The sequence below is a fragment of the Pleurodeles waltl genome, chromosome 1_2, assembly GCF_031143425.1.
Source record: "Pleurodeles waltl isolate 20211129_DDA chromosome 1_2, aPleWal1.hap1.20221129, whole genome shotgun sequence".
Lineage (NCBI taxonomy): Eukaryota > Metazoa > Chordata > Amphibia > Caudata > Salamandridae > Pleurodeles > Pleurodeles waltl.
In genome coordinates this window covers 420639563-420783741 of record NC_090437.1, presented here as the reverse complement: position 1 = coordinate 420783741, position 144179 = coordinate 420639563, and positions in this window count along the sequence as shown.

The window sequence follows — 144179 nt, the reverse complement described above, 5'->3', positions numbered from 1 at the left end:
ACGGAAGCCCCGGATCTCACATAATGCCACAAACACATATGAGCCACAGACGACACATGATATCAACTGCCATGCTACATGACATTCCTAGTGCAAGTAACAACAAAATACTTACTCCTATATTCTTTTTCAGATGATCAGGGTTATGGGATCCAGCCATGGATCAGGACCCTATTCCCCAACCCAAGCACAGCAGCAGAGCGTGCCTATAATGAGGCACGTCTGAGGGCAACCACCATTGTTGAACGAACCTTTGGCATCCTGAAGCCCAGATTCAGGTTCCTGGACATCACCGGAGGCAGCTTCCTATATTCCCCAGAAATGGTCTGCAAGATCATATTGACTTGTGCCATCCTGCACAACATTTGTGTTAGGAGGAACATTCCCCTATATGAACCCAAACAAGAACTGCCTGAGGAGGAGGAGGAGGAGGCGGATGGTGCCAGGGAAAATGAGGGGGAACATCCAAACACAGCTGCAGGAATGTGTCGCTGACAGCAGATAGTGCAAAACTTTTTCCAACTATAGTCACTACAAACACATTGTTACGATGTATAATTAAACACCTCACTTTATCACTCAATCCTGCTCTGGGTACTTATTTATGCATCACATGTTTTTTAGGAATGTGAGTATTACCTCAGGTAGCATATCACAAAGACAACTCTGACTACTTCTGATGCAACATCACATGTGATGCGTATGATTGTACAGCAAACATCACACACAGGGGCATATTTATACTCTGTTTGCGCTGAATTTGCGTTGTTTTTTTCGACGCAAATTCGACGCAAAACTAACTCCATATTTATACTTTGGCGTTAGACGCGTCTAACGTCAAAGTTCATGGAGTCAGCGTAATTTTTTGGCGTGAACCCCTTCCTTGCGTTAATGAGATGCAAGGTAGGCGTTCCCGTCTTAAAAAATGACTCCCAGGCATGTGCGTGGTATTTATACTCCCGGGCAAAAATGACGCCCGGGAGTGGGCGGGGCAAAAAACCCTGCATTTGCGCCTCTTTTTAACGCCTGGGTCAGGGCAGGCGTTAAGGGACCTGTGGGCTCAGAATGAGCCCAGAGGTGCCCTCCCCTGCCCCCAGGGACACCCCCTGCCACCCTTGCCCACCCCAGGAGGACACCCAAGGATGGAGGGACCCATCCCAGGGAAGAAAAGGTAAGTTGTGGTAAGTATTTTTAAAAAAAATGTTTGTGGCATAGGGGGGCCTGATTTGTGCCCCCCTACATGCCACTATGCCCAATGACCATGCCCAGGGGACATAAGTCACCTGGGCATGGCCATTGGGCAAGGGGGCATGACTCCTGTCTTTGCTAAGACAGGAGTCATGTTAATGGCGTCTGGGCGCCCAAAAAAAATGGCGCAAATCGGGTTAAGACGTTTTTTTTTGCCTCAGCCTGACTTGCCCCATTTTGGGACGCCCAAACGCCATTTTTCCCTACGCCGGCGCTGCCTGGTGTACGTCGTTTTTTTTCACGCACACCTGGCAGCGCCTGTCGGCTAACGCCGGCTAACGCCATTCAATAAATACGGCGCCCGCATGGCGCTTCAGAATGGCGTTAGCCGGCGCTAATTTTTTTGGCGCAAAACTGCGTTAGCGCAGTTTTGCGTCAAAAAGTATAAATATGGCCCACAGTTTTTAAATAACCATCTGTCCAATTTCAAATATGAAGGGCGAAATCATAGGACCACAGCATATGACAGACATAGACATTGCTAACATGGTCCACTGTAGCACATGACACACAACTATGACATCTTCAATCATATGGTAAATGAGAGCATCATACATGAGGCAGTGGATGTGAAATATCATTGTTAACAGCAGGAGTGTATGACCAGACCCCTGACATTGGTAAGTGTGATATTTGCTATCTCTGCAAGGAGCTTGTGTGACAAGAGGTGCATCAATCCTGAAAATGGTTAGCATGAGTGTCCCAGGTATGACAAGCAATGGTCACAAAACATGCCCTGCAGAGTCCCTTCCTGGTAATAATCCCTGCCACTGCCATGCATTAAGTATCTGCCCTCCCTTCTCTAGGGGTCACTGTAAATGGACTAACTGTACCCTGGGAATTATCATTGACACTCACCCAGACTCCCATTCTGACTCCTGTTGCTTCCTTTTCTATATGGCATGCTATAGAACCACTACATCAGCCTGCATTGACTTCAGGTCTCATAATGCACTGCCTGGTAGTCGGTAAGACTTGTAATCTTCTGTCCAGAGCTTCCTATGGGAAAATCCGGTTCTCCCCTCATACTGGATTCTCTCCTCCAAGACTTGTGAGAGACTGAAGCTGCAAACACCTGTGAGCTCTCTCGTGCAGCCCAGCCACATGACTCTGCCCTGGCCTTGCTGCTGCCTCGAACTACTTAGAAGCTGTCATTCCCTGAAGCTCCTCGTCGTGCATTGGAGTACAATTCATTTGTGTACCAGAACCCTTGTTTGATTGTGTTACAGTCCTGATTACACCTGAAACTGCTCTCTGTCTACACAGTGCTGTTCCTGCATGTTTCAGTCCGAATCTTTTCCCTGTTTTTCAGCCTTGTTAATGTTGGGTCCTGACAGAGTCTGCTTCCTGTCAGCCAGACCTATTCCAGTTTTTGCGTCAACCAGAGCCTGTTCCCTGTGCCTGCATCTGCCTCCTAGTTGGTTCACTTGCCCTCCGTTTGCTCTTGGGGTATTGTGTCTGGTAAGTGTACTATCAGTCCTCAACTGTATAGAATTGTTTAATTTTGTATTAAGTCTGGCACCTGGTTTCCAGGAGGCTAATCAATCCCCCATCCATTTTCCATTTTTGTATGTATTCATTAGTGCCTAACAGTGACAGTGTGCTTTGGCTGTATTCCTGGATTTGTTACTGTGGGGGTGATTACGACCCTGGCGGTAAAAACCGCCAGGGTCGGGGTCCGCGGGAGCACCGCCAACAGGCTGGCGGTGCTCCTTTGGGCATTCTGACCGCGGCGGTACAGCCGCGGCCAGAAACGGAAAGTCGCCGGTGTACCGCTGACTTTCCGCTGCCCATGGGAATCCTCCATGGCGGCGCAGCTTGCTGCGCCACCATGGGGATTCCGACCCCCATACCGCCATCCTGTTCCTGGCGGTTTCAGCCTCCAGGAACAGGATGGCGGTATGGGGTGTCGTGGGGCCCCTGGGGGCCCCTGCAGTGCCCATGCCAATGGCATGGGCACTGCAGGGGCCCCCGTAAGAGGTCCCCACTTTGAATTTCAGTGTCTGCTTAGCAGACACTGAAATTCGCGACGGGTGCTACTGCACCCGTCGCACCCCTTCCACTCCGCCGGCTCCATTCGGAGCCGGCTTCATCGTGGAAGGGTGTTTCCCACTGGGCTGGCGGGCGGCCTTTTGGCGGTCGCCCGCCAGGCCAGTGGGATACCCAGAATGACCGCCGCGGTCTTTTGACCGCGGTACGGTCTTCTGGCGGTTCCCGCTGGCGGGCGGCTCCCGCCGCCCACCAAGGCTGGAATGACCCCCTGTGTCTTCAGCACAAGAAACAAGGGCTAGTCTTGTGTATGTGAGGACAATCCATGTTTGTGCCCTAAGGGTCTAGACACAGATTCACTTCTGCTGGAACCTTTCGATGGGGCTTGCATGGTGACTAGCTGTGAGATTAATCTGCACAGAGGCACTGAAGTTCCCTGTTGCTGTGGGAAGTTCTGAGTCCTACCCTGTGTACAAACGTAGTGATGAGCCCTGCGTGTTTGTCCATTACTGACCCTTTACATATTTGTCCACACTGAGGTTGCTCTGTATCCACTCTTCTGTATTATCTGTTGAACCATAGCTACCCTATACCCTTGTATGCCTTTAGCTGATCTTCTGCTTTAGGACAAATCTGCCTTGCAAGATATTCTGTGAACTCAAGGGTTGCCCCAACAGACTCCTGACTAGACTTGCACAAAACCATAACACGATGGAGCCCAATACTGACACAGGGTACGCATGCCCACACACCTGAACTCGAAACTTTTTGCAATGCACCTCTGAAAATATGTGATCACATGCAGCCAGGGCTGCAGGTCCACCAGAGCCACAGGAGGAACATTGGTAATTTACCTTTGTCAAACTGAGGCACAGGGGTTGGGGGAGGACATGTATGTAGGTAGGTGTGAGGGTCACAGTGTACATGACAGACATCTAATTCAAGCATGCATGTGTCCCAATCAACACTGACCCCCTATGATTAGCAACTGCATACCATCCTGCAAATTACATATTCAAATCACAGGTCTTGTGTGCCCTGAAGTTGATCCAGATGATAGGGATTAGGCGGCCTGGCCCATGTTAAGTACTTGCTGCATTTGCATTGTGACACATTGCACTAGATAAGTGCACAGATCAATTTATTTGGTACACACCTTGTTATGCTTTTCTGTGCTGTTAAATACTTGATGGTTGGGCCGCGTTGCCATGTCATTCCTCAGGGATAATATATCATCTGTACTGAGATTTGGACTGATTGTGCAATTTGGGGGAGAGTATTAGATTATCATCTGTACATGCATCATACAATGATGACACTTGTGGTTGGCTGTCTCATTTTTACAGCTGCTATCATGAATGATGCAGAGATAAGGGAGTTCCAGAGGCGGCAGTGAGATACAGGCATCCCCTGGATGTCGAGTCTGGATCAGGATGATGGCAAGATGCCCTCGTCGGAAGAGAGCCTCAGGAGCATAGCGGGCTTTCAGCCAAGGGGGCCCGGCATTGGCCACAACAGGTGTCACCACCACCACGACTGCAGACAGTGGCACGGTGGCCACCAATATATCAGCCCCACCTGCTGCACCATCAACCTCTGGAGCTACAGACACAACACCTGCTGCACCTTCAGTTCCAGCACCCCCTACCACGGCACCTGCAGGAGCAACAATCTCAAGAACACAGACCACCATAGCAGCTTTGGACATGGGCGTAATCAGGCAGCTGCAGAGGGACATGCATAAGGTCGTGAGGAAGATGGATAGTCTCCTGCGGGACGTTGATCGGAATAGCCGGAGGCTTAAATCCATTAAGAACACTCTCAAGAGGGCAAACCTCTAACTCCTGCATTGCCTCAACCCTAATTCCGTCCCTCCCTCTTCTTTCCTTATCCTGTTTATTGGTGGGTTTACAGGGTTCAGTGATAGATTAGAGTAGGCTAGTAGTTTAGATAGGATAAGTAGGTTGGCGCTGGGGGGTTTATATTATTACATGTTAGTTTGTGGTTGGGTGGGTGGGGGTTGATGTTGGGCTTTTGTGTATTATATAAAAAAATATAAAATTTAAAAAAATACAAAAAAATGTATATTTGTTTAGTATTAGTTAGTATCTGTTTAGGTTAGTATATGTGGTCCTACACGTGTCCCATCATATAAGGGGGTGGGGAGCAAATGTTTAGAGTGTTTAGTTAAATGTGGTAAGTAAGTTTAGCATAGGGTAGTTAGGGCAGTTGTGGGTAATGTATAGTTAGGATAGGTTAGGCTAGGATAGGTGTGTGACATAGTTTTAAGTTCTCTTTTATACATATATATTAAAGTTTTAGGTACTCCTTTACGGCATGTGTCATATGCTTGGGGATCTGGGTCTTTGCATGAGTGTACGGTGCCAATTTTCTGTTGGCCAGTATATTCCGTCCCGCATCCACATCCCACTCTTGACTTGTTAATTCCCACTTCCAACTGAGCTGTCACATTGGCAGCTACAAAAAAACTCTAAATCTCTAAGCATCTGCCATCCATTGTACCCACCACTCAAGGTGAATGTGGTTCCCATGTATTGGACATGCAGTTGTGATTTTAAAGCTGTCATCATTTGGGTCCTGCGTTGGAATTTTCGGCACTGTGGGATGCCTGCCTGCAGCCTGATGTTCATGTGAACCCTGATAACCTGAGTGGTGTCAATTTCTGATGAGGTTAAGTATACAAAATTCACGCCTATGGGTTTTAATTGTACTCCCAGCTGATGTTATTGGCCAAACACTCTTACACAGCCATTCCTGCTGTATGTTGTTAGGTGTGGCATGTATGTTATGAGTCAAATGTCACATACAAAATGATTGTCTTGTAGGGGATGTGGCCAGCATTGAGTTTAATCATGTAGATACCTTGGGCCTGAAATATACTTGTTTTAAACAGGATTTCCCTCATTTCTAAACCCAACAGCAGTGCAAACTTTCAAATTACAATGATATTGTGTAAGTTTGTGCTGCTTTTGCTTCAGAAATGAGGCATAGACAGCACAACTAATTTAAAAAAGCCTGAAGCTTGTGCATAAATAACTGCGCCACATTATTTCTGCACTCTGGTGTTGACATTCTGTAACCATTGACATGTTGCATGCATCACAAAACTCCAGCAAAGTAGATGTGTCACATTACACTGAGACAAAGTGGTTGTGTAGGTGCTGTTTATTTTAAAGTGCAGTAGTGCAATATTTACATAGGCCAGGTTTGTGAGCCCATTAGTGTAAAGCATTCTATTGTGAGGCAACACAAGTGCAAGGTTGAGGGACATGTCATTTGACAAGCTGAGATGAAGTGTCATTCAGTGCAGAGGAACATGAATTTCCAATTCGGTAGTGAGAGAGAATTTCAGTGCATAGTGGTAAAGTTAGCAGTGTGTGGGTGAAGAGTGCATGTCACCAACTATAGCAGCACTGGCATGTTGTCAAACACAGGACAAAGGAAAAACAGTGCCCATGTGACATGGGCTGGTGCTACCGGCTACTCCTACTGGTGAAGATGATCTGTTCCACATCTTCATCCTCTGATGTGTGTGTCGTCTCCTCGGCCCTTGATGTTGGTGGTGGTGGGTTTGAGGGGGCAACACACACTTCAGTAGTTGGAAAAGTGAACTCCAAATTCCCGGCAGCTGCCATCTGTGTAACTAGATATGGCATAACTGCAGCATGGAGAAGCTGCTGATTATTGAGTATGGCAGCAACATCCCTGTGGTAGGCAGCCATGTCTGCCCTGAGGGAGTCCAGCTTGTTGTCATGAATGCAGCTGCAAGATTGTGAGGGCAGGTGTTGTTGCAACTCCCTCACATCAGTGGTGAGGTTCCTCACAGACTGTTGGACTCATTGCAGTTGTGATTGGGTGAGTTGTATGGCTGCTGACTGTTCTGTGGATGTCATCATGCACTTGTGCATCCCCTCAAGGCTGGCTGCTATTGTTTGCATCCCCACCAGCACGTCCTTGGCCGGCTCCCGCTGTACTCCCACAACTTTCCTCTCAAAGGTGGTCCCAGTGTCATCAGAGTCCACAGCTGTGTTTGAGCTGGCAGGTCGTACAATTGGGGTGGTGGGTGGGTGTCCCTGGGATGGCTGAGGAGACAACACACACATCAGAGGATGAAGATGTGGAACAAATCATCTTCAACCATAGGAGTACCTTGTAGCACCAGCCCATGCCACATCAGCAGTGATTTTCCTTTGTCCTGTGCTTGAAAACATGCCAGTGTTGCTACAGGTGATGACATGGACTCTTCATCGACACACTGTTAACCTTTCTACTATGGACTGCAATTGTCTCTCACTACTCCATTGGCAATTCGTGTTCCTCTGCACTGTACGACACTTCACCCCAGCATGTTCAATGACATGTCCCTCAACCCTTCACTTGTGTTGTGTCACAATAGAATGTTTTTCACAAATGGAGGCACAGACCTGAACAATATAAATATTGCACTAAAGCACTTTGAAATAAACAGCATCTACACAACCACTTTGTCTCTGTGTAATGTGACACATCTACTTTGCGTGTAACATATCTATAGTCACAGAGTGTGACCTAGATGATGAACGTCAATGCTGGCCACATCCCCTACAAGCAAGTCACTGTGTATGTGACATTTGTTTAACACATGTATGCCTCACCCACTGCATAAAGCAGGAATGGCTGTGTAAGAGTGCTTGGGCAATAATGTCAGCTGGCAGTACACATTGGTGTGAAATAGTTATACTTTACCTCATCTGAATTTGGCACTGCTCAGTTTAGCAGTGTTGACCTGAACTTCAGGCTGCAGGCAGACGTCCCACAGTGCCCAACATTCCGACACAGGACCCAAACAATGACAGCCTAAAAACCACACTTACCTGTCCAATACATGGGAACCATAGTCACCTTGAGTGGTGGGTACATTGGATGGCAGATGCATTGAGAAGTAGATTTGTTGTAGCTGCCATTGTGACAGCTCAGTTGGAAGTGGGAATGAACATGTCAAGAAAGGGATCTGGATGCAGGATGGAATTCCCAGGCCAACAGACAATTGGCACTGTACACTCATGCAAAGACCCTGAGCCCTAAGCATATGCCACATGCAGTAAGGGAGTACTCAAAGTTTTATTATATATGTAGAAAACTGAACTGAAAACTATGTTAAACACCTATCCTAACCTAATCTCTCCTATACATTACCCACAACTGGCCCTAACTACCCTATGCTAAGCTTACCTACCACATTTAACAACACACTCTAAACATTGCCCCCACCACCCCCTTTGTATCACGAGACTCATGCAGGACAACATATACTAACCTAAACATATACTATCTATTCCTAAACAAATATATAATTTTTTTATTTATATCATATTTTTAAAATTGTTTTTTTTTTAAAACACTTAAACACAAATGCCCCAACATTAACCTCCACCCACCCACCCACCCACAAACTAACATGTAATAATATCAAAACCCACCCCCCTAAACCTCCTATCTAAACAACTACCCTACTCTAACCTGTCCCTAACCCCCTTAAACTCACTATAAAACATGATACGGAATGAGGAGGGAGAGGACTGAACTAGGGGTGAAGGGAGGCATCAGTTCCGAGGTTGGACCTCTTGAGTGTCCTTTTGATGGCCTTCAGTCTCTTTGTATTGCGGTCCACCTCCCTCTTTAGTCTGTCCAGCTTCTTGAGGATCTGTTTCATATCCATCTGGAGCTCTTTTGTTGCTGACATATCCACTGCAGCAGGCATGGCGGGCTGTGGTGCCGATGTTGATGTTGCTACAGGTGGGGCAGATGTGACGGTGGTGTCTGTGGTCCCCTGTGTAGTTGTGATGCTTGGTCAACTCTTTGATGCCAATGTGGGTCCCCCTTGGCTGAATGCCATCCAGTCCCCAGTGCTCGCTCTTTTCGATAGCGTTGTGCCATTTTGCGGTACCCAGACTCCACATCCAATATGTGTCGATAACTCACTGCCCTCCTCTGGAATGCCCTGAGTTCCGCAACATCCATATTGGTAGCTGTAAAATTGAGACAGGCAACCATCAGTATCATCATTGTGTGATGTATGTACAGATGGTACTCTAACTCTCTGCCTCAATTTGCACATGCACTCTGAATCACAGTCCAGATAATACAATGCCCGTGATGAATATAATGGCAATGCAGCCTACCCATCATGTCATTGACACCAGAGCAAAGCACAACAAGAGTTGGAACCAAATAAACTAATTTGCACATTGATTTAGTGCAATGTGTCACAATGCAAAGGCAGCAACTACTTCACATGGGCCAGACCCACTAATCGTCATCATCTGAGTCAACTTTAAAGCACACAACACCAGTTACTAGTAGATGTAATTGGGAATATGGTATGCAGTTGCTAATCATAAGGAGTCAGTGTTGATTGGGACACATGCAAGCCTGAATGAGATGACTGTCATCTACACTGTGACCTATCCTACACATATGTTTTTCCCCTACCCCTGTGCCTCACGGGGGATGGGCATGCAATACATCATCACAACTGTTGAGGTCAACCACAGAGGCATGTCCACTTATACATGGATTTAGGGAGTGGAACGCATGTGAGGAGGGCTGCCTCCTAGGAATAAGGTATCCATAGGTCATTCACATCTACATTCATGTTTCCAGGTGTGGACATCCATCAACACCTGATCTGCCATCACAATTCCCGAAACACCCACATTGATGCCAGCACACGTCTGGCCTTGACCTGTATGAACGCCTATTACGTACCACATACGTGTCACGTAAATGGAGTACAAATTATGGGGCTACATGCTGGGGGACAGTTACCCACCCAGTCCCACATGTACATTAAAATACAGGGATGCACCAATTTGTGTGGAAAACTGGTGCATTACTGTGTTGTGAGAATGACGGTATGACCCAGTGCCAAAATACTGAGACTGGTGCACTTCCAAGTCACATGTGGGCCTACATGTGGCTACTAATCACCTTGTTCACACGCTGCTGCCTATAGCACAGCACAAGACTCCCAAGATATGACTCTCTGCTTGTGAATGGGTAATCCTTGCATGGGACACAATTTCACCATCCAGCCTACTTTGATATCTGATCATGTGCCAGCTCATAATATCTAGCATTGAGTGTCACACAAGAGTCACTCACACAACAGCCGCAATCACTACACAGGACAGACATTTTCACACTTACTGGATACATCTGGGTCCTGAAATCTAGCCACTTCTCCGATGGCGTAGGGGGCAGGTCCACCTGTAAGACATGGATGGAAATATATGCTCAATGTCATATCACTGCACATACGAGTGGACAACATATTACAGTGTGTAACATTTCAAATGAGTGAGCTAGTGATCCTGCATGAAGACAGTACTACAAGCATACCACTGCAAACTCACATTGACACTGACACTCCGGTGATTTAGAGCCACACATCTGCACACATGCACTGGGCCTAACATTCTTGTGGTGAAAAACCCTACAACAACCATATGTGGCTAATCCATTTAAGATGGTACTCCATGGCATGATTTTTATTTAGGTGAAAAATCCATTGCACTTCTCTGGTGACCTGCAATACAAGTAATTCAGGTACAGGTGGCTTGTGCATCAAGACACACTGAGTAACTGTATAATGAACATGGGGCTCAATTTTCAGTCTGCAATTATCATGCGTTCAGTGGTCCATGACTGATGTGGCACAGTTATATGTTGGGAACAAATGCCCCATTGCCAGTGTCCCCTAAGTAGGGTATGCCCCTTTGACAACATAATGGCAGGGATCATGTGTGTGTAGTGACGACAAAATAGCGCTAAATATGGATTGCCTGCTTTTCTGTCAGAATCCAATTAAATATGGTATGCTGCCGGTGTCTTATCTGATCATCATTGACAGAATGCTTGGGCACAGGTGTTGGCATGACACCTGAAATGTATGACTAAGTGCCACATGTACGAAGATCAGGTTTTGTGAGTTGCAAATTATGAGACTTAGCAACTTGCAATTTGCGAGTTGCAAAACCTGATGTACAACACTGTCAATGACACTGTTTGCAATTCGCAACGGGGTAGCAAATGACCTATATTCATGAGGTAGGTCTCCATTTGCAGACCCATTGGGAATGGCGGCACTCACAGGGATGGTGGCCTGCTGAGGTCAGCAGACCACCATGTCTGTGACTACTTTTAAATAAAGCAGTATTTTTTTTTTAAATGAAGCCTGCTTTCATTAATGGAAAAAGGAATGCATTTCAAAAACAAAAATTATGACTTTTCTTTTCATTTTTTCAGAGCAGGCAGTGGTCCGTGAGACCATTGCCTGCTCCAAACAAATGTTTTTGCATGCATTCACAAAGGGGAAGGGGCCCCATGGGACCCCTTCCCTTTTGCAAATAGGTTAACACCAGCTTGAAACTGGTGTTAACTGCAATTGTTTTGTGACGGCATTCACGGTCATAAAACAATCCTACATTGGACTGCGGCTCGCAATTAGGAAGGGAACTAATGTGATTACCGAATGGCAAAATTGGGTTTGTGCATTGGAAAACACTTTTTTCTCATCGCAAACGGCCCAATTCTGCAAATTGGGCCGTTTGCGATGGTAAAAAAGAGCTTCGTACATGTGGCCCTAAGTGATAGTTGTACATGACTCAACAAACCTCTGACCTGCATTGTTAACATGTATAGACATGTGGACTCCATCTCAGTACTGGGACACTAACGCTTTGTTCTGGTTGTATTCAACCTGGCCACAAACATTGCATGCAGCACACCAATACATCTGCTACTGTCACTCTGGAGCATTCTTCTGTACACATATGCCAGTGTGATACTCATCAACAGGGCCACCGATCACCACACCCAAGTGGTCCAGCAGATCCTGCTGTCTGGCAACCAGGTTTAGCTGGTGCTCATTCTGGCTGGTCTGGTACACCCTTTTCAGGTGGTGGAGCACCTTGCTCCACCGCAGCCGCCTCGCCTCTGTGTGATGCCCCTGTATCACCCTGCACCCATCTCGAGCATCATGGGTAGGAAGTGGCACCCCAGCCACACAAAGCCCCCACGCTCCTCCTCCCCTATTCATGTCAGCCTCACCCTTCCTGACATGTCCCTCAACCACAATTTCAAACAGTAAATAGTGAAGAAAAAATAAAAGGAAACTTACTGCCCAAACTTAAGAATCCCAACTAAACCAACTAATCTAACACCCAGACAGACACCCAACAGTACAAATACAATATGAAATACACTAAACTACACAAAATCACACACACTGGTACAAGTATCAAACAGATTTCACAACAGACACAACAAGAGAGACACCACAAGATACAATTTTCACATACAACACACCAGCAACACCGAGACACAGCCACACAGTCAACAAATGCACAGACTGTAAAGTGAAAGTGAAAGTACACCCACTGTACCATACCTGTAAACAGGATTTCCAATTACATCACTTCCTGTCCCCTTGCGACAAGTTTTACATCATGCGTGTATTTTTTTGATGCATAAGATGTTTGCATGACCATTTTTGACGCATTACTTACATGTGCGGCAATATATGACGCATTACCAGTAGACTTCTATTTCACTGGATATCTGCATGAGTGTGGTGCGCGGGTGGAATTCGTGCTAAAGGCCTATGTATCGTAGTTTGCATTTGCAGGTGTTTTACGCATTAGCATCAACATTTTTGACTCTATCTGTGATTGTGTGATGTTATTATATTTACCATGGTTGCACCCTGTATCAACATGAAAATAGGATGGTATGGGCTGCAGTGTGTAATATAGTGAATGGCCACATGTGGTGGAGCATGCAACTTTGTGAGTTGGGTGTGAATGGTCCGTAACAATGATGTGTGTGTTTCTGAAAGAATGGCAAGCAATACTTTGGACGTCGTACATATGTATGAATGTGTGCCAAATGTGTATCTACATTTGATGGCAGTCAGTGATCTACAACATTCATGGTATGTGTTTGTGAATGTGTTGACTTGTGATGTGTGCAGTCGTTTGACTTAGAGGACATTACATTTCAGATGACAAACACAATGCAGGCATCATTGAGGATGGTTAATCAGCGCTATGTAGGATATGTTATCCCTCATATGTCACTAATTGTTGGTTATGAGTTCTTGGTGACTTATGTGTGGACTACACAAATGCCTGACATGTGTACATGTTTGGTACATACTGTGTTTGAAACACTGTGCCTAAATTCCACCCATAAAATGTTTTGTACACATCATTTTGAGCCATTGCAATTAGCTATGTGACTAGTGTTGCTGTGGTTGACCTGCTGCCCTAGCTGCATGTGTTCACATATTTTTGGATGTGCATTCCACAGAAGTGTCCAGTTCAAGTGTGTGGGCATGTGTAACCTGTGTCAGGATTGTGCTCCATGGCAGTGGCAGGACTGATTTCCAGGGATGGACTGGCAGGGCAAGTGTTGTGAACATTACGTGTCATACCTGGGACAATCATGCTATCCATTGTCACAAATGATACCACCCTTGTCACACAAGCTTCTTGCAGACATTGCAAGTGTAACACTTAGTAATGTCAGGGGTCTGTTCATACATTCCTGTACTTCTGATATTTCACATCCACTGCCTCATGTATGCAGCCCTTATTTACCTTATGATTGGAGATGTCATAGTTGTGTGTCATGTGCTAAAGTGACCATGTTGGCAATGGGGATGTGACTCATATGTTGTGGTCCATTGATTGTGTCCTTCATTTGTGACATTCAAGAGATAAGTCTTTTTGTTATGTGTGTGATGGTTACTGTACAATCATACGCATCACATGTGATGTTGCATCAGAAGTAGTCAGATTTGTATTTGTAACATGCTGCCTGAGGTAAATCTCACATTCCTAAGGTACATGTAATAGAGAATGAAGACACCAGAGCAGGATTGTGTGATCGAGTTAGGTGTTTATTTACATATCTTAACAAGGTGCGTAGAGTGACTATAAAGTGAAAAGGTTGTATACAATTTGCTGTGTGCTGTGGATTTCCTGCAGCTGTGTTCTGCTGTTCCCCCTCATTTTCCCTGCCACCATCATCCTCATCCTCCTCCTTAGGCAGTTCTTGGTCCGGCTCATATAATTGGATGTTCATGCTCACACAAATGTTGTGCAGGATAGCACATGTCAGTATAATTTTACACACAATGTATGGGGCATGAAGGAGGCTGCCTCCTGTGATGTCCAGGCACCTGAATCTGGAATTCAGGATACCAAAAGTCCTTTTCACAATGGTGCGTGTCCTCCGATGCACCTCAATATGGGCACGCTCTGCTACTGTGCTTGGGTTGGGGAATGGGGTCATGACCCATGGCTGGATCCCATAACCCTGATCCACTGCAAAAGGTAATAGGATTGAATATTTTGTTAGTGCTTGCAACAGGAATGTCATGTAGCATGGCAGTTGATATCTTGTATTGTCTGTGACTCAAATGTGTTTGTGGTATGTTGTGATTTCAAGGTGCTTCTGTGAGGTTTTCTCAGCACTGGGTTGTTTGACATGACAACTTGTGTTTGGCTCATGGACCTAGGATCTATGATTTGGTTTCCTAACTGTTGGTCAGTATGTATGTACCATGTGTTGTGTAGTGTCCCATATGTATCAGTGTGCTTTCACTGGAGGGGGCATGATACATCCACACCCACAATGGGTTCAGATGTGGTGGTAACATGGTTGCACTACATGGCCTGGACATCTCATCCATTTAGACGTGTCATTGCGGATGAAATGCAACACTGAGGCCCTTTAAATTGGGTAGGTGACAATGCACAACACATCTCCATAAGTTGGCAGCACTGAGCTGTTCAGTATTGACAATGCACGATTGTCCCATGTGTGACTTGTTTCTAGGCAAGTCTTTGTTGTTCCCTCTGCCAGTAGCTCATCTGCAACCGTGCACCTACACCTCCGAACTTGCTCCAGGGAACCTGACTAAATGCCTTGTGGAGGTGGATGTATCTGTGCAGGAAGGGCCGTCTCCCTGTACATATGCTATTTTGGTGGACAATTGGCTCTTTCAGTGTGTGCAGGAGTGTGCAGTTTCCATTGGTGGCATATCAATATGTGTTCATAGCACAGTCCACTTCCTTATTGCAACCTGCAAACAGCAAACTAGGAGTGGTGTATGATGTTGGGACTGCCTCAGTATTTCTGTGTCACCTACATTTGATTCAGCATCATCATGCTATGTGTCTCATGGTGTTGGGCCTGCTGCAACACACATTGCACACCCCTTCCATGCTACATACTGATTGGGAGGGTGGCCTATTGACTATGTGGCCTAATGTAATTGTAAATAGTTCATCTTCCAAGCTGTACTTGTAGCAGCCCATGTCATTGTCACTGTAGGCTTTGACATTGGTACCTTGGTGCTCAAGAGTGGCAGCCGTCATTTGTCCATATGTGTGTATCCCATTGTGTCAGGGTGTCCAACATAACTATCAGTGTCACACCTCAGTGTCACCCTGCCCACATGTCAATGTAGTGGTGTATGTCTTGTGTGCCCTACAGGGTTGTTGTGCTGTGCATATATTGCTAGGTTTATTGACCTACCGACAAGAAAGTCATTGCCATATTGTACATCCTGAAAGTGCTGATTGATTCTGCTGTGCTGGAATATGAATGAGTCATGGACACTCCCAGGATACTTGGTCAAGATGTTTGTGAACAATCCCTGGTGGACAACTGTGGCCTGCACATTGATAGAATGCATGTGCTTTCTGTTCCTGAATAGGTGCTCTGTTGCTGCAGGTGGGAGGATCCGGACATGGGTGCAGTCAATTGCACCGAGCACATGCGGGAAGGCATGGATTTGATAAAACCTCTGTTTAATCTCCTGCTGCTTCTGCTGGGTGATGGAGAAGCTGATGTGGTGGGGTGTGGGGGTGATTATGGTCTCTAACACCTTGGGCAGGAAAGCCGAGAATGAGGGCTGTGATATCCCAGCGACCAGGGCACTTGTGGTCTGGAAAGAGCCACTTGCCAACATATTCAGGACAGCTAGCAGTTTGGTCCCAGGTAGTATGTTATGTGGTGTCTGCGGGCTAGCTGTTAGTTGTGGCTCAATATGGTGCAGCAGCTGCTGTGTAGCTTGCCAGTTCAGTCAATATCTTTGAATTATGTCCTGTTCCCGGAGGCCATGGAGGGTTGTCCTGTTTCTGAAAAGTCTCTCCTGCCTTCTGTGTTGCTTTGTGGGCCACATTGGGGTGGTGGTGGTGGCTGGCGCAGTGGTCCTGTGTTCGCTGTTGTCATGCAAGCTGCATCAGTAGCACCTCCATGTTGTCATGTTGGTCTGTAATGTTGCTTGTGTGTGTTTTCCTTAAGTAGTGGTTTGTTTGCCTCATTTTAATGCCTGCCCTGACCCAGGCATCAAAATTTGTTGCAAATCTGGGTTAGCATCATTTTTTGGGTCCGCCTCCCACCCGTGCATCATTTTTGCCCTGTTGGATAAATATGGCGCTAGGGTGTTTGAGTCATTTTTTGGACGGCAACGCCTACTTTGCATCTCATTGACGCAAGGTGGTTTCACGCATCCTTAAAATGACGTTAACTCCATATTTTTGATGCTAGACGTGTCTAGCATCAAACTATAGATATGGAGTTAAGTTTGTGCTGGGTTCACGTAAAAAAAACAAATGACGCAAATCTAGTGCAAACAGCGTATAAATATGGGCCTTAAGATCTAAATAAAGTGGGCAAAAGATGGATAAAAAGGGAAAGCATCAGCATGTCAGGGGTTCAATTAGGAGTCACCTGAAAGGGCTAGGGAGAACATTCTAAATCTTAGCAGGGCATCTCAAAAGAGCCAGGCAGAGAGGACTATACCTCTCCATTGGCTCAGCATACAGGAGTTCTTCATCAGCAAGCATTTAGGCCGAAAGGCATCTGCAGACCTGTCGGTATAAACTCTCTTCTGTGAGAGACAGACTCCCCTCTCTGATGTCTGCCATGATAATTCACTGTCAAAGTTCGAAAGAACACTATTATATCAAAGTTCCATCAAACGATTTGATTCCCAAGGTGAATCAGTCCATTTTAGGTTAAGTGGCATCATCCAATAATAACTGATCACACAATTCCAAACTGGGAACATCTTCTGTCCATATGACTCCATGCAGGTTTGAAACAATTGTATAAAATATCAGTCAATGTTCCACAATGTTCTGCTCTCAAGGATGATAAGATACACTCTCTCTACAATTAAACAATGAGGTCTATTACCAAAAGCTAGTCTTCTCATGGGAACAAAGTCTGAAAGAAGGCTTAGGGTATGACAAAAATAAATCAGCATTCCTGCACAGTCACAAGATACTACTTTCAGAACTCACTTGAGCTAACGCAAGGAAATGTCATCAATACATATAATTAATACAGTTTAATAAAACACATTCAATACATACACTCATAAATTTATCAATAATAATGCTTCAATAATAATATACATTTCACTTTCAAATCAAATGTGCATGAATTCTGTTAATACATTTCAATAGATATGACAGAATGCTACGTCTTCTATTTTTGCACACATATTTTATTCAATAATCATTAGAAATTCAATATTTTTTATTTATTTTTTTGTCCTCATTCAGCCCCACTTACTGAGATCCCTCTTCATTCTTGTAACCTTTTCGCCCTCTTGCCTAAGAAGAGAGAGTCAAGTCAGGGGGTGCACCTTTGTCTCTCCTGGTCCGCCTAGACAGACCTACCAAGGCTTCACACGGTGCTTAATCATTGGACTGAGGCAAAAGAAAAACTCAATTGTGCAATTTCCCATAGATACCCCTCAGTGAAGTTTAACAGGAAAACAAATTTAGACGGTTCTCTGCCGATTTTACTAATGGTGCCCACATTTCTACGCTTTTCTTTGGGCCCTGCACATTTAGATCCATATTTGCCACACGGAGAGCAGCGTTCAACCAGTCTGTATAGCTCGGCGGGTGCTCCTTCAGCCATTTTTTACAAATTTCATTCCGTCCCAACACAATTACATAGAACAAAAATGCACGATTAGTTTTATTCACTCTTTTCCATATCCCCTCATCCTGGAGCTGCCCAAAAATAATTAGTGGTAGTGATACATTGATTTTCCAGCCTAACATAGATGATAACGCCCTAAAAACCTCCTCCCAAAACAACCGAACAAAAGGGCAGTCCCAGAACAAATGTATATCTGTTGCTCCTAGCCCACCACATTTCGGGCACTTAATCTCCTCCCCCTTCTTAAATTTGGAAAGTTTTGCTGGAGATATGTATGCTCTATGTAGAGTATAAAGATGATTTTTTCTTAGTGGGGCCGGCTTCACTACTTCATACAGTGTCATGCACGACTTCCTCCACCATAACCCAATCTTGTCGCCTAACATCACCTTGCCCCATAACTTGCTTGGTAGGTCAAAGTTCTCATCCAGAATTTCTAATATTTCCCAATACCAAGCCGCCACCTTCTTTCCTGAAGCCAAAACTGCCAGGTCTAGAAAAGAGTCCTCAAAAACATTTACCACTCCTAATCCTTCCTTAGTTACTTTCTCCCACTGTCTTATCTGTAAATATTTTAACCTAGACAGAGAACCATCTGTTATTCTTACCAATTCATCCCAAGGAAGTAGAGTGCCTTCTCGCGCAATCTCCCCCCACCTTTCCACACCTGCCTTTTTAAGTGGTAATACGAGAATATCTTGGAAACATTCTGGGGTGCCCGGGGAGTCCCAGATAGGGGCCTGATAACTATAATAGTGTACACCCAACTGCCGCCTCAACTGATACCAGCTCCTTGCCGTTCCTTGCAGCACTTTTAGTTTAACTTTTTTGAAAAATTTAGGTTCACCAAATTTAAATAAAAATGACTGTAAGCCCCCTTTTTCAGACAACACCATAGCTTTATACATTCTGCCTACTGCTGAGTCGTCTGTGGATATAAACAGCATACTTGAGTTCTTAAACAAAAAAGCCCTCGCATAATATGTCAAATCAGGAAGAGCCAATCCTCCTTTTTCCCTCCTTCTACGTAGCTTTTTCCATGATATCCTCGGCCCCTTTGAGTTCCAAATGAAACTACTTATTGCTTGTTGCATTTTATCTAGATGCGCCTTGTGCATTGCCAAGGGTATAGCTGAAAACACAAAGTTCCATTTGGGCAGAATAAACATCTTAATTAGATTTGTCCTCCCCAGAATCGTCAAAGGGAGATATGCCCATTTTTGTAGCATAATTTTACATTCGGCTAATAACCTTTGAGCATTCCTCTCTGCTAAATCCTTCAAGTTTTGGGTCACTAGAATACCCAGGTACCGTATTTCCTGATTAATTGTTGTTGGCCCACCCTCCATATTCCACTGCATAATTTCTGTTTTCCCCGCATTAATCCGGTACCCTGATATCCTTCCGAATTGTTCAGCCAGATCTTTAACTGTATTAAAAGCAAGGGGCAGGTTATTAGTATATATTAATACATCGTCTGCATATAAAGAAATTTTCTTTTCCCAGCCATTGCAGCAGAAGGGTGGGATAAGAGGGTTTTGTCTGATTTTTCTGGCAAATGGCTCAATATATAGATTAAACAATACCGGGGACAAGGGGCAACCCTGCCTCGTACCTCTTGAGATAGTGATAGGACCCGTGAGTTTACCGTTCACCAAAATCTTAGCATAAGGGGAAGTATAAATCCGGTCGATTATACCACAAAACTTTGAGCCTAAATTGGCCCGCCTCAAAACTGATTTAAAAAAATTCCAATTAACTTGGTCAAAAGCCTTCATTGCATCTAACATCATAACTGCCAAAGGCGACCCAAACGTTGTGGCCATATCTATTGCCCCGATCAATTCGAAGGTTAATTCATGCAAATATCTACCTTTTGAAAACCCTTTTTGATCGGGGTGCACTAGAGTATTCACTGTCTTACTCAGCCTATCCGCAAGAAGCTTAGCCAACAGTTTATAATCGCTGTTCAACAATGATATAGGCCTGTATGAGGCACACTTCGCTGGGTTTTTACCCGGTTTCAAAATTAGGGAGATCACTGCTTCATTCCATGAAAGAGGAATATCATTACCAAACTCCAGGATCCCTCCAAACAATTCTGTCAGCACTGGGATAACTAAATCCTCTAGTGCCTTATAAACTTCCACTGGGATACCATCCGGGCCTGGCGCCTTACCCGATTTACTGCTAGTCAGGGTTCTCCTAATTTCCTCAGCCGTTATTGGGGCGTTCAATACTTCCTTCTCCTGCAGTGATAAACCTAAGAATCCATCAGCCCCTAACCAATCAGTCACCATACCTTCATCCACCTCCAACTTTTCCGAATACAAATTCGAAAAGAAGTTTTGAAAAGCCGATTCTATTGCCGCCCCATCTATTGTTTTTTCACCTGAATGCCCCACTTCAACTTCCTTAATGTAATTCCTAATTCGATCCGCTTTGCCTTTCCAAGCTAGCAACTTCCCCTCATTTTCCCCGTATTCAAAATGGGCCAATTTGCTTGCTTCCCATTTGCTTTGAATTCTTCCCTGTAGTATCTTTTCCAACTGACTTCTCAACCCCTCCCAGCTAGAACTCACAGTCTCCGTCTCTCCTGCTTCGATTATTTTCGCTTTACATTTTCGCATTTCCTGCTCCAATGCATAAATCTCTTCTTTCAACCGTTTATGTTTCTGGCTGGAACAACTCCTTAATTCCCCACGGATGACTGCTTTAAACGTGTCCCATACTACAAATAAGGGAGCGGAGCCCAAATTTACACTAAAAAAGAATTCAGCTTCGTTACGCAACTTTAGCAACACCTCTTGATCTAATAACAATGTTCGATCAATCGTCCACCGACCACTACAACTTGTCTGACAAAAGCACATGTTTAACACCACCGCAGAATGATCTGATAAATGCAAGGGCAGATACGCAATATTCTTCACCTCCTCTCTCAAACGCATGTCCAATAAAAAATAATCAATTTGCGACGCATGTCTGTACTTCTTATTGAAGAAAGAGAAGTCCTTACTGTTCCCCGCCCTTTGCCTCCAAATATCGCACAAACCAAATTCCTTCATCATCCTCCTTAAATACTGTTGTGACTTAGGTGTACCTCGTGATTTACAGTTATGTCAATCTAACTCATTGTCTAGTACTACATTGAAATCACCCATCAAAATAACCGGGTCCGAAAATTCCAGAAGCTGAGAGAAAAGCTGCTTTAAGGGTTCTATGTCGTCGTTGTTAGGCCCGTAGTATCCTGTTAATAGCAGATTCCGACCTCTAAATTGTGTTTTAACTATTACCCATCGCCCTGCTAAGTCTGATCTAGAGTCCAGGATTGCTACACCCCCCTGCTGTACATGTTTAACCAAAATTAACACACCTTTATTATGATAGCTGTGATCTGTGCATGCAAATGTTTGCACCCATCTTAATTTTTGTATTATATTAGTACACTCCACCTTTGTAAGATGTGTTTCCTGCAGAACTAAAATTTGTGCCATGGAATCCTTCAAATACTGTAATATTCGTTCCCTTCTTCCTCGCACCCTTAAGCCATTGACATTCCATGAAAGAATTTGTAGTGGCATATTCAGCACCCTCTGACCTCCCCCCCTACTAGCCATCTATCAATCTTAAATAACAAATAGTTGGGCTGAACGAGGCACTACTTTTTACTTACTTCCAATCTCCCCACCCCAACCCTACAACTCCCCCCCCTCCCTACCCCCTTCCCCCCCACCCCTACCCGTGGAGAACCCCCCCCAAATAAGGACCATACTGATCCAAATTTTAGAGCGCCCCCAGGGTCCTAGGAGAGTTTCGCCATTGCGCATTACACGCAGCCTTATTCAGTAGCCTGCTCATTTTTAACCACAGCCAATAATTCATCTGCTTCACTAATGTCTCTAATGTTGTACATTGTGTTGTTATACATAACTCTAAGGAAAGCTGGGAATTTCAGCTGAACCGAAACCCCCAAAGATCTGAAAATCTCCAAACGTTTCCCCAACTCCCACTGCCTATCCATAGTCGCCCTGGATAGGTCAGATCTAATCTCGAACACAATATCCTTCACTCTTAAAGACTTCAATTTCAATGCTCTAGATAAAATCTTTTGTTTCATCTGGTATGACAGGTTCCCTGGGGGCGTGTCAGGTTGCGGCAGCCGCGGCAGCCGAGCGGCGGAGCGAGTGGCGGTCGCAAAAGCACACGAATGTGCGCGCCGCAATTAACTACATCCGAGGAAATTTGGAGGACAGCGGGGGCTGTCTGGTGGTATCGGGCCGCGCTGGAGCTGCGCCGGACCCGTAAAAACGTAGCGCGAATTCCCCTTCGGGGGAATAGCGGTAGTTGTAACACCAGAGCGTCTGGAGCCGCATCTGAGAAGTGGCGGTGGGCTGAGCAGCCCAAGGAGATTCCGGAGAAAAACGCCAGGAAGAAGACGGTGAGGCAGAGTGGGGAGGGGGGCGTGTCTCCTGCTTCCCTGCTCCCCTTAACAAGAGTGGAGGGGACGGTTCAGCTGCCCCAGGATAATTTGGTTCCGATTACAAAGGAGAAGGGAGGATCGGTAAAAAAATTTTTTCGAGATTTAAATCTGGGGAAGGAGCCAGGAGTGTGGGGGGGAAAGCAGGAGAGAGTAAACTTAAAGGTAGAGATAAGCTGACGCCCTCTCTAAGGTCCTTCTTCAAAGTGAGACCGGAGGTAGTTACACTTATCCCCGGGCAGGTTAGAGTTGCAATGGAAGTTACCACTAGGCAGGTGGAAAACATTATGGGTGAGAGCAGGGAGGGGACGAGGTCCCCCCTGCCAGGGCTAGGAGAAGAACAGATGGCCCCAGTGTTAGTTCAGACTCCAAATGATAGCCTTGTAGGAGTTCAAGACTTCGCATCTAAGACGGTAGCGCCGGAGCCCTCTCAGGCTGCCTCGGGGACCCCCCTTTATTGAGTGCTTCGATGGAGGCTTTAATTTTGTCTATTTCTGAGGATGTTAAAAAGGGCTTTGCGAACTCGGAAGTAAATCAAGGGGAGATAAAAGAGGTGTGTGCTAATTTGGAGAAAAAAAATTGATGGCGTAATGGTAAGAACGCAGGCCCTGGAAGAAGCGATGGGGGGTATGAAGGAGGAGCTGGTACAGCATAAGGGCGAGATCGAGACTTTGAAGAGGAGCGAACTGGCTCTAAAAAACAGGGTGGAGCAGATGGAAAACTATTCTAGAAGGAATAATCTAAAACTGTTGAAAGTGCCGGAAGGCACGGAAGGGAGCGATCTTAAAGCTTTTGTAGTGTCATTAATCAAATCAGCGGTGGACCTAGAGGAAACCGAGGATGAAATTGGGAAGGATATTCAGAGAATCCACTGTGACCCCTTTAAGCTACGAACAAATAGCAGTAGACCTCGGAAAAATTTGATAAACTTTCTAGAAATTCAATAATGTTTCAATATATTCTATTAGTCTAGAGTCCAAATTACATTTTGATATCACCTCAGTCCTATTAACATTTTATTCAAATGCCATCTAAGTAGAACTCTGTAAAGAAAATCACATTCATAAACATGTCAATGCAATTTTCTCTGTTTTGAACTGTTGGTGCTCTGAACATCATAAGTGTGAGAGAACAGGGCTGATTGCAGAGACTCCCTAACTTTTTGCCCCCATTTTTCACCTTTTGATGGTGTTTTCCTGACTCTGATGGTGCCCTGGGTACTGCTAACCAGTCCCAGGGCCTGTGCTCTGTGGAAAATCAGTATGCAAATTAGGCTAATTATAATTGGCTAAGTCAATCTATCTATAAGTCCCTAAGATATGGTAGGGCATGTAGGTTTAGGGACCCCAGCATAGATAGTGCACCCATAGGGGCACTGCTGAGGTGCACAGTGTCATTTTAAAGGCAGGCCTGCCTTGCTGGCTGCTTTTAAATTAAAGTTGTATGCAAATTCGACTTTGGAATTAAAAGTAGTTCCAAAGTCTTAAACTACCTTATTTTTACATGTAAGTCACCCCTAAGGTGTGCTCTATGTGCCCCTAGGGCTGGGTGCCATGTAACTATAAGCAGGGACCTTATAAAAATAGTTTTATAAGCCCTGGTGAGGTAAAAACAGCCAAGTAATAGATACCAAGAGTTTGGTATCAAATTAATTATTATAATAAATCCCACAACTTCCAGTTGTTGGATTTAATATAACTTGTTCAGGTAAAGAGTTTTAAACGTTACCTGAAAAGTTGCCAACTTCAGCCCTGCAGTGTTTTTGCTGCTGTGCTCTGATTGGTCAGCCTCTGGCAGCGTGAGCCTTGATGAGGTGTGAAGTGGCCTGACTTCACACAAAGAGATGTGCATATGGGAGGAAATCTCCCCTCAGCAGATGGTGAGGCAGGAAAGGGAAGGCTGCCAAACTGGTCTTCAAAAGCAGAGAAGGACATTTGGAGCAACCCAGCAACACCCCCACATCCTGCAAACCCATACAATTAGATTAGATTAGGAGAGGGCAGGAGAGGGGTGTGTTTAGGGTTTTTAGCCACACCAGTGGTTATCACAGGGGGAAGGACCCTGCACCTGATTGGAGAACCAGGACCCCCCTGTTTTTCACCCAGGAACAAGGATAAAACTGGCAGACCTGCACCCACACTTCAGATCCCCATCAGATTCCAACAAGGAAGAACCACAGGAGAAGAAGGACTGCCCTGCTGGACCCCTGGCCTGCACCTGGACCCTGCACTCTGAAGGACTGCACCAGCTGCACACTTGTGCTTCACCACAAGAAGGACTTTGCCTGCCTTCACCCGGTTCAAGGAGGGACTCCCTGTTTGTTACAGGTGAAAAATTGCTAACCAGTGTCCCCTGCACCAACTCCTGAAGAAAACAACCAGCTGACCAAAGGAGTTTGCACCAGGTGCATTCTGGGTGTTGTAGTCCACGCCCCAAAGGATCATCTCAGAGCTTCTGGACCCTTTGGGTGGGCTGTGGACCCCAAAAGAACCTTAAAGGAACACCTGGAAGAAGATCCAGAAGCTTGGAGAACTTTAAAAAAAAGCTCCATAGAGGGAGTCCGACCTGCCGCGGCAACTCTAGCGGCTTGCCTCAACCGCGACCCGGCCTGACTTGCAGGTTCGTTCCGGTGAAGAAAATCTCCAAAAAAGATACAAATTCCTAACGTAGGAAGTTGACCGGGACCTCCCAGCCAGCGTATCCGAGGAGGGCTCTAAGGACCTCGGATCAAGATCCAGGTTTGCCCCGGTCAAAGGATTTTCACCTTGAAAAAACCACTAAGTCCGAAGGTGAAAATTTCCACCGAGGGCTTCCGCGACGCGTATCCGGAGAAGAGTTCCAGGAGGTCGAAATCTTCAGAAAAACGACTAAGTCCCAAGGTAAACTTTTTACCGAGGCCTCCCACGGGCTGTAGCTGAGCACGCTCTATCACGGTCTGTCTTAAACTTTTACTTTGCCCCACTCGAAGTGCGACCAGATGACCAGATTGGCGCTTTTTGTTTCTAGGCGCTAGAAAACAATAATTCTTTAAAAATTCATATCCCAGGTTCCCCTTATCTGATTTTATTCGTTTTTGTGCAATTTGAAAGATACAAATATAATCTATTTTTATGAATTGGTTTTGGATTTTTAAACTGTTTCCTGTGTTTTATTTAATTACTGTTTTGCGATATTTGAATGCTTTACACTCTGTCTCCTAAGTTAAGCCTTGTTGCTCGTTACCAAGCTACCAAGGGTTGAGCTGGGTTTAATTTACTGGGACCTAACTGGATCTAAGTGGAGGTTAGTGGCCTATTGCTAAGTGTAGGTACTTACCAATAACCCATTTTCCAACAATAAGGCATAATTTCACATTCTGATGACTTTTGTGACACGAGGGACATCGCTAAATTTTAGGCTTTATCACCAACAAGAACTCAAGTGTGATCAAGTTTTGGAAAGTCTGATGTCACCAGCCTTCCCTCTGGATCCTTGTCCTGGTGACTCCTCCTCGGTTTTTCAGATCCAGTTCTGAGACAGGCTGAGACAGGCTGAAACTTCCATAAATCGATGTAAATAAACAGCATTAGGTCACCATCTGGTGGTGCAGTGAAATGACTGCTTAAATAGCAAAATAATTGTTATTTCAAGGTACAGGGAGTGCTGAAGTTACCCACAACATAACTGATTGCGGATGGTGGTACGTCGGTTATTGTCTAAAATGTGAACTGATGCTTCCATTCACCTTTGCCCTCTTTTATATTAGTTCCAAATCTTGTCCTGTAGGAGGCTGGCCTGGCTTGTAGTGGGTACCAGAGGAACTTACACCTTGTGCCAGGTCCAGTTATCCCTTATTAGTGATTCTAGCAGCTTAGACTGATAGAAGGTAGCTATGGAAAAGCAGCTTAGGCTGAACTAGGAGACATGTAAAGCTCCTACTATACCACTTATATCATATGCACAATATCATAAGAATACACAGAGTTAATAAAAATATAGGTACTTTATTTTCATGACAATATGTCAAAAGTATCTCAGTGAGTACCCTCAGTAAGAATGGACCCCAGACCTATGTGAGCTTGTTGAGGGTCACTGGGACTGTAAGAAAACAGTGAGGGTTAGAAAAATACCCCACCCCAAGACCCTGAAAAGTAGGAGTAAAGTACACCTACTACCCCCAGAGAGCACAGAAGTCGTGATAGGGGGACTCTGCAGGAAGAACAAACACCAGCAGTGCACTGACAACAGATTTCTGGACCTGAGTACCTGCAAGACAAGGGGACCAAGTCCAATAGTCGCGACAGTGTCCAGGGGGGGCAGGAGCCCAGGAAACCCAACTGCAGAAGGTGCAAGGAAGCTGCCACCAGTTGGAAGAATCTTGGAGTTCTGCAAGAAAGAAGAGGACTAGGAACTTCTCCTTTGGAAGACGGATGTCCCACGTCGCGATGAAGCTTGCAGACGTGTTCCCACGCAGAAAGACAGCAAACGAGCCTTGCTAGCTGCAAGGGTTGCGGTAGAGGTTTTTGGGTGCTGCTGAGGACCAGGAGGGGCCAGGATGTCACCTTTTGGAGGAGGAGACAGAGGGGGCGCTCAGCAACTCAGAGAGCTCTCACAGAAGCAGGCAGCACCCACAGAAGTACCCCAACACGCACTTAGAAGAAGAGTGAACCGGAGCCAACGCGAAGTTACAAAAGGGAGTCCCACGACGTCGGAGGAAAACTCAGAAGGTTGTGCACTGCAGGACGGAGAGCTGGGGACTCAGGCTTGGCTGTGCATGAAGGAAATCCTGGAAGAGTGCACAGGAGCCGGAACAGCTGCAAATCATGCGGTACACAGCTTTGCAGTCTAGCGCGGGGAGGCAAGGACTTACCTCCACCAAACGTGGACTGAAGAGTCACTGGACTGTGAGAGTCACTTGGACAGAGTTGCTGTGTTCCAGGGACCATGCTCATAGGATGAGAGTGGACCCAGAGGACCAGTGTTGCAGTCTTTTGGTGCCTGCGTTAGCAGGGGGACGATTCTGTCGACCCACGGGAGATTTCTTCGGAGCTTCTGGTGCAGGGTGAAGGCAGCCTACCCCCAGAGCACCACCTGGAAACAGTCGAGAATGCCGGCAGGATTAGGCGCTACAATGTTGCTGGCAGTCGTATTGGTACTTTGTTGTGGTTTTGCAGGCGTCCTGGAGCAGTCAGCAGTCGATCCTTGGTAGAAGGTGAAGAGGGAGATGCAGAGGAACTCTGGTGAGCTCTTGCATTCGTTATCTGAAGAATTCCCCAAAGCAGAGACCCCAAATAGCCAGAAAAGGAGGTTTGGCTACCAGGTTAGGAGGATTGGCTACCAAGAGAGGTAAGAGCCTATCAGAAGGAGCCTCTGACGTCACCTGCTGGCACTGGCCACTCAGAGCAGTCCAGTGTGCCCCCAACACCTCTGTTTCCAAGATGGCAGAGGTCTGGGACACACTGGAGGAGCTCTGAGCACCTCCCCTGGGAGGTACTGGTCAGGGGAGTGGTGACTCCCCTTTCCTTTGTCCAGTTTTGAACCAGAGTAGGGCTGGGGGATCCCTGAACCAGTTTGGACTGGCTTATGCAGAGATGGGCACCATCTGTGCCCATCAAAGCATTTTCAGAGGCTGGAGGAGGCTACTCCTCCCTAGCCCTTCACACCTATTTTCAAAGGGAGAGGGTGTAACACCCTCTCTCAGAGGAAATCCTTTGTTCTGCCTTCCTGGGCCAGGGCTGCCTGGACCCCAGGAGGGCAGAAACCTGTCTGAGGGGTTGGCAGCAGCTGCAGTGGAGACCCCGGAAAGGCAGTTTGGCAATACCCTGGTTCTGTGCTAGAGACCCGGAGGATCATGGAATTGTCCCCCAATACCAGAATGGTATTGGGGTGACAATTCCATGATCTTAGACATGTTACATGGCCATGTTCGGAGTTACCATTGTGACACTATACAAAGGTAGTGACCCAGGTATAGTGCACACGTGTAATGGTATCCCCGCACTCACAAAGTCCGGAGAATTTGCCCTGAACAATGTGGGGGCACCTTGGCTAGTGCCAGGGTGCCCACACACTAAGTAACTTGGCACCTAAACTTCACCAGGTGAAGGTTAGACATATAGGTGACTTATAAGTTACTTATGTGCAGTGGTAAATGGCTGTGAAATAACGTGGACGTTATTTCACGCAGGCTGCAGTGGCAGGCCTGTGTAAGAATTGTCAGAGCTCCCTATGGGTGGCAAAAGAAATGCTGCTGCCCATAGGGATCTCCTGGAACCCCTATACCCTGGGTACCTCAGTACCATATACAAGGGAATTATATGGGTGTACCAGTATGCCAATGTGAATTGGTACATTTTGTCACTAGCCTGTTAGTGACAAGTTTGGAAAGCAGAGATAGCATAACCACTGAGGTTCTGGTTAGCAGAGCCTCAGTGAGCCAGTTAGGCATCACACAGGGAACACATACAGGGCACATACTTATGAGCACTGGGGCCCTGCCTGGCAGGGTCCCAGTGACACATAGACTAACACAACATATATACAGTGAAATATGGGGGTAACATGCCAGGCAAGATGGTACTTTCCTACATGTCCTGCATATCTTTTCTCAATTCACGAAAAGTAAAACAAGGTAGCAAACCTTGAAGAATTCAGTTTACATGATGGCACTAAAGATGCCAAAACACATTCAAAATTACATTAGATGAAGGTCCTTATTTAGGGCCTGATTTAGATTTTGATGGACAAGTAACTCTGTCACAACAGTGACGGATATTCCATCTGCCAAAAGATAAACCCCATTATTTCCTATGAGATTCATATTTCGGCAGACGGGATATCTTTCACTGTTGTGACGCAGCGACCCATCTGCTGAAATCTAAGTCAGGCCCTCAGAGTTTGGCGGAGGGGTTACTCGGTCACTATGGTGATGCATATTCCCTCTGCCGAAATCTAAGGGCCTTATTTGAAGTTTGGCAGAGGGGGTTACTCTGTCACAAACATGATGGATATCCCGTCCGCCGTATTACAATTTCATTATAGCCTATGGAACTTGTAATATGGCGAATGGGATATCTGTCCTGTTTGTGATGAAGCAACTCCAAAATGTATATCAGGTCCTAAATCCCACAGGATTTAACGAGATTTATATTTTGGTAGATGGGATATCCATTACCGTTGTAACCCTTCCACCAAACTCTATATCAGGCCCAAAGTCTACAAACTGAGGCCCATATTTATACTTTTTGACGCACAACTGCGCCAACGCAGTTGTGCGTAAATTTTTTTACCGCCGGCTAACGCCATTCCAAAGCGCCATGCGGGCGCCTTATTTATTGAATGACGTTAGCCGGCGCTGCGGACTGGTGTGCGTAAAAAAAAATGACTCACACCAGGCAGCGCCGGCGTAGGGGAAAATGAAGGTTGGGCGTCAAAAAATGGGGCAAGTCAGGTCTGAGGCAAAATTCAGCCCTCAACCCGATTTGCACCATTTTTTCTTAAGCCCAACCCCATTGAAATGACTCCTGTCTTAGCAAAGACAGGAGTCATGCCCCCTCGCCCAATGGCCATGCCCAGGGGACTTATGTCCCCTGGGCATGGTCATTGGGCATAGTGGCATGTAGGGGGGCCCAAATCAGGCCCCCCTATGCCACAAAAAAAATATGAAAAAAATACTTACCCCAACTTGCCTCAACTTCCCTGGGATGGGTCCCTGCATCCTTGGGTGTCCTCCTGGGGTGGGCAAGGGTGGCAGGGGGTGTCCCTGGAGGCATGGGAGGGCACCTCTGGGCTCCTTCTGAGCCCACAGGTCCCTTAACGCCTGCCCTGACCCAGGCGTTAAAAAACTGCGCCCATCAGGCTGAGCGCCGTTTTTTAAGGCCTGCCCCCTCCTGTGCGTCAAAATGACGTCACAGTATAAATATGGGGCACAGGCCTTAAAGTCATTTTTTGGAAGGGAACGCCTACCTTGCATATCATTAACGCAAGGCTGGTTCCCCCTTCCAAAAAATGACGCACATGGTGGAACTTTGACGCCCGCGGGGTCGGACGTCAAAGTATAAATATGGGGCAGGGTTTGCGCCGCATTCGGTGCAAACAGAGTATAAATATGCCCCTAACTTTGTGCATGCCTGTTTGGCTAACAATTGTACAATTACAGAGGTAGATTAACACAGCATTTAGGAAAAGAGGAAGATGGAAAAATGAATCTAGGTGGATGTATACATCTTGAAAATATATAGAAGACCATGTCAAACTGTACTTCCACATTATTAAATCCATTTGAAACCAATTGCCTTTTGATCTGATTTGTAGCAAAAATGTGCAAAAAAATCACCTTTTTTGCCATCACAGCTCATAAACTTTTGTTGGGAGAATGCAGTTCGCAGAGTCCATTTGGAGAGTCGTACTTGATAGGCACACTAAGAAAATATTATGATATTTCAGCCCATATTTAAGGAAAATGATGCACAACTGCGCTGCTAGCGTAGTTGTGTGTCCAAAATATTAACACGAGCTAACGCCATTCCTTAGCGCCATCTGTGCGCCATATTTAAAAAAAAGACGCTAAGGAATGGGTAGGGTCATGGAAAATGACGATAGCCGGTGCTGGAAGGCTTTAGGAAGAATAGCACTAGCGGGCCTAACTTGACGTTAGACTGATTAGCGGCATAATATCTGCTGTGAGTCAGCCTAGCGTAATTTTTGGTTGCACAAGCAGCCAAACAATGACGCCTGTCTATGTATGGACAGGATACATTACCCGAGCCGCAATGTACATCACAGGGGACTAGTGTCTCGAGGACAACCCCAGCAGAGCCAGTGCCAGCCAGGGGGCCCTTTGTAAGGGGCCCCCAGTGACACACAACAGTTAAGCACATCAACTTACCTGGGATGGGCTCCATCAACCTGTAGTTTCTCTGTGGTGTGGGTGTTGGTGATGGGGGGGTTGGGCTGGACATCTATGTGCCAACAACAGTGACACCATGGTGGACTCCATGGTGTTTCCATAAGAAAAAGTGCCTAACAGCACTTTAACGCCTGGACTGACCAGGTTTTAAATTTTGACTCTAATTGTCCTTAGCGTCATTCTTTCGGTCCGCCTCCTTGGTGCGCATCTTTTTAGCATCCGGAGGTAAATATGGTGCTGGGGAGCTAGTGACAGTTTTAGGAAGGGGACCCCTACCTTGCATATCATTGTTGCTATTCGAGAGAAGGTGGTTTGGGGCTTTGTAAAAATGACTCTAACTTATATATTTTGATGCTAGATGGGTCTAGTGCAAAATACAAATATGGAGTTAACTTAGCTCTGCTTTAGTGTAAAAAAAAATGACGCTAAGGCAGAGCTAACTTTTCATAAATATGGGCCTTCATGTCTGGCTTTTATGAAATGTACCGGCAACATGTTTTATTTTTTTACTTTTTAGAGCTAGGTTTTCTTCCTGACCCACTTGTCACCCACCCAAAACCCTGTCTACAAAGCCAGTTTCACTTGCTTCATTCACTCACACCTGTTATTCCCAACCACTTTCCAAATTCACTTGCAGTAGCTGTCTGACATTTTATCCTAACTTTCTAATTCCTTTGATTATCATGCTTTCCCTAATCTACTATTCACTTACCTGAAACCTTCATTCAAAACCCTCTTCCCCTACAACAGGTCTCTTCCCTCAGTGCCCAATTACTCTGTATGGTTTTCCTTTCCTCAGAATTGAAAAAATGGGGTTATGAATGAGGGTTTGTTACATCATGCTGTGCACACCAATTTCTGTGGTGTGAGCTCTGTTGTGGCAGCACTTATGTAATGTCTCCATTGTATCATCCAACCGTGGAAGGTTTCTATCACGGTTTTTCTTCCCAGTTTATTCCTTACGGGGGCAATCCAGTGAAGGGCGAAAACACATTTCTCCTGTAGCCTGTCTTGCAGAAGCGGCTCGAGGCATGTGGTGAGGGCAGCGCATGAGGGGGTGAAGAAAATTAGGGGGCATATTTTAACCTGTTTTGTGCCGAATTTGCGTCTTTTTTTTAACGCAAATTTGATGCAAAACTAAGTCCATATTTATACTTTGGCGCTAGACCCGTCAAGCACCAAAGTTATGGAGCTAAAGTCATTTTTTGGATGTGGAAACCCACCTTGCGTCAATGAGATGCAAGGTAGGCGTTCCCGTGCAAAAACTGACTCTATGGCCTTAGCGCCATATTTATCTCCCTGTGCGTGAGGGAGGGGGGGTCAAATAATGGTGCAAAGCTTGCTCTGCATCATTATTTAATGCCTGTATCAGGGCAGGCATTAGGGGACCTCTGGGCCTATTTCCATGGTGGGAAAGCATGGAATAAGCCCACAGGAGCCCTCCCCAGGCCCCAGGGACACCCCCACCCACACCAGAGGGACAGCAGCAGATGGGGGACTCCATTCCAGGTAAGTATAGGTAAGTACATGTAATTATTTGTTTTAAAGTGCCAACTGGGTGCAGTGGCCATGCCTAGGGGACCCTGGTCCCCTGTGCTGGCCATTAGGGTGGTGGGCATGACTTCTGTCTTTTCTAAGACAGGAGTCATGTGGTATGGATAGTTTTGCATCAGAAAATGACTCTAGGTGGGTTAGAGTGATTCTTTTTTTACCCTAACCTGCCTATCGTCATTTTTTAGTGCAAAACCTCCTACTCCCATAGCGCCACCCCACCCGGCTAATGTCATTTATTTTTTACGCCAGCCTACCCTTTGCGCCGGCTTGCACTATTCCATAAATATGGTGCCCGGCTAGTGCTCAAGAATGCTGCAAGCCGGTGCAAAACTTTTTGATGTAAAACTGTGTTAGTGCAGTTCTGCACCAAAAAGTATACATATGCCCCTAAAAAATAAAAAAAATAAACACGTACCTGAATGTCCCACCCCCACCACCAGCACCGCTCAGCTCCTCTTTCTTTTGCCGCAGGCACAGGCTCCCAGCCTGCTGTGCGGCCAGTCTGAACGCTGCTGCTGAGGTCGGAGCTCCCAGCCAGGGCGCTCGTACGCAGACTGGGAGAGTCTGCCTGCTCTCTCCAACCCGCCACTGTGTGGCCGGTTTGGACTGAGCTTAGTGTGCATGTATGTTTGGCCGGCCTGAGATGGCTGGCCAAACATACATGAGAACTGAGGGGTAGTGCTGAGCACTCCCCCTTTGTGCTCGTCATGGCCTATGTCCTTGCCCCTTCTACACTACAGTGATAATAAACATAGGGTGTGATTTATACTTTTTTAGTGCTGCATTGGTGTCATTTTTTAAGCAAAAGCCTCGCAAACTTACAAAATATAATTGTATTTTGTACATTTGCACCGCTTTTGTGGAAAAAAATTACGCAAATGCGGCGCTAAAAAAGTATAACTAAGGCCCATAGTGGCATATTTATACTCGCACAAATTTTGATGCAAATTTGGCACAAACCAAACACCATATCTATACTATGACCACCGACCCCGCGAATGTCGAAATTCCTCTGTGTGCGTAATTTTCTGGATGTGGGAAAACGCCTTGCGTTAATGACATGCAAGGTAGGCGTTCCCCTCCAAAAAATGACTTTAAGGCCTGTGCGCCCTATTTATACTACTGTGTCATTTTGACGCTCAGGCGGGGGCGGGCCTTAAAAAATGGCCCACAACCTGATGTGCGCTGTTTTTTAATGCCTGGGTGAGGGCAGGTGTTAAGGGGCCTGTGAGCTCACTTCCATGGTCTCTGACCATGGAAGCAGTCGAGAGGTGCCCTTCCCTGCCCCCAGGGACACCCCCTGGCATCCTTGCCCACCTCTAGAGGACACCCATGAATGGGGGACCCATCCCAGGTAAGTAGAGGTAAGTATAATTTTTTAATTTTTTTAAAGTGGTATAGGGGGGCCTAACTTGGGCCCCCCTACATGCCACTGTGCCCAATGGCCATGCCCAGGGGACAGAAGTCCTGTCTTTGCTAAGACAGGAGTCATTGCAATGGGGGTTGTGGGTCACAAAATGGCGCAAGTCCGGTTAGAGCTATGATTTATTACTCTAACCTGACTTGCACCATTTTTTGGCGCACAGCCCCTATTTTTCCATACGCCGGCGCTGACTTGTTAGAGTCATTTTTTTGACTCTGACCAGCCTGCATGCCCGGCTAACGTCAATCCATAAATAAGCGCCCACCTGGTGCATAGGAATGGCGTTAGTCGGGGGTATATTTTTTTACACAAACCAGGGCCAGCGCTGGTTTGTGTCAAAAAGTATAAATATGGGCCATAGTTTATTATCTTTGTAGTGTAAAAGTTTGGCAGCTGCTGCTGGGGGAGTGGGGGCGACGCTGCCCCTGCTTTCTTGCATTGTTAAAAAGTGTACTTGATAGTTTACTTGCTCGTGTGTTTTCGTAAGATTTCACATAATGGATTGATATTCCCAAATCTAATGTTGCATCACCATCTCTTGGAAGCGATGAATGCACGGAAACATCTAACAAGCGATCATTTTTGAAGGTTCCTTAGCCAAACAGTATGGACCAGAATGTAATCCTGTTACCATCGGTTATACTTTTAATGGTATGACATTAATGTAAATCTAGGCAAAATATGTTTTAGCCGAATGTAATCTCGACTTTATGCCATTGCGTTATGATACCTATACACGATTTCATTCAGTGAAAAGCTCATCGCAGTAACACGGGAACAATGCTAGAAAGGCTTTCCCAATCTGAGCAGTAGCTTTTATGAACCGTTGTTTGTCAGCAGGCATCATATTGAATTTATCTATAACATGTGGCTCAGATCTACAACGATTTTGTACTGGGTTTGTATTACTCTTTTGACGCAGACCCGGATAGCGGAGCAGGTCGGCCACGTGCGATGAAAGGTCCCCGTGCTTCACTGGTTAGTCTTCTGCCCTTTTATTTTCAAATGGACGTGGCTGTGATGGCGCACGCATAGCTTACAGCAAGGCCTGTGCGTGCTGCTAAAATGATACGCTGCACACCACTGTATGTTTGGGGTTGGACTGACCCAGACCACCAGTCGCCCCTTTTATTTTTCAGCCCTCTTGCCCCCTGGCCAAACAATGTGCATTTGCAGCATACGGTGTAGGTGGGGGGAACATCCTCATAATGAAAACTGAGGCCGTATTTATACTTTTTGACACAAAACTGAGCAATCGCAGTTTTGTGTCAAAAAAGTATAGCACTGGCTTGCGTCATTTCAGAGCACAAGTTTATCGAATGCCACAAGCCGGCACAAAGGGTGGGCTAGCGTAAAAAAAAGACGTTAGCTGGGTGGGGGTGGCGGTATGGGAGAAGGGGGTTTTGCGCCCAAAAATGACATTAGTCGTGTTAGATGCAAAAAAAATGCCTCCAACCAGCCTAGTGTCATTTTCTAACGCAAATCCATCCATACCACATGACTCCTGTCTTAGAAAAGATGGGAGTCATGCCCACCACCCCAATGGCCAGCACAGGTGACCAGTGTCCCCTGAGCATGGCCATTGCACCCTGTGCCATGCAGGGGGCCCCAAGTTGGGCCAGAAGGCATTTTAATTTAAAAATAAAAATGCTCACCTATACTTACCTATACTCACCTGGGATGGGGTGCCCCATCCTCTGGTGTCCCTCTGATGTGTGTGGGGGTGTTCCTGGGGCTTGGGGTGGGCACCTGTGGGTCCATTCCATGGTGTTTCACAATGGAAATGGGTCCACAGGTCTCCTAATGCCTTTGCACCATTATTTAGCCCCTCCTCTCACCGTGCGTCATTTTAGCACAGGGAGATAAATATGGGACTATGGGGTTTGCACCATTTTTTAGATGGGAACGCCTTCCTTGCATTTCATTGGCACAAAGGTAGGTTCATGCATCTAAAAAATGGTGCAAACTCCAATATTTTGATGATACATGTGTCTAACATCAAAAAGTAAATATGGAGTTAGTTTTGCGCCACCGAACAGAGTGCTCCTGGACAGCACTCAGGCAGGACACTACGGGCCATATTTAATGGAAAATGACGGTGCATGGCACTGCGCCAAATTTGGCTGCGTCGTGCACTGTTATTTTCACTACGCAAGGATGCGCCGTATTGAATTGAATAAGGCTCACCCCTGTGATTCCCTCTGTGCCAGCACTAAATTTGCTGCTGTGCGCCAACGCAGCCACCCCTTGCACCGTAATGTAAGGATGGCTCAGTTGAGGGGGAGATTTTTCCTGCACAAAAACAATCTTAAATGCTAACTTGCTCTTTCTATGTGTGCTGCAAAATGCAGCACACATAGAAAGAGCAAAAAACGACGAGAAATTAAAGCATTTCTCCTGGTTGTGCCACTATAATGCCACCCCTGGCATATGAAAACTGGTAACTCTGGGGGCAGCATCAAAATGCAATGGCTGTTGCTGTGGCAAGCCCACAGCAACACCCATTGCACACCCCTTCCATGCAAAGTGCTGCGTGTGAAGGGGCCGTATTTACAAGGTGGTGTTAAGCCACAAAAAGTGGTTTAACACCACCTTGTAAATACGGCACAGGGCGTAGCGCCACTGGAGCGTCACACTTTGGTGGCGCGAGGTGCTCTTAAATATGCCTCTACATTCTTCCTCAACTTGAAATTTTAAAAAATAAAATAAAATAAAAACTAATAAACAGCATAATAACATTATACACACCAGGGACACAAATCCCCAATGCCAAACCTGAAATACAAAATGGATCCTTGTGGCATCTGTACGATCACATAGCAGAAGGTTCCCACATGCAGGGAGTCTTAGGGACTTATTTACAAAATAATGACGCAGCCCTGCGCCGCAAGCCATCTTGCAGCGCCAAGCTGCAGCATTAGGAAAATGCAGGAATGAGCCATATACATAGAAATACAAGGCATCCCTGTACTTTCCTCAGCCCTGGCGCACAATTGGCAGCTTAGCGCCAAAACAGGCACTCTTGCACCATGGTGCTACAGTGCCTGCATTGCAGGGATGATTGCATATGTGCAGGAAAGGAAACCTACCTGCACATAAACAATCATTAATGGCGTTTTCCAACTTTTATGTGTGCTGTAAAATGCAACACATACAAAGAGGAAATAACCAGGAGCAATAATGATATTTCTCCTTGTTCAGCTACTTTTATGCCACCCCTGGGGTGACTTAGGTGTAGGAGGCTGGCCCTCTATGCAGTCGTGGATCGCTGCTCTCTGAAGGGGCAGGGCAGGTGTGGCGCTCGGGGTGGGAGACATTTTTTAGTAAAAAAAAAAGAAAAAAGAAAGAAAGAAAAACTTAGGCCCTGATTTCTACATTTTGACGCGAAACTGCAGGTTAGCGCTGACTAGCTCCATTTTTTAAAGCCACACAGGGCGTCAAATTTATACATTGACGCTGGGTGGCGCTAAAAATGTTTAGAGTCAATTTTTACCACGTTAACCATTGCGTCTTGTCGTAAGGCAAAATGACGTTAACGGAGGAAAAATTACTCTTATCCGGTTAACAACATTTAAATATGTTGCAAAACGGAAATGCACCATTTTTGCCCACAATAGCGTCAAAAACAGACGCTAACGGCACAAATAGTGCAAAGGAGCCCCAAAATGGATCCCAGAAGCTAGGAGAAACACCAGGGAGACCCCATTCAACCAGGAATCAGCCAAGAGGACACAGACAAGACCCAGAGGAGGGAGAAGAAAAAGAGGAAGTGTTGTTTCAGCACGGAGGAGCATGAAATACTAGTGAGACAGGTGACAGAGCAACAAAATCAACTCTTTGTCACCTCAAAATTGCCAATTGGAAGGTGAGAGGCAATCTGGGAGCAGATTGTGGAGAAGATCAACAGTATGGCAGAGGTCAGGAGACCTGTGACTGAGTGCAAGAAACACTTGCATGACTGCAAGAGAAGGATCAAGGAAAAAATGGCATGGAACAGGAAGGCAGCACTGCAAACAGGAGCTGGGAGTCCAGCCCTGCAAGAGGACTTGGATGAGATGGGGGAGATAGTTGCAGCGGTCACCCCGGAGAAAATCATCACAGGAATACAAGGATAGGACAGCGCAGAATACCAGGAAACACCACAAATGCAGGGTAAGTTGCATGGGGGAAATATATGCTTAAATGTCAAGTGCATGAAAGGGGGAGGCACAGAGGACTCACACAATGCATGTCAAAGGAGCGCAGATGGATACAATGCACATTAAGCAAGTTGCACCATACCAACGTAAGCTACACATGTACCTACTTCTGCTATGCACCATTGACACGTACACAACCTGGACATATTAAGAACACCAGGCCTAAATACCTACATGTATAAATGCAGCACATGGGGTGGATGGCATGTATAATCACTGTGCCACTGGTTTTGACATCACAATATCCCTTGCATGTAGTCACATCAACACTACTAACACGACCAAGACCTCAGAGACCAGGTAGTCAGTCAACACAATTCCTGGGGTTACTTCATAGAGGTGTCCCTTGCAGTAACACTTTGCAACTGCCTTGCCTCATTGCCCAAACGCATGTGTGCTGCATTTCACAGCACACAAGTCATTGCAACTGTCCCAACAGTACCCAGGCATGTGCCAGTAGCACCACCACACCACACTTAGACAACACATTCACATGAGGCAGCCATCCCTACATCATGCAGTCAGGGTGTACCCTGGGTGCATGGAGCTATTAACTCAACAGGTGCTGGGGGAATAGCAAGCTGGAATGGTATCAATGGTAACAAGCCACTACCCAGACCAACTAAACTGAAGTTGTGTTCAACCACACATATTGATGCTGAACTGAAATGTACCACTACAGAAAATATGTACCACCGATAGCAAACAGGTGGTCACAACAGTCACAGGCTGAGCCCACAACTATTTGGACACAACCATGTCAGACACATGATAATGGGGAAATAAACAGAGATACAACACATGGGGTATGGCTGTCACATAATGGTGGTTAATTCCACATCAACAGGTAGGAGATGGTCCATGGGCAAGCCCAGTGTTCGTAAGACTGCCAGTGCAGTGTACCCATTGCACTGGGCAGTATGAGTCAGACTTTGGGATGGCGGCTGGAAATATGTCTGTATATGGTAGCTCTGTGGGGCACTTAATAGACATTATTGATGGATCTAATAGAGTCAGTGCCAGTTGGGGCCTGCATTGGGTGTAATAGAACATGCTGCACTCAGCCCTGCAAATCAGGCAGTGGAAAGGGCAAAGGACCAGGGTATGGAACACCCTGCACTGCCCATGCCAAGTGAGGCACACCACACCACTTCACCAACAACTATTTCATGGGGGTTACACCACCATGCAAAGGGTGGAGGAAATGTGGAAACATACCTGGAGGGTAGTGTTGAACGTATCACTGGTCCAGTGTCATAGGACAGATGACTTAGCCAGTATGTAAGCTGCTCCTGCCATGTCCAGGCCATGGGGCATTACACATTGACAACAGTTGCCACTACCACCTGTGCTGTAGGGGGTGATCAATTACACTGTGGCAATCAGGTGCCCAGTGGACTGATGCACATGAAATATGATCTTGCTTCAGGCCCTGACCTAAGTACAAACCTACAGAGATAGGAGTTGAAACAGTACTCTGCTAGGTCCATGCATGCTATGCAAAGTAGCACACAAACACAAACGACAACATAAGGAGACATCAATGGCAACAAGAGCACAGTGTCTCGACAATGCCATCCCTAGGGTGGTGCAAGGTCTCAGCACAGCATGGGTGTGAGAGGAGGCTTCTTTTTGCATGCTTAGCCCCCACTTTTTGCCTGATGTTGATGTTTTGTAGAAGCTGGTAGTGCCCAGGGCCCCTGCTAACCAGGTTCCCTGGGCCTGGGTTCTTTCCCTAAATCTGTTGTGATGCTTGGCACAATTGGATAAACTCCTAAATACCCCTATAAGTCCCTAGTAAACGGCTACCCCGATACCCAGGGCAAGAGATATTAAGAGTAGACCCCTGGGGGCAGCAGCACTGATTATGCCACCCCCAACGGCCCTGCACCTACATACACCCAGCACTGCCATTGCAGACTGAGTATACTGGGGCAAACCTAAAAAGACAAACTTGACATGGCACACTCTCTGTGTGCCATGCCCACCCCACACTGCATATATTATGGGTAATTCACCCCTCCGGCAGGCCTTCTATCTCTAAGGCAGGGGACATCATATTATGTGTGACGGCATAGCTGCATGAGCAATATGCCCCCACTGTGTCCTTAACAAGCCAAAGACATAGGTGGTCATTACAACCCTGGCGGTCGGTGTTAAAGCGGCGGTAAGACCGCCAACAGGCCGGCGAAAAAAAAAATGGAATCACGACCGTGGCGGAAACCACCAACAAAGACAGCCACTTTAACACTCCGACTGCCAAGGCGGTACAAACAAACACCGCGGCGTTCACCGCCAACAGACAGGCGGAGGACAATGTACCGCCCACAGTATCACAACCTACCAATCCGCCACCTTTTCCAGGGCAGATTCACCGCGAACAAAAACACAGCGGAAACAGGACTTCGAAGGGAAAACGCTCAGCTCTTCACACCCCGCGAGGAACCAGGATGCCATGGAACCAGAGCTTCACATTTTTCCTGCCCTTATCTTCTTGCTCCTCTACCAGGAGCACGAACGCCGGCAGCGAAGACCACGGTGAGTACTGCACCTACGACACAGGGGAGGGGGGAGGGAAAAACCAGGGACACATGCAACACGCAACACCCCCACCCCCACCCTCACCCACGACAACACACACACTAATACAGCATGATACATTACAGTTACACCCCCCTCAACCACCCTGGAAGAATGCAAAGACAAAAAGAAATGAGTGTAACCATTGTAATCTATTAAAATCCAGCACGCAAAAATATATATAAACTATAAACAAATATATAAACCAAGAATAGTAGTCCAGGTATTACTCCATTGAAGTCCATGGAACACTGGGCCCACACTGCATGGGCGAGGCCCACACTCAATACCCGAACATGACGGAGAGAACACTGCAGGGGCATCAGATAGCAATAAAACAGGCACCTCAGGGGGAAGGGAAAGGGGGGCACCTCAGCCGGTTGAGTGCACGACGCCAAATCCACGAGGGGGCCCCATGCCCACTGTTCAATCCTGGGGAGTGCAAAGCCACAGTCTCTCAAGTCTCTACAGTGGGTGGGTTGCCCACCGTTCAATCCTGGGGAGTGCAAAGCCACAGTCTCTCAAGTCTCTACAGTGGGTGGGTTGACCACTGTTCAATCCTAGGGAGTGCAAAGCCACAGTCTCACAAGTCTCTACAGTGGGTGGATTGCCCACTGTTCAATCCTGGGGAGTGCAAAGCCACAGTCTCACAAGTGGATAACAGTCTCCACTGGTTCTGGAGGGGGCTTTGTGCCCAGAGTGTTTCATCCTGCCAAGGACTGAGGTAGTGGATATATCTCTCCACTGGTTCTGGAGGGGGCTTTGTGCACAGAGTGCTTCATCCTGCCAAGGACTATGTGAGTGGATGTACCTCTCCACTGGTTCTGGAGGGGGCTTTGTGCCCAGAGTGCTTAATCCTGCCAAGGACTGAGGTAGTGGATGTATCTCTCCACTGGTTCTGGAGGGGGCTTTGTGCTTAGAGTGCTTCATCCTGCCAAGGACTGTGTGAGTGGATGTATCTCTCCACTGGTTCTGGAGGGGGCTTTGTGCCCAGAGTACATCATCCTGCCAAGGACTGAGGTAGTGGATGTATCTCTCCACTGGTTCTGGAGGGGGCTATGTGCCCAGAGTGCTTCATCCTGCAAAGGACTGAGGTAGTGGATGTATCTCTCCACTGGTTCTGGAGGGGGCTTTGTGCCCAGAGTGCTTCATCCTGCCAAGGACTGAGGTAGTGGATGTATCTCTCCACTGGTTATGGAGGGGGCTTTGTGCCCAGAGTGCTTCATCCTGCCAAGGACTGTGTGAGTGGATGTATCTCTCCACTGGTTCTGGAGGGGGCTTTGTGCCCAGAGTGCTTCATCCTGCCAAGGACTGAGGTAGTGGATGTATCTCTCCACTGGTTCTGGAGAGGGCTTTGTGCCCAGAGTGCTTCATCCTGCTCGTGGCGGACTCAGTAGCATCAGAGCCCTTGGTGCTCATGGGCCAGCGGTGCTTGTGGCGGCGGTGTCCTGGTCAGCGGTGCTTGTGGTGGCGGTGTCCTGTTCAGTGGTGCTTGTGGCGGCGGTGTCCTGTTCAGCGGTGCTTGTGGCGGTGGGGTCCTGTTCAGCGGTGCTTGTTGCGGCAGGGTCCTTGGCAGAGACTCAGCTGCTGGCGGTCCTGTCTGGAGCAGCGGGGCTGGTGCTGGCGGTCCTGTCTGAGCCTGTGGGGCTGGTGCTGGCGGTCCTGTCTGGGCCAGCGGGGCTGGTGCTGGTGGTCCTGTCTGGGCCAGCGGGGCTGCTGCTGGTGGTCCTGTCTGGGCCTGCGGGGCTGGTGCTGGCGGTCCCTGTCTGGGCCAGCGGGGCTGGTGCTGTTGGTCCTGTCTGGGCCAGCGGGGCTGCTGCTGGTGGTGCTGTCTGGGCCAGCGGGGCTGGTGCTGGCGGTCCTGTCTGGGCCTGCGGGGCTGGTGCTGGGGTCTGGGCCAGCGGGGCTGGTGCTGGCGGTCCTGTCTGGGCCTGCGGGGCTGCTGCTGGCGGTCCTGTCTGGGCCAGCGGGGCTGATGGCGGTGGCCCCCTGGGCAGCAGGGCTGCTGCTGGCGGTCCTGTCTGGGGCGGTGGCCTCCTGGGCAGCGGGGCTGCTGCTGGCGGTCCTGTCTGGGCCAGCGGGGCTGATGGTGTTGGCCTCCTGGGCAGCGGGGCTGATGGCGGTGGCCTCCTGGGCAGCAGGGATGATGGCAGTGTCCTCCTGGGCAGCGGGGCTGATGGCGGTGACCTCCTGGGCAGCGGGGATGATGGCAGTGACCTCCTGGGCTGCAGGGATGATGGCGGTGGCCTCCTGGGCAGGCGGGGCTGATGGCGATCTTCTCCGCCGTTCTGCTCTTCCCAGACTTGCCGGGTTTCTTGTGCCCCTTCCCCACCTTGGAAGGTGTCACAGCTGACTCCACACTCCCACCTGTACCCCTGGGAGCAGCTTTGGTGGCTGGAGTATTCCCCCTCTCCCGCCGGGCACTGGCCAACTTTTGATGCTTGGTGGGAGCCTGTCCGGGCTGTGATTCTTTGCCACACTGGCTGCCCTGCTGCCTGGTACACTCCAGAATCCGGTGACTACTGGCACCACTGATCCCGCTGATGTTGTTGCTGAGGTGCTAGGTTGGGACCTGGAGAGTCGGGCCCTAAGAGACTGACGGGGTGGGGGAGGTGAGGGAAAGAGGTCAAGGGTGGACAGGAAAAGTTTCTTGGGAACACTGGGACGGGTAGCTGGAGTGGGTTTGGGAGTGGAGGACGAGGTTGTGGTTGTAGGAGGTGTACGTTTGGTGACTTTGGGTGAAGGTGCGTGCGCTGGAGGCTGTCGTGAGGTGGATGGCTGTTAGGTGGTTGTGTGCCTGCGTTTGTGTACCTTTGGAGGTGGCGTCACAGACTCACTGGGAGAGGACACAGGGAATGTGTGAATGGTAGTGGGGGTAGTGACTGCACTTGAGGGGGGTGTGGTGGTGTGTGCTGGTGATGGAAGTAGTGGCTGTGGATGTAGTGCATGCAGGTGTGAGTGGAGACGAGACTGGGAGGGAGGAGGGAGACGAGGAGGAGGGGGACACAGTGAAGGCAGTGGATGTTGGTGTGTCTGCATGTGTGTGATGCTTGCGTGAGTGCCTGTGGGATGTGTGGTGCTTATGTTTGCCTGAGCTTCCCTTGTGTGTTGAGGTGTGTGCATGCTGGTCTGATGGTGTGCTTGGGGTAGGCTGAGGTACAGGGGTGTGGGTCTGGGTGGAGGAGGTTGGAGGGGGAGGGCTGAGGCCAGAGTCTAAAAAGCTCGCTGAAGGGCTGCCTGACCAGAATGAGTGCCCTCCAGGAATGCATTGGTTTGTTGCAACTGACTCTCTACACCCTGGATGGCATTCAAAATGGTAGACTGCCCAACAGTGAGGGACCTGAGGAGGTCAATGGCCTCCTCACTGAGGGCAGCAGGGGTGACTGGTGCAGGGCCTGAGGTGCCTGGGGCGAAGGTGATGCCCACCTCCTGGGTGAGCGGGCACGGGGCAAAGGCTGAGGGGCTGCAGGGAGGGCGGTGCTGGTAGGGGGGTGGCGGCTGTACCTGTAGATGCGGGGGCACAGATGTGGTCACCACCACAATGGAGCTCCCATCAGAGGACGAGTCCGGTATCACTGGTGTCAGCTCCTGTCCCCGCTGTGGAGCTCCCCTCCGTCCCACTGGTGAATTCAGACTCCGTAGTGTCACCCTCCAGGGCCATGTGGGATGCAGCTCCCTCCTGCTCCGGTGCCACTGCTCCTCCGCCTGATGATGCTAATGCACACAAGAACAGGGAGACCACAAAAAGGGGGGGGACGCCAGAAGAAAGACCTGTTGATTGCATGCATTACCGCTACCGTTGGTGGACACAACAGATACAGAAGCCCCCTGCACTACGCTGCACACTTGGGGTCCACTCTTCAATCCCTGGGACATGGCCTACAAGGCTATGGCCGACATCTGCACACATGGATGTCACAGGAGCCTGACTAGGTGTAGTTGGCACTGTACACAGGTGGGGTGGGGTGCCACAGGGTCTGCCAGAAGAAGGGGACCTAACTAGCACACTTGCGCTGGCCTAGGGAAACCCACAGCCCACCTCCCCCACCCAGACACTACCACTGCGTGCTGAATCAGCTCAATGAGAGTGTACTCACCCCCTTGTGGCTGCTGTGATGCCCTCAAGCACCCATCCAACTCTGGGTACGCCACCGCCAGGATCCTGAACATCAGGGGGCCATGGTGCGACGGGCACCCCTCCCACGTTGGGAGGCCATCCCCAGCTGGGCCTCCGCCGTCTTCTTGCTCCAGCGGTGAATGTCCTCCCATCTCTTACGGCAGTGGGTGCTCTATCTGTGATAGACCCCCAGGGTCTGGACGTCCTTGGCGATGGCACACCAGAGGTCCTTCTTCCGGTGGGCGCTGACCTACATTAATTGTACAGGGGAAAAAGAAAAGTTAGTACCAACTGCACCATCACAGTCATTGGCCCCCATCCCTACCCTTGCCATGTGGCACATGCACTCACCGTCGTTTCATGCACGCCTCATTCTCCCCCCCCATCTTTCATCCACCCCACTCCACACAGGCATAGCCCATACAGCATGCTCCCAGTGTACTTACCTGTTTGTCTGGAGGACTGTAGAGTAGCATCTACTGGGGGAGGACCCCATCCACGAGTTTCTCCAACTCCTCCGTGCTGAAGGCAGGGGCCCTTTCCTCAGACTCACAAGCCATTGTCTCTTCAAGACTGAGGTCACAGCAGCACTTGCAGTGTAGGTACTCTCCTGTTGAAGATCAGGTATCGAGTGATTGAACAAATAGAAAATGGCGGTCACGTCCGCGGCGGTGCGTACCGTCACCGCCGGCGTACATCGTCATTGGCTCCTAGGACCCATAGGGTCCAATGTTAACCAATGCAGAATTGTGCTGCGGTCTTCGACCACCTACCGCAACGATGTACAACGCCAGCGCAGTTACCTCACATCCCATTGTCCCACTTTACAGTCAGGCAGCTGCCATTTCAGGGGCCCACATGGCTTAATTTTTAACTGCGTCCCACATGCCTAGGCCTTGCCTCAACACTCATACATGCAAATTTCGGATTATGAATCGTGTTCTGTGTAAGCTGTGTGTACGTACCTCTGAGTTGGTTGACTCTGTGCTCGCTGTTGTCCTTCATAGGCACCGTCCGCTGGGACATGTGATGAGATGGCGGCATCCTCCGGTGTACAGACTGCTGGTGGACCTGTCGACAATGGAGGAAAGACATGTAATCATCACCTACAGGCTTGATCGTGCCACAATCCTGGAACTGTGTGCCCAGTTGGAACCAGACCTGATGTCAGCTATCCGCCATCCCACAGGAATCCCCCCTCAAGTGCAGGTGCTGTCAGTACTCCATTTCCTTGCAAGGGGGTCATTTCAAACAACAGTGGCCATAGCATCAGGGATGTCCCAGCCTATGTTTTCAAACGTGTTGTCCAGAGTGTTGTCTGCCCTGCTGAAATACATGCGGAGCTACATCGTTTTCCCTCAGGTGGAGGATTTGCCTACAGTGAAAGGTGACCTCTATGCCCTGGGACATATCCCCAACATCATAGGAGCCATTGATGGGACACATGTGTCTTTGGTACCCCCCGCAGGAGTGAACAGGTGTACAGAAACCGGAAGAGTTATCATTCGATGAATGTGCAGATGGTGTGTTTGGCAGACCAGTACCCTCCCATGTGAATGCCAAATTCCCTGGCTCAATGTATGACGCTTACATCCTGCGGAATAGCAGCATCCCTTCTGTGATGGGTCAACTCCAGAGGCACCGTGTGTGGCTATTAGGTGAGCACCTGGAAGCAAGTCAGTGGGAATGGTTGTCTGGGTCTGGGGATATCCCCACAGGTTAGTGTGTGTCTAACAGTTGTCCCTCGCCATTTGCAGGTGACTCTGGTTACCCCAACCTGTCATGGCTACTGACCCCAGTGAGGAATCCCAGGACAAGGACAGAGGAACACTACAATAAGGCCCATGTGCGAACTAGGAGGATTATAGAGTGTACCTTCGGCCTCCTGAAGGCCAGGTTCAGGTGCCTCCATATAACAGGTGGTTCCCTATTCTACTCACCAAAGAAAGTGTGCCAGATCATCGTGGCCTGCTGTATGCTTCACAACTTAGCTTTGCGACAACCGCTTTTTCTGCAGGAGGATGAACCAGATGGAGGTGTTGTGGCAGCTGTGGAGCCTGTGGACAGTAAAGACGAGGAAGCAGAAGAAGAGGACATCGACAACAGGAACTTCGGTGATCCTGCAATACTTCCAGTGAGACACAGGTAAGAATACAAACCTGCCTACTACATGTACCTTAACACTACTACCTCTCTACTGTCTGTCGTTTTCACCCAGTGTATGGTCACTGAGTTGTCACTTTCCCTTACGATTTCACAGATGTGGGTCCCACTGTGTAACATCTGCTTTGTTTCCTCATGGACTAGAGCTGTGTGACATAGGTATGTTGACATTACAATTGAAAGAGCATTTTGTCACTGTAATTGCTAATACACTATTTCGAAATCACAGACAGACTCCAGATTGTTTTGTGCTTTAAGGGTGTTTATTTAAGTGCTCAATATTGGAGGGTGCTGTAAAATGGTGAGGGGTGATGATGGAGGAATGTCCATGGCAGAGTACAGTCTATTAGTCTCACAGATGCATTGCCCAAAGAGCATAGGAAGTGGAACTGGGGCAGTTTGAGGATGGACAGGGTGACAAGGAGGGACAAAAGGATGACATTCAGGGCGGTCTCATTTCTTGGTGGGGGTCTTGGCATCGTTCTCTGTCTTTGTCCTGGATCTCAGGGACCGTTTGCGGGGTGCTTCTCTAGCTGCAGGGGGTGGGGTGCTGGTGTTGTGGTCCTGTCCTGTTGTGGTGCCTCCTGTCCACTAGCGCCGGCGGAGGTGGTGGGCAGTTCAATGTCCAGCCCCTTTTTGTGCCACAGTGTCCCTCCTCATGTTGAGTACTTCCTTCAGCACCCCTACGATGGTGCCCAGGGTGGAATTGATGGTTCTGAGTTCCTCCCTGAAGCCCATATACTGTTCCTCCTGCAGGCGCTGGGTCTCCTGAAACTTGGCCAGTACTGTTGCCATCATCTCCTGGGAGTGGTGGTAGGCTCCCATGATGAAGGAGAGGGCCTTGTGGAGATTGGGTTCCCTGGGCCTGTCCACCCCCTGTCACACAGCTGCCCTCCCAGTTCCCCTGTGTTCCTGGGCCTCCGTCCCCTGGACCGTGTGCCCACTACCACTGCCCTCAGGTCCCTGTTGTTGTTGGCGTGGTGGGTTAGCCTGGGTTCCGTGTAGTGGTGGACACATTCTGCTTGACGTGTCCTGGAGACAGAGGTATGGGCCCACTGCGTGAGTGCTGTGCTGGTGTTTCTAGAGGGGGGAAGCTCTGTGGTGGCCTGTGCCAGTGTGAGGGGAACCGACTGTCCCGAGGTCCTAGATAGGCCAGGCTGGTCATCTAGATCCAGTCTGACAGAGCTGCTTTCATCACTGTGGGCCTCTTCTGTTGGTGGTGTGGACATGTGTGGACCCTCCTGTCCGGTGACGTTGGGTAGGGGTCCTGCTGGGGTATAAAAGGATGTTTATTGCATCTGTGTGTGCCATGGTGTGCAATGGGTGGGTGACTGTGTACCCCAGTGCTTGCATTCCTGTGTGGGACCTTGTGTGATGGTGGTTTAGGGGGGTGTATGGGTATCTGCAGTGGCCATGCTTTGGTAATGGGTGTCCTTGCTTTGTTGTTGCATGCAGGGCTTGGTGTTGGGATGTGTGGTTTGTGATATTGGGACATTTGTGAGGAGTTGGAGTGATGGGAGTGAGGGCGAGGGTGGGGGTATGTGATGGCATGCAGGTAGGGTGGGGGATATAGTAGTAAAGCATTGCCTTACCAGAGACCATTCCTCCATCTACTCCTGCGAGGCCTTCAGGATGCAGAATCGCCAAGACTTGCTCCTCCCATGTTGTTAGTTGTGGGGGAGGAGGCGGGGGTCCGCCGCCAGTCCGCTGAACCACATGGTGGTGTCTTGATACCACGGAACGTACCTTCCCCCGTAGGTCGTTCCACCTCTTCCTGATGTCATCCCTATTTCTTGGGTGCTGTCCCACTGCGTTGACCCTGTCCACGATTCTTCGCCATAGCTCCATCTTCCTAGCTATGGAGGTGTGCTGCACCTGTGATCCGAATAGCTGTGGCTCTACCCGGACAATTTTCTCCACCATGACCCTGAGCTCCTCCTCAGAGGACCTGGGGTGTCTTTGCCGTGCCATGGGGTGGTGTGGGTGATGTGTGGGGTGGTGTGTGTTGTGATGTGTGGGGTGAGATTTAGTGGTGTGTTGTGTGAGGTGCATGGAAGTTATGTGGATAATGGTATTGTGTGCCTGTGGATGCTTGGTTGTAGTTTGTAGTGTCTCTCTCTGGCCTTCTTTCGGTATTTTGGTCGTAGGGGTTTGTGGGTGATGTGGGTCTGTGTTTTATATTGTATTGGGCGTGTGGGAGTGGTGTGTATATGTGTATCAGGTGTGTGTATTTCAATTTGTCCAATGTGGATGTGTTTTGTAAGAGTGTGTGTATTTTGAGCGCGGAGTGTGTACCGCCAATGGAATACCACGGTTGAAAGACCTCCGCGTGGATTCATGGGTCGTGATAGTGTTGGCGTATATCTGTTGGTGTGATGGTGGAGGTTTTGTTTTCGCCAGTTTATCACTGTTAGAAATGGGGTTTCTGGTTGGCTAGGGTATGCACCTCAGCCAGGCAGAACCTACCCACTCTAGTCAGGGCTTGGGAGTTACACGTCCAAGATAACCCCTGCTCACCCCCTTGGTGGCTTGGCACGAGCAGTTAGGCTTAACCTGGAGGCAATGTGTAAAGCGTTTGCACAACACACAACACACGTGACGCAAAATATACACCACAAAGTAAACACAACACTGAGCTATGTAAAAATAATCTGTATTGCACAAAACATAATTAGACCAACATTACACGTAAGTAATACCCTGCTACAGTAGCAGTTGTCAGAATGTTACACAAGTTACTAATACTCTGCAGGAATATGCAGTTGTCACATTAGAACACGTAAGTACTCAGGATTCTGCAACATAAGCAGTAGTCAGGAATTATAGTACAAGGTATATGCACTTGTCATGAACAATTCCTAAATACCCATAAAAGGAACATTAGAGAATATACCACAAGTCATATACATACATATCAGCTAGATATGCCTAGAAAGGAACATAAGCACATATATGTAGGTACAGTCAACAGGTAGGAAATCTAAACAACCCAAAGTCTGTACTATGCTCCTAGAGCCTAGATTCCCTAGAAAGTACCTGTTTTCTGGCTGAAGAGGCACTTCCAGTGCCTAAAGGTGAGTGTGGGGGGCCCCCGGCGCGCCGGCTGCAAAACAGGGAGCCACACAACGTTTTTTTGGTGAAGAGGGGCGGTTGGCACCCTCTCCTCATGAACGGGCCCCTCTGGTGGCCTCCGTTCGGGGTGGGGGCCGGCCTCGGCCTTCGCACACCCTGTCCGTGGGGTGGGGGCCGGGCGCTGCCCACTAACCAATGTTGGGGCCAAAAACGGGGAAGGTCTCCCTCCTCAATTTCTGCTGCCACGAAGTGTCCCCGTAAAAGAAAAAGGAACGTCCTGCTCCTGGTGCAGAGACCGGGGAAGGGGCACTCCCTGCGCATTCCCCGAGTCCTGCCTCCGGTAAGGGATGACTCTCGGACCCCTCCGGGGGCCCGAGGGAACACTCGCCTGCACCCGATGTGGTGCGCGAGTGAGGGAAGCCTCTAGCGAGCCGCCGGGAGGCTTCCTCTAAAATGGAAGGTGGCTGGTGCCCCAGGGGCGCTCCCGGAAGTGGGAGGTGCCTCGTGGGCGCCGCAAGGAGCACGCTTGCTCCGATTCCTTTGTTGCTGTGCCCCGGGGGCACAGAGATGAGCGCGATCCCCGCGCTCCAAGATAACCAGTGAAACCGGCTGCGGCGGTGATCCGGGAGGCAAAATAAGCGCGTTTCTCACAGCGCTAGAGCCAGGCCTGCAGCCTGGGCGGCGGCAGTGATTTTCCTTTGTAAATAAAGAGAGCAACTTTGGAACCAAGCTGTGGGCAAAGTTGTAGAGAGGGTTTGCAGGGGTGAGGGGCCACAGCACCCTGTCCCTGGGAGCAAACCAAAACAAGAAGGTGCACAGGGCTGGTGGGCCCAGCTACAGGCCAGCACAAGGGGTGCAGATGGTGGCAGTTCCTCCTAGTGACCAGGCAGGTCACAGGTCAGCACAACAGCAGCAGTCCAAGGTGGTTTCCTGGTGAGTCCATTCATCAGCGTTCTGTGTGGTTTCAAGTTCAAAGAATGTTCCCATTGTGGGGAAAATTCCCCTGTACATATAGTCAGTTCTTACAGTGTTTTTAAATGGTAGGGAAAGGAGGTTCCAGCCAGTTACAACTGGTTCTGGGAGTGCCCCTTCTCTCCTTTCAGTACAGGCTCCAAACATCAGTGGGGGGTTAAACAACCCTATTGTGTGAGGCCAGGGCACAGTCTTTACAAATGCAGGTGTGCCCCGTCTCTCCCTTCTCTCAGCCCAGGAAGGCTTTACAATATGTAGATGCACCTCCGTGTCACCTCCACCCCCCCTGTGTTCAGGCTGTCTGAGAAGTATGCACAAAGCCCCAACTGTCAGTCTGCCCAGACGTTGATTGGAGACAAGCTGCAAAACACCAAAGTTATAAGCACAGATAAATGCGCACTTTCTAGAAGTGGCATTTCTGTGATAGTAATAAAAAATACACCTACACCAGTAAGCAGCATTTCTTACCTCTGTCACAACCATACCAAACATGGCTATGCTACCCCTCATAAATCAGACAATGGGGGTCATTACGACCCTGGCGGTAATGTGGCGTCCTTACCGCCAACAGGCTGGCGGTACGGAGACCCGTATTACGACCGCAGCGGTAGCGCCGCAGTCACACCCCCGGGGCCGGCGGTTTCCCGACGTTTTAGCCCCGCCGGTGATAATCCGCCAGGGCAGTGCTGCAGGCAGAGCTGCCCTGGGGATTATGACTCCCCTACGGCCGGCCTGTTTCTGGCGGTTTGCACCGCCAGGAAGAGGCTGGCGGTAAGGGGAGTCCTGAGGCCCCTGGGGGCCCCTGCACTGCCCATGCCACTGGCATGGGCAGTGCAGGGGCCCCCTAACAGGGCCCCATGCAGCTTTTTACAGTCTGCATAGCAGACAGTGAAAAGCGCGACGGGTGCTACTGCACCCGTCGCACGGCCGCAACACCGCCGGCTCCATTAGGAGCCGGCTCCTATGTTGCGGCCGCATCCCCGCTGGGCCGGCGGGCGTAAACTAGGTTTGCGCCCACCGGCCCAGCAGGGATGTTGTAATGGGGTCCGCGGGAGTGCGGCCGCATTGGCGGCCGCACGGCGGTTACCGCTTGGTGGGCGGCGGTAGCCGCCCGCCAAGCTTGTAATGACCCCCATTACCCCTTACACATAAGGCAGGGCATTTCCAATGCAATCGTATGAGAGGGCAGAACTCACAGCAGTGAGACACCAAGTTAGGCTGTTTGTCACTACCAGGACAGGCCACGCAACATGGCACATGTCCTGCCTTCTACATACATGGCACCCTGCCCAAAGGGCTAGCTAGGGCGTACCTTAGGGGTGACTTACATGTAGTAAAAGGGGAGTTCTGGGCCTGGCAAGTAAATTTAGATGCCAGGTCCCTGTAGCAGGAAACTGCGCACACAAGCTCTGCGCTAGCAGGCCTTAGATAGGTTTCACAGGCTACTTCAGTGGGTGGCGCAAGCAGCGCTGCAGGCCCACTAGTAGCATTTAATTTACAGGCCCTGGGTACAGGAATACCACTTTACAAGGGACTTATAAGTAATTTAAATATGCCCATCAGGTATAATCCAATCATACCAAATTTGTAAGAGAGAGCACATGCACTTTAGCACTGGTTAGCAGTGAAAAAGTGCTCAGAGTCAAAACGTCAGCCAACAAAGGTCAGAAAAATAAGGAGGCAAAAGCAAAAAGTCTGGGGAATGACCCTGTAAAAGGGCCAGGTCCAACAATCATTGACCTTTGGTGTGGCGGACTTGTGTTGGTGTCTCAATTTTGGCGGATTCCGAGCAGTGGGTCATAATGACCGTGCCGGAATTCCGCTGCTGCGGCGGTGTGTTGGCGGCCTTCTGCACAGCGGTAAGCAGCTTTTGCTGCCAATGTTGTAATGAGGGCCATAGTGAGTGAACAGAGTAGCCATTTTACATGCATGCACTGGACACTGGTCAAACACTAGTTTCCCAGCTACATGATGGATACTCTGCACCCTGGGATGTTTGGTATCAAGCAACTCAGAATAATAATTCCCAACTGGTAACAGTGTTAGATTTAACCCTAAATGTACCCGGGGGCCACCGTAGAGGTGCCCCATGCAAAAGCTAACCCTAACTGGCAGAGTTACTGACTGGTTCCATCCAGCTGCCACTCCAGACAGCCAAAATACAAACCTGGGGGAGAGCCATGGCTCTCTGGTTTGTAAGACAGTGCCCTTCGTGGGTGGAGGAGCTAACTCCCCCTCTCTCAGGAATGTGCAACACCCTGGCGGTGAGCTTCAAAGGGCTACAGACCCTGAAACTCAAGCCCCAGGCTTGCTGCGAGCAGCAGAAGCCCTCTTCCCTTGTGTACCCCCCCTCTAGGCAGGAGGGAAGGCGGGAACCAGACAAAGGGTAGGAGGAGTGGCCTCACTGAGCATGCCCCACCCCTAGGGGCTTCCATGTGAAGTGGACCTTCTATCTCATTTTTCTTGGAATGGAGGAAAACAGCCAATCAGGTTTAGGGAAATGACCCTTCCCACAGGAAGTGGTCACTGTAGTGGGTGTGGCCACCTAACGGTAAGTGTCCCTTGGGGCACTACCAGGTTCCCCCTAAAACGCCTGCTAAATTCAGTATTCACTGGGCTCCCCTAACCAAGAATTTAGATTGAACAGGAAAAAAGAAGACAGCACCAAAGAACCAGCCAGGACGAGAACCGACGACCTGCTGCACCAGGAGAGGCTCCAAGACCCCTGCTTGCTGCACCAGACTCCCTACAATCGCCACTGCGGAGGAGATGGCCACTGGACCAACCTCAAAAGCCCTAGAGGACCTCCAGGCTACGCAAATAGCCTAAATCCCCCTCCTGAGTGGAAAATCAAGAAACCTGCAAAGGACCAACAATCCAATGAGGGTCACTTCATTCATTCGCCGATATCTCCATTACCGAAAGTCACATCTGGACCCAATGACACACCAATGACTACCTAGATGTGACCCGCCTCTGTGCCAAGTTTGGTGCCACTGCACCCTCTAGTGGCCAAGGTACAGCAATACCCTGGGTACTAGTCAGTTGACAATGGACCAGCATAAAACCAGTTCCCTCAGAGCTGAAAAAAGATCAGGAGGAAGCCCCGTCAAGGGACTTCAGGAACACTCTGGACCCCTGACCAGAGTGCCCCCGTTTGTCCTGTAAAATGTCCTTAAAGAGACTCACCTCCAGCGGACTCCGTTGCACACAGCATCCAAGACCTCCAAAATGCCCTGAATCTGGCCTCCTTGGCCTTGCATCGTGGGATCTGCTGTGTGCCCTGGGTCCCCAACCTCTTGCAACCTCAACAACCCAAGGGGACCCCAAGGCACCATCTTTAAACCTGCAAACCAGTTCCTTTTCAAAGTGGCCCCTCCAGGTGGCCCTGTGCCAAGAACCTCTCCAATGCTGCTCTTGCCGGAACTGGGAGACGCCTGAGACTCTCCAGCTGGCACAGTGTGCCCACTGACCACTCCGGCCACCCTGTAAGAGAGGAGACTGGTAACTCAACTGTGTGATTTGTAATGCATTTTTAAAGGTGACTGTGCATTGATTCCAATGGTGAGTAATTACGCAGGGAAAGACTAACTTTGGTAAAACTTCTCAAAAAGTCATACATTGAAAAGTACTTAACGTATTCTGAAGATCTTGGTCTTAAAATGTATATGAAAGTCGGAAGTATTTTTATAAAATCTGGTCTTGAGTTATTCATTGAGTGTGAGTGGTGCATGATTGGATTTGTGAGTACAGCAAATACTTAGCACATCCTCTGGATTAGCCTAACTGCTCGACCAGCTCCTTAAAAATTGGAGCATTAAGTGGTCTAATTTTTACCTCTGGAAACGAACGTCTGGTTGCCTGAACCCTCTGCATAGGGTGGTGGTTTTGCACACTGCATAGAGGGCCAGCCTTCAACAATGGGTGTATGTGAAACATGTAAGACTCTGACGGGTGAAAATTGCCATGTGTGGTGCTGTGGCATGAGCACAGCAAAACACATTGCAAGGTCTCACCATGCAAATGGATGCAAAGGGAGGGTAGAACTAGGTAATAGGGTGTCAAGACACAATAAAGATAGACGACACACTTAGAAGATATGACACAGCCAATAGTAGCAATTGGGCTTCCATTCATGTGACATGCAGGTGGGGCATAGGGCTGTAGACTACAGCTGTGATGCATTGGAACACTCCTTTGGAACTAATGGGTGCATCATAGGCCCCTAGCGCCACAGTGGTGCTAAGCACATCGCTGTATTGACAAGGTAGCGTTAAGCCACTTTTTGTGGCATTATGGGGGTCATTACAACCCTGGCGGACAGTGTTAAAGCTGCGGAAATACCGCAAACAGGCCGGCGGACAAAAAAAGGGAATTACGACCCTGGCAGAAACCGCCAACAAAGACAGCCACTTTAACACATCGTCCGCCACGGTGGTACAGACAAACAGCGCGGCGGTTACTGCCAACAGACAGGCGGGAGACAATGTACCGCCCACAGTATCACAACAGGCCAATCCGCCACCTTTTCCGGGGCGGATTTACCGTAGATAAAAACACGGCGGAAACAGCTTTTGCTATGGGAAAACGCTCACCTTCTACACATCCCACGAGGAACGACGACTCCATGGATCCGGAACTCCAAATCCTACCTGCCTTTGTCTTTCTGCTCCTCTACGACCAACAGCGACGTAGGCACAGAAGATAACGGTGAGTACTGCATCTACGACACGGGGGAGGGGGCAGGCAAAAGTTAGGGGGACACCCACCAAACACCCCCACCCCCACCCTCGCATATCACAACATACACACCAATGCATTTACAAAAATCACATGAACAACCCACAATCCCCCGGAAGAATGCAAAGACAAGGCGAATTTCGGTCAAACATTGTAATGTGCCAATATACATGTCATACAAAAAAAAACTGATTTATATCTCGAAATCTGTCATAATTATATATACAATACAAGAAGTAGTGCATATATGTACACATCAATGTCCGTGCACCAACAGTCCAAAAATGCATGGGCGAGGCCCACAATAGATACCTGACCAAAATCGGAGAGAACACTGCCGGGGCATCAGATAGAAACACTACAGGCACCTCAGGGGGAAGTGAAGGGGGGGGCACCTCAGCCAGATGAATGCGAAGCCAGATCCACGACGGGGCTACATGCCCATTGATGTATCCTGGGGAGTGCAAAGCCACAGTCTCTCAAGTCTCTACAGTGGGTGGGTTGCCCACTGTTACATCCTGAGGAGTGCAAAGCCACAGTCTCACAAGTCTTTACAGTGGGTGGGTTGCCCACTGTTACATCCTGGGGAGTGCAAAGCCACAGTCTCACAAGTCTTTACAGTGGGTGGGTTGCCCACTAGACCATCCTGGGGAATGCAAAGCTACATTTTCGCAAGTATCTGCAGTTCTGTACTGGTACTGGGTGGGACTGGTGCCCAGACAGGATGAGTCTCCCTGTGAAAGTTCATGTCCTGTCACTGTACCAGCTGCACATGGGATAAGGATGCCTGATGTGGCGGCCTATTCATACCCACACGGTGTTTGCCTTGTTCAGCGGTCTTCACCATGGCAGTCTTTGACCTGTTCAGCGGTCTTCACCATGGCAGTCTTTGCCCTGTTCAGCGGTCTTCACCATGGCGGTCTTTGCCCTGTTCACCGGTGCTTAGCCATGGCGGTCTTTGCCCTGTTCAGCGGTCTTCACCATGGCGGTCTTTGCCCTGTTCACCGGTGCTTAGCCATGGCGGTCTTTGCCCTGTTCAGCGGTCTTCACCATGGCGGTCATTGGCCCTGTTCAGCGGTCTTCACCATGGCGGTCTTTGCCCTGTTCACCGGTGCTTAGCCATGGCGGTCTTTGCCCTGTTCAGCGGTCTTCACCATGGCGGTCTTTGCCCTGTTCAGCGGTCTTCACCATGGTAGTCTTTGCCTTGTTCAGCAGTCTTCACCATGGCAGTCTTCGCCCTGTTCAGCGGTCTTCACCATGGCGGTCTTTGCCCTGTTCACCGGTGCTTAGCCATGGCGGTCTTTGCCCTGTTCAGCGGTCTTCACAATGGCGGTCTTTGCCCTGTTCAGCGGTCTTCACCATGGCAGTCTTTGCCTTGTTCAGCGGTCTTCACCATGGCAGTCTTTGCCCTGTTCAGCGGTCTTCACAATGGCGGTCTTTGCCCTGTTCACCGGTGGTTAGCCATGGCGGTCTTTGCCCTGTTCAGCGGTCTTCACAATGGCAGTCTTTGCCTTGTTCAGCGGTCTTCACCATGGCAGTCTTTGCCCTGTTCAGCGGTCTTCACCATGGCGGTCTTTGCCCTGTTCACCGATGCTTAGCCATGGCGGTCTTTGCCTTGTTCAGCGGTCTTCACCATGGCAGTCTTTGCCTTGTTCAGCGGTCTTCACCATGGCAGTCTTTGCCCTGTTCAGCGGTCTTCACCATGGCGGTCTTTGCCCTGTTCACTGGTGCTTAGCCCTGGCCGTCTTTTCCCTGTTCAGCGGTCTTCACCATGGCGGTCTTTGCCCTGTTCAGCGGTCTTCACCATGGCGGTCTTTGCCCTGTTCAGCGGTCTTCACCATGGCGGTCTTTGCCCTGTTCACCGGTGCTTAGCCATGGCGGTCTTTGCCCTGTTCAGCGGTCTTCACCATGGCGGTCTTTGCCCTGTTCAGCGGTCTTCACCATGGCGGTCTTTACCCTCTTCAGCGGTGCTCTGACATGGCGGTTCGGATACTGACATTGGTGTGTGGCATGACGATCTCCACACTGGACATTGGTGTGTGGCATGACGATCTCCACACTGGACATTGGTGTGTGGCTTGACGTTCCATTGCCCAGCGGGGCTGTGGGATCCTGGTCCCTCCTGGGCTGTGACTCTGGCGGTGGTCTCCTGACCAGTAACGATACTTGGGCCCTCCTGGGCTGTGACTCTGGCGGTGGTCTCCTGACCAGTAACAATACTTGGGTCCTCCTGGGCTGTGACTCTGGCAGTGGTCTCCTGACCAGTAACACTACAGGCACCTCAGGGGGAAGGGAAGGGGGGGCACCTCAGCCAGATGAATGCGATGCCAGATCCACGACGGGGCTACATGCCCATTGATGTATCCTGGGGAGTGCACAGCCACAGTCTCTCAAGTCTCTACAGTGGGTGGGTTGCCCACTGTTACATCCTGGGGAGTGCAAAGCCACAGTCTCACAAGTCTTTACAGTGGGCGGGTTGCCCACTGTTACATCCTGGGGAGTGCAAAGCCACAGTCTCACAAGTCTTTACAATGGGTGGGTTGCCCACTAGACCATCCTGGGGAATGCAAAGCTACATTTTCGCAAGTATCTGCAGTTCTCTACTGGTACTGGGTGGGACTGGTGCCCAGACAGGATGAGTCTCCCTGTGAAAGTTCATGTCCTGTCACTGTACCAGTTGCACATGGGATAAGGATGCCTGATGTGGCGGGCTATTCATACCCACACGGTGTTTGCCTTGTTCAGCGGTCTTCACCATGGCAGTCTTTGACCTGTTCAGCGGTCTTCACCATGGCGGTCTTTGCCCTGTTCACTGGTGCTTAGCCATGGCGGTCTTTGCCCTGTTCAGCGGTCTTCACCATGGCGGTCTTTGCCCTGTTCAGCGGTCTTCACCATGGCGGTCTTTGCCCTGTTCACCAGTGCTTAGCCATGGCGGTCTTTGCCCTGTTCAGCGGTCTTCACCATGGCAGTCTTTGCCCTGTTCAGCGGTCTTCACCATGGCAGTCTTTGCCTTGTTCAGCAGTCTTCACCATGGCAGTCTTTGCCCTGTTCAGCAGTCTTCACCATGGCGGTCTTTGCCCTGTTCACCAGTGCTTAGCCATGGTGGTCTTTGCCATGTTCAGCGGTCTTCACCATGGCAGTCTTTGCCTTGTTCAGCGGTCTTCACCATGGCAGTCTTTGCCCTGTTCAGCGGTCTTAGCCCTGGCGGTCTTTTCCCTGTTCAGCGGTCTTCACCATGGCGGTCTTTGCCCTGTTCAGCAGCCTTCACCATGGCGGTCTTTGCCCTGTTCAGCGGTCTTCACCATGGAGGTCTTTGCTCTGTTCACCGGTGCTTAGCCATGGCGGTCTTTGCCCTGTTCAGCGGTCTTCACCATGGCGGTCTTTGCCCTGTTCAGCGGTCTTCACCATGGCGGTCTTTACCCTCTTCAGCGGTGCTCTGACATGGCGGTTCGGATACTGACACTGGTGTGTGGCATGACGATCTCCACACTGGACATTGGTGTGTGGCATGACGATCTCCACACTGGACATTGGTGTGTGGCTTGACGTTCCATCATTGCCCAGCGGGGCTGTGGGATCCTGGTCCCTCCTGGGCTGTGACTCTGGCAGTGGTCTCCTGACCAGTAACGATACTTGGGCCCCCCTGGGCTGTGACTCTGGCGGTGGTCTCCTGACCAGTAACGATACTTGGGCCCTCCTGGGCTGTGACTCTGGCGGTGGTCTCCTGACCAGTAACAATACTTGGGCCCTCCTGGGCTGTGACTCCGGCGGTGGTCTCCTGACCAGTAATGACGGTGCTGGCGGGTGTGTCTCGACCGCCGGAAATGATGGCGCACTTCTCCGCCGTGACACTCACAACAGGCTGGGCACCTTCTTTGGACCTTCCCCACCTTCTTTAGAGTTACAGCTGACTCACCAATCGCCTTCGATCCCATTTCAGTTGTTGTCCCACCAGGAGTCTTGACACGGTCCCGTCGTCCACTCTCCAATTTTAGAGCCTTTACAGGGGTGGGCTGCCAGTGCCTTGGCTCCGGGTCCTACTGCCTGCCCTGGTGGACGGTGCACTCCAAAAAGCTGGAACATGCACCACTGGCACTAGAGGCTTTTTGGCTGAGGCGCTACGACGGGACTGATGAACTGGAGTGGGGGGGTGGGGGCAAACAGGTCAATTTGACATAGGGACAGTTTCTGACGGACACTGGGATGGGTAGCTGGAGGGGGTCTGGGAGTGGAGGTAGAGGAGGTGGTTGTAGGAGGTGTCACTTTGGGTGTTTTGGGTGCAGGTGCAGGTACTGGAGGCTGTCGTGAGGTGGATGGATGTTGGGTGAGTGATTGCCAGCGTTTGGGTACTTTGGGAGGGGGCGTCACAGACACACTGGGAGAGGACACAGGGGATGTGTAAATGGCAGTGGAGGTGGTGAGTGCAGGTGAGCGGCTTGTGGTGCTGGGTGTCCTGGTGCGAATCCTAGTGCCTGTAGATGTACTGCATGCAGCTGTGTGTGTAGACGACACTGCGAGGGAGGAGGGAGAAGAGGAGGAGGGGGACACAGTGGAGACAGTGGATGTTGCTGTGTCTGTATGGGTGTGATGCTTGTGTGACTGCCTGTGGTGTGTGTGGTGCCTATGTTTGCTTGAGCTACTTTTGGGTGTTGACTTGTGTGCCTGCTGGTCTGTAGGTGTGCTTGGGATGGGTTGGGGTACAGGGGATTGGGTCTGGGTGGAGGAAGTTGGAGGGGGGAGGCTGGACACAGGGACAATGGCTGCCATCAGTGCTGAGGCTAGAGATTGCAGGGTTCGCTGAAGGACAGCCTGACCAGAATGAATGCCTTCCAGGAATGCATTACCGTGTTGCAACTCTCGTTCTACACCCTGGATGGCATTCACAACGGTAAACTGCTGCCCAACAGTGAGTGACCTGAGGAGGTCAATGGCCTCCTCACTGAGTGCAGCAGGGGTGACTGGGGCAGGGCCTGAGGTGCCTGGGGCGAAGGTGATGCCCACCCTCCTGGGTGAGCGGGCACGGGGTGAACGCTGAGGGGCTGCTGGGAGGGCGGAGCTGGTAGGGGAGGTGGCGGCTGTACCTGTAGAAGTGGGGCGCACAGATGGTGCCACCACCACAGGGGAGCTCACATCGGCGGATGAGTCCGTGTCGGTGGTTGGTGATCCTGTGGCCGACGTGAAGCTCCCCTCGCCCTCCGTCCCACTGGTGCATTCAGAGTCTGTGGTGTGGCCCTCCATGGCCATGTGGGATGCAGCTCCCTCGTGCTCCGGTGCCACTGTACCTCCGCCTGATGATGCTGATGTACAAAAGGACAGGGAGAGCAGGAAAAGTGGGGGAGACAGAAGAAAGAGAGTTTTAGTGCATGGCATACCGCTACCGTTGGCGGACAAGAAAGACGCAGCAGCCCCATGCATTACGCCGTGCTCCTGCCCTCTGCACATGCAATTTCTGGGATATGGCCTACATGGCAATGGTAGAAATCTGCATACATGGATGGCAAAGGGGCAACTATACATCAACTTGCCTCTGTTCTGAGCTGGGGTAGAGTCCCACATGGCCTACATTACGGAGGGGCCTTGCCTACCTAACTCGCCCTGGCCTAGGGACACCCACAGCCCACCTCCCCCGCCCAGACACCTCCACTGCGCACAAAGTCCACAGAATGAGGTTGTACTCACCCCCTTGTGTCTGCTGTGATGTCCTTAAGCGCCCATCCAACTCCGGGTAGGCCACTGCCAGGATCAGGAACATCAGGGGGGTCATGGTGCGATGGGCACCCCTCCCACGTTGGGAGGCCATCCCCAGCTGAGCCTCCGCCGTCTTCTTGCTGCAGCGGCAAAAGTCCTCCCATCTCTTCCGGCAGTGGGTGCCCCGTCTCTGGTGGGCCCCCAGGGTCCGGACTTCCTTGGCGATGGCACGCCAAATGTCCCTCTTCTGGTGGGCGCTGACCTACATGACATGCACAAGGAAAGAGGAACATTCATTACCTACTGCACCGTCAATGTGAGTGGCCCCCTCCCAACTCTGTCCATGTGGCCCATTCATCCCCATGCATTTCTCTTGTAAGAACTCTGCCCCCTTCCCTCTCCCACCCAGTCCTGTCCACCCAGGCCTAGCCCATTCAAGGTGCTCCCTGTGTACTAACCTGTTGGTCTGGAGGACCGTAGAGTAGCATGTACTGGGGGAGGACCCCATCCACAAGTTTCTCCAACTCCTGTGCAGTGAAGGCAGGGGCCCTTTCACCCAGACGCAGCAGCCATTGTCGCTTCCAGACCAAGGTCACAGTAGCACTAGCAGTGTAGGTCCTCTCCTGTCGAAGGTCAGGTATCTAGTGATTGAAGAGATAGAAAATGGTGGTGACGTCCGCGGCGGTGACGTCTGCGGCGGGGCGCATCATCACCGCCAGCGCACATGTTCATTGGCTCCTGGGACCCCTAGGGTCCAATGTTAACCAATGCAGCATTGTGCCGCGCTCTACGACCGCCTACCGCGATGGTGTCCAACGCCAGCGCAGTTACCCCACAATTCCATTGTCCCAGTTTAGAGGTCAGGTAGCCGCCATTTCAGGGGCCCACATGGCTTCATTTACTACTGCGTCACACATACCGAGGCCTACACTCAAAACATTTCCCGGATGGGTTAATTGTTGTAGTCTTGTGTGTGACTGTGGGTACATACCTGGAGGAATGGTGACAGTTTCTTCGCTGTTGTCCTTCTTAGGCACCGTCAGTTGGGACATATTGGAAGATGGCGGAATCCGCCGGTGTACTGACCACTGGTGGACCTGTTGACAATGGAAGAGAGACATTTGATTGTGACCTACTGGTTCTACCGTGCCACAATCCAGGAACTATGTACCCAGTTGGAGCCAGACCTGATGTCAGCTATCCGCCATCCCACAGAAATCCCCCCTGACGTGCAGGTGCTGTCAGTGCTCCATTTCCTTGCAAGTGGGTCATTTCAGACTACTGTGGCCATGGCATCAGGGATGTCCCAGCCTATGTTTTCCAACGTGTTGTCCAGAGTGTTGTATGCCCTGCTGAAACACATAAGGAGATACATCATTTTCCCTGAGGTGGAGGAATTGCCTACAGTGAAAGGTGACTTCTATGCCCTTGGACATATCCCGAACGTCATAGGTGCCGTTGATGGGACCCATGTAGCTCTGGTCCCCCCCGCAGGAGTGAACAGGTGTACAGGAACAGGAAGAGTTATCATTCCATGAATGTCCAGATGGTCTGTTTGGCAGACCAGTACATCTCGCAGGTAAATGCTATATTCCCTGGCTCAGTGCATGACGCCTACATCCTGCGGAATAGCAGCATCCCTGATATGATGGGTCAACTCCAGAGGCACCATGTATGGCTATTGGGGGACTCTGGTTACCCCAACCTGTCCTGGCTATTGACCCCAGTGAGGAATCCCAGGACCAGGGCAGAGGAACGGTACAATGAGGCCCATGGGTGGACTAGGAGGGTGATCAAATGCACCTTCGGCCTCCTGAAGGCCAGGTTCAGGTGCCTCCATATGACAGGTGGGTCCCTATTCTACTCACCGAAGAAGGTGTGCGACATCATCATCGCCTGCTCCATGCTCCATAATTTGGCATTGCGACGCCAGGTGCCTTTTCTGCAGGAGGATGATCCAGATGACGGTGTTGTAGCAGCGGTGGAGCCTGTGGAGCCTGTGGACAGTGATGAGGATGAAGCTGAGGAAGAAGAAAACGACAACAGGGAGTCAGTCATACAGCAATATTTCCAGTGAGACACAGGTGAGTACATTTTCAGGTTTAACATAACATTAACTTTCACACGTCTACCTCTATCCTGTACCTACATTTCACTCACTATTTGTTAACTGAGTTGTCCCCTTCCATTTCAGTTTCACAAATGTTGTAACCTACGTGTCAACAGCTTGCACCCTTGAAAGGCTTGTGATGTGTGACATTGGTATGTTGGACTTCCAATGGGTAACCATTTTTGACACTGTAATTGACTATAAAAAGTTCAAAATCATTGACTGACTCCAGTTTTATTAGTGTTTCAAGGGTGTTTATTTAAGTGCATAACAATGAAGGGGGGTTGTGAAATGGGGATGGGTTATGGTGGAAGAATGTCCATGGCAGAGTCCAGTCCATTAGTCTCCCAGGTACATTGCACATCTGGCCATTGGAAGTGGAGCTGGGGCAGTTCCGATTTGGACAGGGTAACAAAGTGGTACAGTGGGGGGACAATCAGGGTGGTCTTATTTCCTGGCGGGGGTCTTGCCATCTTGCTCTGTCCTGTTCCTGGATCTCTGGGACCGCTTTCGTGGTGGTTGTCCGTCTGCAGGGGGTGGGGTGCTGGTGTGGTGGTCCTGTGGCGGGCCGTCCTGTCCACTAGCGCCGGTGGAGGTGGTGGGCATTTCATCGTCCTGGCTAGTGTCAGGGGCCCCTTGGAGTGCCACGGTGTCCCTCAAGGTCTTTTGAATGTCCGTCAACACCCCTATAATGGTGCCCAGGGCGGAGCCGATGGTCCTGAGCTCCTTCCTGAACCCCAAATACTGCTCCTCCTGCAACTTGTCAAGGACCGTTGCCATCGTCTCCTGGGAGTGGTGGTATGCTCCCATGATGGAGGAGAGGGCCTTGTTGAGAGTAGGTTCCCTTGGCCTGTCCTCCCTTTGTTGCACAGCAGCCCTCCTGAACCTCCCAGTTCCCCGGTGTTCCTGTGCCTCCGTCCCCTGGACCGTGTGCCCACTACCACTGCCCCCAGGTCCCTGTTGTTGTTGGGGTGGTGGGTTAGCCTGGGTGCCCTGTAGTGGTGGACACACCGCTGATTGACCTGTCCTGGGTAGGGAGGTATGGGCCCGCTGGGTGGGTGCTGTGCTGGTGTTACCAGAGGGTGGAAGTTCGGTGTTGGGCTGTGGCTGGGCAAGGGGAACTGACTGTCCTGAGGCCCACGATGGTCCGGGCTGGTCATCAAGATCCAGTAGGGCAGAGCTGCTGTCGTCACTGTGGGCCTCTTCTAGGGGTGGAGTGGTGTTGTCTGGACCCTCTGGTGTGGTGATGTTCCTTTGGGTTCCTGCGGGGGTATAAGTACATGATTATTGCATGTATGTGTTTCATGGTGTGCAATGGTTGGGTGTGCGTGTACACCAGTGCAGGCATTCCTGTGGGGGGGCTTGTGTGCTGATGGTTGGGGGGTGTTCTGGGTATGTGCAGTGGGCATGCTTTAGTGATGGGTATCCATGCTTAGTTGTGTCATGCAGGTCTTGGTGTTGGGAAGGGTGGTTGGTGTTATGGGTACATTAGTGAGGAGTTAGGGTGATAGGGGAGGGTATGAGGGTGGGGGTGTGTGATAGCATGCAGGTAAGGTGGGGGATATGATAGTTAAGATTTGACTTACCAGTGTCCGTTCCTCCAACGACTCCTGAGAGGCCCTCAGGATGCAAGATGGACAAGACTTGCTCCTCCCATGTTGTTAGTTGTGGGGGAGGAGGTGGGGGTCCGCCGCCAGTCCGCTGAACCGCGATGTGGTGCCTGGATACCGTGGAACGCACCTTCCCCCATAGGTCGTTCCACCTCTTCCTGATGTCCTCCCTATTTCTTGGATGCTGTCCCACAGCGTTGACCCTGTCGACTATTCTTTGCCATAGCTCCATCTTCCTGGCTATGGATGTGTGCTGTACCTGTGAGCCAAATAGCTGTGTCTCTACCCGTACGATTTCCTCCACCATGACCCTGAGCTCCTCTTCGGAAAAGCGGGGGTGTCTTTGGCGTGCCATGGGGTGGTGTGTGTGATGTGTGAGGTGGTGTATGTGGTGATGAGTGTGGTGAGTGTAGTGGTATGTGGTGTTTTGTGCGTGGATGTTGTGTGGGTGATGGTGTAGTGTGCCTCTGTGTGATGGGGTTCTCTATTCTGTGCTGTCTCTCTCTGGCCTTCTCTCTCATTTCTGGTCGTAGGGGTTTGTGGGTGATGTGGGTGTGTGTTTCTATATTGTGTTGGGTGTGTGGGAGTGTTGTTTGTATGTGTATCAGGTGTGTGTATTTGGAATTGTCCAATGTGGCGGTGTTTTGGAGATGTGTGTGTATTTTGAGCGCGGCGGTGTGTACCGCCAATGGAATACCGCAGTTGAAAGACCGCTGCGTGGATTCGTGGGTCGTAATAGCATGGGCGTGTTTCTGTTGGTGTGGAGGTGGAGGATTTGTTTCCGCATGTTTATCGCTGACCTTTGGTGTGGCGGGATTGTGTGGGTGTCTGAATTTCGGCGGATTCCGTGATGTGTGTCATAATAGCTGTGGCGGTGTACCGCGGCCGCGACAGTGTATTGGCGGTCTTCTGCACGGCAGTAAGCGCCTTATACCACCAATGTTGTAATGACCCCCAATGTCACCTTGTAAATAGGTACCCTCCTGATCATGACTGTGCGTGGAAAGTGGTGCAATGGGTAATGCTGTGGGTGTGCCACAGCAACACACATTACATTTTGATGTTGCCTCAGATAAATGGAATATTGTAAACTTAAGGTAGGGCCAAAACTCTAACACCAGCCCCAGGGGTGGCATTAGTAGGGTTCAACAAGAAGGAACAGATTTATACCTCCTTCTTTTCTACTTTTCCAATGTGTGCTACATTCTGCAGTATGCATAGGAAGAGGAAAATGCCAGAAATGATTGTTTATGAGCGTGAAGGTGTCCTTCATGCATATAACCAAACATATGCAAATGACGATTTGTCTCTTCTGTGTGTGCTGCATTCCACAGCTCTCACAGAAGTGCCAAAGAGCCATTAGTGATTCTTAATGTGCAGGAAGGGACACATTCATGCACAAAAGCAGTCACGCCTGTCAATGCATACATCCTTACACGATGGTGCAAGGATGCCTGCGATTACACTGGCAGCTGAATCTTGCACCACTGTGGGGGACCACACAGGGGTGCCCCATGTTCACTTACATACGGTGCATCCTTGTGTTACCAAAGTGATGCACAGCACCTTGCTGCACTACATTTACATCAACATGGTCCTAATATGACAATGAGCCTCTAATATCATACATAAGCACACCTTTATTCGGCTGTCAGCCATAAAAAGATAAAACATCAAAATAATCATCGTCATAATAAGATATTAAATAATTGTACAAATACTATATAAAAGATAAAAAAAATAATTACATGAATAATAAATAGTACTTCTAAAAAACCTTAAAATACATCAGTTAAAAACAGTCCTGGCACTAAGGAGCCAAATGTTTCTATAGTTCGTGTCCTGCCCAAGCATTATCAATATCCCATGGGCTATCAGTAGGGGCTAGATAACCATTTTACAAAAGTTAGCGATTGTAAAAGAAGGGAAAAAAAAGGTCATTTAAGCTCTCACTTTGAGTAAATTAGCTGAAGATATATCCTAGGCATAATGTATATCCGGAGTCCATTAACTTGCAAGAGAGAGGTCCCTTTTGGCATTTCAGGCATCATGAATTTAGCTGTATGGGTTTATCTGGGTTAGAACATCTAGAGCCTCAGGCCCGCCTTGTCTCTGATAAATGAAATTGCTAAAAGAAACTGGCTTATACCAAAAACAACAAGTGGAATAGTACTAGATCTAAAGAATCTAGCCGCTTCGTTATAGTTTATGATTCCTACATTCCTGCAAATAGGTTGAATCCATTTTCTCCTTAGTTTGTCATAAGCTTTACAGGTTAAGAGAACATGATCCGCCGTTTCAGAGGTCTCCATATTACACAACCCACATGTCGCCTCGTGTCTTCTCCCTCTCTGGAGGCCCCATTTAGAAGTAAAGGCCCTGACCTGGAGAATCCCATAACGAAACTTCATAAATAGTGCTTTTGCTCGTGTGGGTTGGATAGTATCTATCCATTCCTCAGCTCTCGGTATTGGTTTAATATCCAAGAAACTTGAGGTCAGTCTACCTAGGTCCTTGCTGTGGAGGGGGCTGATTAGCGAGAAGTCCCAATATACTTGCTTTAATAGAACCTTAGATTGTGTTGTGAGTGTATGCGGTTCTTCCCAATAGGATTTCAGCCCTAGATTGTAGAACCAATACCTTATATGGTGGAGCCACGGAAGGGAGATGGTCTTGTCCAGGTCCATGATCTCGATTAGTACTTGCCTATATTGGGTCAATTCAGGAGTTGTCCAAAGTCTACACCAGTAGAGCAATGGCCTCAGGGCTGCCAATTTACCTATTTGTTTCATGTTAATATCATAAGTTAGAGGAATCAATGGAGTAGATGAAGGCAATCCTAATACCCCCCTCATGAAATTGTTTTCCTGGGTTACCAGCGGGGTTAAGTTTGAGATTCCCCAGAGCTCGGCACCATATAAGGCAGCAGCTTGTGCCTTGTACCTATAGATCTCAAATACTGGTGAAACTATCCTGGATCTTGAGCTTTTGTAATTTTTGCTAATCGCCATGGAACTGTGGACTAAGGAGATTGCCGCTATATTGACTTTCGGCGCCCATGACAGCTTGGCGTCCAACAGTATCCCTAGATAGTTAAAGTTTTTTACTCGTTCCAATTCCTGCCCTCTAATCAGAATGTTTCTCTTGAGTGCTTTATGGGGGTTGACGATCAGGTATTTAGTCTTATTTGTGTTTATTTCTAGTCCCTTCGACCTACAGTATTCAATAAATTTCCCTAGTAGGGTTTGCAAGCCCATGGGAGTTTGAGATATTAAGATGCTATCGTCTGCAAAAAGGAGGGCAGGAACTGGATCTCCATTCAGCCTTGGCGAGTCATGGTTACTCTGTTTTAGGTACTCAACCAGATCATTAATATATAATGAAAAGAGAGTTGGGGCAAGCACACAACCCTGCCTCACCCCCCTCTTGATAGGTATTGGGTCTGTCAACTCTCCCTTTGGACACCACCGAACCTTTGCAAATGTGTTTTCGTGCAACCTCTCTAACTGGCACAGGAGACTCCCCGGCATGCCCTGTTTCCCTAATGCAGCCCATAAAGAGTCTCTTGGCACCAAATCAAAGGCCGCACGCAAATCCACCAAAGCAATATAGAGGTGGCCCTTCATTAATTTAGTGTATTTCCACATTATTGCCAGTAGCCTAAAGGCCTGGTCGATTGTACTTATCTGCTGTCTAAATCCTGCTTGATATATAGTCAATATGCTGTTTTCTTCTATCCAGCAGCTAATTCTATTCAGCAACTGCCTAGCATAGATTTTTTGCATAACATCAATGAGGCTGATTGGCCTATAATTCCCAGGATCTTCTCTAGATCCTTTTTTATAGACTGGGATCATTTCTGCCTCTTTCCATGTCTCAGGTACTGGACCTCTCCTTGCTATAGCGTTGCTTAGTAGATTTATATAGGGTGCCCAAGTTTCTATACTATGTTCGAACATATCCCCAGGGATCTTATCCAAACCGGGGGCTTTTCCTGGCTTGATCGCTTTAATGGCAGTCACCGTCTCCTCCAGGCTGAATTGTATATCAGGTAGATTGCCCCAAGTAGCTAGAGTTTTGTGCTTGGAGTAATAAAAGTCAAGGTTGGGGGGATCAGAATAAAGGTATGTAAAATGGTTAACCCGCGCTTTGGAGTCTATATGATGTTCTGTATTGAATATCCCCACTTTACTGCCGTGAGTAACTATTTTCCAGAAGGTCATTGCATCATTACGTTTGGCTGCTTCCAGCAGATCTTGCCATTTTTTATCCTCCCAATTACTTTGCGCTATAGCCAGTATTTTCTTATAGCTAGCCCTTGCCTGTTGTACAGCTAGTGTTTTTTTTGTTTTAGGGCCTCTATCAATATTGTTTTTCCCTCCCTGCATTTGGTGGTATACCATGGACTGGATGGGGTGGTTTGCACCTTTTCCTTTTTATGCTTTTGCTGTATCTGTTTGGTTAGGTAAGGTCTTAGTGCAATGCTCATTGACTGATGGATGGCCATGATGGGGATATCAAGACAATTTTTATGAGCATGAGGCTCCAAAAGATCAGCATATATATTATAGATATTTGTCATAACGCCCAAGTTACCTAATATTGCTGGCCATTTTACAACCCTTCTGTTATTGCTAAGAGTGGGTTGTAACTCCACCTTATCATATTCTATATGTTCCAGATCCAGGAGGTGGCCCCTGAGTTCAATTATTAGTGGAAAATGATTGCTTTCCCTCCTTTTGTCTATTCTAAAAGTCGCTAATCTTTCCCATGTACTTATGCTATGCATAATATAGTCTATTTTCGAGGTTGAATTGCCTCTCTGGAAAGTATCCATATTAAGGCCTCCTTCACCCACTCTGCCATTACACGCCCTCAGTCCGTGCTTTAGTGTGAGGCCCATAAGTTGCAGGGCGGCCACAGTACCGGGCACAGTTTTTTCTATTGTTAGATGGGGGATTTCTCTCGTTCGGTCTTCGTCTTCTGCTAAATGTTCAAGTCCAATTATAGGTTCATAGTTACAATTAAAATCGCCCCCTATCATAATTGTCTCTCCTACTGGAATCTTTTTGAGCAAGCCATCTAATAATTCTACTTCAGGTGACTCCAGATTTGTCCTTCTAGGCCTTATATACCCATTGAACAAGTGGGATGTCACCTTATTTTTATTTCCCAATACCAACCACAAAATATCCTCTGACTCTGTGACTTGTATACGTATCTCGATGTTCAGTGAAATTTTCACCCAAGCAACCAACCCCCCAGACGGCCTCCCTCTGGCTGCTGAAGTTGCACTAATAAAAAAGGTTTAATATCCCAATTTGTGCGGTGGGTCCTTAAGCCAGGTCTCTTGGAAGAGACAAACATGATAATGATCGATGTAGTCCTGCCATTCAGGATCTATGAGCTTACTTTTTAGGCCCGCTACATTCCAGGAGATCATAGTGACTATTCCCCTTCCATTTAAGGTGTAACGTTAGAAATGGGGCTCAGGGATGTGGTCAATTCTTTCCTACGAGGCAAATACTCCCCTATACTCCCTACCCCTCTAGCATGATATTTATTCCCTTCATGGGGCTCAGCTACTAATGAGTCCCCAATTGGTCCCACATGTGCCTGATCTAACTGGGTTAGTCAATCTACTGTTTCAAGATTGGAATCTCCATTTCTCATTTGCATTCCCCCATTATTATGCTTGACCCTCTGAACTATGGGTTTGGTAATAAATGGGTCCGGGCTAAATCTCATAGCTTTAATTTTGGGGGCAGTGGTTCTCTGTTCCATATCAATCAGACCTTCAGTTAATCTTCCATCCTTGAGTGTCAGTGCAACAACGTCCTGCTTCCTCATCTCTCCTGGCATTCTTTCTGCCCTCGTAATATCTGAGCGGATTATAGATAGGCAGTGTCTTTTGGACCTCGTCCAGTGTATAAGCTTATTCTTTAAGGAATCCTCATCTTCTGTGCTATTTTGGGCCAATTTCAGAACATTTAATAGATAAACAATATTGGTCCTAGTAGGACTCTTTTCCCCCTCAAAGTAACGTCTCCATGTGGTGGGAGGGATACAATCATTATGTGCTAGGGTATAGGGCTTCGAGGTAGGTACCACCTTTTCTTTTTGTAGCCCTGTTTCCAGGCGTGGTTCTCTTTGAAGGTTCCCTGTTTCTTGGCGTAGAACTCCAGCCTTGCTACTAGGATAATTACATAATCCAGTATTTCCCTCTTTTACCCCTCTCATACATCCCTGTGATCGATGTAAAATCTTGGCTGTAGCTGGGATAGGCTTGGGGTGGGCATGCAAACTTTGAGGACATGTAAATCTACCTTGTGCATGTAATGGTACTAAGGGGTTCTCCTTTTCACTCTGAGCTCTGTGGGTTCCCCTGTTCCCCCCCTTTTCCACAATATCTGATAAGGTTCTTACTTCGTGTTTTAACACCCTAACTTCCTGGATTAAGCCAGAAAGTAGATCATAAAGATCTACTACAGTTTTTGTTTTGTGTTTTGAATAATTCTCTAATTCTTGATTGGGTAATAATATCTTCTCCCTAGCTGACTGTACTATTGGGATGGTTTGATCTAGCTCTTCCACAAATTCCCCCTCCTGTGCATTCTGTACTTTATTAGTAACGAGTTCTGAACAAAGACTGCCTACTTGTTGGAGCACACAACATCACTTTTCTGCATGTGGCCCTTCTTCCTGGTACTATCTATGGTGTATGGCTCGAATTATGGCATCTTTGGGGCTACCTGTCCTAATATCGGGCAATACCTTCCCCTCTTGCTGGCTAACACTCTCAGTCAGTTTATCTTTCTCTATTTCAGCTTTCTTTGTGTAGTAGGAGGTGATTTTTTTATCAGGACCTTCCCGGGGGTAGCCCTATTGCTTATTAATGACTCTACCTCCTCAATGAGATCATCAATTTTAGCTATAGTACAGTTCTCGCCAGCATTCCTAAGTTTATTTGTGGATTTCTCCTTCCCCCTTGGGGGTTCTGATGCCTTGCGTTTTCCCATGTCTATAGTAACCTATTCAATGCTTCGGCTCTACTGGAACCAGTTCCAGGCCTCCGGATTCTTGCCCTGATGGTGTTGGTTGAAGTGGCTTAAATGGCTAGAATCCTCAGTAAAGTCCTTTTTTAGAAATAAGCGCCGACACAGTACCTTCAGGCTGCCATGGACTTATGAGCTGCCTAATCCAGACGTCTTTGGATGGATGTCACGGGGTGGCCCTGCCCTGCCTCTTCCTGGCAATGATGGGCAAGGACGGGCCCGCCCTTGGCCCGGGCTTTGCCCGGGCGCCGCTCGCGCGCACCCCGCGACGGCGGGAGCACAAATCAAATTTAAAGGGCTCCTGCCCAAAGAATCGAGTCCCCGGCACCTCCGACGCGCTTCCCGCGACGGCGGGAGCGCGAATCAAATTTAAAGGGCTCCTGCCCAAAGAATCGAGTCCCCGGCACCTCCGACGCGCTTCCCGCGACGGCGGGAGCGCGAATCAAATTTAAAGGGCTCCTGCCCAAAGAATCGAGTCCCCGGCACCTCCGACGCGCTTCCCCTCTAATATCAAGTCTGTGACGTGACTTGTCAACTGCCACAACACAGATAGACTGATTTTACACCATCTCATTACAGATGATAATGGCTCTCCTGTGGATCTGCCTGTCCTGGAGTACCCTGATGATCTAGATTACCAGGTGGTAAATATCACCCACGAGACCCTCCAAGAAGTCCTTGTAAAACTGCAGACACCCCCTCCAGTCGCAAGGAGGAATATTGAAGTAGCAGACATCCCACAGGCCCCACTTAGCACCACAATAGTACGACCTGCCATCACCGACACAACAGAGGACTCCGAGGACCCAGGCACCAACTTTGAGACGACAGTGGTAGGAGTCTAGCAGGAGCTGACCAAGGAAGTGCGGGTGGGGATGTAAACAATGGCAGCCAGCCTTGAGGGGATGCACATGTGCATTGTCACGGCAACAGAACAGTCTGCAGCCAACCTACACACACATTCCCCAATGTGTGAAGTCCAGGAGTGTCTGAGGGACATAGTTGCTGCCATGAGGGAGAGGCCACAACAACTGCCCCCCCAAACTGGCAGCAGCGTGGCTGAGGACTCCATGCACTGGGAAATTGTCTCCCTCAGGGCAGACATGGCTGCCTACAACAGGGATGTTGCAGCTATACTTAAAAACCAGCAGGTCCTCCTTGCTGCAGTGATGCCATATGTAGTGCCACAGATGGCAGCTGAGGGGAATTGGGATGCCACATCTGCAACCACTGAGTTGTGTGGCCCCTTCTACCTCCCCACTACCACCATCAAGGGTAGAGGAGGCACCACATACATCAGAGGATGATGATGTGGAATAGATCATCTTCACCCATAGGAGTTCCCTGTAGCACCAGCCCATACCACATAGGCAGTGTTTTCCTTAGTCCTGTGCTTGACATCATGCCAGTGTTAGCACTGTTACAGATATGTACTCTTCCTCAACACACTGTTGACCTTGCTGCTATGGGCTGCTATTGTCCCTAACGTTTCAATTGGGAATGTATGTTCTCCTGCACTGAAAGACACTTTACCCAAACACGTCCCATGACATGTCCCTCAACCCTGGACTTGTGTTGTGTCCCCATTGGTTGGATTGCAAGAATGGAGTCACAGACCGGGACATTGTATATATTTAGCACTGTTACACTTGTTAATAAACACCACCTACATAACCAGCATGTTTATGTGTGTCGTGACACTTCTACTATGCCTTGTATTTGTGATGTGTGTAACATGTCTCAAGTCACAGAGTGTCAGTACAAGAGTATATGAGTATGTGGGCACATATCTATACACATGGTACCTACATATTGTACGTCGATGTTAGCCTCATCTCCTACAAGCAACTCCATGAATATGGGATACATGTTGAACACAAGTATATTACACACACTACATACTGCAGGAATGGGTGTGAAAAAGTAATCGGGCAATATTGTCAGCTGGGTGTACCAGTAGAACACATTGGTGTGAAACAGAGGGACTAAAACTCATCTATTATTGCCACTGGTCAGTTTAGCAGGATATGAATGAAATGTAGGCTGTTATAAAATGTCCCACAGTGCCCAACATTCCAAAACAAAACCCATACAATATCAACTGAATTCCCACACCTATCCTGTCCTATACATGGTCAACGTAGTCAGCTTGAGTGGTGGATACACTGGACGGCAAGTACACAGGTAAGTAGATGTGTTGTAGCTGCCAATGTGACAGCTCAGTCATAAGGAGGTGTTGAACATGTCAAGAGAGGGATTTGGATGCAGGACGGAGTCCACAGGACAAAACACAATTTTTACTGTACACCCATGGAAAGACCCTGAGACCCAAGCATATGACACATAAAGGGGGTGATTCTGACCCCGGCGGTACTGGACCGCCGGGGCCAGGGTCGGCGGGAGCACCGCCAACAGGCTGGCGGTGCCCCGCAGGGCATTCTGACCGCAGCGGTTCAGCCGCGGTCAGAATAGGAAAACCGGCGGTCTCCCGCCGGTTTTCCGCTGCCCTTCTGAATCCGAGCTGCGCCGCCATGGGGATTCAGACACCCCATACCGCCATCCTGTTCCTGACGGTTCGCCCGCCAGGAACAGGATGGCGGTATGGGGTGTCGTGGGGCCCCTGGGGGCCCCTGCAGTGCCCATGCCAATGGCATGGGCACTGCAGGGGCCCCCGTAAGCGGGCCCCACTTTGAATTTCACTGTCTGCATTGCAGACAGTGAAATTCGCGACGGGTGCAACTGCACCCGTCGCACCTTCCCACTCCGCCGGCTCAATTCTGAGCCGGCGTCCTCGTGGGAAGGGTTTTTGCACTGGGCTGGCGGGCGGCCTTTTGGCGGTCGCCCGCCAGCCCAGTGCAAAAGCCAAAATACCCTCAGCGGTCTTGCGACCGCGGAGCGGTATTTTGGAGGGGGGAAGTCTGGCGGGCGGCCTCCGCCGCCCGCCAGACTTAGAATGACCCCCAAAGTCAGGGAGTGCCCAATATTATTTATTATGATAATTAAATAAATGTAAAAAAAGTTATTAACACCTAATCTAATCTAACCTATCCTAATTATACAGACCCAACTTCTCTATGCTACACTTACCTAACACATTTGACTACACACTCTAAACATTTACCCCCTACCTCCCATATATCACAGGACATATGCAGGACAACATACACTAAACTACACATTTACTAACTATGACTAAACAAATATATTTTTTGGGGTATTTATATATATAAATATAAATATATAAATATATATATTTATTTTTATTAACACATAAAGGGCCAGATGTAGCAAGCAGTTTTGCCCATTCTGTGTCTATGGGAAAATGTGTTCGTTCATATGGCCAAAAAAACCATCACCCACCACCCACCTACCCACATAGTAAAACATTAAAAGTTGAAAATGCACCCCCAAACCTACTTATCCTAACTAACCCACTAACCTATTCTAACCTACAACTAACCCCCTAATACCCATAAAAAACTAGAAAAAAGGGGGAGGGAGAGGAGTGAACTTGAGAGGAGTGACATAGTGCCATTCAGAGGTTGTCCCTTTTCAGTCTTTTCTTAATGTTCTTGAGGGCTTTTGTATTCTTTGCCACCTCCTTTTCAATGGAGTCCGACTTTTGGAGGACCTGTTGTACATCCTTCTGTTAATCAGTGATGGCACCCATATCCATGGTAGCAGGTGTGGTTGGCTGTGTGATGGTACAAGAGGGTGCAGCAGCTGGAGCAATATTTATGTTGGCAGCTGTGGGCCCCTGCACAGCTGTGGTGCTTGGTCCAGCCTGTGTGGGCAGTGTGGTTCCCGCTTGGCTGAGTGCCCGCCACTGACCAGTCGATCGCTTTGAGCGATAGTGGTGTGCCATCCTCTTGAACCCAGATTCCACTGCCAATGTGTGTCTATAGTGCACTGACCTCTTCTGAAATGCATATTCATGCTGGCAGCTGTTAAAATGAGACACGCAACCATCAGTGTCAGCATTATGTGGTGTATGTACAGTAAATTAGCTTACTGTCTACATCGATTTGCACATGCACTCCTACTCACATTCTGGATGATACAATGGCCCTGATGGATGAAACAACAATGCTGCCTTATCACCCTTTCTTTGACCCCATAGCCACCCACAACAAGATTAGGAAACAAACAACTTTATATCTGCTTAGAATTTGTACCATGTGTGACAATGCTAAGGCAGTGTCAAATTCACATTGATCAGGGCCACTATTCCTCTTCATATGTGTCAAATCTTCTAACATACATCACCAGAAACTTGCATCTCTTATTGGGAGTATGGGATGCTGTTGGTAACCATAAGGGTTCAGTGTTGATAGGTACACATTCACGCCTGATCAAAATGACTGTCACCTATACTGTGAGCATCACATCTACCTACAAATGTGTTGTTCCCATCCCCGTGCCTCAGGGGGTACAGCCATGCAGATCAACATATCAACTGTCCAGGTCATCCACCAATGCATGCCCACTCATACATGTAGTCAGGGAGTGGACCATATGTTAGATGATGACGAAAATGAAGCTGGTATCCATAGGTCTATCACTTTTACATTCATGTGTCCAGGTGTAGACACCCATCAATACCTGATCAGCCAATACCATTCCTCACACACCCATAACCATGCCAGCACACGATTGAACGTGACCTGCATGCATGCCTATTACATTCCATATAAGTGGCACGCAAATAAAGTACACCATGCTGGGGGAGAGTTGGCCCCCCAATCCTACATGTACTCTCTGCACGTGCATGGAGAACTACTTAAATGTGACACTGTGTCAACATCCAGCCTACTTTGATTTCTAATCATTTTACATCTCACCACTTCTTGCATTGGGTGCAAAACTCATGACTCACTCACACAAAACACTTTAACACTACACAGGACAGACAAAATCACACTTACTGGATATATCTGGGTCCTCAAATCTTGCCACTTCGCCTATGGTGTAGGGGGGAGGTCCACCTGAGATTTATGGATTGAAAACCATGGTTAGTATCACATCACTGTCACTACTGGTAGGCACCATATGGCAGTATGTACTATTTCAGAGGAGTGAGGTAATTATCCAGGTTGTGGACAGTGAAACAGACACACCACTGCAAGCTCACAATGAGACTGACAGTCAGGTGAATGAGAGCCATACATCTGCACCATTACACTGCTCTTGAGATTCATGTAGCACTACACCCTGCAACAACCATTTGTGGCCAATCTGTAGAAGATGGAACTCCATGGAATGAGGGGGAGTTGGGTGACAGATAAATGACAGTACCCTTATGCTCTGTAAGACAACTAACTCAGGTATTCTGGCTTGTCCTGCAAGGCACAGAGAGGCACTTTGTGGACGAGAAGTGGCTAAATAGTTAGTCTGCAATTTTCATGCATTGAGCAATCCATGACTGATATGTCACAGTTGGGTGATGGCATCAAATGCCCCATTGCCAGTGCCCCTAAGGCGGGTATGCCCCCTTTGTAAACATAATGGCAGGGATGATGTATGGAAAAATCAGACATTGTTGCACTGTACATGGATTGTCATACTTTGTTATCACAATCCACTTACATATGGTATGCTGGCAGTGTCTTGGCTTATCATACATGACACAATGCTGGGGCACAGATGTTGCTATGGCCCCTGAAATGTGTGACTTAGTGATGAACGTGCATGACTTACCTACCATCTGATTTGCATTTGTAAAATGGTAGGATATGTGAAGCCCATGTCTGTACTGGCACATTGACACTTCATTCTGGTCCACAAGCATTGCAAGCAGCACACCAACACATCTGCTACTGTCATTCAAGTGAAGTGAATGGTAATTAGTTTGCCAATGGGGTGCTCACCAACAGGCCCTCCATTCACCCCACCAAGATGGTCCGGAAGATCCTGCTCCCTGGCCACCAAATCAGCCCAGCGATGCTTGAGCTGGTGGTCATTGAGACTGCTGAGGTACACCCTCTTCAGGTGCTGGAGCACCTTGCACCACCACAGCGGCCTCGCCTCCGTACGGTAGCCCAGGATCACACGGCCACCCATCTCTAGCATCAATGGGAGGTAGTGGGCTACTAGCCAAATGAAGCCTCCCAGCTCCTCCTCCCCCATTCTGATCTGCCTCCCCCTGCCACATATTGCACTGGGGCACAGGTTGAAAAAAGTAATATGTAGTAGTAATAAACTGAAATAAGGAAAGGAAGCTAAACACCCAAAAAATCATTTACCCAAATAACCCACCTATAGAACTAACCAAGACAGACACCCCACAACACAGGTACAAGGTACAGTACAGTACAGTACAAGAGAAAGTGAAAGTACACCCACTCTACCATACCTGTAAACAGGATATCCTATTACATCACTTCCTGTGCCCTTGCGTCACGTTTTTTGTTATGTCTATATTTTTTGACACTTTAGATATTTGCGTGAGTATTTCTGAAGCATTACTTACATGCATCTATTTATATTGACGCATTACCTTTATGCGTCGATTTAACAGTAAATCAGCACTGCAATTAGTGCGAAGGTGGAAATCACGCTAAGGGCCCAGGGGTCATGTACTTTGTGTTTGTGGATATTTTCGAAGCATTTGCGTATTTTCTTTTTTACTCTGCTCCTGATTGCATGATTTTGTCATATGTTGATGGATGCACCCTGTATCAACATACAAATTGAATGTGCTGGGCTACAGTATGGCATTTTGTGTATAACCACATGCGGTAATCCATTGTACAATGTGATTTGTGTGTGATTGGTCTGTTACACCAATGTGTGTGTTACAGAATAAACAGCATGCAAATGTATACACGTCATGCATATGTATGTATGTGTGACAAAAGTGTATCCACAGATGTATGGCAGTCAGTACAATGCAAGAATCATGGAATGTGATTGTGAATTGTGTTCACTTATCATCACATTTCAGACAACATACACAGCTCAGGCATTTTTGATGATAGCTGATGAATGCAATCTGGCAAATGTTACCTACAAATGTCTCAATATGTTGATCTTGAGTATATGGATGACTTGTGTGTGGACTACACATATGTATGACATGTGTGCATATTTGGTACATACTGTGATTGACACACTCTGCCTACATTCCAACAATAGACAGTTGAAAATCATAACATTTTGCATTGTAATTCAAATTACTTTGTGGTGGACATGCAGCACTAGCTGCATATGTTCTCATCCATTCTGATGTGCATTCCATAGACATGTCCGTGCAAAGTGTGATGTCATGTGTACCCTGTGACAGAATTGGGCCCCATGGCAGTGGCAGGAGTGATTTCCAGGGATGTACTGGGCAAGCTCAATTTCTCCCATTGCTTGTCAGACCTGGGCTAATCATGTTGAGCATTGTCACCAATGATGTCCCCACCTTGTCACACATGCTCCATGCAGCCATTGCAACTCTCACACTGAGTTGTGTTAGTGGTCTGTTCAAACATTACAGTCTCATCATATTTTGACATCTAGTTCATCATGTGTGGGCCCCTTATTTAGCTCATTTTTGGACATGTTGTTGTGTGTGATGAGCTATTGTTATACAAGTTGGCAACATGGATATAATTAATATGTTGTGGTCCGTAAACTGTGTCCTTCATTTGTCAAATTAAAGTGATGAGGCTAATTGTGATGTGTGTGATGGTAGCAGTTCACTCTTATGCTTCACATGTGATGTTGCTACAGTACTCGTCAGATTAGTATCTGTGACATGCTCACTGAGGTTAGACTCATAACCCTAAGGTATATGTTTAAGAGATTCAAGACACCAAAGCTGGATTGTGTGAATAAGTGAGGTGTTTATTGACAAAATTTAAAGGATGAGTTACGTGATTATTATGTGAAGAAATTGTGTACAATGTGCCATCTGCGGCGTATCCCAGTAGTTGTATTGTAGTCTTCCCCCTCATACTTTTCTCCACCATCCTCCTCCTCAGGCAAGTCATCAACCTGCTCATATAATGGCACATTCATCCGTACACATATGTTGTGCAGGATAGCACAAGTCAATATGATCTTGCAGACCATTTCTGCGGCATACAGGAGGTTGCCTCCTGTGATGTCCAGGCACCTGAATCTGGACTTCAAGATGTCAAATGTCCTCCACAATGGTCTGTGTCCTCTGATGTCCCTCATTATATGCACACTCTGCTGCTGTGCCTGGGTTGTTAAATGGGGTCATTATCCATGGCTGTATGCCATAACCCTGATCGGCTGCAAAAGAATACAGGAGTAATTTGTTGTAGGGGCTTGCAACAGGTATGTCATGTAGCATGGCAGTTGATATGAAGATCTGGTTTTGGGTCATATGTATTTGTGATTTGGTGTGAGTTCCTATCCTTGTGTGATCTTTCCTCAGCACTAGGTTGTTGGACATGACAATCTTGTGTTTGGGTCAAGGACCTGTTACATATGATTTGGATTCCACACTGATAGTCATTATGTATGTACCATGTGTTGTGTAGTGTGCTGTCAGCGGAGGAGACATGACACATCTTCACAACACAATGGGGTCAGATGTGGTGGCAACATGGTAGCACTAAAGTGCCTGGACATCCCATCCCTTTTGACATGTGTCATTGCAGATGAGGTGTGACACTTAGGGCCAGATGTAGCAAAAATCCAATTTGCGAGTTGCAAATTGCGAGTCCTTCCGACTCGCAATTTGCAACTCTCAAATTGGTATGCAGAACGGTGTCTCAGACACCGTCTGCGAGTCGGTATGGGGTCGCAAAGACCCACCTCATTAATATTAATGAGGTGGGTCGCAAATTGCGGCCCCATAGCGACTATGGGCACTCGCAAACATGGAGGCCTGCTGTAGTCAGCAGACCTCCATGTTCGTGACTGCTTATAAATAAAGCAGTTTTTTTTTTTTAAGTGTAGCCCTTTTCCTTAAAGGAAAACGAGCTGCACTTATAAAAAAATCCAAAACCTTTAGTTTTGGTATTTTTTCAGGGCAGGTAGTGGTCCCTTGGACCACTACCTGCCCTGAAAAAATAATTTGTGGTCCATTCACAAAGGGGAAGGGGTCCCATGGGGATCCCTTCCAATTTGCGAGTGGGTTACCATCCACTTCAAGTGGATGGTAACTGCGACACCATTTGCTACCGCATATGCGGTCGCAAATGGTATTGCATACCACTGCGAATTGCAAATAGGAAGGGAACACCCCTTCCTATTTGCGATTCGGAAATGCATTTTGCGAGTCGGTCCCGACTCGCAAAATGCATTTCTGCATAGGAAACTGAGATTTGCGACTCGCAAACAGCATTTTTTGCCATTTGCGACTCGCAAATCGTTTCCTACATCTGGCCCTTAGGGCCTTTTAAATTGGTTAGTGAGAATGCATGTCTCCAAAATTGGCTGCTGTGTCCTGTAACATTTCTACTATGCAAGAATGCCCCATGTGTGACATGTTACTTGGCAACCCTTTGTTGTCCCCTGCACCAGTTGCTCATGTGTAGCCATGCACCATTGCTACCTACCCTGCACCAGGGTACTTGGCTAGCTGCCTTGTGGAGGTGGATGTATCTGTGTGTGGGACGGTACACCTCCCTGCACATATGCTTTTTTGATGGCCAATTGGCTCTTTCTGTGTGTGCAGCAGTCTGTAGCATGCAGTTGTGCCACATTCATCTGAGTTCATAGCACAGTCTACTTCCTTTTTGCAACCTGCATACTGCACTCTTGGGGTAGTATTTGTTGTTGGCACTTCCTCAGGTTTTAGGGGACAGCTACATGTGAGTCTGCATCATCATGCTATGTATCTTGTGATAACAGACCTGCAGCGAGAAACATTGCACACCCCTTCCACGCTACATACAGCTTGGGAGGGTGGCCAATTTAAAATGTGGCTTTAAGTAATGATGAAATGATCATCTGCCAAGATGTACATACAGGGGGTGATTCTAACTTCGGCGGGCGGCGGAGGCCGCCCGCCAAAGTTCCCCCACCAAAATACCGCTCCGCGGTCGAAAGATCGCTGAGGGTATTTTGGGATTTGCCCTGGGCTGGCAGCCGGCCGCCCGCCAGCCCAGGGCAAATCAACCTTCCCACGAGGACGCCGGCTCAGAATTGAGCCGGCGTAGTGGGAAGGTGCGACGGGTGCAGTGGCACCCGTCGCGTATTTCAGTGTCTGCATAGCAGACACTGAAATACTTTGTGGGGCCCTCTTACGGGGGCCCCTGCAGTGCCCATGCCAGGGGCATGGGCACTGCAGGGGCCCCCAGGGGCCCGCTGCACCCCCTACCGCCATCTTGTTCCTGGCGGGAGACCCGCCAGGAACAGGATGGCGGTAGGGGGTGTCAGAATCCCCATGGCGGCGGAGCGCGCTCCGCCGCCATGGAGGATTCTGCAGGGCAGCGGGAAACCAGCGGGAGACCGCCGGTTTCCCGCATCTGACCGCGGCCGAACCGCCGCGGTCAGAATGCCCTGCGGGGCACCGCCGGTCTGTCGGCAGTGCTCCCGCCGACACTGGCCCCGGCGGTCTCTGACCGCCGGGGTCAGAATGACCCCCACAGTGCCATCCATGACTATGGAACTGTGGGCTATTACATTGTTCCCTTGGTGTTCCTGAGTGGCAGCTAATGTTTGTGTCAGCCATGAGGTGTCCAAGGGTGTGTATCCGATTGTCACAGGATGATCAACATAACTAGCAGTGTCTCCCCTATCTTCCAAAACTTTAATGTGCATTTCTACAGTCGACACATGCACACTGCAGGCTATGGGACGTAGCTCAGCTGAATGTATGTCGGAACAACGCATGCTGGAACCACGCATGCCTGAACTACGTGGTCGGAACAACAACTGCATTGTTATCACTATTGCCTTTACCACGAATACCTTAACAATGATTTTTCATTGTAAAGGCATTCTGGTAAAGGCATTAGTCAATGGCATGCATGGTTCCAGCATGTGAATCCCCCTTGCCCCTCGCCCCCACCCCTAAAAATTACCACCCCCCCACCCCAGCCCCTAAAACCTAAAATCACCCCAATCCCCAACCCCTGCCCCTAAAACTATCCCAACCCCACACCAGCCCCTAAAATTACTGCAAACACCACCCCGCCCCTAAAACCTAAAACCACCCCATGCCCCCACCCCACCCATAAATTACCATGACTCCACACCCCGCCACTAAAACCACCCCACCCGCCCCTAAAATCTAAACTACCCCAACCCCCAACTCTGCCCTTAAAACCACCCCAATACCCCACCCTGTCCCTAAAACCTAAACTACCCCAACCCCCCACCCACACCCCTCAAACCTAAAACCACCCCAACCCCCACCCCACCCCCTAAAATTACCGCAACCCCCACCCCGCCCCTAAAACCTAAAACCACCCCAACCCCCACCCCGCCCCTAAAACCTAAACTACCCCAACCCACCCACCCCCAAAAAGTAAAAATACCCCAGGCCCCCCACGCCACTAAAACTAAAAATACCCGACCCCCCACCCCCACCCTTAGAACTAAAAATGCCCCAACCCCACCTCCCCGCCCCTAAACCACCCGTACCCCCACCCCAAAAACTAAAAATACCCTGACCCCCCACCCCGCCCCTAAAACTAAAAATGCCCTAGCCCACCTAAGCCTAAACCACCCCGACCCCCACCCCCTAAAACTAAAAATACTCGACCCCTGCCCCTAAAACAGCCCCAGTCCCAGCCCCACTTACCTGATCACGTCCTCCTCCTCCGCTGACTCCCTTCTTCTGTGCCTTAAGCACGCATGTGCATGGTTCAGCAAATGCGTGGTTAAGGCACTGATTACCGAAAGTGTTGTTCCGCAATCGTTGTCCATGACTTCGTTGTTCGGGAGTCGTTGTTCAGGTTGCTTCCTAGCTCAGCTACTTAGCAAATGTGTCCCTTTGCAAGGGGCATGTGAGGTCAGTGATATCCTGTTTTCTCCTACTCGGTCCCACTATGACATCCATGATCTGCACTGTCTGACTGTGTGTCTGCTCCGTGTTAGGCCATTTCTTGTATCTGGTACAGACATGATGGTGAGGTGAGTCAGTGAGGGTTGCATGTGGGGTTGCACTACAGTAAGTGTGGTTACACTTCTCACACATCTGGTACATGGTATGTGATGAGCATTGATCTTGTATTCCTATGTGTGTGAGCCAATGCATCAGGCAAATGTCTCTGCACACTACAGGTAAGTTAGGTATGTGTTGATGAGAAGCAGCTGATATAGGTGCAGGTTGTATGGTGTTTGATATTTGTTCTGGCAGTGATTTGCACAGCATGGCTTGAGGCATCTGGGCCTATTTGGAAGTTACATGGCATGAGCATGGTGTATGCCTTTGACATGTCTGGGCTATTGTTTGATGTAGTGTGTGTGATGTGTATGTAGTGGGCAACCTGAGGGCACTTGTGGTGGTCTGTGTAGTTCTGCTGTTATCAAAGGGTACATGTATGCACCTGTGGTGTGCCTGTCAAGTTGTGGGTGTGTTACGTACATGTGGGTGTATGTATTAGTGTTGTGCACTGATTGTGCTGTACTGCAGCTTGGTGCATATGTGTTATCACCTGCACATGTGCGTAAGCCTGGCCATATGTTACAGTAGTGGTGGATGCCTTGTATGTCCGACAGGGTTGTGGTGTTGTGTGTACATTACTAGATTTGTTGACTTACCCACAAGTAGGCCATTTCCAAATTGGCCATCCTGGAACTGTTCATTGACCGTGCTGTGCCGGAATATGTAGATGTAATGGACACTCCCAGGATACTTGGCCAAAATATTTATGAATAATCTGCGGTTGTCCACTATGGCCTGCACATTTTTGGAATGCGTGTGCTTGCAATTCCGGTATAAGTGTTCTGTTGCTGCAGGTGGTACGAGCCAGACGTGGGTGCAGTCAATTGCACCTAGCGCATGTGGGAAGCCATGGATCTGATAGAACCCTTGTTTGTTATCCTGCTGCTTTTGCTGGGTGCTGGGGAAGCAGATGTGGTGGGGTGTCAGGGAGATGATGGCATCTAACACCTTTGGCAGGAATGCAGAGAACGACTCTGTGAGACACCAGCAACCAGGGCACCCGTTGTTCGGAATGAGCCACTTGCCAGCATGTGCAGGACAGCGAACAGCTTTGTCATAGGTGGTATGTTGTGTGGGATCTACAGGCTGGCTGCAATTTGTGGCTCTATGTGGTGCAGCAGGTGTAGTATGGTTTGCTGGTTAAGTCTGTAAGTCCTAATAATGTTCCAGGTCCCTGATGCCAAGGAGAGATGTCCTGGTTCTAAAGACCCTCTCCTGCCTCCTGCATTGCCTTTGTGGGCCACAATGTTGTGCTGGTGATTGCTGGAGTTGTTGCTGTCCTCTGCGCCATCTAGTAAGATATATCAGTATCACCTCCATCGTCTCCTCTGGGTTGCAATGTTGCTTCTGTGTGTTCTCCTTCAGGAGTGGTGTGTTTGTCTCATTTTAACTCCTGCCTTGACCCAGGCATTAACTTTTGATGCAAATCAGTGTTAACGTAATTTTTTGGGTCCGCCTCCCACCCGTGTGTCTTTTTTGCCTGGGTGGTTAAATATGGCGCAAGAGTGTTTGAGTAATTCTTTGGACAGGCACGCCTACCCTGCATCTTATTGACGCAAGGATGTTTCATGCATCGGAAAATTATGTTAACACCAATATTTTGATGCTAGACAGGTCTTGCGTCAAAATAGAAATATATCGTTGGGTTTGAGCTGAATTAGCGTAAACAATTACGCTAATTTAGCGCAAACTGAGTATAAATAGGCCCCTAACTTCCTCCATTGCTGCTGTGCTGCTCCTCTGTCCCTCATCGCTCCAGGCTGCAGGCACAGGTTCCCAGTCTCCCCTGTGGCCAATCCTGACATTGCTCAAAGAAGTGTTAGGATTTGATGGGAGTGCCCAGCCAGGGCACTGCCAGGAAGACTGGGAGCCTGTGCAGACTCTCTCCAACCCGGCAACTGTGTTGCCAGGCTGGAGAGAACCTACTGCGCATGTGTGTTTGGTTGGCCCGAGACGGCTGGCGAAACATACCTGCGCACTGAGGGGAGTGCTTTGTGCACTTCCCTCAGTGCTCGTCACCGCCAACACAGTTTATTATCATTTCTTGTAAAGGTTTTGCAGTTGCTGCTGCTGGCAGGGGAGTGACGCTCCTCTGCCCTAACAGAGAAGCCACCCCTACCTCTATGTAGTGTGCAAAGTTAGGCTAGATCACCCAATGCTCTGATTTTTAAGGTAGATTGGTCGAGCAGTTAGGCCAGTCTTGAAGGGCAAAGCATTTGTTGTACTCACAGCATCATTCTTGAAACTCACACACTCAAAGCAATAATTTGACACCAATTTATAAAAATGCTTCAGTTTTTAATGTAATTTTTAAGACCAAGATTATCAAAATTCATTAAGTACTTTTTGAGATATGGATTTTTGAAGTTGAATAAAAATAGTATTTTTTTGCGTAATTACGCACCCTAGGAATTACTGGAGGATAACCTTTAAAATGCATATAAAATCATACAATAGGTTCACCAAGTTCTTCTTTTGCAGGTTGGTCGAGGCCATCAGTAGGCATACTGTGCCAGCTGGAGACGTTCCAGCAGCTCCCGCTTCCTGTGGGAGCAGCACCAAAAGTTCTCTGGAGTTGGTGCAGGGCCACTGCGGGGGACCAGTTAGAAAAGCACTGCACCTGTAATTTCAAAGGTGTATCCTGGGGGTCCCATTGGAGTGTCGAGGTTCCAAGGGTTGGGGGGCCTGTAGAGCACAGTTGGATCTTTGGGGCAGGGCACAGGGCAGCTGGGTGCAGAGCGAATCGGAGAGTGTGCAAGGATGCCCTCAGAAGCAGGAGGTAACTCGGTTCAAGGGTCGATTTCAGGACAACTGGGGCAGTCTGGCATGAAGTCTAGGTTGTTTCTGAAGTCCCTTGAATGGGGTTTCCTCCTGGTCCTTTTACAGTCCTGGTGGGGCTGTTTCTTGGGATGTTCAAAGTCAGACAATCAATACCGAAGGTATTGTTACTGTTCAGCCGCTACAGGGCACAGTGCCACGAAACTTGGCACACTGGCAGGGATTGTCCTCACGGTCCTTGATGTGATGCTTAGTCTGGCTGTGGCATCTGGTTTTGGAGTTGGAGTTCGGTCAGTGAAGTGGACTTCACTGGCTTGTTGCTTCATTGTGGATTTAGAGTGGTACCTTCACTCTGGAGGGAGTTCTCTGGCAATTTGCGAAGCCTGGAGGTTCTCTGGGGTTCTTTAGAGTTTTTCTAGTTGTCCAGCAGCTCCTCAGCAGTGATTTTCGAGTCCTGGGTGTGGCAGGCAGCATTTGGCACCTTTTCTTTGTGCACCAAGTCCACAGTTCTCATGCCTTTGGATCTACTTGCTGCGGGTCTTCTTCTGTCTGTCAAATTGGAATCTTTGGTCTAGGGATGCCCACTTAATACTGTATTTAGTGGGTGTTGTATGGGATCCTGGTAGTGGCCAATGGGCCATCTACTTTAGGGTGGCTACACCCACTAAGTGACCACTACCGGTGGGCAAAGGTCACTTTCCAACACCTGGTTGGCTATTGTCCTTCCATCCAAGATAGAAGAAAATTAAATGGAGAGTCCATTTTGCATGAAACACCTTAGGGATCGGGTATGCTACATAGGCAACTCATCCTGTCCTTTGTTTGAGTTTCCTACTGTTGCTCCCACCATAAGAGGGGGTTTGCAATGAGCCAGCCATCTGCTGCTAGACAGAAGGCCTAGAGGTTGAGTTTCAATTGTGGTGGGCCCTTTGAAGCTCGCCAACAGGGCAGTGCACATTTCTGAGGGAAGAGGTGTTAGCACCTCCACCCAGGAAGGGCTTTGATTTGCATCCCAGGTGGCAGAAGCCCTCACCCCAGGGGAGCAGATTTGTGTCTGGCATAACAGTGAACTGATAATTACCACTAGGATTAGAACATTCTGACATCTTTTTTGCTCCTGGGTCAGACCAATCAGCCAGTACCCAGATGTCAAATCAAAGGTACTCAGACATTTGGCTGCCCCTAGTTTGTCTATGAGCTCATCAGTTCTTGGGATAGTGTGTGCAGCAGTCTTAGTAACAGGGTTGAGGCCTCTGTAATCCACACAAAACCTAATTTCCTTTTTCTCTCCTTTGAAGTGAGTTTTGAGGACTAAAACTACTGGACTAGCTCAGGGACTCTCAGAGGGTTCAATGACACCAAAATCCAGCATCTTTTTAACTTCTGCTTGGATACTCTCCCTGACATAGACTGACTATCTGTAATTTTTTTATTCACAGGCATGCTGTCTTCAGATGGTTCTTGGTCTCTGCATCTGTCATTTTTATTTTACAAAAGTTGAGACCATTTTAGAAATTTGGAATCCCCTTTTTGGATATGCCAACTAAAGTAATGACCTTTTAAAACTTTTTGCGAAAGTTGTAGGGGCGTAACCAGGGCCCTAACAACATTTTAAATATTTGCAACAAAAAAAATTAACTAAAGACAATTTTGTCCATGTGCTCACAAAATTGACAAAGTCGTATCAATTCAATTTCTTTTCAATTCAATTTGATCTTTATTCGGATTCTACTCCATAAAAGATATACAACATCCTTTAAAAGGGATAATAATGTGCAATCAAATATTTTAAAACATTACTGATAAATAATAAATAAGGTCCTTCGCTGCAACAAATAGGCCATTATTCATTACTCATACCAGAGGTTTTCTAAATGTGTCATTTCTTTTCTTTGTTCTATAGCATATAAAATTATTTTTTTCACTGAATCACATTTCTCTTTGGTATCCAATTCACATAAATAGTTAAAAGCTTCTCTACAATAAAATAGTTTATTAAAAACAAATAAAGGTTTTAAAAAATATTTCCTAATATCATGGTAGAATTTACAGTATAAATTAAAGTGCATTGTAGATTGTACAAATCGTTCCACACAGGGGCACTTCGGTAGGCTTTTGCTCCCCATTCTCACCTTTGGAAAAGCTACTAAAAAATGCAATGTCCTAAAACACATCCGAGTTAAATGAAATCTATTGTGAATGTTTGCAACCATCAATAGATAATTTGGCATTACCTTGTTGACTTCAGTCATATAAAGTGCTACTGTTGGTTTCCATTCTCTATTTATTCTATCGCTATCCCTCCATACCGTTAATTGATTTTTCACTTCTTTTTTACTAAATCGGAGTATAATACTTGGATCATCTAAATGTGGTGCTAAATTTATACCTTTCAACAAAACGTTTATGTGCGTGAACCATAGGATTCTATCCCGGTATTCTAATGTGAGGCAGTCTTTGATAATCTTTTGGGTAAATCGAGTCCCTTCTTTAGACCTGATGTCGTGCCAAGCCAATAAGGCATTGGTATATATTAGGTCTTCCACATAAGAGCAGCCCAGTTCCCTATGTACCATTAGTGTGGAAGTAGTGTTTGGCACTGCAAGTAGTCTACAGAGGAATTTGTTCTCTAATACTTGTAATGAATGGATCTCGGGTGTTAGGCTCCAAAGTGCTGAACCATATGTAATGCTGCTAATTGATTTGCTTTTGTAAGTGTGCAGCATTTCTCTAAGGGGTTTATTACCAATTTTATTTGAAAATCTAAAGACAGCCTCTATTGTCCTAATATACTTCATCTTAATAATTTCTAAATGTTGTTTCCAATGGCCCATATTAGAAAACTGGACACCCAGATATGTAAATCTATTTACCTCTTCGCATTTATGACCCTTGATAAAATAAGTTTTCTTTCTGGCCTTTCCCTGTCCACAAGTCATTACAACTGTTTGTTCATATTCAGCGACATATCTCTTGTCTCCATAAAGTCTCCATCAACCGCTGCAGCCCATTGGCAGTTCGTGACAGCAATACCGCGTCATGTGCATATAAAAGGACTGGGATAGGACATTCCCCTATTTTAGGGGTGTCGATTTCCATATTTTTTAGGTGGGTATCTACTCCATTTATATAAAGGGAAAATAGAAGGGGCGCCAAGACACAGCCTTGACGTATCCCTCTCTCTATCCTAAAACCTGGAGTACACTCGCCATTTCTTCCATATCTCACCCGTGCTATTAAATGGTTATACAATTGTGCCAAGAAGTTAATTATATCTAGGGGCGCACCCAGGTCTGCTAAGACTTTCCACAGCTGTGCATGGTTCACCAAGTCAAAAGCGCTGCTAAGATCTGCAAAACAGAGGAACTCATGACCCTTTTTTGCTATTGTATGTTTACTTATTATTAAATTAAGATTTATACATTGTTCCAAGGGGCCAACTCCAGGTCTAAATCCCAGTTGGGCCTCTGTAAGTATGTGATTGTCGGTTGCCCATACCTCTAATCTTTCTAGGAGTACTCTCCCTAATAATTTGACAGAAGTGTCTAAGAGGGAAATAGGTTGGTAACATTTAGGGTCACCTCTAATTCCCTTTTTAAAAATAGGAACACTTATGCTTTCAGTCCATGATGTTAAGATGTATCCCTTTGATGCACTCAAAAAAACTTGGGTCAAAATAGGGGACCATAGATCAATATATGTCACATAGGCATCTACTGGCACCCCATCGGGGCCTGATGTTTTCCCTTTCACACATCTTCTCATGGCAGATTTCACTTCCCCTAGACTAATCAGTTTCAGAAAGGGTGGCTTGATCTCAATTATCCTGGTATTCGATGGGTACATAATCAGATGATCTGGGTTAAAAATCGAGCCAAAATGGGAAAGCCATTCTGATGATGGAACGTGTACAGTTATTTCGAGTGCATTGCTATTTTTTAGGAATGGTTGATTAATTGTTTTCCAAAATAGGATACTATCTCTCAGTGCCGCTGCTTGCTCAAGATTATCCCATGCCCTAGCTCTCAATTGTGCCTTCCTAATCTTCAGTGCATGTTTGTAGCTAGAGCGTCTAATGATAACTTCTTCCCTACTTTTTGGTCAAGCCTGCAGGGCTCGTTTAAGATCCTGACTTGCTAGTGAACAATTATGATCAAACCACCCCACTTTTACTCTCCTTTTGTTCCCCGATGTTGCCACTAGGCTCCCTGCAATGGCATTACTAAGCTGGTTAAAGGATACTAAGATCTCAAATGGACTTTGATTATATCCTGTACGTGTTAAAATATCTTGTCTTTCTCGTGTCACAATTTTTGTCATCAAATCTGCTTCATTTACCCCGGTCCACTTAATGGCAATTCCATTTTCCCTTTTTATCCCTATATTCATTGCTAATCTTTGTTCTATGTTAAAGGATTTAATTAATCTCATAGTAAGTGACAAAGGGTAGTGGTCACTATAGATAGTTGGCTCAATCTTCAGAGATTCAATCATGTCTGTATTACTCTTGGAAATTAGTATATGGTCAATTGTTGAAAAATACCCTCTTCCTGTAAGCGCTGGAACCTTTGTTCCCTTATCCCCATCTTATTCCACCAATTCTAAGTCATGTCTAAATATGATTTCATTCAGTACGTCTCCATAACTGTCATGTATAAAGTGTGATTGTGCTTTTCCCCCATCATCAGTAAATCCACATATCTTTTCTAAAGTGTTCTGACACGTCCCAATGTTAAAGTCTCCAGCCCATACTAATGTATAACTAGACTTTATATCGTTTATGAAGATCTGTAAATCATCCTGGAGGTTTGATGCCACTACTTTGTTGGTATCATCAAATTTATTGTTGTAATAATTTATTAATACAAAACCTATGATACCATCTATCCGAAAATGTGGAAACTGATAATAAGGGAAGTCAAGGAAGGATTTCACCAATGTAAACGGTACCAGTGTTGAGATCAAAATTGCTAACCCTCCCTTGGCCCTACCGCTTGCTGAAGCGGAAGTTGGTGTAAAGAATATAGCATATCCTTCAATATAGAAAGATCCTGTATGCCAGTAGTAATTTGTGTTTTATCGGGTAACAGAGTCCCTATTCTATTCATGTCTTCCTGTAGTCAATCCAGGTCCTCCATATTACTCAGGGGGCTAAGTTGATTAGAACACTCTAATTTGTCATGCCTATCCAAATTGCTAAATGTTTTCCTTATGGCCCCTGTGTATCTTGTGCCTGGAGTGTTCAACATTCTATAGAAATATCCTAGGGGGACAGCCATGATCTCCCTACTCATGTTTTTACAGGTTCGTTGTCTTTTATCTAAATCCAATAATAAGTTGCCCACAAAATGGGGATCACGGAAATTTAACACAATACAATCTCCCTCTTCTTCCTCCAAATATCCCACCCAGTCAACCCGCCTTGCATAAAGAATTTCACAAAATAATATGTCTGATGCGCATATATTCTTCGACATCCAGTGTACTACTTTATTATGTAGATCTGGCCACGTCTCAACGATGTTTGGTCCCAATTTGGGAACATTTTTAAGAATGATTGTGTATGGAGTAGCATCTGGTGGTTGTTGTAAAACTTCTTTCACAGATCTATCTCTATTCAAACGCTGCCATTTGTAAGTACCATCTGGTTATCTCTCTTGATTGAAAATAGGTGCCTTAGGCTGGGAAGTTTCCTTCTGTATGGGGTGCCAGTGTTCCATACTTCTTTTATTGGGATCTTATTTAGTGTGATGTCGAGGCAAAGGGGCAGGTTTTTAGCATTGGTCACTAAATTCACACTTGCTTCTATCTTAATTATGCCTTGTTTAATATCCTTATTTTCTATCAGTACTTTTGACTCTATAAAGTCTAGTTTACCATGAAGTTTCTTAAAAAGAGTTTCCATGCTTTTTAGTAGGGCACCATCATGGCCTAGTGGTAAAGCTACTGGATGGCCTCCGTACATTTCAGTAGTTATTTTGCTGCCCTTACGGGACTGTGATGGTGGTGACACAAAGTTAGGTTTGGTTATCTGTCTACTTCTTTTTTTCTTTGGTGGTGGGGGGATTGGGTCATCTATACTGTTCAATGGTTCAGTTTTTTCTATTGTGTCTATGGGTAATGGTGGGCATAAGGAAAACCTAGTCCACCCCAATGAGACTTTCTTTTGGGGATTCCAGTTCAATAATTGAACCTACAGCCTCAGTACTCACTTCAATAATGGCCTCATGTAAAACATTTTTTGTTGCCACTAAACATGCTTCAACACTAATAATTTCTTCGTTAATTTTCCCCATTGTATCTGTAAGATAATTAGTTATCATATTAGTGGTTTTCGGAGTTTTTGTGTTAATACCATTCCCTATTTGGTTTTGCTTCCTTTTCCCCATTGTAAATATGGGGTTTCTATATTAAATACTCTTTACTAATCTAAACAAGGTTAATGCAGGTCTCTAGACAAAAGATTAACAGAGTATGCCCAGCCCAGCCTCCTCTGGGCTCTGACGGGCATAGACAGACCCGCTCTTGGTCCGGTCTTCGCCCGGACACGCACCCGGGCGCGTCCCGCCGGCGTCCCGCAGAACGGGTTTGCAGCGTCCTTATCACAGCGCCTCCGGCCGCGAAATGGCAACCGGCGGCTCTACTGCCGCTAAGGAGTCTGGGGCTTGTAGTTCAGGCTCCCCCCAGTCATAAGGAAGTTTGTCCCACGGAGCGGGTTTGCAGCATCCTTATCACAGCGCCTCCAGGCGCAAAATGGTAACCAGCGGCTCTAGTGCCGCTAAGGAGTCTGGGGCTTGTAGTTCAGGCTCCCCCCAGTCACGAGGAAGTTTATCCCGCGGAGTGGGTTTGCAGCGTCCTTATCACAGCGCCTCCAGACGCGAAAAAAGCAACCGGCGGCTCTAGTGCTGCTAAGGAGTCTGGGGCTTGTAGTTCAGGCTCCCCCCCAGTTACGAGGAAGTTTGTCCCGTGGAGCGGGTTTGCAGCATCCTTATCACAGCGCCTCCGGGCGCGAAATGGCAACCAGCAGCTCTAGTGCCGCTAAGGAGTCTGGGGCTTGTAGTTCAGGCTCCCCCCCAGTCACGAGGAAGTTCATCCCACGGAGCGGGTATGCAGCGTCCCTATCACAGCGCCTCTGGGCGCGAAATGGCGACCGGCAGCTCTAGTGCCGCTAAGGAGTCAGGGGCTTCCCCCCAGTCACAAGGAAGTTCGTATCATCAAATGCAAAGTCTTTATCCCACCGCTGATCCACCAAATGTAGGAGGTTGGCCCTCTGTGTAGCGTGCAAAGCTAGGCACACTGTGCATGGGGGGCTCAGGCAAACACACATTGGTTTACAGAGGTAAAAACTAGATCACCGAGTACTCCAATTTTTAAGGTAGCTGGGTCAAGCAGTTAGGCCAATCTTGGACAAGTGCAAAGCATTTGTTGTACTCACAATATTAATCTTGCTACTCACACAATCAAAGGAATAACTCGAAACCAGTTTATAAAAATACTTCAGATTTTTATATCATTTTTTAAGACTAGGATTACCGAAATTGGTTAAGTGATTTTTGAGATATGATTGTTTTAAGTTCAATAAAAATAGTATTTTTGTGCATTATTACGCACAATAGGAATCAATAGATCACCTTTAAAAATACATATAAAATTGTAAATTAGGTTTACCAAGTTCTTATTTTGCAAGTTGGTTGAGGTGGTCTTTGGGCACCCTGCACCAGCTGGAGAAGTTCAGGTGGCTCCCTGTTCCAGCGGGAACAACGGTGAAATTTCTCTGCAGTTGGTACGGGCCACTGAGGGGGACCACATGGAAAAGCACTGCACAGATAAGTTTAAAGATGGTTCCTTGGGGTCCCCTTGGAGTGTTGAGGATGCAAAGAAAGGGGGACCCTTAGGACACAGCAGTTTCTTTGGTTCAGTGTATAGGGCAGCCAGGTGCAGAGTGAATTGGGGAGCCAGAGCTGTGCACAAAGATGCCCTCTGGAGATGGAGGTAAGTCAGTTTAAGGGTCATTTGCAGGAGAACTGGGGCACTCTGATGGGAGGTCCAGGGTGTCCCTGGAGTCCCTAAACTGAGGCTTCCTCCTGGTCTTTTTTCAGCCTCAGGCAGGCTGCTTTTCTTGATGTGTGATATTAGCTTACCAATACCCAGGGTATAGGTAGAGTTTGAGCACTGGAGGGCGCAATGCCACTAATCTCGGCACACGTGCAGGGTTTATCCTAGCTGTTGTTTGTGTTTTGTTGGGTCTAGCTCTGACTTCTGGTTCAGGAGGAAGAGTTTTTCCAGTGAGTCCAGCAGCTCCTCATCATCGAATGTCAGGTCCTATGTGCAGCAGGCAGGGTTTGGTGCTTTTTCTTTGTTGCAGCAGGTCCAAAATTCTTGTGCCTTGGATCATCTTGGTGCTGGTCTTCTTTTCTCCATCAACTCTGATTTCGTGGTCTAGGGGTACCCATTAAATGCTGTATATAGTGGGAATTTTAGGGGGAACCTAATAGTAACCAAAGGTTGGCTATTTATCTTCAATCCAAGATGGGGGGAAATGAAATGGAGTGCCCACTTCACAGGCAACACCTTAGGGGTGATACATGCAAAGTGGTGCCACTCAGCCTACTCTTTGTATAGTTTCCTGCGTTTGCTCCCGTCAAAAGAGTGGGTATGCAAAGGGTTTGACCATCTGCTGCTAGCAACAGGCCTGGGGGTCGAGTTTCAAAGGTGGTAAGGCAGGGCATATTCCTGAGGGAACGGGAGTTAGCACCCACACCCAGGAAGGGCATTGTTCTACAAACCAGAGAGATCGATCTCTGCTCCAAGGTTTGTAGATTGGGTGTCCGGAGGTAGCAGGCTGGATAGGACCAATCAGCAACCATGTTAGGGTAGTTAGATTTTGCAGGGGACACTTCCAAGGTGACTCCTAGGTACATTTAGGGATAAAACCAATACTGGTACCATTTTGGATTTATCATTCAGAGTTTGATACCAAACAACACAGGGTTCAGAGTGGCCATCATGTAGCTGGGAAACTAATGTGTCCAGCACATGTATTAAATGGCTGCTCTGTTCACTCAATATGTCCCAGGTTTGGTAAGGACAGAGTGGGGGCATTTTGCTCATGCAGCTATACCCTCACACATAATATGGTCCACCCTGCCTTAGGGCTGGAAGGCCTGCCAGAGGGTTGTCTTATCCATAGTGTATGTAGTGTATGGTGACATGGAACAAAGGAGGTGTGCCATGTTGAGTTTGTGTTTTAGGTTTGTATCAGGACACCCAGCCTGTAATGGAAGTTCTGGGTGTATCTGGATGCATGGCCATGGTGGGTGGCAAAATCAGTGGTGCTGCACTCAGGGGCCTACCCTTAGTACTCCTTGCCCTGGTACTCGAGTACCTTTTACTACAGACTATAGTGGCACCTAAAGGTGTATCCAATTGTGCCAATGCATCACAACAGTTTTATGGAAAATATTCTGGCTCAGGGAACCTGGTCAGCAGGAGCCCTGGGCACAACAATTTCTAGGCTACATTATACATCAGGCAAAAAGTGGGGGCTAACAATGTCAGAGGCCTTTTCTCACAGTAGCTTGTCACTGAATCACATTTTACATTTGTGATTCAGCATTTGGAAGGGGCAGGTTTAGGGAAAGGAACTTCATTAAAAAAAAAATATTGCTTCAATAAAAAAAAAATATTTCTAATGGGTCAGAAAATGTGACCTGCCTTATTAATGTGCATGAGGTAGCTCTATTTGCGACCTACTAGGAATCGCTAACAAAACTCAAAAGAGTGTTATACATTAGGAATACTGATTTCCTAATTGTGATTTGGAGAGGATCGTAATTAGGAAATCAGTATTCCTAATATTAGTATATCTAGCCCTATGTCCCACAGTCTGCTGAGCTGGCGAAGGGGCTGATTTCCTGCAGGATGGTTTTGCTCAGGGATTAAAGATTTCCACTCTTAAGATCCAGTGGGCAGCCATTAGGGATTTTCAAATGTCTTGGGATAATTTGAAGGATGCAGATGGGATCAACCAAAGGTATTTTAAGGAGTAACTGACTCGCAGTCCTTTGGCTAAGCTGGTTTGCCCATTGTAGGATCTTTCTTTGGTCCTGGAGGTGTTGCAGAAATCTCCTTTTGAACCCCTTGAGAGAGTGGATTTGGGATTACTTACATTGAATATGTTCTTCCTGGTTGCAATTTCATCAAGGAGGAGATTGTGGAAATTGGACTTCTTATCAGTACGGCATCCATTCTTTAGGGTGTTTGACAGGGTCATTTTACGGCCTGGTCCTTTTTTTATCCCAAAGGTAAATTCAGTATTTCTCAGAGAGCAGGAGATTTTACCAGTGTTTCATCCTAATCTTTCCTTCCAGGAGGAAGTGAAGTTACATTCTTTGGGTGCTGAGCGGGCTATTATGATTTATTTGGATTCGGTTTTTGATTTCAGGATTACTTCTTTTTTGTGTTTTTAAAATTTTGCCTGCTAGGAAAGGTTTGAAACTTTCCACTCATACTCTGAGTAGGTATGTCATGTCTCCAGGAACTCCTTACCTGGTTGGGGCAGAAGGTAGATCCACTAGAACGATGTTTACTCATTTTGCGGCGGCAAAAGGTGCATGTTTTGTTGAAAATTGAAGGGCTGCAACATTTTTAAAGCAAATTTGCAGATTTTTGAAAGCAATATACTGTTACGTCTGCTGGACTCTTCTGGTTTAGGGAATATATAGGGCTTATAGGTTCATCAAGAACCCTAGGTACCCAGAGCCAATAAATGTGCTGCACCTAGCAATGGGTTTTTATGCCGGGTGTAAAGCAATTCATTTGCTGAAATATAAAGAGTGAAAAATAGGTATCAAGAAAACCTTTGTATTTCCAAAATGGACACAAGATAAGGTGTTGACGAGCAGTGGTTATTTGCACATTTCTGAATTCCGGGGTGCCTATACTAGCATGTGAATTACAGGGCATTTCTCAAATAGACGTCTTTTTTACACACTGTCTTACATTTGGAAGGAAAAAATGTAGAGAAAGACAAGGCGCAATAACACTTGTTTTGCTATTCTGTGTTCCCCCAAGTCTCCCGATAAAAATGGTACCTCATTTGCGTGAGTAGGCCTAATGCTCGCGACAGGAAATGCAACATGGACACATCACATTTTTTCATTGAAATCTGATGTGTTTTTTGCAAACTGCTTAGCTTTACATTTTGGCCTCTAGCTCAGCCAGCACCTAGGGGAATCTACCAAACCTGTGCATTTTTTGAAACTAGACACCTAGGGGAATTCAGGATAGGGTGACTTGTGGGCTCTCCCCAAGTTCTGTTACCCAGAATCCCTTGCAAACCTCAAAATTTGGCCAAAAAACACTATTTCCTCACATTTCGGTGACAGAAAGTTCTGGAAATTGAGGGGAGCCAAAAATTTCCTCCCACCCAGCATTCCCCCAAGTCACGCGATAAAAATGGTACCTCACTTGTGTGAGTAGGCCTAGTGACTGCGACAGGAAAACCCCAAAACACAACGTGGACACATCACATTCTCCCAAAGAAAACAGACTTGTTTTTTACCAAAGTGCTTACCTTTGGATTTTGACCTCTAGCTCAGCCGGGAACTAGGGAAACCTACCAAACCTGCACATTTTTTAAAACTAGACACCTAGGGCAATCCAAGATGGGGTGACTTGTGGGGCTCTCACAAGGTTCTGTTACCTAGAATCATTTGCAAACTTCAAAATATGGCCAAAAAAACACTTTTTCTTCACATTTTGGTGACAGAAAGTTCTGGAATCTGAGAGGAGCCACTAATTTTCTTCCACCCAGCATACCACCAAGTCTCCCGATAAAAATGGTACCTCACTTGCTCACTTGTGAGAGTAGGCCTAGCGCCAGCGACATGAAAGGCCCCATAACACATTACATTCTCCTAAAGAAAACACATATTTGTTGCAAAGTGCCTAGCTGTGGATTTTGGCCTCTAGCTCAGCTGGCACAAAGGGGGAAACCTAACAAACCTGCACATTTGTGAAAACTAGACACCTAGGGGAATCCAAGCTGGGATAATTTTTGGGGGTCTTGCCAGGTTCTGTTACCCAGAATCCTTTGCAAACCTCAAAATTTGGCCAAAAAAACACTTTTTCCTCACATTTCGGTGACAGAAAGTTCTGAAATCTGAGAGGAGCCACACATTTTTTCCTACCCATCGTTCCCCCAAGTCTCCCTGTACCTCACTTGTGTGGGTAGATCTAGTGCCCGTGACAGGAAATGCCCCAAAACACAAGATGGACACATCACATTTTCCCAAAGAAAATAGAGCTGTTTTGTGAAAAGTGCCTAGCTGTGGATTTTGGCCTCTAGTTCAGCCTGCACCTAGAAAAACTGACCAAACCTGTGCATTATTTAAAACTAGACACCTACAGGAATCCATGATGGGGTGACTTGTGGGGCTCTCACCAGATTCTGTTAGCCAGAATCCTTTGCTAACCTCAAGATTTGGCCAATAAAAAAACGTTTTCCTCACAATTAGGTGTCAGAAAGTTCTGGAATTTGAGAGGAGCCTCAAATTTCCCCCAGCATTCCCCCAATTCTCCTGATAAAGATGGTTCCCACTTGTGTGAGTAGGCCTAGTGCCCGCAACAGGAATTGCCCCAAAACACAAAGTGGACACATCACATTCTCCCAAAGAAAACAGAGCTGTTTTTTGCAAAGTGCTTAGCTGTAGATTTTGGCCTCTAGCTCAGGCGGCACCTAGGGAAACCTACCAAACTTGCACATTTTTTAATACTAGTCACATATGGGAATCCAAGATGGGGTGACTTGTGGGGCTCTCACCACGTTCTGTTACCCAGAATCCTTTGCAAACCTTAAAATTTGGCCAAAAAAAACACTTTTTCCTCACATTTCGGTGACAGAAAGTTCTGGAATCTGAGAGGAGCCACAAATTTCCTTCTTCCCAGCATTCCCCCAAGTCTCCTGATAAAGATGGTACCTCACTTGTGTGAGTAGGCCTAGCCTCCGCGACAGGAAATGCCCCAAAACACAATGTGGACACATCACATTCTCCCAATGAAAACAGACCTGTTTTTTGCAAAGTGCCTAGCTGTGGTTTTTGGCCTCTAGCTATGACAGCACAAAGGGAAACCTACCAAACCTGCACATGTTTGAAAACTAGACACCTAGGGTGACTTGTGGGGCTCTCGCCAGGTTCTGTTACCCTTAATACTTTGCAAACCTCAAAATTTGGCTAAAAAAACCCTTTTTCCTCACATTTTGGTGACAGAAAGACTGGAATCGGAGATGAGCCACAAATGTCCTCCCACCCACTGTTGTACCTCACTTATGTGGGTAGGTCTAGTGCCTGTGACAGGAAATGCCCCAAAACACAACATGGACACATCACATTTGCCCAAGGAAAATAGAGCTGTTTTTTGCAAAGTGCGTAGCTGTGGATTTTGGCCTCTAGCTCAGCCGGCACCCAGGGAAACCTACCAAATCTGCACATTTTTGAAATCTGGACACCTAGGGGAATCCAAGATGGGGTGACTTGAGGGGCTCTCACTAGGTTCTGTTACCCAGAATCCTTTGCAATTCTCAAAAATTGGCCAAAAAACAACTTTTCTTCACATTTTGGTGACAGAAAGTTCTGGAATCTGTGAGAAGTAACACATTTTATTCTTCCCGGCTCTCCCCCAAGTCCCCCGATAAAGATGGTACGTCAATTTTGTGAGTAGGTCTAGCGTCTGCAACAAGAAATGGCCCAAAACACAACGTGGACACATCACATTCTCCAAAAGAAAACAGACCTGTTTTTTTGCAAAGTGACTAGTTGTAGATTTTGGCCTCTAGCTCAGCCGGTACCTAGAGAAACCTACAAAACCTGCACATTTTTGAAAACTGGACACCTATGGGAATCCAAGACGGGGTGACTTGTGGGGCTCACACTAGGTTCTGTTACCCAGAATCCTTTGCAAACCTCAAAATTTGGCCAAAAAACACTTTTTCCTCACATTTTGGTCACAGAAAGTTCTGAAATCTGAGAGAAGTCACAAATGCCCTTCTTCCCAGCTTTCCCCCAAGTCTCCTGATAAAAATGGTACCTCACTTTTGTGGGTAGGCCTAGCGACCGCAACAGAAAATACCTCAAAATACAACGTGGACACATCACATTTTCTTGTAGAAAACAGAGCTCTTTTTTTGCAAAGTGCCTAGCTCTGGATTTTTGCCTATAGCTCAGCCGGCACCTAGGGAAACCTACCAAACCTGCACATTTTTGAAAATTAGACACCTAGGGGAATCCAAGATGGGGTGACTTGTGGGGCTCCACCACGTTCTGTTACCCAGAATCCTTTGCAAACCTCAAAATTTGGCCAAAGAAACACTTTTTCCTAACATTTCGGTGACAGAAAGTTCTGGAAATCTCAGAGGAGCCACAAATTTCCTTCCACCCAGCATTCCCTCATGTCTCCTGATAAAGATGGTACCTCACTTGTGTGAATAGGCCTAGCGCCCGTGACAGGAAATGCCCCAAAACTCAACATGCACATATCACATTCTCCCAAAGAAAACAGACCTGTTTTTTGCAAAGTGCCTAGTTGTGGATTTTGGCCTCTTGCTCAACCGGCACCTAAGGAAACCTACCAAACCTGCACATTTTTTAAAACTAGACACGTAGGGGAATTCAAGATAGGGTGACTTGTGCGAGTCTCACCAGGTTCTGTTACCCAGAATCCTTCGCAAACCTCAAAATTTTGCAAAAACAACACTTTTTCCTCACATTTCGGTGACTGAAAGTTCTTGAATCTGAGAGGAGCCAGAAATTTCCTCTCACCCAGTGTTCCTCCAAGTCTCCTGGTAAAAATGGTGTCTCACTTGTGTGGGTAGGTCTAGTGCCCGTAACAGGAAATGCCCCAATACAAAACATGGACACATCACATTTTCCCAAAGAAAACAGAGCTCTTTTTGCAAAGTGACTAGCTGTGGATTTTGGCCTCTAGCTTAGCAGGCACCTAGGGAAACATACCAAACCTGTGCTTTGTTGAAAACTAGGCACCAAGGGGATTAAAGATGGGGTGACTTGTGGGGCTCCCACCAGGTTCTGTTACCCAGAATCCTTTGGAAACCTCAAAATTTGGCCAAGGAAACACTTTTCCCTCACATTTCGGTGACAGAAAGTTCTGGAATCAGAGAGGAGCCACAAATTTCCTTCCACCCAGCATTCCCTCAAGTCTCCAGATAAACATGGTGCATCACTTGTTTGAATAGGCCTAGCGCCCGCAACAGGAGATGCCCCAAAACACTACCTTGACACATCACATTCTCCCAAAGAAAATAGACCTGTTTTTTGCAAAGTGCCTAGTTGTGGATTTTGGCCTCTTGCTCAACCGGCACCTAAGGAAACCTACCAAACCTGCACATTTTTTAAAACTAGACACGTAGGGGAATTCAAGATAGGGTGACTTGTGCGAGTCTCACCAGGTTCTGTTACCCAGAATCCTTCGCAAACCTCAAAATTTTGCAAAAACAACACTTTTTCCTCACATTTCGGTGACTGAAAGTTCTTGAATCTGAGAGGAGCCAGAAATTTCCTCTCACCCAGTGTTCCTCCAAGTCTCCTGGTAAAAATGGTGTCTCACTTGTGTGGGTAGGTCTAGTGCCCGTAACAGGAAATGCCCCAATACAAAACATGGACACATCACATTTTCCCAAAGAAAACAGAGCTGTTTTTGCAAAGTGACTAGCTGTGGATTTTGGCCTCTAGCTTAGCAGGCACCTAGGGAAACATACCAAACCTGTGCTTTGTTGAAAACTAGGCACCAAGGGGATTAAAGATGGGGTGACTTGTGGGGCTCCCACCAGGTTCTGTTACCCAGAATCCTTTGGAAACCTCAAAATTTGGCCAAGGAAACACTTTTCCCTCACATTTCGGTGACAGAAAGTTCTGGAATCAGAGAGGAGCCACAAATTTCCTTCCACCCAGCATTCCCTCAAGTCTCCAGATAAACATGGTGCATCACTTGTTTGAATAGGCCTAGCGCCCGCAACAGGAGATGCCCCAAAACACTACCTTGACACATCACATTCTCCCAAAGAAAATAGACCTGTTTTTTGCAAAGTGCCTAGCTGTGGATTTTGGTCTCTAGCTCAGCCAGCATCTAGGGAAGCCTACCAAACGTGCACATTTTTAAAAACTAGACACCTATGGGAATCCAAGATGGGGTGACTTGTGGGGTTCTCACCAGGTTATGTTACCCAGAATTCTTTGCAAACCTCAAAATATGGTCAAAAAACACTTTTTCCTCACAATTTTGTGACAGAAAGTTCTGGAATCTGAGAGGAGCCACAAATGTCCTTCTTCCCAGCGTTTCCCCAAGTCTCCCGATAAAAATGGTACCTCACTTTTGTGGGTAGGCCTAACTACCGCGCAGTAAATGCCCCAAAAGACAACATGGGCACATCATATTCTCCCAAAGAAAACAGACCTGCTTTTTGCAAAGTTCCTAGCTGTGGATTGTGGCCTCTTGTTCACCCAGCACCCATTGAAACCCATCAAATCTGCACATTTTTAAAACTAGACACGTATGGGAATCCAAGATGGGGTGACTTGTGGGGCTCTCACCAGGTTCTGTCACCCAGAATCCTTTCAAACCTCAACATTTGGCCCAAAAAACACTTTTTCCTCACATTTTGGTGACAGAAAGTTCTGGAATCTGAGAGAAGCCACAAACGTCCTTCTTCCCAGCGTTCCCTCATGTCTCGCAATAAAAATGGTACCTCACTTTTGTGGGTAGGCCTAGCGACCGTGACAGCAAGTGACCCAAAACACAATATGGGCACATCTCATTTTCCCAAAGAAAACAGAACTGTTTTGTGCAAAGTGTCTAGCTGTGAATTTTGGCGTCTAGCTCAACTGGAACCTAGGGAAACCTACCAAACTTGCACCTTTTTGAAAACTAGACATCTAGGGGAATCCAAGATGGAGTGACTTATGGGGCTCTCACCAGGTTCTTTTACCCAGAATCCTTTGCAAACCTCAAAATTGGCCAAAAAACACCTTAAGTGACTAGCTGTGGATTTTCACCTCTAGCTCAGCCGGCACCTGGGGAAACTTACCAAACCTGTGCAGTTTTTTAAACCTAGGCACCCAGGGGAATCCACGATGGGGTGCCTTGTGGGGCTCTCACCGGGTTCTGTTACCCAGAATCCTTTGCAAACCTCAAAAGTTGGCCAAAGAACACATTTTCCTCACATTTCTGTGACAGAATGTTCTTGAATCTGAGATGAGCCACAAATTTCCTTCAACCCAGCCTTCCCCCAAGTCTCCTGATAAAGATGGTACCTCACTTGTGTGAGTAGGTGTAGCCCCGCGACAGGAAGTGCCCCAAAACACAATGTGGACACATCAGATTCTCCCAAAGAAAACAGACCTGTTTTTTGGAAAGTGCCTAGCTGTGGATTTTGGCCTCTAGCTCGGCCGGCACCTAGGGAAACCTACCAAACCTGCACATTTTTTAAATCTGGACACCCAGGGGAATCCAAGATGGGGTGACTTGTGGGGCTCTCGCTAGGTTCTGTTACCCAGAATCCTTTGCAAACCTCAAAATTTGGCCAAAAACACCTTTTCCTCACATTTTGGTGACAGAAAGTTCTAGAATCTGAGAGAAGTCACAAATTTCCTTCTTCCCGGCTCTCCCCCAAGTCCCCTGATAAAGATGGTATGTCAGTTGTGTGAGTAGGTCTAGAGTCTGTGACAGGAAATGCCCCAAAACACAACGTGGACACATCACATTCTCCCAAAGAAAACAGACCTGTTTTTTTGCAAAGTGCGTAGTTGTGGATTTTGGTCTCTAGCTCAGCCGGTACCTAGAGAAACCTATAAAACCTGCACATTTTTTAAAACTGGACACCTTTGGGAATCCAAGACGGGGTGACTTGTGGGGCTCGCACTAGGTTCTGTTACCCAGAATCCTTTGCAAACCTCAAAATTTGGCCAAAAAACACATTTTCCACACATTTTGGTGACAGAAAGTTCTGAAATCTGAGAGAAGTCATAAATTTCCTTCTTCCCAGCTCTCCCCAAGTCTCCTGATAAAAATGGTACCTCACTTTTGTGGGTAGGCTTAGTGACCGCAACAGAAAATACCTCAAAATACAACGTGGACACATCACATTTTCTTGTAGAAAACAGAGCTCTTTTTTAGCAAAGTTTCTAGCTCTGGATTTTGGCCAATAGCTCAGCCGGCACCTAGGGAAACCTACCAAACCTGCACATTTTTCAAAATTAGACACCTAGGAGAATTAAAGATAGGGTGACTTGTCTGGGTCTCACCAGGTTCTGTTACCCAGAATTCTTCGCAAACCTCAAAATGTGGCAAAAACAACACTTTTTCCTCACATTTCGGTGACAGAAAGTTCTGGAATCTGAGAGGAGCCAGAAATTTCCTCTCACCCAGGGTTCCTCCAAGTCTTCCGGTAAAAATGGTGTCTCACTTGTGTGGGTAGGTCTAGTGCCTGTTAAAGGAAATGCCCCAATACACAACATGGACACATCACATTTTCCCAAAGAAAACAGAGCAGTTTTTTGCAAAGTGCCTAGCTCTGGATTTTGGCCAATAGCTCAGCCAGCACCTAGGGAAACCTACCAAACCTGCACATTTTTCAAAATTAGACACCTAGGAGAATTAAAGATAGTGTGACTTGTCTGGGTCTCACCAGGTTCTGTTACCCAGAATTCTTCGCAAACCTCAAAATTTTGCAAAAACAACACTTTTTCCTCACGTTTCAGTGACAGAAAGTTCTGGAATCTGAGAGGAGCCAGAAATTTCCCATCACCCAGGGTTCCTCCAAGTCTACCGGTAAAAATGGTGTCTCACTTGTGTGGGTAGGTCTAGTGCCTGTTAAAGGAAATGCCCCAATACACAACATGGACACATCACATTTTCCAAAAGAAAACAGAGCTGTTTTTTGCAAAGTGCCTGGCTGTGGATTTTGGCCTCTAGCTCAGCAGGCACCTAGGGAAACATACCAAACCTATGCATTGTTGAAAACTAAGCACCTAGGGGAATCCAAGATGGGGTGACTTGTGGGGCTCCACCACGTTCTCTTACCCAGAATCCTTTGCAAACCTCAAAATTTGGCCAAAGAAACACTTTTTCCTAACATTTCAGTGACAGAAAGTTCTGGATTCTGAGAGGAGCCACAAATTTCCTTCCACCCAGCGTTCCCTCAAGTCTCCTGATAAAGATGGTACCTTACTTGTGTGAATAGGCCTAGCGCCCGCGACAGGAAATGCCCCAAAACTCAAAGTGCACACATCACATTCTCCCAAAGAAAGGAGACCTGTTTTTTGCAAAGTGCCTAGTTGTGGATTTTGGCCTCTAGCTCATCCGGCACCTAGGGAAACCTACCAAACCTGCACATTTTTTAAAACTAGACACGTAGGGGAATTCAAGATAGGGTGACTTGTGCGGGTCTCACCAGGTTCTGTTACCCAGAATCCTTCGCAAACCTCAAAATGTGGCAAAAACAACACTTTTTCCTCACATTTCGGTGACAGAAAGTTCTGGATTCTGAGAGGTGCCAGAAATTTCCTCTCACCCAGTGTTCCTCCAAGTCTCCTGGTAAAAATGTTGTATCCCTTGTGTGGGTAGGTCTAGTGCCCGTAACAGGAAATGCCCCAATACACAACATGGACACATCACATTTTCCCAAAGAAAACAGAGCTGTTTTTGCAAAGTGCCTAGCTGTGGATTTTGGCCTCTAGCTCAGCAGGCACCTAGGGAAACATACCAAACCTGTGCATTGTTGAAAACTAGGCACCTAGGGGAATCCAAGATGGGGTGACTTGTGGGGCTCCACCAGGTTCTGTTACCCAGAATCCTTCGCAAACCTCAAAATTTGGCAAAAACAACACTTTTTCCTCACATTTCGGTGACAGAAAGTTCTGGAATCTGAGAGGAGCCAGAAATTTCCTCTCAACCAGGGTTCCTCCAAGTCTTCCGGTAAAAATGGTGTCTCACTTGTGTGGGTAGGTCTAGTGCCCGTTAAAGGAAATGCCCCAAAACACAACATGGACACATCACATTTTCCCAAAGAAAACAGAGCTGTTTTGTGCAAAGTGCCTGGCTGTGGATTTTGGCCTCTAGCTCATCCGGAACCTAGGGAAACATACCAAACCTGAGCATTGTTGAAAACTAGGCACCTAGGGGAATCCAAGATGGGGTGACTTGTGGGGCTCCACCCCGTTCTGTTACCCAGAATCCTTAGCAAACCTCAAAATTTGGCAAAAACAACACTTTTTCCTAACATTTCAGTGACAGAAAGTTCCGGAATCTGAGAGGAGCCACAAATTTCCTTCCACCCAGCGTTCCCTCAAGTCTCCTGGTAAAAATGGTGTCTCACTTGTGTGGGTAGGTCTAGTGCCCGCGACAGGAAATACCCCAAAACTCAACGTGCACACATCACATTCTCCCAAAGAAAACAGACCTGTTTTTTGCAAAGTGCCTAGTTGTGGATTTTGGCCTCTAGCTCATCCGGTACCTAGGGATACCTACCAAACCTGCACATTTTTTAAAACTAGACACGTAGGGAAATTCAAGATAGGGTGACTTGTGCGGGTCTCACCAGGTTCTGTTACCCAGAATCCTTCGCAAACCTCAAAATTTGGCAAAAACAACACTTTTTCCTCACATTTTGGTGACAGAAAGTTCTGGAATCTGAGAGAAGCCACAAATGTCCTTCTTCCCAGAGTTCCCTCAAGTCTCGCTATAAAAATGGTACCTCACTTTTGTGGGTAGGCCTAGCGACCGTGACAGCAAGTGCCCCAAAACACAACATGGGCACATCTCATTTTCCCAAAGAAAACAGAACTGTTTAGTGCAAAGTGTCTAGCTGTGAATTTTTGCGTCTAGCTCAACTGGAACCTAGGGAAACCTACCAAACTTGCACCTTTTTGAAAACTAGACACCTAGGGGAATCCAAGATGGGGTGATTTATGGGGCTCTCACCAGGTTCTCTTACTCAGAATCCTTTGCAAACCTCAATATTTGGCCAAAAAACACCTTAAGTGACTAGCGGTGGATTTCCGCCTCAAGCTCAGCCGGCACCTGGGGAAACTAACCAAACCTGTACATTTTTTAAACCTAGGCACCTAGGGGAATCCACGATGGGGTGAGTTGTGGGGCTCTCACCGGGTTCTGTTACCCAGAATCCTTTGCAAACCTCAAAAGTTGGCCAAAGAACACATTTTCCTCACATTTCTGTGACAGAATGTTCTTGAATCTGAGATGAGCCACAAATTTCCTTCAACCCAGCCTTCCCCCAAGTCTCCTGATAAAGATGGTACCTCACTTGTGTGAGTAGGTGCAGCCCCCGCGACAGGAAATGCCCCAAAACTCAAAGTGCACACATCACATTCTCCCAAAGAAAGGAGACCTGTTTTTTGCAAAGTGCCTAGTTGTGGATTTTGGCCTCTAGCTCATCCGGCACCTAGGGAAACCTACCAAACCTGCACATTTTTGAAAACTAGACACGTAGGGGAATTCAAGATAGGGTGACTTGTGCGGGTCTCACCAGGTTCTGTTACCCAGAATCCTTCGCAAACCTCAAAATGTGGCAAAAACAACACTTTTTCCTCACATTTCGGTGACAGAAAGTTCTGGATTCTGAGAGGTGCCAGAAATTTCCTCTCACCCAGTGTTCCTCCAAGTCTCCTGGTAAAAATGTTGTATCCCTTGTGTGGGTAGGTCTAGTGCCCGTAACAGGAAATGCCCCAATACACAACATGGACACATCACATTTTCCCAAAGAAAACAGAGCTGTTTTTGCAAAGTGCCTAGCTGTGGATTTTGGCCTCTAGCTCAGCAGGCACCTAGGGAAACATACCAAACCTGTGCATTGTTGAAAACTAGGCACCTAGGGGAATCCAAGATGGGGTGACTTGTGGGGCTCCACCAGGTTCTGTTACCCAGAATCCTTCGCAAACCTCAAAATTTGGCAAAAACAACACTTTTTCCTCACATTTCGGTGACAGAAAGTTCTGGAATCTGAGAGGAGCCAGAAATTTCCTCTCAACCAGGGTTCCTCCAAGTCTTCCGGTAAAAATGGTGTCTCACTTGTGTGGGTAGGTCTAGTGCCCGTTAAAGGAAATGCCCCAAAACACAACATGGACACATCACATTTTCCCAAAGAAAACAGAGCTGTTTTGTGCAAAGTGCCTGGCTGTGGATTTTGGCCTCTAGCTCATCCGGAACCTAGGGAAACATACCAAACCTGAGCATTGTTGAAAACTAGGCACCTAGGGGAATCCAAGATGGGGTGACTTGTGGGGCTCCACCCCGTTCTGTTACCCAGAATCCTTAGCAAACCTCAAAATTTGGCAAAAACAACACTTTTTCCTAACATTTCAGTGACAGAAAGTTCCGGAATCTGAGAGGAGCCACAAATTTCCTTCCACCCAGCGTTCCCTCAAGTCTCCTGGTAAAAATGGTGTCTCACTTGTGTGGGTAGGTCTAGTGCCCGCGACAGGAAATACCCCAAAACTCAACGTGCACACATCACATTCTCCCAAAGAAAACAGACCTGTTTTTTGCAAAGTGCCTAGTTGTGGATTTTGGCCTCTAGCTCATCCGGTACCTAGGGATACCTACCAAACCTGCACATTTTTTAAAACTAGACACGTAGGGAAATTCAAGATAGGGTGACTTGTGCGGGTCTCACCAGGTTCTGTTACCCAGAATCCTTCGCAAACCTCAAAATTTGGCAAAAACAACACTTTTTCCTCACATTTTGGTGACAGAAAGTTCTGGAATCTGAGAGAAGCCACAAATGTCCTTCTTCCCAGAGTTCCCTCAAGTCTCGCAATAAAAATGGTACCTCACTTTTGTGGGTAGGCCTAGCGACCGTGACAGCAAGTGCCCCAAAACACAACATGGGCACATCTCATTTTCCCAAAGAAAACAGAACTGTTTAGTGCAAAGTGTCTAGCTGTGAATTTTTGCGTCTAGCTCAACTGGAACCTAGGGAAACCTACCAAACTTGCACCTTTTTGAAAACTAGACGCCTAGGGGAATCCAAGATGGGGTGATTTATGGGGCTCTCACCAGGTTCTCTTACTCAGAATCCTTTGCAAACCTCAATATTTGGCCAAAAAACACCTTAAGTGACTAGCTGTGGATTTCCGCCTCAAGCTCAGCCGGCACCTGGGGAAACTAACCAAACCTGTACATTTTTTAAACCTAGGCACCTAGGGGAATCCACGATGGGGTGAGTTGTGGGGCTCTCACCGGGTTCTGTTACCCAGAATCCTTTGCAAACCTCAAAAGTTGGCCAAAGAACACATTTTCCTCACATTTCTGTGACAGAATGTTCTTGAATCTGAGATGAGCCACAAATTTCCTTCAACCCAGCCTTCCCCCAAGTCTCCTGATAAAGATGGTACCTCACTTGTGTGAGTAGGTGCAGCCCCCGCGACAGGAAGTGCCCCAAAACACAATGTGTACACATCACATTCTCCCAAAGAAAACAGACCTGTTTTTTGGAAAGTGCCTAGCTGTGGATTTTGGCCTCTAGCTCGGCCGGCACATAGGGAAACCTACCAAACCTGCACATTTTTGAAATCTGGACACCCAGGGGAATCCAAGATGGGGTGACTTGTGGGGCTCTCGCTAGGTTCTGTTACCCAGAATCCTTTGCAAACCTCAAAATTTGGCCAAAAACACCTTTTCCTCACATTTTGGTGACAGAAAGTTCTAGAATCTGAGAGAAGTCACAAATTTCCTTCTTCCTGGTTCTCCCCCAAGTCCCCCGATAAAGATCGTATGTCAGTTGTGTGAGTAGGTCTAGCGTCTGCGACAGGAAATGCCCCAAAACACAACGTGGACACATCACATTCTCCCAAAGAAAACACACCTGTTTTTTTGCAAAGTGCCTAATTGTGGATTTTGGCCTCTAACTCAGCCGGTACCTAGAGAAACCTATAAAACCTGCACATTTTTTTAAACTGGACACCTATGGGAATCCAAGACGGGGTGACTTGTGGGGCTCGCACTAGGTTCTGTTACCCAGAATCCTTTGCAAACCTCAAAATTTGGCCCAAAAAAAACATTTCCCTCACATTTTGGAGACAGAAAGTTCTGAAATCTGAGAGAAGTCATAAATTTCCTTCTTCCCAGCTCTCCCCCAAGTCTCCTGATAAAAATGGTACCTCACTTTTGTGGGTAGGCCTAGCGACCGCAACAGAAAATACCTCAAAATACAACGTGGACACATCACATTTTCTTGTAGAAAATGAGCTCTTTTTTTGCAAAGTGCCTAGCTCTGGATTTTGGCCTATAGCTCAGCCGGCACCTAGGGAAACCTACCAAACCTGCACATATTTCAAAATTAGACACCTAGGGGCATTCAAGATAGGGTGACTTGTGTGGGTCTCACCAGGTTCTGTTACTCAGAATTCTTCGCAAACCTCAAAATTTGGCAAAAACAACACTTTTTCCTCACATTTCGGTGACAGAAAGTTCCGGAATCTGAGAGGAGCCAGAAATTTCCTCTCACCCAGGGTTCCTCCAAGTCTTCCGGTAAAAATGGTGTCTCACTTGTGTGGGTAGGTCTAGTGCCCATTAAAGGAAATGCCCCAATACACAACATGGACACATCACATTCTCCCAAAGAAAACAGACCTGTTTTTTGCAAAGTGCCTAGTTGTGGATTTGGCCTCTAGCTCATCCGGCACCTAGGGAAACCTACCAAACCTGCACATTTTTTAAAGCTAGACACGTACGGGAATTCAAGATAGGGTGACTTGTGCGGGTCTCACCAGGTTCTGTTACCCAGAATCCTTCGCAAACCTCAAAATTTGCAAAAACAACACTTTTTCCTCACATTTCGGTGACAGAAAGTTCTGGAATCTGATAGGAGCCAGAAATTTCCTCTCACCCAGTGTTCCTCCAAGTCTCCTGGTAAAAATGGTGTCTCACTTGTGTGGGTAGGTCTAGTGCCCGTAACAGGAAATGCCCCAATACAAAACATGGACACATCACATTTTCCCAAAGAAAACAGAGCTGTTTTTGCAAAGTGACTAGCTGTGGATTTTGGCCTCTAGCTTAGCAGGCACCTAGGGAAACATACCAAACCTGTGCTTTGTTGAAAACTAGGCACCAAGGGGATTAAAGATGGGGTGACTTGTGGGGCTCCCACCAGGTTCTGTTAACCAGAATCCTTTGGAAACCTCAAAATTTGGCCAAGGAAACACTTTTCCCTCACATTTCGGTGACAGAAAGTTCTGGAATCAGAGAGGAGCCACAAATTTCCTTCCACCCAGCATTCCCTCAAGTCTCCAGATAAACATGGTGCATCACTTGTTTGAATAGGCCTAGCGCCCGCAACAGGAGATGCCCCAAAACACTACCTTGACACATCACATTCTCCCAAAGAAAATAGACCTGTTTTTTGCAAAGTGCCTAGCTGTGGATTTTGGTCTCTAGCTCAGCCAGCATCTAGGGAAGCCTACCAAACGTGCACATTTTTAAAAACTAGACACCTATGGGAATCCAAGATGGGGTGACTTGTGGGGTTCTCACCAGGTTATGTTACCCAGAATTCTTTGCAAACCTCAAAATATGGTCAAAAAACACTTTTTCCTCACAATTTTGTGACAGAAAGTTCTGGAATCTGAGAGGAGCCACAAATGTCCTTCTTCCCAGCGTTTCCCCAAGTCTCCCGATAAAAATGGTACCTCACTTTTGTGGGTAGGCCTAACTACCGCGCAGTAAATGCCCCAAAAGACAACATGGGCACATCATATTCTCCCAAAGAAAACAGACCTGCTTTTTGCAAAGTTCCTAGCTGTGGATTGTGGCCTCTTGTTCACCCAGCACCCATTGAAACCCATCAAATCTGCACATTTTTAAAACTAGACACGTATGGGAATCCAAGATGGGGTGACTTGTGGGGCTCTCACCAGGTTCTGTCACCCAGAATCCTTTCAAACCTCAACATTTGGCCCAAAAAACACTTTTTCCTCACATTTTGGTGACAGAAAGTTCTGGAATCTGAGAGAAGCCACAAACGTCCTTCTTCCCAGCGTTCCCTCATGTCTCGCAATAAAAATGGTACCTCACTTTTGTGGGTAGGCCTAGCGACCGTGACAGCAAGTGACCCAAAACACAATATGGGCACATCTCATTTTCCCAAAGAAAACAGAACTGTTTTGTGCAAAGTGTCTAGCTGTGAATTTTGGCGTCTAGCTCAACTGGAACCTAGGGAAACCTACCAAACTTGCACCTTTTTGAAAACTAGACATCTAGGGGAATCCAAGATGGAGTGACTTATGGGGCTCTCACCAGGTTCTTTTACCCAGAATCCTTTGCAAACCTCAAAATTGGCCAAAAAACACCTTAAGTGACTAGCTGTGGATTTTCGCCTCTAGCTCAGCCGGCACCTGGGGAAACTTACCAAACCTGTGCAGTTTTTTAAACCTAGGCACCCAGGGGAATCCACGATGGGGTGCCTTGTGGGGCTCTCACCGGGTTCTGTTACCCAGAATCCTTTGCAAACCTCAAAAGTTGGCCAAAGAACACATTTTCCTCACATTTCTGTGACAGAATGTTCTTGAATCTGAGATGAGCCACAAATTTCCTTCAACCCAGCCTTCCCCCAAGTCTCCTGATAAAGATGGTACCTCACTTGTGTGAGTAGGTGTAGCCCCGCGACAGGAAGTGCCCCAAAACACAATGTGGACACATCAGATTCTCCCAAAGAAAACAGACCTGTTTTTTGGAAAGTGCCTAGCTGTGGATTTTGGCCTCTAGCTCGGCCGGCACCTAGGGAAACCTACCAAACCTGCACATTTTTTAAATCTGGACACCCAGGGGAATCCAAGATGGGGTGACTTGTGGGGCTCTCGCTAGGTTCTGTTACCCAGAATCCTTTGCAAACCTCAAAATTTGGCCAAAAACACCTTTTCCTCACATTTTGGTGACAGAAAGTTCTAGAATCTGAGAGAAGTCACAAATTTCCTTCTTCCCGGCTCTCCCCCAAGTCCCCTGATAAAGATGGTATGTCAGTTGTGTGAGTAGGTCTAGAGTCTGTGACAGGAAATGCCCCAAAACACAACGTGGACACATCACATTCTCCCAAAGAAAACAGACCTGTTTTTTTGCAAAGTGCGTAGTTGTGGATTTTGGTCTCTAGCTCAGCCGGTACCTAGAGAAACCTATAAAACCTGCACATTTTTTAAAACTGGACACCTTTGGGAATCCAAGACGGGGTGACTTGTGGGGCTCGCACTAGGTTCTGTTACCCAGAATCCTTTGCAAACCTCAAAATTTGGCCAAAAAAAACATTTTCCACACATTTTGGTGACAGAAAGTTCTGAAATCTGAGAGAAGTCATAAATTTCCTTCTTCCCAGCTCTCCCCAAGTCTCCTGATAAAAATGGTACCTCACTTTTGTGGGTAGGCTTAGTGACCGCAACAGAAAATACCTCAAAATACAACGTGGACACATCACATTTTCTTGTAGAAAACAGAGCTCTTTTTTTGCAAAGTTCCTAGCTCTGGATTTTGGCCAATAGCTCAGCCGGCACCTAGGGAAACCTACCAAACCTGCACATTTTTCAAAATTAGACACCTAGGAGAATTAAAGATAGGGTGACTTGTCTGGGTCTCACCAGGTTCTGTTACCCAGAATTCTTCGCAAACCTCAAAATGTGGCAAAAACAACACTTTTTCCTCACATTTCGGTGACAGAAAGTTCTGGAATCTGAGAGGAGCCAGAAATTTCCTCTCACCCAGGGTTCCTCCAAGTCTTCCGGTAAAAATGGTGTCTCACTTGTGTGGGTAGGTCTAGTGCCTGTTAAAGGAAATGCCCCAATACACAACATGGACACATCACATTTTCCCAAAGAAAACAGAGCTGTTTTTTGCAAAGTGCCTAGCTCTGGATTTTGGCCAATAGCTCAGCCAGCACCTAGGGAAACCTACCAAACCTGCACATTTTTCAAAATTAGACACCTAGGAGAATTAAAGATAGTGTGACTTGTCTGGGTCTCACCAGGTTCTGTTACCCAGAATTCTTCGCAAACCTCAAAATTTTGCAAAAACAACACTTTTTCCTCACGTTTCAGTGACAGAAAGTTCTGGAATCTGAGAGGAGCCAGAAATTTCCCATCACCCAGGGTTCCTCCAAGTCTACCGGTAAAAATGGTGTCTCACTTGTGTGGGTAGGTCTAGTGCCTGTTAAAGGAAATGCCCCAATACACAACATGGACACATCACATTTTCCAAAAGAAAACAGAGCTGTTTTTTGCAAAGTGCCTGGCTGTGGATTTTGGCCTCTAGCTCAGCAGGCACCTAGGGAAACATACCAAACCTATGCATTGTTGAAAACTAAGCACCTAGGGGAATCCAAGATGGGGTGACTTGTGGGGCTCCACCACGTTCTCTTACCCAGAATCCTTTGCAAACCTCAAAATTTGGCCAAAGAAACACTTTTTCCTAACATTTCAGTGACAGAAAGTTCTGGATTCTGAGAGGAGCCACAAATTTCCTTCCACCCAGCGTTCCCTCAAGTCTCCTGATAAAGATGGTACCTTACTTGTGTGAATAGGCCTAGCGCCCGCGACAGGAAATGCCCCAAAACTCAAAGTGCACACATCACATTCTCCCAAAGAAAGGAGACCTGTTTTTTGCAAAGTGCCTAGTTGTGGATTTTGGCCTCTAGCTCATCCGGCACCTAGGGAAACCTACCAAACCTGCACATTTTTGAAAACTAGACACGTAGGGGAATTCAAGATAGGGTGACTTGTGCGGGTCTCACCAGGTTCTGTTACCCAGAATCCTTCGCAAACCTCAAAATGTGGCAAAAACAACACTTTTTCCTCACATTTCGGTGACAGAAAGTTCTGGATTCTGAGAGGTGCCAGAAATTTCCTCTCACCCAGTGTTCCTCCAAGTCTCCTGGTAAAAATGTTGTATCCCTTGTGTGGGTAGGTCTAGTGCCCGTAACAGGAAATGCCCCAATACACAACATGGACACATCACATTTTCCCAAAGAAAACAGAGCTGTTTTTGCAAAGTGCCTAGCTGTGGATTTTGGCCTCTAGCTCAGCAGGCACCTAGGGAAACATACCAAACCTGTGCATTGTTGAAAACTAGGCACCTAGGGGAATCCAAGATGGGGTGACTTGTGGGGCTCCACCAGGTTCTGTTACCCAGAATCCTTCGCAAACCTCAAAATTTGGCAAAAACAACACTTTTTCCTCACATTTCGGTGACAGAAAGTTCTGGAATCTGAGAGGAGCCAGAAATTTCCTCTCAACCAGGGTTCCTCCAAGTCTTCCGGTAAAAATCGTGTCTCACTTGTGTGGGTAGGTCTAGTGCCCGTTAAAGGAAATGCCCCAAAACACAACATGGACACATCACATTTTCCCAAAGAAAACAGAGCTGTTTTGTGCAAAGTGCCTGGCTGTGGATTTTGGCCTCTAGCTCATCCGGAACCTAGGGAAACATACCAAACCTGAGCATTGTTGAAAACTAGGCACCTAGGGGAATCCAAGATGGGGTGACTTGTGGGGCTCCACCCCGTTCTGTTACCCAGAATCCTTAGCAAACCTCAAAATTTGGCAAAAACAACACTTTTTCCTAACATTTCAGTGACAGAAAGTTCCGGAATCTGAGAGGAGCCACAAATTTCCTTCCACCCAGCGTTCCCTCAAGTCTCCTGGTAAAAATGGTGTCTCACTTGTGTGGGTAGGTCTAGTGCCCGCGACAGGAAATACCCCAAAACTCAACGTGCACACATCACATTCTCCCAAAGAAAACAGACCTGTTTTTTGCAAAGTGCCTAGTTGTGGATTTTGGCCTCTAGCTCATCCGGTACCTAGGGATACCTACCAAACCTGCACATTTTTTAAAACTAGACACGTAGGGAAATTCAAGATAGGGTGACTTGTGCGGGTCTCACCAGGTTCTGTTACCCAGAATCCTTCGCAAACCTCAAAATTTGGCAAAAACAACACTTTTTCCTCACATTTTGGTGACAGAAAGTTCTGGAATCTGAGAGAAGCCACAAATGTCCTTCTTCCCAGAGTTCCCTCAAGTCTCGCAATAAAAATGGTACCTCACTTTTGTGGGTAGGCCTAGCGACCGTAACAGCAAGTGCCCCAAAACACAACATGGGCACATCTCATTTTCCCAAAGAAAACAGAACTGTTTAGTGCAAAGTGTCTAGCTGTGAATTTTTGCGTCTAGCTCAACTGGAACCTAGGGAAACCTACCAAACTTGCACCTTTTTGAAAACTAGACACCTAGGGGAATCCAAGATGGGGTGATTTATGGGGCTCTCACCAGGTTCTCTTACTCAGAATCCTTTGCAAACCTCAATATTTGGCCAAAAAACACCTTAAGTGACTAGCGGTGGATTTCCGCCTCAAGCTCAGCCGGCACCTGGGGAAACTAACCAAACCTGTACATTTTTTAAACCTAGGCACCTAGGGGAATCCACGATGGGGTGAGTTGTGGGGCTCTCACCGGGTTCTGTTACCCAGAATCCTTTGCAAACCTCAAAAGTTGGCCAAAGAACACATTTTCCTCACATTTCTGTGACAGAATGTTCTTGAATCTGAGATGAGCCACAAATTTCCTTCAACCCAGCCTTCCCCCAAGTCTCCTGATAAAGATGGTACCTCACTTGTGTGAGTAGGTGCAGCCCCCGCGACAGGAAATGCCCCAAAACTCAAAGTGCACACATCACATTCTCCCAAAGAAAGGAGACCTGTTTTTTGCAAAGTGCCTAGTTGTGGATTTTGGCCTCTAGCTCATCCGGCACCTAGGGAAACCTACCAAACCTGCACATTTTTGAAAACTAGACACGTAGGGGAATTCAAGATAGGGTGACTTGTGCGGGTCTCACCAGGTTCTGTTACCCAGAATCCTTCGCAAACCTCAAAATGTGGCAAAAACAACACTTTTTCCTCACATTTCGGTGACAGAAAGTTCTGGATTCTGAGAGGTGCCAGAAATTTCCTCTCACCCAGTGTTCCTCCAAGTCTCCTGGTAAAAATGTTGTATCCCTTGTGTGGGTAGGTCTAGTGCCCGTAACAGGAAATGCCCCAATACACAACATGGACACATCACATTTTCCCAAAGAAAACAGAGCTGTTTTTGCAAAGTGCCTAGCTGTGGATTTTGGCCTCTAGCTCAGCAGGCACCTAGGGAAACATACCAAACCTGTGCATTGTTGAAAACTAGGCACCTAGGGGAATCCAAGATGGGGTGACTTGTGGGGCTCCACCAGGTTCTGTTACCCAGAATCCTTCGCAAACCTCAAAATTTGGCAAAAACAACACTTTTTCCTCACATTTCGGTGACAGAAAGTTCTGGAATCTGAGAGGAGCCAGAAATTTCCTCTCAACCAGGGTTCCTCCAAGTCTTCCGGTAAAAATGGTGTCTCACTTGTGTGGGTAGGTCTAGTGCCCGTTAAAGGAAATGCCCCAAAACACAACATGGACACATCACATTTTCCCAAAGAAAACAGAGCTGTTTTGTGCAAAGTGCCTGGCTGTGGATTTTGGCCTCTAGCTCATCCGGAACCTAGGGAAACATACCAAACCTGAGCATTGTTGAAAACTAGGCACCTAGGGGAATCCAAGATGGGGTGACTTGTGGGGCTCCACCCCGTTCTGTTACCCAGAATCCTTAGCAAACCTCAAAATTTGGCAAAAACAACACTTTTTCCTAACATTTCAGTGACAGAAAGTTCCGGAATCTGAGAGGAGCCACAAATTTCCTTCCACCCAGCGTTCCCTCAAGTCTCCTGGTAAAAATGGTGTCTCACTTGTGTGGGTAGGTCTAGTGCCCGCGACAGGAAATACCCCAAAACTCAACGTGCACACATCACATTCTCCCAAAGAAAACAGACCTGTTTTTTGCAAAGTGCCTAGTTGTGGATTTTGGCCTCTAGCTCATCCGGTACCTAGGGATACCTACCAAACCTGCACATTTTTTAAAACTAGACACGTAGGGAAATTCAAGATAGGGTGACTTGTGCGGGTCTCACCAGGTTCTGTTACCCAGAATCCTTCGCAAACCTCAAAATTTGGCAAAAACAACACTTTTTCCTCACATTTTGGTGACAGAAAGTTCTGGAATCTGAGAGAAGCCACAAATGTCCTTCTTCCCAGAGTTCCCTCAAGTCTCGCAATAAAAATGGTACCTCACTTTTGTGGGTAGGCCTAGCGACCGTGACAGCAAGTGCCCCAAAACACAACATGGGCACATCTCATTTTCCCAAAGAAAACAGAACTGTTTAGTGCAAAGTGTCTAGCTGTGAATTTTTGCGTCTAGCTCAACTGGAACCTAGGGAAACCTACCAAACTTGCACCTTTTTGAAAACTAGACACCTAGGGGAATCCAAGATGGGGTGATTTATGGGGCTCTCACCAGGTTCTCTTACTCAGAATCCTTTGCAAACCTCAATATTTGGCCAAAAAACACCTTAAGTGACTAGCTGTGGATTTCCGCCTCAAGCTCAGCCGGCACCTGGGGAAACTAACCAAACCTGTACATTTTTTAAACCTAGGCACCTAGGGGAATCCACGATGGGGTGAGTTGTGGGGCTCTCACCGGGTTCTGTTACCCAGAATCCTTTGCAAACCTCAAAAGTTGGCCAAAGAACACATTTTCCTCACATTTCTGTGACAGAATGTTCTTGAATCTGAGATGAGCCACAAATTTCCTTCAACCCAGCCTTCCCCCAAGTCTCCTGATAAAGATGGTACCTCACTTGTGTGAGTAGGTGCAGCCCCCGCGACAGGAAGTGCCCCAAAACACAATGTGTACACATCACATTCTCCCAAAGAAAACAGACCTGTTTTTTGGAAAGTGCCTAGCTGTGGATTTTGGCCTCTAGCTCGGCCGGCACATAGGGAAACCTACCAAACCTGCACATTTTTGAAATCTGGACACCCAGGGGAATCCAAGATGGGGTGACTTGTGGGGCTCTCGCTAGGTTCTGTTACCCAGAATCCTTTGCAAACCTCAAAATTTGGCCAAAAACACCTTTTCCTCACATTTTGGTGACAGAAAGTTCTAGAATCTGAGAGAAGTCACAAATTTCCTTCTTCCTGGTTCTCCCCCAAGTCCCCCGATAAAGATCGTATGTCAGTTGTGTGAGTAGGTCTAGCGTCTGCGACAGGAAATGCCCCAAAACACAACGTGGACACATCACATTCTCCCAAAGAAAACACACCTGTTTTTTTGCAAAGTGCCTAATTGTGGATTTTGGCCTCTAACTCAGCTGGTACCTAGAGAAACCTATAAAACCTGCACATTTTTTTAAACTGGACACCTATGGGAATCCAAGACGGGGTGACTTGTGGGGCTCGCACTAGGTTCTGTTACCCAGAATCCTTTGCAAACCTCAAAATTTGGCCCAAAAAAAACATTTCCCTCACATTTTGGAGACAGAAAGTTCTGAAATCTGAGAGAAGTCATAAATTTCCTTCTTCCCAGCTCTCCCCCAAGTCTCCTGATAAAAATGGTACCTCACTTTTGTGGGTAGGCCTAGCGACCGCAACAGAAAATACCTCAAAATACAACGTGGACACATCACATTTTCTTGTAGAAAATGAGCTCTTTTTTTGCAAAGTGCCTAGCTCTGGATTTTGGCCTATAGCTCAGCCGGCACCTAGGGAAACCTACCAAACCTGCACATATTTCAAAATTAGACACCTAGGGGCATTCAAGATAGGGTGACTTGTGTGGGTCTCACCAGGTTCTGTTACTCAGAATTCTTCGCAAACCTCAAAATTTGGCAAAAACAACACTTTTTCCTCACATTTCGGTGACAGAAAGTTCCGGAATCTGAGAGGAGCCAGAAATTTCCTCTCACCCAGGGTTCCTCCAAGTCTTCCGGTAAAAATGGTGTCTCACTTGTGTGGGTAGGTCTAGTGCCCATTAAAGGAAATGCCCCAATACACAACATGGACACATCACATTCTCCCAAAGAAAACAGACCTGTTTTTTGCAAAGTGCCTAGTTGTGGATTTGGCCTCTAGCTCATCCGGCACCTAGGGAAACCTACCAAACCTGCACATTTTTTAAAGCTAGACACGTACGGGAATTCAAGATAGGGTGACTTGTGCGGGTCTCACCAGGTTCTGTTACCCAGAATCCTTCGCAAACCTCAAAATTTGCAAAAACAACACTTTTTCCTCACATTTCGGTGACAGAAAGTTCTGGAATCTGATAGGAGCCAGAAATTTCCTCTCACCCAGTGTTCCTCCAAGTCTCCTGGTAAAAATGGTGTCTCACTTGTGTGGGTAGGTCTAGTGCCCGTAACAGGAAATGCCCCAATACACAACATGGACATATCACATTTTCCCAAAGAAAACAGAGCTGTTTTTGCAAAGTGCCTAGCCGTGGATTTGGCCTCTAGCTCAGCAGGCACCTAGGGAAACGTACCAAACCTGTGCATTGTTGAAAACTAGGCACCTAGGGAAATCCAAGATGGTGTGACTTGTTGGGCTCTCACCAGGTTCTTTTCCCCAGAATCCTTTGGAAACCTCAAAATTTGGCCAAAGAAACACTTTTCCCTCACATTTCGGTGACAGAAAGTTCTGGAATCTGAGAGGAGCCACAAATTTCCTTCCACCCAGCGTTCCCTCAAGTCTCCTGATAAACATGGTGCATCACTTGTTTGAATAGGCCTAGCGCCCGCAACAGGAGATGCCCCAAACCACAACCTTGACACATCACATTCTCCCAAATAAAATAGACCTGTATTTTGCAAAGTGTCTAGCTGTGGATTTTGGCCTCTAGCTCAGGCAGCACCAAGGGAAACCTACCAAACCTGCACATTTTTTTAAAACTAAACACCTATGGGAATCCAAGATGGGGTGACTTGTGGGGCTCTCACCGGGTTCTGTTACCGAGAATCCTTTGGAAACCTCAAAATTTGGCCAAAGAAACACTTTTCCCTCACATTTCGGTGACAGAAAGTTCTGAAATCTGAGAGAAGTCATAAATTTCCTTCTTCCCAGCTCTCCCCCAAGTCTCCTGATAAAAATGGTACCTCACTTTTGTGGGTAGGCCTAACGACCGCAACAGAAAATACCTCAAAATACAACGTGGACATATCACATTTTCTTGTAGAAAACAGACCTCTTTTTTTGCAAAGTGCCTAGCTCTGGATTTTGGCCTATAGCACAGCCGGCACCTAGGGAAACCTACCAAACCTGCAATTTTTTTTAAATTAGACACCTAGGGGAATACAAGATAGGGTGACTTGTGTGGGTCTCACCAGGTTCTGTTACGAAGAATTCTTCGCAAACCTCAAAATTTGGCAAAAACAACACTTTTTCCTCACATTTCGGTGACAGAAAGTTCTGGAATCTGAGAGGAGCCAGAAATGTCCTCTCACCCAGGGTTCCTCCAAGTCTTCCGGTAAAAATGGTGTCTCACTTGTGTGGGTAGGTCTAGTGCCCGTTAAAGGAAATGCCCCAATACACAACATGGACACATCACATTTTCCCAAAGAAAACAGAGCTGTTTTTTGCAAAGTGCCTAGCTGTGGATTTTGGCCTCTAGCTCAGCAGGCACCTAGGGAAACATACCAAACCTGTGCATTGTTGAAAACTAGGCACCTAGGGGAATCCAAGATGGGGTGAATTGTGGGGCTCCACCACGTTCTGTTACCAAGAATCCTTTGCAAACCTCAAAATTTGGCCAAAGAAACACTTTTTCCTAACATTTCGGTGACAGAAAGTTCTGGAATCTGAGAGGAGCCACAAATTTCCTTCCACCCAGCGTTCCCTCAAGTCTCCTGATAAAGATGGTACCTCACTTGTGTGAATAGGCCTAGCGCCCGCGACAGGAAATGCCCCAAAACTCAACGTGCACACATCACATTCTCCCAAAGAAAACAGACCTGTTTTTTGCAAAGTGCCTAGTTGTGGATTTTGGCCTCTAGCTCACCTGGCACCTAGGGAAACCTGCCAAACCTGCACATTTTTGAAAACTAGACAGCTATGGGAATCCAAGATAGGGTGACATGTTGGGCTCTCGCCCAGTTCTGTTACCCAGATACCTTTCCGAACCTCAAAATTTGGCAAAAAAACAAACACTTTTTCCTCACATTACGGTGACAGACAGTTCTGGAATCTGAGAGGAGTCAGAAATTTCCTTACACCCAGCATTCCCCCAAATCTCCTGATAAAGAGGTTACATCACTTGTGTGAGTAGGCCTAGTGTCTGTGACAGAAAATGCCCCAAAACACAACGTGGACAAATCCCATTCTCCCAAATAAAACAGACCTGTTTTTTGCAAAGTGCCTAGCTTTGGATTTTGGCCTCTAGCTCAGCCAGCACCTATCGAAACCTAGCAAACCTTCACATTTATGAAAACTAGACACATAGGGGAATCCAGAATGGGGTGACTTGTGGGGCTCTCAACAGGTTCCGTTACCCAGAATTCTTTGCAAACCTCAAAAGTTGGCACAAAAAAACACTTTTTCCTCACATTTCGGTGACAGAATGTTCTGGAATCTGAGAGGAGCCAGAAATTTCCTTCCACCTAGTGTTCCCCCCAGTCTCCAGATAAAAATAGTACCACACTTGTGTGAGCAGGCCTAGCGCCCGCGACAGGGATTGCCCCAAAATACAACATGGACACACCACATTCTCCCAAAGAAAAGAGGGCTGTTTTTTGCAAAGTGCCTAGCTCTGGATTTTGGCCTCTAGCTCACCCGGCACCTATCAAAACCTAGCAAACCTGCACATTTTTTAAAATTAGACACCTAGGGGAATCCAGGATGGGGTGACTTGTGGGGCTCTCACCATGTTCCGTTACCCAGAATTCTTTGCAAACCTCAAAATTTGGCAAAAAAACCAATTTTTCCTCACATTTCGATGACAGAATGTTGTGGAATCTGAGAGGAGCCACAAATTTCCTTCCACCTATTGTTCCCCAAAGTCTCCCGATAAAAATGGTACCTCACTTGTGTGGGTAGGCCTAGTGCCCATGAGAGAAATGCCCCAAAACACAATGTGGACACATCACATTTTACCAAAGGCATTAGAGCAGTTTTTTGCAAAGTGTCTAGCTGTGGATTTTGGCCTCTAGCTCAACCAGAAAACCTACCAAACCTGTGCAATTTTGAAAACTAGACACCTAGGGGAATCCAAGATGGGGTAACTTGTGGGGATCTCACCAGGCTCTGTTGCCCAGAATTCTTTGCAAACCTTAAAATATGGAGGAAAAAAAACACTTTTTCCTCACAGTTCGGTGACAGAAAGTTCTGGAATCTAGAGAAGCCAAAAATTAACTTCCACAAAGCCTTCCCCCAAGTCTCCCAATAAAAATGGCAATTCACTTGTTTGAGTAGGCCTAGCGACCGCGACGGGAAATGCCCTAAAACACAACATGGATATCACATTCTCCCAAATAATACAGAGCTTTTTTTGGCAGAGTGCCTAGCTGTGGATTTTGGCCTCTAGCTCAGCCAGCACCTAGGGAAACCTACCAAACCTGTGCAGTTTTTGAAAACTAGACCCCTAGGGGCATCCAAAATGGGGTGAATTGTGGGGCTCTCACCAGGTTCTGGTACCCAAAATCCTTTGCAAACCTCAAAATGTGGCAAAAAAAACACTTTTTCCTCACATTTCAGTGACAGCAAGTTCTGGAATCTGAAAGGAGCCACAAATGTCCTTCCAGCTAGTGTTCCCCTCAGTCTCCCGATAAAAAGTGTACCTCACTTGTTGGAGTAGCCCTAGCGCCCACGACAGGAAATGCCCCAAAACACAATATGGACTCATCACATTCTCCCAAAGAAAACAGACCTGTTTTCTACAAAGTGCATAGCTGTGGATTTTGGCCTCTAGCTCAGCTGGCATCAATCTAAACCCAGCACACTTGCACATTTCTTAAAACTAAACACCTAGGAGAATCCAGGATGGTGTGACTTGTGGGTCTCTCTCCAGGTTCTGTTACCAAGAATCTTTCACAAACATCAAAATTTGGCCCAAAAAAACACTTTTTCTTCATATTTCGGTTACAGAAAGTTCTGGAATCTGAGAGGAGCCACAAATTTCCTTCTACCCAGCAGTCCCCCAAGTCTCCTGATAAAAATAGTCACAAAAACTTGTTTGGGTGGGATTAGCGACCATGACAGGAAATACCCCAAAACACAACGTGGATACATCTCTTTTTCCCAAAGAAAACAGAGCTGTTTTTTGCTAAGTGCCTAGCTGTGGATTTTGGCCTCTAGCTCAACCGGCACCCAGGGAAACATACCAAACATGTGCATTTTTGAAAACTAGACACCTAGGGGAATTCAAGATGTGGTGACTTGTGGGGCGCTCACCTTGTTCTGTTACCCAGAATCCTTTCCAAACCTCAAAATTTGGCACAAAAAAACACTTTTTCCTCACATCTCGGTGACAGAATGTTCTGGAATCTGAGAGGAGCCAGAAATTTCCTTCCACCTAGTGTTCCCCCAGTCTCCAGATAAAAATAGTACCACACTTGTGTGAGCAGGCCTAGCGCCCGCAACAGGAATTGCCCCAAAACACAACATGGACACACCACTTTCTCCCAAAGAAAAGAGGGCTGTTTTCTGCAAAGTGCCTAGCTCTGGATTTTGGCCTCTAGCTCACCCGGCACCAATCAAAACCTAGCAAACCTGCAAATTTTTTAAAACTAGACACCTAGGGGAATCCAGGATGGGGTGACTTGTGGGGCTCTCGCCATGTTCCGTTACCCAGAATTCTTTGCAAACCTCAAAATTTGGCAAAAAAAAACAATTTTTCCTCATATTTCGATGACAGAATGTTCTGGAATCTGAGAGGAGCCACAACTTTCCTTCCACCTATTGTTCCCCAAAGTCTCCCGATAAAAATGGTACCTCACTTGTGTGGGTAGGCCTAGTGCCCATGAGAGAAATGCCCCAAAACACAATGTGGACACATCACATTTTACCAAAGGCATTGGAGCAGTTTTTTGCAAAGTGTCTAGCTGTAGATTTTGGCCTCTAGCTCAACCAGAAAACCTACCAAACCTGTGCAATTTTGAAAACTAGACACCTAGGGGAATCCAAGATGAGGTAACGTTTGGGGATCTCACCAGGTTCTGTTGCCCAGAATTCTTTGCAAACCTTAAAATATGGAGGAAAAAAAATACTTTTTCCTCACAGTTCGGTGACAGAAAGTTCTGGAATCTAGAGAAGCCAAAAATTAACTTCCACAAAGCCTTCCCCCAAGTCTCCCAATAAAAATGGCAATTCACTTGTTTGAGTAGGCCTAGCGACCGCGACGGGAAATGCCCTAAAACACAACATGGATATCACATTCTCCCAAATAATACAGAGCTTTTTTTGGCAGAGTGCCTAGCTGTGGATTTTGGCCTCTAGCTCAGCCAGCACCTAGGGAAACCTACCAAACCTGTGCAGTTTTTGAAAACTAGACCCCTAGGGGCATCCAAAATGGGGTGAATTGTGGGGCTCTCACCAGGTCCTGGTACCCAAAATCCTTTGCAAACCTCAAAATGTGGCAAAAAAAACACTTTTTCCTCACATTTCAGTGACAGCAAGTTCTGGAATCTGAAAGGAGCCACAAATGTCCTTCCAGCTAGTGTTCCCCTCAGTCTCCCGATAAAAAGTGTACCTCACTTGTTGGAGTAGCCCTAGCGCCCACGACAGGAAATGCCCCAAAACACAATATGGACTCATCACATTCTCCCAAAGAAAACAGACCTGTTTTCTACAAAGTGCATAGCTGTGGATTTTGGCCTCTAGCTCAGCTGGCATCAATCTAAACCCAGCACACTTGCACATTTCTTAAAACTAAACACCTAGGAGAATCCAGGATGGTGTGACTTGTGGGTCTCTCTCCAGGTTCTGTTACCAAGAATCCTTCGCAAACATCAAAATTTGGCCCAAAAAAACACTTTTTCTTCATATTTCGGTTACAGAAAGTTCTGGAATCTGAGAGGAGCCACAAATTTCCTTCTACCCAGCAGTCCCCCAAGTCTCCTGATAAAAATAGTCACAAAAACTTGTTTGGGTGGGATTAGCGACCGTGACAGGAAATACCCCAAAACACAACGTGGATACATCTCTTTTTCCCAAAGAAAACAGAGCTGTTTTTTGCTAAGTGCCTAGCTGTGGATTTTGGCCTCTAGCTCAACCGGCACCCAGGGAAACATACCAAACATGTGCATTTTTGAAAACTAGACACCTAGGGGAATTCAAGATGTGGTGACTTGTGGGGCGCTCACCTTGTTCTGTTACCCAGAATCCTTTCCAAACCTCAAAATTTGGCACAAAAAAACACTTTTTCCTCACATCTCGGTGACAGAATGTTCTGGAATCTGAGAGGAGCCAGAAATTTCCTTCCACCTAGTGTTCCCCCCAGTCTCCAGATAAAAATAGTACCACACTTGTGTGAGCAGGCCTAGCGCCCGCAACAGGAATTGCCCCAAAACACAACATGGACACACCACTTTCTCCCAAAGAAAAGAGGGCTGTTTTCTGCAAAGTGCCTAGCTCTGGATTTTGGCCTCTAGCTCACCCGGCACCAATCAAAACCTAGCAAACCTGCAAATTTTTTAAAACTAGACACCTAGGGGAATCCAGGATGGGGTGACTTGTGGGGCTCTCGCCATGTTCCGTTACCCAGAATTCTTTGCAAACCTCAAAATTTGGCAAAAAAAAACAATTTTTCCTCATATTTCGATGACAGAATGTTCTGGAATCTGAGAGGAGCCACAACTTTCCTTCCACCTATTGTTCCCCAAAGTCTCCCGATAAAAATGGTACCTCACTTGTGTGGGTAGGCCTAGTGCCCATGAGAGAAATGCCCCAAAACACAATGTGGACACATCACATTTTACCAAAGGCATTGGAGCAGTTTTTTGCAAAGTGTCTAGCTGTAGATTTTGGCCTCTAGCTCAACCAGAAAACCTACCAAACCTGTGCAATTTTGAAAACTAGACACCTAGGGGAATCCAAGATGGGGTAACGTTTGGGGATCTCACCAGGTTCTGTTGCCCAGAATTCTTTGCAAACCTCAAAATATGGAGAGAAAAAAACACTTTTTCCTCACATTTCGGTGACAGAAAGTTCTGGAATCTAGAGAAGCCAAAAATTAACTTCCACAAAGCCTTCCCCCAAGTCTCCCAATAAAAATGGCAATTCACTTGTTTGAGTAGGCCTAGCGACCGCGACGGGAAATGCCCTAAAACACAACATGGATATCACATTCTCCCAAATAAAACAGAGCTTTTTTTGGCAGAGTGCCTAGCTGTGGATTTTGGCCTCTAGCTCAGCCAGCACCTAGGGAAACCTACCAAACCTGTGCAGTTTTTGAAAACTAGACCCCTAGGGGCATCCAAAATGGGGTGAATTGTGGGGCTCTCACCAGGTTCTGGTACCCAAAATCCTTTGCAAACCTCAAAATGTGGCAAAAAAAAACACTTTTTCCTCACATTTCAGTGACAGCAAGCTCTGGAATCTGAGAGGAGCCACAAATGTCCTTCCAGCTAGTGTTCCCCTCAGTCTCCCGATAAAAAGTGTACCTCACTTGTTGGAGTAGCCCTAGCGCCCACGACAGGAAATGCCCCAAAACACAATATGGACTCATCACATTCTCCCAAAGAAAACAGACCTGTTTTCTACAAAGTGCCTAGCTGTGGATTTTGGCCTCTAGCTCAGCTGGCATCAATCTAAACACAGCACACTTGCACATTTCTTAAATCTAAACACCTAGGAGAATCCAGGATGGGGTGACTTGTGGGTCTCTCTCCAGGTTCTGTTACCAAGAATCCTTCGCAAACCTCAAAATTTGGCCCAAAAAAACACTTTTTCTTCATATTACGGTTACAGAAAGTTCTGGAATCTGAGAGGAGCCACAAATTTCCTTCTACCCAGCAGTCCCCCAAGTCTCCTGATAAAAATAGTCACAAAAACTTTTTTGGGTGGGATTAGCGACCGTAACAGGAAATGCCCCAAAACACAACGTGGATACATCTCTTTTTCCCAAAGAAAACAGAGCTGTTTTTTTCTAAGTGCCTAGCTGTGGATTTTGGCCTCTAGCTCAACCGGCACCCAGGGAAACATACCAAACATGTGCATTTTTGAAAACTAGACACCTAGGGGAATTCAAGATGTGGTGACTTGTGGGGCGCTTACCTTGTTCTGTTACCCAGAATCCTTTCCAAACCTCAAAATTTGGCACAAAAAAACACTTTTTCCTCACATTTCGGTGACAGAATGTTCTGGAATCTGAGAGGAGCCAGAAATTTCATTTCACCTAGTGTTCCCCCCAGTCTCCAGATAAAAATAGTACCATACTTGTGTGAGTAGGCCTAGCGCCCGCAACAGGAATTGCCCCAAAACACAACATGGACACACCACTTTCTCCCAAAGAAAAGAGGGCTGTTTTTTGCAAAGTGCCTAGCTCTGGATTTTGGCCTCTAGCTCACCCGGCACCAATCAAAACCTAGCAAACCTGCAATTTTTTTACAACTAGACACCTAGGGGAATCCAGGATGGGGTGACTTGTGGGGCTCTCACCATGTTCCGTTACCCAGAATTCTTTGCAAACCTCAAAATTTGGCAAAAAAAACAATTTTTCGTCACATTTCGGTGACAGAATGTTCTGGAATCTGAGAGGAGCCACAAATTTCCTTCCACCTATTGTTCCCCAAAGATTCCCGATAAAAATGGTACCTCACTTGTGTGGGTAGGCCTAGTGCCCATGAGAGAAATGCCCCAAAACACAATGTGGACACATCACATTTTACCAAAGGCATTAGAGCAGTTTTTTGCAAAGTGTCTAGCTGTGGATTTTGGCCTCTAGCTCAACCAGAAAACCTACCAAACCTGTGCAATTTTGAAAACTAGACACCTAGGGGAATTCAAGATGGGGTAACTTGTGGGGTTCTCACCAGGTTCTGTTGCCCAGAATTCTTTGCAAACCTCAAAATATGGAGGAAAAAATACACTTTTTCCTCACATTTTGGTGACAGAAAGTTCTGGAATCTAGAGAAGCCAAAAATTAACTTCCACAAAGCCTTCCCCCAAGTCTCCCAATAAAAATGGCAATTCACTTGTTTGAGTAGGCCTAGTGACCGCAACAGGAAATGCCCTAAAACACAACATGGATATCACATTCTCCCAAATAAAACAGAGCTTTTTTTGGCAGAATGCCTAGCTGTGGATTCTGGCCTCTAGATCAGCCAGCACCTAGGGAAACCTACCAAACCTGTGCAGTGTTTGAAAACTAGACCCCTAGGGGCATCCAAAATGGGGTAACTTGTGGGGCTCTCACCAGGTTCTGGTACCCAAAATCCTTTGCAAACCTCAAAATGTGGCAAAAAAAACCACTTTTTCCTCACATTTCAGTGACAGCAAGTTCTGGAATCTGAGAGGAGCCACAAATGTCCTTCCAGCTAGTGTTCCCCTCAGTCTCCCGATAAAAAGTGTACCTCACTTGTTTGAGTAGGCCTAGCGCCCACGACAGGAAATGCCCCAAAACACAATATGGACTCATCACATTCTCCCAAAGAAAACAGACCTGTTTTCTACAAAGTGCCTAGCTGTGGATTTTGGCCTCTAGCTCAGCTGGCATCAATCTAAACCCAGCACACTTGCACATTTCTTAAAACTAAACACCTAGGAGAATCCAGGATGGGGTGACTTGTGGGTCTCTCTCCAGGTTCTGTTACCAAGAATCCATCGCAAACCTCAAAATTTTGCCAAAAAAAACACTTTTTCTTCATATTTCGGTTACAGAAAGTTCTGGAATCTGAGAGGAGCCACAAATTTCCTTCTACCCAGCAGTCCCCCAAGTCTCCTGATAAAAATAGTCACAAAAACTTGTTTGGGTGGGATTAGCGACCGTGACAGGAAATGCCCCAAAACACAACGTGGATACATCTCTTTTTCCCAAAGAAAACAGAGCTGTTTTTTGCTAAGTGCCTAGCTGTTTATTTTGGCCTCTAGCTCAACAGGCACCCAGGGAAACATATGAAACATGTGCATTTTTTAAAACTAGACACCTAGGGGAATTCAAGATGTGGTGACTTGTGGGGCGCTCACCTTGTTCTGTTACCCAGAATCCTTTCCAAACCTCAAAATTTGGCCAAAAAAACACTTTTTCCTCATATTTCGGTGACAGAAAGTTCTGGAAACTGAGAGGAGCCACAAATTTCCTTCCAAATAGTGTTACCCCCAGTCTCCTGATAAAAATGGTACCTCACTTGTTTGAGTAGGCCTAGCGCCTGCAACAGGAAATTCCCCAAAACACATAATGGACACATCACATTCTTCCAAAGAAAACAGACCTGTTTTTTGCAAAGTGCCTATCAGTGGATTTTGGCCTCTAGCTCAGCCGGCACCTATCAAAACCTAGCAAACCTGCACATTTTTTTAAACTAAACACCTAGGGGAATCCAAGATGGGGTGACTTGTGCAGCTCTCACCAGGTTCTGTTACCCAGAATCCTTTGCAAACCTCAAAATGTGGCCAAAAAAACACTTGTTCTTCACATTTCGGTTACAGAAAGTTCTGGAATCTGAGAGGAGCCACACATTTCGATCTACCCAGCATTCCCCCAAGTCTCCTGATAAAAATGGTACCTCACTTGTGTGGGTAGGCCTAGCGACCGCGACACGAAATGCCCCAAAACACAACGTAGACACATCTCATTTTCCCAATGAAAACAGAGCTGTGTTTTGTAAAGTACCTAACTGTGGATTTTGGACTCTAGCTCAGCCACCACCTAGGGAAACCTACCAAACCTGTGCATTTAAAAAAAAATAGAAACCTAGGTGAATCTAAGATGGGATGACTTGTGGGGCTCTCACCAGGTTGAGTGACCCAGAATCCTTTGCAAACCTCAAAATTTGGCAAAAAAAACACTTTTTCCTCACATTTCGGTTACAGAAAGGTCTGAAATCTGAGAGTAGCCACAAATTTCCTTCCACCTATTGTTCCCCAAAGTCTCCCAATAAAAACGGTACTTCATTTGTGTGGGTAGGCCTAGTGCCCGTGTCAGAAATGCCCCAAAACACAATGTGGACACATCACATTTTACCAAAGGCATTAGAGCAGTTTTTTTGCAAAGTGTCTAGCTGTGGATTTTGGCCTCTAGCTCAACCGGCACCTAGGAAAACATACCAAACCTGTGCATTGTTGAAAACTAGGCACCTAGGGGAATCCAAGATGGGGTGACTTGTGGGGCTCCACCATGTTCTGTTACCAAGAATCCTTTGCAAACCTCACAATTTGGCCAAAGAAACACTTTTTCCTAACATTTCGGTGACAGAAAGTTCTGGAATCTGAGAGGAGCCACAAATTTCCTTCCACCCAGCGTTCCCTCAAGTCTCCTGATAAAGATGGTACCTCACTTGTGTGAATAGGCCTAGCGCCCGCAACAGGAAATGCCCCAAAACCCAACGTGCACACATCACGTTCTCCCAAAGAAAACAGACCTGTTTTTTGCAAAGTGCCTAGTTGTGGATTTTGGCCTCTAGCTCATCCGGCACCTATGGAAACCTACCAAACCTGCACATTTTTGAAAACTAGACACGTAGGGGAATTCAAGATAGGGTGACTTGTGCGGGTCTCACCAGGTTCTGTTACCCAGAATCCTTAGAAAACCTCAAATTTGGCAAAAACAACACTTTTTCCACACATTTCGGTGACAGAAAGTTCTGGAATCTGAGAGGAGCCAGAAATTTCCTTTCACCCAGTGTTCCTGCAGGTCTCCTGGTAAAAATGGTGTCACACTTGTGTGGGTAGGTCTAGTGCCCCTAACAGGAAATGCCCCAATACACAACATGGACACATCACATTTTCCCAAAGAAAACAGAGCTGCTTTTGCAAAGTGCCTAGCTGTGGATTTTGGCCTCTAGCTCAGCAGGCACCTACGGAAACATACCAAACCTGTGCATTGTTGAAAACTAGGCACCTAGGGGAATCCAAGATGGGGTGACTTGTGGGGCGCTCACCAGGTTCTGTTACCCAGAATCCTTTGGAAACCTCAAAATTTGGCCAAAGAAACACTTTTCCCTCACATTTCGGTGACAGAAAGTTCTGAAATCTGAAAGGAGCCACAAATTTCCTTCCACCCAGCGTTCCCTCAAGTCTCCTGATAAACATGGTGCATCACTTGTTTGAATAGGCCTAGCGCCCGCAACAGGAAATGCCCCAAAACACAACCTTGACACATCACATTCTCCCAAAGAAAATAGACCTGTATTTTGCAAAGTGTCTAGCTGTGTATTTTGGCCTCTAGCTCAGCCAGCACCAAGGGAAACCTACCAAACCTGCACATTTTTTTAAAACTAAACACCTATGGGAATCCAAGATGGGGTGACTTGTGGGGCTCTCACTGGGTTCTGTTACCCAGAATCCTTTGCAAACCTCAAAATATGGTCAAAAAAACACTTTTTCCTCACATTTTGGTGACAGAAAGTTCTGGAATCTGAGAGGAGCCACAAATTTCCTTCTTCTCAGCGTTCCTCCAAGTCGCCCGATAAAAATGGTACCTCACTTTTGTGGGTAAGCCTAACGACCGCGCAGGAAATGCCCCAAAAGACAACATGGGCACATCACATTCTCCCAAAGAAAACAGACCTGCTTTTTGCAAAGTTCCCAGCTGTGGATTTTGGCCTCTATCTCACCCAGCACCCATCAAAACCTATCAAACCTGCACATTTTTAAAAAATAAACATGTATGGGAATCCAAGATGGGGTGACTTGTGAGGCGCTCACCTTGTTCTGTTACCCAGAATCCTTTCCAAACCTCAAAATTTGGCCAAAAAAACACTTTTTCCTCATATTTCGGTGACAGAAAGTTCTGGAATCTGAGAGGAGCCACAAATTTCCTTCCAAATAGTGTTCCCCCCAGTCTCCTGATAAAAATGGTACCTCACTTGTTTGAGTAGGCCTAGCGCCTGCAACAGGAAATGCCCCAAAACACATAATGGACACATCACATTCTTCCAAAGAAAACAGACCTGTTTTTTGCAAAGTGCCTAGCAGTGGATTTTGGCCTCTAGCTCAGCCGGCACCTATCAAAACCTAGCAAACCTGCACATTTTTTTAAACTAAACACCTAGGGGAATCCAAGATGGGGTGACTTGTGCAGCTCTCACCAGGTTCTGTTACCCAGAATCCTTTGCAAACCTCAAAATGTGGCCAAAAAAACACTTGTTCTTCACATTTCGGTTACAGAAAGTTCTGGAATCTGAGAGGAGCCACACATTTCGATCTACCCAGCATTCCCCCAAGTCTCCTGATAAAAATGGTACCTCACTTGTGTGGGTAGGCCTAGCGACCGCGACACGAAATGCCCCAAAACACAACGTAGACACATCTCATTTTCCCAATGAAAACAGAGCTGTGTTTTGTAAAGTACCTAACTGTGGATTTTGGACTCTAGCTCAGCCACCACCTAGGGAAACCTACCAAACCTGTGCATTTAAAAAAAAATAGAAACCTAGGTGAATCTAAGATGGGATGACTTGTGGGGCTCTCACCAGGTTGAGTTACCCAGAATCCTTTGCAAACCTCAAAATTTGGCAAAAAAAACACTTTTTCCTCACATTTCAGTTACAGAAAGGTCTGAAATCTGAGAGTAGCCACAAATTTCCTTCCAACTATTGTTCCCCAAAGTCTCCCAATAAAAACGGTACTTCATTTGTGTGGGTAGGCCTAGTGCCCGTGTCAGAAATGCCCCAAAACACAATGTGGACACATCACATTTTACCAAAGGCATTAGAGCAGTTTTTTTGCAAAGTGTCTAGCTGTGGATTTTGGCCTCTAGCTCAACCGGCACCTAGGAAAACATACCAAACCTGTGCATTGTTGAAAACTAGGCACCTAGGGGAATCCAAGATGGGGTGACTTGTGGGGCTCCACCACGTTCTGTTACCAAGAATCCTTTGCAAACCTCAAAATTTGGCCAAAGAAACACTTTTTCCTAACATTTCGGTGACAGAAAGTTCTGGAATCTGAGAGGAGCCACAAATTTCCTTCCACCCAGCGTTCCCTCAAGTCTCCTGATAAAGATGGTACCTCACTTGTGTGAATAGGCCTAGCGCCCGCAACAGGAAATGCCCCAAAACCCAACGTGCACACATCACGTTCTCCCAAAGAAAACAGACCTGTTTTTTGCAAAGTGCCTAGTTGTGGATTTTGGCCTCTAGCTCATCCGGCACCTATGGAAACCCACCAAACCTGCACATTTTTGAAAACTAGACACGTAGGGGAATTCAAGATAGGGTGACTTGTGCGGGTCTCACCAGGTTCTGTTACCCAGAATCCTTAGAAAACCTCAAATTTGGCAAAAACAACACTTTTTCCTCACATTTCGGTGACAGAAAGTTCTGGAATCTGAGAGGAGCCAGAAATTTCCTTTCACCCAGTAATCCTGCAGGTCTCTTGGTAAAAATGGTGTCACACTTGTGTGGGTAGGTCTAGTGCCCGTAACAGGAAATGCCCCAATACACAACATGGACACATCACATTTTCCCAAAGAAAACAGAGCTGCTTTTGCAAAGTGCCTAGCTGTGGATTTTGGCCTCTAGCTCAGCAGGCACCTACGGAAACATACCAAACCTGTGCATTGTTGAAAACTAGGCACCTAGGGGAATCCAAGATGGGGTGACTTGTGGGGCGCTCACCAGGTTCTGTTACCCAGAATCCTTTGGAAACCTAAAAATTTGGCCAAAGAAACACTTTTCCCTCACATTTCGGTGACAGAAAGTTCTGAAATCTGAAAGGAGCTACAAATTTCCTTCCACCCAGCGTTCCCTCAAGTCTCCTGATAAACATGGTGCATCACTTGTTTGAATAGGCCTAGCGCCCGCAACAGGAAATGCCCCAAAACACAACCTTGACACATCACATTCTCCCAAAGAAAATAGACCTGTATTTTGCAAAGTGTCTAGCTGTGTATTTTGGCCTCTAGCTCAGCCAGCACCAAGGGAAACCTACCAAACCTGCACATTTTTTTAAAACTAAACACCTATGGGAATCCAAGATGGGGTGACTTGTGGGGCTCTCACTGGGTTCTGTTACCCAGAATCCTTTGCAAACCTCAAAATATGGTCAAAAAAACACTTTTTCCTCACATTTTGGTGACAGAAAGTTCTGGAATCTGAGAGGAGCCACAAATTTCCTTCTTCTCAGCGTTCCTCCAAGTCGCCCGATAAAAATGGTACCTCACTTTAGTGGGTAAGCCTAACGACCGCGCAGGAAATGCCCCAAAAGACAACATGGGCACATCACATTCTCCCAAAGAAAACAGACCTGCTTTTTGCAAAGTTCCCAGCTGTGGATTTTGGCCTCTATCTCACCCAGCACCCATCAAAACCTATCAAACCTGCACATTTTTAAAAAATAAACATGTATGGGAATCCAAGATGGGGTGACTTGTGAGGCGCTCACCTTGTTCTGTTACCCAGAATCCTTTCCAAACCTCAAAATTTGGCCAAAAAAACACTTTTTCCTCATATTTCGGTGACAGAAAGTTCTGGAATCTGAGAGGAGCCACAAATTTCCTTCCAAATAGTGTTCCCCCCAGTCTCCTGATAAAAATGGTACCTCACTTGTTTGAGTAGGCCTAGCGCCTCCAACAGGAAATGCCCCAAAACACATAATGGACACATCACATTCTTCCAAAGAAAACAGACCTGTTTTTTGCAAAGTGCCTAGCAGTGGATTTTGGCCTCTAGCTCAGCCGGCACCTATCAAAACCTAGCAAACCTGCACATTTTTTTAAACTAAACACCTAGGGGAATCCAAGATGGGGTGACTTGTGCAGCTCTCACCAGGTTCTGTTACCCAGAATCCTTTGCAAACCTCAAAATGTGGCCAAAAAAACACTTGTTCTTCACATTTCGGTTACAGAAAGTTCTGGAATCTGAGAGGAGCCACACATTTCGATCTACCCAGCATTCCCCCAAGTCTCCTGATAAAAATGGTACCTCACTTGTGTGGGTAGGCCTAGCGACCGCGACACGAAATGCCCCAAAACACAACGTAGACACATCTCATTTTCCCAATGAAAACAGAGCTGTGTTTTGTAAAGTACCTAACTGTGGATTTTGGACTCTAGCTCAGCCACCACCTAGGGAAACCTACCAAACCTGTGCATTTAAAAAAAAATAGAAACCTAGGTGAATCTAAGATGGGATGACTTGTGGGGCTCTCACCAGGTTGAGTTACCCAGAATCCTTTGCAAACCTCAAAATTTGGCAAAAAAAACACTTTTTCCTCACATTTCGGTTACAGAAAGGTCTGAAATCTGAGAGTAGCCACAAATTTCCTTCCAACTATTGTTCCCCAAAGTCTCCCAATAAAAACGGTACTTCATTTGTGTGGGTAGGCCTAGTGCCCGTGTCAGAAATGCCCCAAAACACAATGTGGACACATCACATTTTACCAAAGGCATTAGAGCAGTTTTTTTGCAAAGTGTCTAGCTGTGGATTTTGGCCTCTAGCTCAACCGGCACCTAGGAAAACATACCAAACCTGTGCATTGTTGAAAACTAGGCACCTAGGGGAATCCAAGATGGGGTGACTTGTGGGGCTCCACCACGTTCTGTTACCAAGAATCCTTTGCAAACCTCAAAATTTGGCCAAAGAAACACTTTTTCCTAACATTTCGGTGACAGAAAGTTCTGGAATCTGAGAGGAGCCACAAATTTCCTTCCACCCAGCGTTCCCTCAAGTCTCCTGATAAAGATGGTACCTCACTTGTGTGAATAGGCCTAGCGCCCGCAACAGGAAATGCCCCAAAACCCAACGTGCACACATCACGTTCTCCCAAAGAAAACAGACCTGTTTTTTGCAAAGTGCCTAGTTGTGGATTTTGGCCTCTAGCTCATCCGGCACCTATGGAAACCCACCAAACCTCAACATTTTTTAAAACTAGACACGTAGGGGAATTCAAGATAGGGTGACTTGTGCGGGTCTCACCAGGTTCTGTTACCCAGAATCCTTAGAAAACCTCAAATTTGGCAAAAACAACACTTTTTCCTCACATTTCGGTGACAGAAAGTTCTGGAATCTGAGAGGAGCCAGAAATTTCCTTTCACCCAGTAATCCTGCAGGTCTCTTGGTAAAAATGGTGTCACACTTGTGTGGGTAGGTCTAGTGCCCGTAACAGGAAATGCCCCAATACACAACATGGACACATCACATTTTCCCAAAGAAAACAGAGCTGCTTTTGCAAAGTGCCTAGCTGTGGATTTTGGCCTCTAGCTCAGCAGGCACCTACGGAAACATACCAAACCTGTGCATTGTTGAAAACTAGGCACCTAGGGGAATCCAAGATGGGGTGACTTGTGGGGCGCTCACCAGGTTCTGTTACCCAGAATCCTTTGGAAACCTCAAAATTTGGCCAAAGAAACACTTTTCCCTCACATTTCGGTGACAGAAAGTTCTGAAATCTGAAAGGAGCCACAAATTTCCTTCCACCCAGCGTTCCCTCAAGTCTCCTGATAAACATGGTGCATCACTTGTTTGAATAGGCCTAGCGCCCGCAACAGGAAATGCCCCAAAACACAACCTTGACACATCACATTCGCCCAAAGAAAATAGACCTGTATTTTGCAAAGTGTCTAGCTGTGTATTTTGGCCTCTAGCTCAGCCAGCACCAAGGGAAACCTACCAAACCTGCACATTTTTTTTTAAACTAAACACCTATGGGAATCCAAGATGGGGTGACTTGTGGGGCTCTCACTGGGTTCTGTTACCCAGAATCCTTTGCAAACCTCAAAATATGGTCAAAAAAACACTTTTTCCTCACATTTTGGTGACAGAAAGTTCTGGAATCTGAGAGGAGACACAAATTTCCTTCTTCTCAGCGTTCCTCCAAGTCGCCCGATAAAAATGGTACCTCACTTTTGTGGGTAAGCCTAACGACCGCGCAGGAAATGCCCCAAAAGACAACATGGGCACATCACATTCTCCCAAAGAAAACAGACCTGCTTTTTGCAAAGTTCCCAGCTGTGGATTTTGGCCTCTATCTCACCCAGCACCCATCAAAACCTATCAAACCTGCACATTTTTAAAAAATAAACATGTATGGGAATCCAAGATGGGGTGACTTGTGGGGCTCTCACCAGGTTCTGTTACCCAGAATCCTTTGCAAACCTCAACATTTGGCCCAAAAAAACTTTTTCCTCACATTTTGGTGACAGAAAGTTCTGGAATCTGAGAGAAGCCACAAATTTCCTTCTTCCCAGCGTTCCCTCAAGTCTCGCAATAAAAATGGTATCTCACTTTTGTGGGTAGGCCTAGCGACCATGACAGCAAGTGCCCCAAAACACAACATGGGCACATCTCATTTTCCCAAAGAAAACAGAACTGTTTTGTGCAAAGTGTCTAGCTGTGAATTTTGGCGTCTAGCTCAACTGGAACCTAGGGAAACCTACCAAACTTGCACCTTTTTGAAAACTAGACACCTAGGGGAATCCAAGATGGGATGACTTATGGGGCTCTTACCAGGTTCTCTTACCCAGAATCCTTTGCACACCTCAAACTTTGGCCAAAAAACACCTTAAGTGACTAGCTGTGGATTTTTGCCTCTAGCTCAGCCGGCACCTAGGGAAACTTACCAAACCTGCACATTTTTAAAAACTAGACACCTATGGGAATTCAAGATGTGGTGACTTGTGGGGCTCCCACCAGGTTCTGTGACCCAGAATCATTTGCAACCCTCAAAATTTTGCAAAACAAACACTTTTTCCTTATATTTCGGTGACAGAAAGTTCTGGAATTTGAGAGAAGCCTCAAATTTCCATCCACCCAGCGTTCCCCCAAGTCTCCTGATAAAGATGGTACCTCACTTTTGTGAATAGGCCTAGCGCCCGTGACAGGAAATGTCCCAAAACCCAACATCCAGACATCACATTCTCCCAAAGAAAACAGACCTGTTTTTTGCAAAGTGCCTAGTTGTGGATTTTGGCCTCTAGCTCAGCCGGCACCTAGGGAAACCTACCAAACCTGTGCATTTAAAAAAAAATAGAAACCTAGGTGAATCTAAGATGGGATGACTTGTGGGGCTCTCACCAGGTTGAGTGACCCAGAATCCTTTGCAAACCTCAAAATTTGGCAAAAAAACACACTTTTTCCTCACATTTCGGTTACAGAAAGGTCTGAAATCTGAGAGTAGCCACAAATTTCCTTCCACCTATTGTTCCCCAAAGTCTCCCAATAAAAACGGTACTTCATTTGTGTGGGTAGGCCTAGTGCCCGTGTCAGAAATGCCCCAAAACACAATGTGGACACATCACATTTTACCAAAGGCATGAGCAGTTTTTTGCAAAGTGTCCAGCTGTGGATTTTGGCCTCTAGCTCAACCGGCACCTAGGAAAACATACCAAACCTGTGCATTGTTGAAAACTAGGCACCTAGGGGAATCCAAGATGGGGTGACTTGTGGGGCTCTACCACGTTCTGTTACCAAGAATCCTTTGCACACCTCAAAATTTGGCCAAAGAAACACTTTTTCCTAACATTTTGGTGACAGAAAGTTCTGGAATCTGAGAGGAGCCACAAATTTCCTTCCACCCAGCGTTCCCTCAAGTCTCCTGATAAAGATGGTACCTCACTTGTGTGAATAGGCTTGCGCCCGCGACTGGAAATGCCCTAAAACTCAACGTGCACACATCACGTTCTCCCAAAGAAAACAGACCTGTTTTTTGCAAAGTGCCTAGTTGTGGATTTTGGCCTCTAGCTCATCCGGCACCTAGGGAAACCTACCAAACCTGCACATTTTTTAAAACTAGACACGTAGGGGAATTCAAGATAGGGTGACTTGTGCAGGTCTCACCAGGTTCTGTTACCCAGAATCCTTAGAAAACCTCAAAATTTGGCAAAAAAAACACTTTTTCCTCACATTTCGGTGACAGAAAGTTCTGGAATCTGAGAGGAGCCAGAAATGTCCTCTCACCCAGTGTTCCTCCAAGTCTCCTGGTAAAAATGGTGTCTCACTTGTGTGGGTAGGTCTAGTGCCCGTAACAGGAAATGCCCCAATACACAACATGGACACATCACAATTTCCCAAAGAAAACAGAGCTGTTTTTGCAAAGTGCCTAGTTGTGGATTTTGGCCTCTAGCTCAGCAGGCACCTATGGAAACATACCAAACCTGTGCATTGTTGAAAACTAGGCACCTAGGGGAATCCAAGATGTGGTGACTTGTGCGGCGCTCACCAGGTTCTGTTACCCAGAATCCTTTGGAAACCTCAAAATTTGGCCAAAGAAACACTTTTCCCTCACATTTCGGTGACAGAAAGTTCTGGAATCTGAGAGGAGCCACAAATTTCCTTTCACCCAGAGTTCCCTCAAGTCTCCTGATAAACATGGTGCATCACTTGTTTGAATAGGCCTAGCGCCCACGACAGGAAATGCCCCAAAACACAATATGGACTCATCACATTCTCACAAAGAAAACAGACCTGTTTTCTACAAAGTGCCTAGCTGAGGATTTTGGCCTCTAGCTCAGCTGGCATCAATCTAAACCCAGCACACTTGCACATTTCTTAAAACTAAACACCTAGGTGAATCCAGGATGGGGTGACTTGTGGGTCTCTCTCCAGGTTCTGTTACCAAGAATCCTTCGCAAACCTCAAAATTTGTCCCCAAAAAAACACTTTTTCTTCATATTTCGGTTACAGAAAGTTCTGGAATCTGAGAGGAGCCACAAATTTCCTTCTACCCAGCAGTCCCCCAAGTCTCCAGATAAAAATAGTCACAAAAACTTGTTTGGGTGGGATTAGCGACCGTGACAGGAAATGCCCCAAAACACAACGTGGATACATCTCTTTTTCCCAAAGAAAACAGAGCTGTTTTTTTCTAAGTGCCTAGCTGTGGATTTTGGCCTGTAGCTCAACCGGCACCCAGGGAAACATACCAAACATGTGCATTTTTTAAAACTAGACACCTAGGGGAATTCAAGATGTGGTGACTTGTGGGGCGCTCACCTCGTTCTGTTACCCAGAATCCTTTCCAAACCTCAAAATTTGGCCAAAAAAACACTTTTTCCTCATATTACGGTGACAGAAAGTTCTGGAATCTGAGAGGAGCCACAAATTTCCTTCCAACTAGTGTTCCCCCCCAGTCTCCTGATAAAAATGGTACCTCTCTTGTTTGAGTAGGCCTAGCGCCTGCAACAGGAAATGCCCCAAAACACATCATGGACACATCACATTCTCCCAAAGAAAACAGACCTGTTTTTTGCAAAGTGCCTAGCGGTGGATTTTGGCCTCTAGCTCAGCCGGCACCTATCAAAACCTAGCAAACCTGCAATTTTTTTTAAATTAAACACCTAGGGGAATCCAGGATGGGGTGACTTGTGGAGCTCTCACCAGGTTCTGTTACCCAGAATCCTTTGCAAACCTCAAAATGTGGCCAAAAAAACACTTTTTCTTCACATTTCGGTTACAGAAAGTTCTGGAATCTGAGAGGAGCCACACATTTCGATCTACCCAGCATTCCCCCAAGTCTCCTGATAATAATGGTACCTCACTTGTGTGGGTAGGCCTAGCGACCGCGACACGAAATGCCCCAAAACACAACGTAGACATATCTCATTTTCCCAATGAAAACAGAGCTCTTTTTTGTAAAGTGCCTAACTGTGGATTTTGGACTCTAGCTCAGCCACCACCTAGTGAAACCTACCAAACCTGTGCATTTAAAAAAAAATAGAAACCTAGGTGAATCTAAGATGGGATGACTTGTGGGGCTCTCACCAGGTTGAGTTACCCAGAATCCTTTGCAAACCTCAAAATTTGGCAAAAAAAACACTTTTTCCTCACATTTCGGTTACAGAAAGGTCTGAAATCTGAGAGTAGCCACACATTTCCTTCCACCTATTGTTCCCCAAAGTCTCCCAATAACAATGGTACTTCATTTGTGTGGGTAGGCCTAGTGCCCGTGTCAGAAATGCCCCAAAACACAATGTGGACACATCACATTTTACCAAAGGCATTAGAGCAGTTTTTTGCAAAGTGTCTAGCTGTGGATTTTGGCCTCTAGCTCAACCAGCACCTAGGAAAACCTACCAAACCTGTGCATTTTTTAAAACTAGACCCCTAGGGGCATCCAAAATGGGGTCACTTGTGGGACTATCACCAGGGTCTGGTACCCAAAATCCTTTGCAAACCTCAAAATTTGGCAAAAGAACACTTTTTCCTCACATTTCGGTGACACAAAATTCTGGAATCTGAGAGGAGCCACAAATTCACTGCCACCCAGCGTTCCCCTAGGTCTCCTGATAAAATGGTACCTCACTTATGTGGGTAGGCCTAGTGCCCGAGACAGAAAATGCCCCAAAACACAACGTGGATATATCACATTTTCCCAAAGAAAACAGAGCTGTTTTTACAAAGTGCCTAACTGTGGATTTTG